The 111,494-nt window shown below is 36.2% G+C and overlaps 11 protein-coding genes and 2 pseudogenes across 11 annotated transcripts; 3 read left to right on the forward strand and 10 right to left on the reverse strand.

Annotated features, from left to right (window-relative positions):
* The first annotated feature begins 10,033 nt into the window (after nt 1-10,033).
* Nucleotides 10,034-10,780, forward strand: LOC137727560 (protein ASYMMETRIC LEAVES 2-like). The gene has a single exon (XM_068466403.1). The coding sequence runs from the start codon at nt 10,034-10,036 to the stop codon at nt 10,778-10,780; it is 747 nt and encodes a 248-aa protein (XP_068322504.1).
* Nucleotides 10,781-13,369: 2,589 nt separating this feature from the next.
* On the reverse strand, nt 13,370-15,008 carry LOC137727291 (phenylacetaldehyde synthase-like; annotated as a pseudogene).
* A 2,320-nt stretch (nt 15,009-17,328) lies between these two features.
* LOC137730092 (uncharacterized) lies at nt 17,329-20,902 on the reverse strand. The gene is made up of 4 exons (XM_068469156.1): nt 20,219-20,902; nt 19,587-19,811; nt 18,522-18,902; nt 17,329-18,038 (listed from the first exon to the last, which is right to left on the reverse strand). The coding sequence occupies exons 1-4, from the start codon at nt 20,798-20,800 to the stop codon at nt 17,577-17,579; spliced, it is 1,650 nt and encodes a 549-aa protein (XP_068325257.1). The 5' UTR covers nt 20,801-20,902; the 3' UTR covers nt 17,329-17,576.
* Nucleotides 20,903-22,883: 1,981 nt separating this feature from the next.
* LOC137728496 (CSC1-like protein ERD4) lies at nt 22,884-25,978 on the reverse strand (annotated as a pseudogene).
* Nucleotides 25,979-32,939: 6,961 nt separating this feature from the next.
* LOC137730094 (CSC1-like protein ERD4) lies at nt 32,940-37,204 on the reverse strand. Its single transcript, XM_068469157.1, has 6 exons — nt 36,934-37,204; nt 35,477-35,625; nt 35,054-35,329; nt 34,067-34,911; nt 33,669-33,924; nt 32,940-33,533 (listed from the first exon to the last, which is right to left on the reverse strand). Exons 1-6 carry the CDS (start codon nt 37,202-37,204, stop codon nt 33,129-33,131), a joined length of 2,202 nt encoding a protein of 733 aa, XP_068325258.1. The 3' UTR covers nt 32,940-33,128.
* Nucleotides 37,205-45,073: 7,869 nt separating this feature from the next.
* Nucleotides 45,074-49,082, reverse strand: LOC137730095 (CSC1-like protein ERD4). Its single transcript, XM_068469158.1, has 6 exons — nt 48,587-49,082; nt 47,644-47,792; nt 47,220-47,495; nt 46,221-47,065; nt 45,825-46,080; nt 45,074-45,688 (listed from the first exon to the last, which is right to left on the reverse strand). The coding sequence occupies exons 1-6, from the start codon at nt 48,855-48,857 to the stop codon at nt 45,311-45,313; spliced, it is 2,175 nt and encodes a 724-aa protein (XP_068325259.1). The 5' UTR covers nt 48,858-49,082; the 3' UTR covers nt 45,074-45,310.
* A 6,155-nt stretch (nt 49,083-55,237) lies between these two features.
* On the reverse strand, nt 55,238-56,564 carry LOC137728497 ((S)-scoulerine 9-O-methyltransferase-like). The gene is made up of 3 exons (XM_068467269.1): nt 56,156-56,564; nt 55,745-55,809; nt 55,238-55,546 (listed from the first exon to the last, which is right to left on the reverse strand). The coding sequence occupies exons 1-3, from the start codon at nt 56,562-56,564 to the stop codon at nt 55,238-55,240; spliced, it is 783 nt and encodes a 260-aa protein (XP_068323370.1).
* Nucleotides 56,565-58,908: 2,344 nt separating this feature from the next.
* On the reverse strand, nt 58,909-60,610 carry LOC137728498 ((S)-scoulerine 9-O-methyltransferase-like). Its single transcript, XM_068467270.1, has 3 exons — nt 59,896-60,610; nt 59,333-59,397; nt 58,909-59,214 (listed from the first exon to the last, which is right to left on the reverse strand). The coding sequence occupies exons 1-3, from the start codon at nt 60,608-60,610 to the stop codon at nt 58,909-58,911; spliced, it is 1,086 nt and encodes a 361-aa protein (XP_068323371.1).
* Nucleotides 60,611-61,337: 727 nt separating this feature from the next.
* LOC137729041 (hydroxyproline O-galactosyltransferase GALT2-like) lies at nt 61,338-66,314 on the reverse strand. The gene is made up of 7 exons (XM_068467862.1): nt 64,833-66,314; nt 64,369-64,604; nt 63,865-64,155; nt 62,847-62,975; nt 62,509-62,682; nt 61,978-62,085; nt 61,338-61,826 (listed from the first exon to the last, which is right to left on the reverse strand). Exons 1-7 carry the CDS (start codon nt 65,719-65,721, stop codon nt 61,617-61,619), a joined length of 2,037 nt encoding a protein of 678 aa, XP_068323963.1. The 5' UTR covers nt 65,722-66,314; the 3' UTR covers nt 61,338-61,616.
* A 740-nt stretch (nt 66,315-67,054) lies between these two features.
* LOC137728960 (protein PLASTID TRANSCRIPTIONALLY ACTIVE 12, chloroplastic-like) lies at nt 67,055-72,414 on the forward strand. Its single transcript, XM_068467774.1, has 11 exons — nt 67,055-67,279; nt 67,511-67,579; nt 67,742-67,812; nt 68,095-68,775; nt 69,126-69,238; nt 69,733-69,992; nt 70,263-70,384; nt 70,512-70,580; nt 71,568-71,618; nt 71,771-71,872; nt 72,165-72,414. The coding sequence occupies exons 2-11, from the start codon at nt 67,546-67,548 to the stop codon at nt 72,261-72,263; spliced, it is 1,602 nt and encodes a 533-aa protein (XP_068323875.1). The 5' UTR covers nt 67,055-67,279; nt 67,511-67,545; the 3' UTR covers nt 72,264-72,414.
* Nucleotides 72,415-85,830: 13,416 nt separating this feature from the next.
* LOC137729123 (auxin response factor 6-like) lies at nt 85,831-92,725 on the forward strand. The gene is made up of 14 exons (XM_068467959.1): nt 85,831-87,334; nt 87,878-87,990; nt 88,197-88,295; nt 88,378-88,434; nt 88,506-88,661; nt 88,823-88,907; nt 89,153-89,243; nt 89,341-89,505; nt 89,582-89,704; nt 89,969-90,044; nt 90,182-90,329; nt 90,422-91,557; nt 91,691-91,881; nt 92,286-92,725. Exons 1-14 carry the CDS (start codon nt 87,292-87,294, stop codon nt 92,482-92,484), a joined length of 2,682 nt encoding a protein of 893 aa, XP_068324060.1. The 5' UTR covers nt 85,831-87,291; the 3' UTR covers nt 92,485-92,725.
* Nucleotides 92,726-95,900: 3,175 nt separating this feature from the next.
* LOC137729472 (uncharacterized) lies at nt 95,901-99,109 on the reverse strand. The gene is made up of 6 exons (XM_068468433.1): nt 98,947-99,109; nt 98,207-98,375; nt 97,385-98,074; nt 96,759-97,185; nt 96,519-96,600; nt 95,901-96,248 (listed from the first exon to the last, which is right to left on the reverse strand). Exons 1-6 carry the CDS (start codon nt 98,974-98,976, stop codon nt 96,051-96,053), a joined length of 1,596 nt encoding a protein of 531 aa, XP_068324534.1. The 5' UTR covers nt 98,977-99,109; the 3' UTR covers nt 95,901-96,050.
* A 7,456-nt stretch (nt 99,110-106,565) lies between these two features.
* Nucleotides 106,566-108,530, reverse strand: LOC137730106 (uncharacterized). Its single transcript, XM_068469170.1, has 3 exons — nt 108,242-108,530; nt 108,049-108,114; nt 106,566-107,250 (listed from the first exon to the last, which is right to left on the reverse strand). The coding sequence occupies exons 1-3, from the start codon at nt 108,413-108,415 to the stop codon at nt 106,732-106,734; spliced, it is 759 nt and encodes a 252-aa protein (XP_068325271.1). The 5' UTR covers nt 108,416-108,530; the 3' UTR covers nt 106,566-106,731.
* Nucleotides 108,531-111,494: the final 2,964 nt, after the last annotated feature.

Below are 111,494 nucleotides of genomic sequence, written 5' to 3' on the forward strand. Positions count from 1 at the left end.
TTACACTAAAAAGTCAATCTTGGTACTATTCAATTTACCCTTTATTTTGTTCTTAACGTTAAAACTCAAAGTTTTCAAACTCTTTTAATTAGTTTTTCTTAAAAAAAAAATCATCTCCAAATCTCTTTATCTGGAACCTCGGGATCCTAAAATCATAACCATTTAATCAAATTGCGTAGCCAGGAATGCGCAATCTTTCCCTCTTCACTCCTCCCCCTCTTTAAATGATAACACACCACCCAGGGCCAAAACCATACCCCGGATTGAGGTCGGCGTTCTCGTTTTTCGACAAGGACGAAAGTGGGTTCATCACCATTGATGAGCTGAGGCAAGCCTGCAGGAAGTTTGGATTGGGGTAGCTGCATCTCAGGCCTTCGATTAGGCAACTCTTCCAACAAAGAGAAAAAAATGAGGCCTAAGGAATTTTACCTTGAAAATTGAAAGATTTGAGTCATGGATCTTTTAGTGAACGGTCAGATCAATTGATTCCTAGGGTCCTCACATCACTTTCATTTAAATTTTATAAGCAGTGCATATATACATACATATCACATGTCTTTTTTTTTTTTTAAATTTTGCAAGATCTCGAGTTTCCTTGATCGTTGATCTAAAATAAACTCTTGTAATATGAAAAATGTACGAGACCTAAAATATGTACTGCATGATACACATTCCGTTTATGTTGTAATATTATTCTGCATTTCAAGACTGTCCTTGAATCAAGTGTTATTATTTGAATCACGTGTTCCATGAGTATACTCGATTCTGAAATTTGAAGAAAATGACTACAAGAAAGAGGGGGAAACGATGGGATTGGTGAGATATTTTCTTGCTTTTCTGATTGGGTGCCGTGTAGAGGTAAAAGATGGGATTGGTGAGGGATTTGAGGGAGTTGATTGGTGAGTGAAGAAAAAGGGGAGAGGGCACGGGTAGATTTAAAGAAAACAAGGGATAGGGCTTCAGGTTTCCTACAGTCTGTGCTAATTGGATTTTGAAGGGATTCCAAATGGAATTGGATATATTGCTTTTGTTTCATTCTCCTCTACCATATATATTAGTCTTTTCACACATACTCTCGTGTGTGCAGAAGGCCTTTAATCACGCACGCACGTAATTCATCACAATATGTTAATGTTGGATTTTGAAGTGATTCCAAATGAAATTGGATATACTCTCGTGTGTGCAGAAGGCCTTTAATCATGCGCGCACGTAATTCATCACAATATGCTAATGTTGGATTTTGAAGTGATTCCAAATGAAATTGGATATATTGCTTTTGTTTCATTCTTTTCTACCATAAATACTAGATTTTTTCACACACACTCTCTCGTGCGTGCAAAAGGTCTTTAATCACGCAGGTACCTGCGATTTAAGAATTTTTATTTTTATTTTGGCAATTACTAGTACCTGCACCATTAGACTACAGAAGTAAATTCCTTAAACAGGCTGTGCATTTCAAACAAGCCTAGAAGCAACATATATAATTTACCCTGCAAAATAGTGATAAGCCGCATGTACACTCTTCAAAAGAACAAGTTGTCAAATGTATAACAATTAACGAATACATCTCAAAAATATTAAGTCAGTCCACCATTTATTTTCCTTCATTTTCCCAGCAATCAAACAGACCACACACTGATTAAAGCCTGGTTAGACCAAACCTGCCTCTACTCCCCATTTCTGTATCACAAAATAAAATCCTGAAGCAGTAATGTAATTTTACACAAACTAAATTTGCTATTTTTAAAAGCAACACACGCATATTGTTTTTTCATATAGTCATCATGTACATTTCGTCACAGCTTATCCCTGCTTTAAAAAATTGGAACTATTATTAACACTTCAAAAATCTCATTCTACACTCCTTACAAATGTATTTTTCTTTCTAATTATAAAAAGTTTGGAGTGCCAAATAAGATTATTGAAGTGCTAATAACAATCCCCTAAAAAATAAAATAAAATAAAACCTCTCTCCACTCCACGTCCTCTCTCACTACAAGAAAAATGGCCTTTAGGCACAAAATTAGGGACACAAATGAGGTGTTTGTGTCTGTTTAAACACCAATAGGATGGAACAGTGCTTATTCTGTAATGGGCACCATGTATTGTGCCCAATATGAAGAAAAGTAGACACAAACACATTATTGGGCACATAACCATGACTTTTGTGCCTTTAATGTCAGCAATGGAAATTTTTTATTAATTTGCAATGACACCATAAATGTTATCGTGCACTGTAATTTAATATATTTAAAGTAAAGGTAGATTTTTTGTGCCCTTTGTTCAAAATAATGTTTTAAACAAAATAAAAAACACTTTCCTTAATCTTCACACCTCTCACTGTCCTTATTTTCCTTCATTCTGCCTCTTTGTGTTTCCCCATTCAAACCCACCATCTCCTCAATTCCTCCGCCTCTCCTCTCTCTCTCGCTTTTCCTTTCCCAATCGAACCAAGCCTCTCTTCAACCCCAGGCTTTTTCTCTTTCTTTATCATTTTTCCCAAAATTTTCTATTTCCCATCTCTCTTTTGCATTCGGTGGTATCAACGGCTATGTGGGATTTGGTAATGGGATAGGTTACGAGAAAGAACCATTAACTTGTAGAGAGGGAGGGAGGGAGGGAGGGAGGGAGGGGGAGAGAGAGAGAGAGAGAGCTTGCGGATAGAAGAAGAAGAAGCTTAAAGGTCTGATATGCCACTTCGGATGAACCCTAAAAACCAAAGAAGTAGAAGAGGCTAAGAAATTGAAGCATTCAAATCATGGGTCGAGGAAGATGAGGCAGATACGATCGTCAGATCACAATTTTCTCGCCCGAAGGTTGCCTCTTCCAAGTCGGTATGTGAAAATCTCCAATCCCTTCTGTGTGATTTCTCTGATTTGAATCTCGGATGGTTTCTCATGAAGGGCAGATTTGTGGGTTTTTGGTTTTTTAGGGTTTCATGTTTTGGAAATTTTCTTTCTTTTTTGGGTATAAATCTCGAGGTTTTGGGGGTTTTTACAGTAGTGGGTTTTTGGAAATTCAAATTCTTGCATTCGCAAATCCATGTAAAACCCTTCAATTTTGTTTTGTTTTACCTTTTGAGGTATGATTTTATAGAAATTAATGGTTGGAATTAACTTTGGTAATCTTGATTTTAGTTTGGTTCAGCTAGGTGAGTCCACCTACTATGGTGAAGATGGAAGATGCTAAATTTTGTTTGATGGAGGTAAATTTTGCTCAACTTTACTTATTTCTTATTGTGAATTTAATACATATGTAGTTGCCCTGTTTGGCTTTGGGGTTTTGATTTGGGGAATTACCATTGATAGATAGCATTCAAGCAAGATGCGTAACTTATACGCACATATTTTTTTTGGGTAAAGTACAAAAAACTACCTTAACTATTGGTGTCACGACATCATACCTTATCTTTTAAAATTGACAATGTCATATCTCATCTTTAGAATTTGTGTCAATGTTATACCTTCCGTTAGCTTGGCCGTTTATTTCACAGTTAAATGCTGACGTGGCTTGATCCGGGACCCATTTTTTATTAAAAAAATTAATAAAATATTATTAAAAACAAAAAAATCATTTAATATTATTTAAATATTAAAATAATAAAAAAAAGTACATAAAAAATAATCCTCTCCTTTCGTCCCTCCCTCCTCTCTCTCTTCCTCATCTTCCTGCAACCCAGAAAGAAGAAGAAGAAGGAGGAAGAAGAAGAAGAAGAAGAAGAAGAGAGAAAAAAAAAAAAAAAAAAAAAACCCCAAACCAAACCCAGTTCATCCCCCTTCCCCTCACCACAAACCCAATCCCTTGCAACCCAAAAAGGAGGAGGAGGAAGAAGAAGAAAAAAAAAAAAAAAAACCCCAACCCAACCCGAAAGAGGAAGAAGAAAAAAAAAAAAAGGGAAACCCAGTTCGTCCTCCCTACCCATCCCCCCCCCCCCCCCCCCGCGGGGAGCAAATCTTCTAGAGAGCGTACCCTTTCTCTCTTCTAATAAAAACAAAAAAATCTAAATATAATATAATATTTTTTTTTAGAAAGAAGGAAAATAAATAAAAAACCCAGTTTGTCCGTCTCTCCTGCACCCGCCTTCTTCCCTCCACACCCATTCCCCCCCCCCCCCCCCATTTTCTCCGCACCCAAGTTCTCAACCTTCAGAATCGGCCTGGCAAAGGTTTCTCGATTCCACCTCAACGGGATCTGGGTTTTTGTTTTTTTTGGGTTGCAGGTAATGGTGCGAGGATGGGTGCAGAGGATGGGTGCGAAGGTGGGGAGGTTGGGTGCGGAGAGTGGTTGCAGGGAGAAGAGGGGGTGGGGAGTGGGGAAAACAAATTGGTGTTTTTTTTTTTCTTTTGTTTCTTTTTTTTTTTTTTTCTGGGTTGCAGTTGCAGAAAGGGGGAAGAAGATGAAGATGGGGGAAGAGAGAGAAGGGGTGGGGGGAAGGGGACGAACTGATGTTGGTTTTTTTTTTTTTTTTTAATAACTTTTCTTTATTATTTTCATATTTAAAATATTAAATGATTTTTTTTACTTTTTAATATTTTTTAATAAAAAATGGGTTCCGGATCAAGCCACATCAGTATTTAACTGAGAAATAAACGACCAAGCTAACGGAAGGTATAACATTGACACAAATTCGTAAGATGAGGTATGACATTGTTAATTTTAAAAAATGAGGTATGAAAGTTTCGTGACACCAATAGTTGAGGTATTTTTTGTACTTTACCCTTCTTTTTTTTCCATAGTCCTCTTCTGCTATCTCTTATTTAGATTTTTCATATAATAGACAAAAGAGAAGGATTTTCCTTTTGTATTCTACTAAACTATAACAAACTAGTTAATTGCTAATACATCCCCTCGCGACCCTTTTTTTGGATTTAGGTTCTGAAAGTAAAGGTTTTTCTACATAGAATACATCTTAACCATGCTTTCATCTGTATGTTTGATTAAGTATAGAATTTTTTTTTTTTCAAACCATCTTTGTCAATTGTGTAGGGATTGTTTGAAGTGCTTGGTTATCTTGGGGGTTTGGCTCATTTGAAAAGTTAAATCAAATTGAAAGTAATAAATTATTTTTGACAAGTTGGTGCTTTCTTATGTCCCATTATATCTATTTGCTCCCTCCTAATCTCTAAAAAAATGTCCTTAATTTTATTTATTGTATGATACAGGAAAAATGGAAAGGGAATATGAGGTGGTATTGAACAAGACCTTGCAAAACATCTGCCTACTTGATTCAAATACCACAACCTCAGTTATTTTAGGTGAGGTGCTTTATTTATATGAAAATCTTTGTCTGAAATATCTTAGGCATTGTGTCAGCAGCTTGAGAAGATTATAAAACAGTACATGGAGCCTTGATGTCTTTTGCTTTACTCACATTTTTGTTTCATTGGAATTAAACTTGCATGTACAAATTTATGCCAAGGAAAGGTCACATGCTCTTAACCCCTTCCCCTCCTCTATCATTAGTTGTTAAACGATCTATTAGTATGATTTTTTTTTTCTTTCAATTTATAATTTTTAATCTGTGTCTATTCCTTCTAATCTCATCCACCCTACATCCCCTATGTCTTTGTCCATATTCTTCTTAGTGAGTCAATGATTAATTTTCATGGGCTGTGCAAAATTTTTTAATGAAAATTTTGATGGATGAAATTGGTCTATGTAAAAAAAAAAAGGGAGCTTTTGGGTCAGATTTGTTGAGAACCTGTATAAAAAGGAACTTGATTTGAGACAGAGAAGAGAAGATGGTATGGACGTGTGCTTAATATTTTTCGTGAGTTACACTCTTTTTACATTTCATAAACACCATTCAATAAATTTGAGTAAAGGTTTTGTTCAATTCAATTTCATTAGTTTGATTCTAATTCAGTGAATAAAATTTCTTTCATAGTTCATTCAATTTGCTTCATTTTCTGATTTGGATTTTGTAAGTGAGTAAAGTTTCTGTTTGTTTGCTTGCTGCAATTATTGAACTTATACCGCTACAATATTTGTTTTCCTTCTATTTTGTCTTCTGCATTATGTCTATGTAGAACTATCATTTGGATCAAGTGAATGACAACTTTCATGTATATTTTTGTAGCATCTACACATGATCAAGACATCTTCAGCTTCGATGAGGACGAGCAACATTGTAATGGATTCAAAGAAGTATTGACACGATATGGAGACATTGTTCCCCATCTTTGACTCGCAGGTACTGCGGCCTCTAGCCATTGTAAGGGTTAATCTGTATTTTTTTTGTTTCTTATTGCAAGACCTATGTTTTTTGGACCAACTATTAAGATGGCTATAACAAAAACAGAAACCTCACCTTCCATTTCCCTCAAAATAACTTCCATTTCAAATTGCAACCTTCAGTTGAACCACTACTTAGTTCTCTCAGAAACTACTAATGAGAACATCTTGTGAAAATTGCAAATATGGTGCACATTCAAAGAAAATCTTAATCCTAGAAGAGGCTGGGTTTCTTGGTGAGTTTTATGGCCGATTTCGTGTTGGTCATCTTTTGGTTTGAATATTATGTTTTTAGAATTGTAAATTTTCCAAATGGATTTTCTATGCAAATTTTGCTTTAGTGATTTGGGGGGTTTTGTTTCTAGGAGGAGATCAGCTTGCTGGTGATGAGGATATGCAACAGCAGGGGTGGTATGATGATGCATTTGCATTTGATAATAAATGCGATGAAATTGACTGGTAATTAACAATATTACCATTTAGATGTCTTCGGTTGTTGTTCTTATTGAAAGTATTTAGTTGAATTCTACCATTTACAGCGAACCATGTAAACAATGATATGTAATTATGAGAGGAGAGATTTAATGGCATTACTATGTTTTGAGTTCGATTCAATGATGCAAACTGTTAATTTCCTTTGCGGGTACTTTTATTTCAAGATTTTGCACTCTTCTTTCAATCCCGCAGCATTGCGTGGGCATTCATTGGTAGTTGTATATAAGATGCATTTTTTTCTTTAATTATTCTTACTAAAGACTAAAGAGTACCGGCTTTTGTTTGTGTATTTGTCTTGTTACCAGAGATTTGGAAGTACCAACAGTTAAGACTAATTTTCTCCATTGTTTAGTTGTATATTTGTGAATATTCTATTTATCCATTGTTTCCAACAGTTAAGACTCATTTTCTCCTTTAAAATTGCAAGTTTATTGATGATGTATACTAGATGTGTCATTAAAATAAGCAACTCACTTTGACCCTAAATAATATGCAAACTTACATATTTTTTCGATTCAAGTTTTATTGTATTAGAGATAAAATATGTAACATTACATTATGTTTGTGAGATTGGGAATGTGTTGTAGGCCTTTTCATTTTCAAAAAATTAAAAATTTTCATTTCCTCAATTTTAGTTTCAAATTTTTTTTTAAAAAATATTTAATTCATGTTTGCACAATTACAATATGAAGTGCCAACTTGTCTGGAAAAGGTTATCTGACAAGTTATAAAAAACGAGGCACAAATATACCACTATTTGTGCCTGCCTCCTTGAGCACCAAACAGTCTTTTGTGCTCTTTTAGCAAAGGCAACACCTATAGAGGGCACAAATAGAAATATAGATGCTGCACTATTGCTATTGGTCTATGGGCACATATGTTGGTGCTCTTTGGCCTCAAGGGGCACAAATAATTTATTGCGCGCAATGACCATATTTTTTGTAGTGTCTCTCCCTTTCTCATTCCCATTCTAAACATGTTTTCACACATGTATGTGGGCATATACTAGTATTTAATTAATAAAATGCATAATTAATTTTAAGCGCTTAAATCTAGTTATCAGTAAAAAGTAAGGGTAATCTAGGGCGACCAAATTTATAAACTAAATTTGTAAACCAAATGATGTGGATGTTGATAATTGGATTATTACTTAAGTGTTGATTAACATGTTTATTTTTTTATTGGTGACACATCATTTGGTTTGCAAATTTGGTTCAAAATTTTGGTCTCCCTAGCATTATCCAAAAAGTAAAAGGAGAATGCTAGGTAGACCAAACTTTTAAACTAAATTTGCAAACCAAATGATGTGTCACGAATAGGAATTAATCATGTTAATCAACACTTAAGTAATAATCAACCACCATGGGATGATCCAGTGGTGGGAGATGAATTCCAAGCCCGTATTTCATACGGCACACCCTTGGTTCGATTCTTAGCACTGGTGAATCACATGATGGTGGTGAGGAGAGGTTAAAATGTCTCTGAGAGTCTTCCCGGGCCTCGGAAGGGTAGATTGCCATGACGAAACCACTAGCTGGTTTTTTTATTTTTTTATTTTTATAAGAAACACTTAAGTATCAACAACCACATCATTTGATTTACAATTCAATCTCCTTAACACTACCCAAAGTAAAAACAATGTCAAGTCTTAATACAATAAAAAAAATTAAAAAATAAACAAACGCCCAGCCACCGGAAGGAGCCGAATCACACCTAACTCCGGCAGCCTCCCAATCCTACCGGCCGGCTCCTTCCGCTACAAACGAAATTTGGGATATCGGTTATGTAACCCACTTTTGGATTCATATAAAACCTTTCAGGATTAGGAAGAAAACCCATATAGGATTTCAAGACAACCCCAAATCCACTCCGTAAATTTGCCTTAATAGGAATTGGAAGGGGTTCATACCGTACCGACCCAGGATAGATGTAAATACATGCCTTTTAATTGATTTACCACAGCTGAACGATGGGTAGTCACTTTTCATAAAAAAGAAACCCTCAAATTTTGCTCTAAACTTTCATAACATCACTTTAGTTGATGCTCCATTACAGCTTATGTGTTAAAACATTGAATTGAATGATGCTCATTTATAGGGTAAACGCATCTATATATGCATCACAAACCTTTAAATTTAAAGACTAGAGTTCCTTTAACAATTGAGTTGACGGTCTCATCATAATCAAAATTATGTTGTTGATGACAACTTTTGGCAACAAGGCAAACTTTATAGCATTTATTGGTGCCAATGCCATTTTAATTGCACTTGATACGGAATAGAGACTTGAAAACTCTCATCACGTCCCAAATCAAATTTCGTCAACAGAAAGAGGAATATGGAATGTCTTGAGGAATATGGAATGTCTTGTTGAGTTTATTATAATCAAGTTTCATATGGTTAAGGGAAGTGTTACTGGCACTCCAAAAATCTTATTCTACACTCCTCACAAGTGTATTTTTCTTTCCTAATATAGAAAGTTTAGAGTGTAGAATGAGATTTTTGAAGTGCTAATAACAATTCTCATGGTTAATATGGTACTATATATATATATATATGTATGTATATATACCTTATATATTATTTTGCCTAGTTACTTTCTATATTAACATAACTACCCCATTAAAGATTTTTGGAATGCTACTAACGACATCTATTAACATATCACATCTATATATACCATATATATAGATTCTGCCAGTTATACTTCTTATCAGTAGCAGAGGCCCCGGAGGAGAAAAAATAATCAGTCTCTCGCTTCCCCTCTTCACTCTCTTAAACACTTCCCTCTAACTAATTCATCTCACTTCTTCTCATCGAAAGACAGAAAGACGAAGAGGCGACAAAGGAAATTCGAAATTGTGGAGATATCGCTTCGCCTGTTTATATAAAAAATTCTTCCTCGCTGCTTTCTTCATTGTCTAGCTAGGGTTAGGGTTTTCTTTTTCTTTTCCTTTTTTTTTTTTTTTTTTTTTTTTTTTGTCAAAGGTTAGGGTTTTCTTTTTCCAATAGACTCAAAATTTAGCTGTAGAACTCTAAAATTATTCTCATCGTGGGTTAAAGAATAAGGATCATAAATAAATGCATTAAATTTAGGGTTGATTACGAACTAATTATTTTCCTTTTCTTAATCCCAATTCTCCTAGGGGTGTATTTGATTGGGATTTTAGGAATTTTAATTCTTTTACTGAATATTTATCGTTCTCTGACAATTAATTTATGCAAATGAAATGATCACTGATTATTGTTCTTGTTAATTCCTCTTTGCAGTTTGTTGTGACAAATCAAGTAAAACCTAAAAAAAAATGTCGTCGAACACTCGTTCACCGTGCGCTGCGTGCAAGTTTCAACGGCGAAAATGTACGCAAGAATGTGTGTTCGCCCCCTATTTCCCACCAGACCAACCTCAAAAATTCGCTAACGTTCACACGGTTTACGGTGCGAGCAACGTCGGTAAGATCCTGAACGAACTCAATGTTGCATACCGTGAAGATGCCGTGACGTCATTGGCCTATGAGGCAGAGGCTCGTCTTCGGGACCCAGTGTATGGGTGTGTTGGTTTCATCTCATTTCTCCAGAACAGGCTTAAGCAAGTCCAGACTGATCTCTACAACGCCAAGAAAGATCTGTCTGCCTATATTGGCCCTCAGGCATTGATGATCCCTCTGTTGGGGGCTAGCACTGGCCCTCCGCCCCAGCAGGGCTGCAGGGGAGGCCAGCTTTTGATTCGCGACCAACATCAGCAGCAACTGTTCGAGGCTCATCAGCAAGAGCTAGTGAGGTTCAATATCAATGGGATGGACGCCGCAGCGAGTTTGGTTAATGGAAATGGGTTTAATCAGATTCCCGCAGCTGCAGCTAGTAATGGTGTGGTGTCTGGTTCATTGGGTTTGGGTGGAGCTTTTGATAATAACCATTATAACCAGATCGAACAACAAGCAGCTGCACATCACCAGAATTCCCTAGACCATCAGCTTCAGGCTCAGCTGATGCTCCAACCACACCCGGCGGCCCTGGAATCACAGCAGAAATCAGATGGCGAGGGGAGTTGAGATTCTCCCTTGCATGCCTGCCTTCTTCAATAAACAATTTCCCATCCTTGGTATGTACTATGTACGTAGTACACTTTCTTTATTAATTCATCCATAGATCGATAGAGTAAAATTGTACTATAAATTAAAAGAAAGTTGTTATTAGCTCTCCAAAATGATTATCCTGCACTCCAATTTTATAAACATATAAATAAAATTTGTATAGAAAGTATGTGATTATTTTTGAAGTGTCAATAACAGCTCCAACACCAAAATAAACAAATTAAAATTCTGGTTATTTTTCCTGTTTGGTGGTTTTCTACTGGTTTTATTTGCATTAAGTGATTGTGGTCTTAGGTTTAAGTTTGTGCCCATAAAAGTGCTTCAGAATTAGATGTATGCTTTTCTTAAACGGGCAAATGTTATATAATGCTTTGACGTGCAATTCGAATTAATGTTCCACGACTAAACTTTTAGCCATATCATCTTCTCAATTCTGTAAGATTTTTTTGCCGATAATTGGCATTGTATATGGATTCTTACTGGAAAAGCCCTATTATCTGATACATATTCTTCCGTCAGTAAAGCATCATTTGCATGCCAAAGTGTGTGTGGGAACAAAACTGATTAGAAATATGGACTTCTTACTTTATTTTTCTAACAAAGGGGAGTTGAAGTATCAATTGTTTGGTACTTAATTTGAAACCAATTTATAGTTTTAGGAAATGATGAATGTAAATATTGAAGCTAATACTCCTTGATTTCAAAAACAAAAAATAGATCCAAAAGGATACGAAACATGACCTAAACTTCGATCGTAGACGGTTTCTTAGGATTCATGAACAATATTTGATCACCAGCGTACTCTTAATAAGCTTATTGCCATTTATTATTTCTTCAAGGTCTACGTATTTACGTATTTGCTGTGCAAAATCAGTTCTTTAAATTTCTTTTCTATTTCCTTTTTTGCAGAGAAGAGTGTTTTTCTTTGCTCATTGTGGTGAGAAAGTTTGTTTCTGTGTTTTGTGTGCTTTGAATTTGTCTTTGAATTTGCCTTAGTCACTTGAGTTGCAAGCTATTAGCCCAGTTGTGTGCATGCTTTGTATTTGTAATTTGTCCTTTCTATATAGGAAAGGCTCGCACATAAACCACTCACAACCTAGAGCTCCAACTACACGATTGTACTCTATCAAATTTCTCACACGTTCATGATGAGTAACAATCTTTGGCTCTCAAGTTTCTCCTACATTCATTAGTTTGGTGTTTTCTTAAACCTTTGCACCCTTTTGTGTTGGGTTCTCCTGGCACAATCACTTTCTCTTGACAGCAACCGCCCCTTGACAGAGACACTCTCTCTTGTTGCCTTTGATACGGGAGATTCTTGTGTGCTCTGGAGTACTCGGTACTACTAGTGTTTTAACCATTAGATGTACTCATATACTTCTTTGCTTTATCTTTTGTATATTGTAGTTTTCCTTCAGGTTTTATCTTATATAATTTTGTTGATGAAATGCAAGACATCATGACAAAAACATAGAAGGATGCTATATGTATCAAAGGAAAATTTTGAATTTGCTACAACATAGAGGTTTAGAACTGCGGAATGTCTTTCAGTACATTGTAAAACTACTCCCGTGATTTATTAATTAAATGATTATTGCTTTACTTATTTCCTCATTCCCCTCCACTCTTTGCAGTTTAATTTGTAAGTCCAGCACAGAGATTAAGATACATACTGAAAGATAACTCCATTTATGAGACTCCACGAAGATGTGCAAGTGTAGCCAAACACTATAAGTTGGTGAGGGATTGGTTTCGAGCTTAAAGAAAAACTCTGCTTGGTGATGTGATTGAATTGTAAAATTATGTTCTTGAGCAAAGACTTTCTTCCGATATGCATTCTCCATTGGTTTTCTAGTCTATTACTTGTGTTGTCGCAGTGGTTGGCTGGTTGGCTTTGACATTTTACAACGACACTTGTTGTTATTGGTAATAAGCAGTAGTTATTCGTTGTAGTAGTTCTTAGACCCCACTTAATGTGACAGTCGTACTATGTGTTCTGGAGGTCCTATATATGTTTTTAACAAATAAGAGACTTTCATCATGTATTAAGATGAGTTGGGAACCACAATTTGAAAAAATTGTTACTGCATACCTTTACATTCATTGTGATTGTCTCGTTTAGTTATGTATGGAGTATCTAAACATCTTTTTATTTCTTGTATGCCAATTTTACATGTATTAATCAACTTTTTCAGAAACATTTAGAGCTCTGGACCCTAAACCACTACTAGAAATCTTGGCATAGGGCACCTTTTTTGAAGTGTGGATATGGCATGTTAGACATCTGTTTAAGGTGCCCACTGAGCATTAGGCACCAAGTGCGCACACTACCATCAAGAGTTCCCTATAACATAGTTTCTAAAGATCATTAGGCACCAAAACCATCTTCGCGTAAGAAAGCCTTGCCCTATGCCAACATTTCTTGCAGTGAGCCCTTAGCAAATAAACTTTCATGATAACAAGATTGGAGAGATAACACCTATCGTGTTACATTCCACTCAGCAATAAAGTTTTCGATTGTCACTTTAAAAAAATTATCGTGCACCCCACTTTTATTTGCATAAGAAAAAGTACAACTCATCCCTGATATAAAGGGTTTAGTCCCAGTTGAATTTCTACTAAACAAATTAAACACCCCTAGACATGTCTAGCAATACATGCTGAAGATGGCATCTGCATGCTCTTTCACCACCTTCCAAGCTATGACTACGTGTTTTTCGTCCGTGAGAGTTGCACCAATTACACAACGTAACACATACATACCTCGCACCACAGCATGAGTCATGTACACACGACCTAACCCATTGATGGCCTCAAGTAACCCGCAATTCACCTCGTTAATTACACGGTTTTCATCACTGGGAGTTGGAGCCTTGTTGATAATTGCCGACGGCAAAACCCTGAAACAAACCAAAGAGAAATTCCTCGGGACAACAACTTCAAACCTTTTTTCCATCCCCACAAGGCCTTCAAAACGCTTGGCCATTTTTACATCACTTCTAATAAAGTTTCTAAGGTTTTCCACTCCATAGCTTCTAAGCACAAGCCATAGCTTCATGGCCGGAAACCCTTGGGTTAAGGCTATTTGCCAGTCTTTGTAGTCCACCACTTGCTTTGAATCTGTGGCCTTGTTCCTCAACCCCTCAAGATTCACAGACATCGAGTTTGTCAATGCACTTGGATTCTTAACCCAAAGGCTGCAACAATTGAGAGTAGTGAAGAACCATTTATGCGCACTGAGACTGAACGAATTTGCACCCTCAATTCCATCAATAAAATGACGAAACTCAGGGCAAATGCAAGCATTCCCGGCATATGCAGCGTCCACATGAACCCACATGCCATAATCTTTTGCAACATCGCATAGTGGCCCCAATGGATCAACGGCAGTGGTTGTGGTTGTTTCTACTGTGGCACATACATAAAATGGAACCAACCCAGATTTCACGTCTGAACAAATCGCCAATTGTAGCAATTCGGGTGAGAGTGCAAATGATGATGATCTTGTAGTCTCAATGGCCCGAAAATTTTTCGAGTGGATTCCATCAATTTGAGAGACTTTTTGGAGTGCACTATGTGTTTGATCTGATCAATACACTACTAACTTTCCTATATTCTCTTTACCGATTTGACTTAAGATTTGATCTCTTGCAGCTACCATGGTGCAAACTACGGACTCATGCGTACTCCCATGTAACACACCACCACCATTGTCCGAGAAAAGAAAAGACTTGGGAAGTTTGAGTATGTCTCCAAGCCAATCCATGACTATGGTTTCAAGCTCAGTTGCAGCTGGTGATGCCATCCAGTTGAACCCCACGACATTGAACCCCGTGGTGAGCATTTCACCGAGGAATCCTGCGGTGCTGATAGTTGCAGGGAAGTAGGCAAAGTGGTTAGGGTTTTGCCAATGTGTTATGCCAGGAACAATATGGTCCTGAACATCTTGGAGGATGGCTTCTATGGGTTCAGGGTGATATGGGGCAGATTCTGGCAAACGTTTTCGGAGATAGCCCGGTTGGACTTGGCTTAGAACCGGGTGTTTCTGTATGTTTTGGTAATGATCTGCAGTGAAGTCTATCATCATGTGTCCTTGTCTCCTGAACTCCACAAGTTCCAGAGGGTTTTTAGTCATGTGGTGGGCAGAGTTGTTTTCAGGTGGATTGTCAATATTTAAGCTACCCATTTGGATATTGAGGACGTACTAAAACTCAATTACGAAAACACGAAGTAGAAGACGAAATCAAAATGGCTTTTGAGTAGTAGTACTTGAGTTCCAGGGTACAAGGATATATGTATTGGTTTGTTTATATAGATGTATTTCAAAATAAAATCCGATCACACATACAACTTGGGGACATGTGTTCCATATCACTCAATATAATTATGCGTTCGACTAATTTTAGCCTCACACATGAGTAAAATTTCAAGGACTTTCTTTTGTAATACTAAGACTTGCATGCATTGCAAGGCTTGAATGCTCTAACATTAACAAGGAAATAAGAATCTGGCCAAACTCTGGTACTTTGCCTATAGTAGAATTAATCAAAATTCATATCTTAGTACGTTGTTGTGTAGTACAATTCTCTCAAGGGCCAAATCGAGGCACATATAGAAGGTGGGCAATTGCTTCTGCCGAGAGTTTTGGACGTTTTGCTAATTTGTTTGGCTGGAGAATAATGATATGTCTTGTCCAATAAATAGTTTTATTCCACTTATTTTTCCAATGTTAAGATAATTCTGTGAACCATTCATTTTTTATATGCTTAACAATATGGGTTTGTAACTAATTAGTAGGGCAATAAAATAAGGATCGTGTTATACACACAATTATTTTTACTTTTCACATATATTTTTCAATTTTCGACCGTCAAATCGAATAAATTGAAGAAGATTAATCGCAAAAAACTAATAAGGATTTTTCAGATGTAAAAATAAGTGTGAAAAATATTATCCTAAAGTAACTGATTATATGATAAAATTGAGTCTAGCTCTAGGCCAACAGGACACACTCTACCCGCCACGGGAAGGTAGCAAACACCAAATGATTTGAAATATGATAACTAGGTGGGCAATTGCTTCTGCCGGGACTTTTGGACGTTTTGTTAATTTGTTTGGCTAGAGAATAATAATATGTCTTGTCCAATATGATGTGCAAAATTCTCATCCATTAATCGGAGTCTCGGAATAAAGTCCTACACCGAACAAGAGTTTATAGTCGCCCTCGACCCTTGTATAGCTGCTTTGGTTGTTATTCTCATGTTATTTTGGTCATGGTTATCATTATAAATGACTTTGGATTCCAAATTTCTAAGTTCATAGTGACGAAACTATAAATTTAACCTCATGAGGTCATGATAATGGAGAAGTTTTATACGTATCATAAGATAAATTTTGAAGGTTTAGAGACTCTGCATTTACAAAGTCTAAGACTGACTAATAAAAAAAATATGGGAAAATTTGAAATAGGTCCAATTTTATAGACTACCTTTTGAAATAGGTCCAATTTTTAGTGACTTTTGACTTTTGAAATAGGTCCAATTTTTAATTACTTTGGACCCATTTCAAAAAACCCAAAAAAATATTATGAGTCTAAGACTATTTGTCACATCTCGATCTGGGCTCCACCACATTCCGAGCTCGACTCCATCGTAGCACGATATTGTCCACTTTGAGCCCCGACCACGCCCTCACTGTTTTGTTTCTAGGAACTCACACAAGAACTTCCCAGTGGGTCACCCATCCTGGGATTGCTCTCGCGTAAACTCGCTTAAGCCAGTGAGCTTCCAAAATATCTCGTGCTATATGGATGTGGACATGTACATGTAAGGCATAGAGGATCCTTTCCCCTGGACGATGTGGGATCTAACACTATTCCCATTAGTTGTTCCATAATTATGATCCTAATTGTATGCCATTTAGTACTATGGTCTGGTGGTATTTGTCTTCACTTGTAATTGAGAGGTTTTAGGTTGGTATTCGTTCACTTGTAATTGAGAGGTTTTAGATTGGTATTCGTCTTCATTTATAATTGAGAGGTCTTAAGTAAGATTTTTATTACACCCGACACCAACAACTGATAAGCGAGATTCTTTTTTCCTTCTATAGTTTGATTCTTTAAGCATTTTCTTATGTACTTTTCACTAACATTAGTGGTTTATAGAAGTAAAAGCCAAACAAACAAAAAAAGAAAGCAAGAAGTCATTCCATTGTCAACTTCTTATTTGCTCGGATCATCATCCCAGCAAAGCATGGCCAGAAATACTCAAATCATGTCGTTGACATGTGAGAAATTGCTTGAGTAAGGCATTACCAATTTGATCCAGGCTTAATCCTACTAGCAGAGTATAATAAGCAAAAAGAACAAAGTAAACGAGGGAAATATGTTTGAGATAAAAAAAAAAAACCAGGGAAATAATTTAACCACCACGAGATGTTTTAGTATTTGGAGAGAATCCGAGCGCGTATTTCATACAGCTGGTCCTAGGTTCGATAGGCAATAATAAAAAGTAAACCGGAAATTTTTTATTTCGGTATACTAGTTGATGCAAGTGCTTCCTATCAACCATACAACTTAAATTATAAGATCCAAATTTGATATTTCTTTGTACTAAATCCGATGCTATCTCCTTCAGCTCATCCCATCCACCAATCATGTTTGGGGTTAAGAAACAAAACCAGCTCTTCGTATGCGTCCGCAAGTAAGTCCAATGATTAAAGGAAGAGGCTTGAATCCCAGCAAATTAACAAGCAATTAGCTGGCTCTAAAGTCGAGGAATAGAAGCAGTTTCTGCACGAGAAGTTCACGTGTTCCGAAAGGAGGCTTGCCCCTAACGATCCAATCCTTCTCAAGAAAGCCCTTTTTAGCACTGCTTGCCATCTGATCATGGAAAGCAGACACAATTTGGTAGATTGAGTTCCTCAGTACATCAGCAACAGCATATGCTTTTGAATGAAGCGGGCTGGCTCTCTTTTTACTCATGCTAGTATTGGCCATGCTCGTGTTTCTCAATTTAAAACCAGTTAACCCCATGAACTGATTAGCAGACTGCAAAGTGGTCTTCTTCCCCATGTATGTTTCAACAGCAAGAAGGCAAGAAATCAGCGTTGACATCACAGCAGCGTTACTACCACTGATCTGGGAAACCCCGTATCTGTCCTCTTTGTGTGAGCATGCAGTTAGCGAGGCAGCTGTCCACGCACACCACGCATACAACTGCATTAAAAGAGTATATATTAGGTTTTTTTAGTTGATGAGAAAAACAATTGAAAGTTATTCCAAATATTCAATAACATTCTCTTCACATGCATAACTGCAAGTTGCCGCCAATTAGCATACCGATTATCATTTGTGACGTACTGACTCCTATAGATAACAAACTGTCCCAATCTAAGAACAATTGCCCCTGGTCCAAACCCATAGAACAATACTAAAATGCATTGCTAGAATTTCAGGTGGAGAAAATGGCATATTAATGTTATTCAATCCTCCAAAATTCAGCCCTTCATCCCTCATATCAACAAGTAGTTGGTGAAGCTCAGCATTTACTCATGTAACGTTTTGCCACAAAAGATGAGTAAGTTATTATTTATTACTCTCCATAGATGATGCTAGTTCACAGTTCGACTAAACGAAGTAGGAAGACATACACACATGTAGGTTATATCCACAAGTATAATCAAGAATCGAAATGTTTACCTGGAAGTTATTCAAAGGTTCGGAGTATTTTGAGTCTAGTCGCTGGTCGGTTGGGGACAGTAACTGACTGGATATTCGGGAGCCGTTTTCAACAGAACTTTCCAAGCCTTCACCCAGCTTTGACGCAAGCTGCTCCAGAGGCCGCAAGCATACAGATATAACTCTTCTGTAAGTTTCACCAGTTTCCTCAAAAAATGCAGCTCTTCTCCAAGCATCCACGTTATTCTCGCAAACCATACAGAGATCAAGATAGGCAAGATACTGAAGAAGAGAACTAGGACTGCTCTCCTCCAGAGCTGCAAGGAGAATTTCACTTGGATTTGTTTCTGCTGCTGCTGATCCTTTAGGTGGTGCAAATACGAATCTCTTTGTATGAAGCACCTACATTACAACACAATTTCAAACACATATAGAGTCAAATCAGAAGACAGACATGGTTACCTATAAAAGGAAAGGGGCAAACAAATAGCACCAAGTTTCAGATTCTTTAACAAGAGATCAAGCCGTGTGATTTATAAAGAGTATGCCATATAGCATGGTATATGACCAAGACGTAGGTTTTCTAGTGTCATTAAGTAGTAAAGTTCACATCCGTAAAAAGAGAAGTTATCTAATTCGTATTAAAATCCCATCAAAAGCTACTGAGAATAAACACTGATATGCATGTCCATGGAGTGATGTCTGAATGTTCAATGCTAACACCAGACCCACAAGGTTCCTAATGCAATCATATAAGATGGGCCAAATTAAAGTAGCACAAAATTGCAAGAAATATTCTTCATCAATTGAACAGGTCAATGCTGCATGAAGCTCTATTTATTCCACTCACGACTTCTGTTACTTTTAAGTTATATTCATTCTTATAACTGTAGGGGGAGAGGATCCAATGAAGAGCAAGCATTTGAAGGGGTTAATAAAACAAGCAAGAATGTTCCACAAACTTCTATATTCAAATAATCATAAACACAAGTCATAAAAACAATAGCTAATTCAATGCTTCTTTCAAGTATCTGCAGTAGTATTAATGAAAATTAACAAACATGTTGATATGTTTGAAGAACCAACCCGATGTAAATGGTGACTTAGTTCCCAGCATAGTAACACTAAGAAACTCCCAGTGTAGAGTCTGATCTGCTCAGCAATAAACTTTCCAGTTGTAGCCTGGTTCTGATTGAGGTGTGGCAGAAACACCAGCAGAGCAGCTGAAAAAAGGTACGCCACAAGGGAAAGCTTCAAGGATCGTGTGATAGCCGAAGGAAGCCCCATTTTGAAGCTGAAAAAAGGAGGACGCTGTTGACATAAACAAATAGTGTAAGAGTCATGACTTGTGTGAGTAGAAAGCAAAACACAACATGAGAAAATCAAAGCACGGCTAAGAATTTCTTATGACAGAAAACTTGGTAAATGAGTGCAAACAGCAATCTCAAATCTCCACCAGTAAATTGAACACGCTTCCACGCGCAATGTATTGCAAGCCAGCAAAAAAGAAGTAGATAGAATTAGGCCAGGACCGTAAAATAACAACTAAGATAAAAAATTACCCCATCTTGGTGATCTGATCTCCTAGACTGAAAAATCATACCACATAAACTGCATATTTTTGTACTCAGCTATGCATTTCTCTTAACACACCTCATGTAACATCACATTACACAGAAAAAGATTCAAACTTTGTATAAAAGTAGCCAAAAACTGACCTGAATAATGGGAAACTCCAAGACCCACCTGCGATTATACACATAATACAGCCCATAAAGCAACCCCATCACTAAACCCCTAAACCCCACTCTCCCAATCGCCGAAACCCCATCGCCAAACCCCCCACACACCGAAGCCACCGCAACAAACCCTGACACCGCCGCGGCGCCCAAAAACATCAGGAAACCAACCGAAAGCTTAGCCCGGGCCCGGGAATCCGGGGAATCTGACCAATCAGGACCGCCCGGAATGGAAAGGAATCGAACGAGCCCAAGAACGAGCTGGAGAAGAGAAGCAGGGCGGTGTGGGTGGAGCGAGGAGACGAGGGAGAGCGAGAACGAGAAGAGGACCTGGGAAAGGTGGAAGGTCAAAAACGTAAAAAGGGCGAATATCGATGGGGAGAACGGGAATGTGAGTGGGGGTTTGGCGGCCGAGGGAGAAGCGAAGGGGACGGCTGATGAGAGGGTTTTGAAGAGGAAGAAGATGACGATGGAGGGGATGGACTGCCATATGAGGAAACCTAAGAAGCGGTTGTGGACCACCATCTCCGGCGGCATCGACGGTGAAGCTGGAGGCGGCATTGATTTGTTGGCAGAGGGTTTTAGGTGGGTTTTTGGAGGTTCAGACAACGGGAGTCGATTTGAAATCTTTCATAGGAGGGATTTGTGGAGGCGTTTTGAGGTTTTTGGTCCTAAGACCACCTACTCCAAAGATGTCAAAAATACCATATCATATAGATTTATAACGGTAACAAATAACATTTTACTTACTCCGTCAAATATGACATGAAAAATAAGGATGTCAAAAATATCACATAGATTTATAACGGTAACAAATGACATATCACTTACTCCATCAAAGATGACTTGAGCTAAGCTTCCATGGATAAAGATATGTCAAATTTGAAGTTGTCTTCAGATTTAATTTTTGTTATTTCCAAAGGCATTCCACTTGCCTTCCCTTAGACCATCTCCAAAGGAGATGTCAAATTTTAAACATCAAAATGATAGTTGATAGCTTATGTGGCAATTTGACACTTTGTACAATATTTTGCTCCACCCGATATGTTAAATAATAATGTCATTTAATAAATTTTTTATCTTTTTGTGGAGTCCAATGATTAAGGCAACCAATCAAATATTTCAAAAACATAACAACATTTATTATATATTATATTAATCTATTAAAAAATCATTTAATGAATTTGACATACGCTATCAAATTTGACAGAAAAAAACTTTGCCTTCAAATGACTCAGCGCCACTTAAGAAATTGAAGGATCGGTTGGAGAGAGTTTGCTACCATTTTTTATTGTTGTATGCCTACGTGGTAATTTTGACATCTTCTTTGGAGATGCTCTTATATGCTACCATATTTAAGTATTATTTTATTATTTTTAAACCAACAACAACCCAACATTTATTATTTTTGTTTTAAAAAAAACATAAATGAAGCAATAAATTTTGACATACCGGGTGGAAGGAAAATATTGACAATATGTTAACTTGTCAAGTCATCCATCAAATTTATTTTGAATTTCACATCTTCTATTAAAATGCTCTAAGGCGCCAACTGAAAACTATGAACTGAGAAAGTACAGGGATTTTGTGAGTCTTCCTTGCTTTTACTTTTATTTTGAAATCATATTTTCTTCTTTGGGTTTATTTATTTTTTAGGGTTTTGCCAATTAACTTTATATTCGATTTACTGACAGAAATTTTTTTTTGTCTATACGCTCTGGTGTAGTTTCGATTTCTACCAATTTTTCTTCCTCCTAACAACCAACTTTAACTCAGTAATGCTATTGTTTTACTAAAAAAACAAGTTAACTGGTAAAATATGAAATTTTTTTACAATAACCCTTCAAACGAAGCCACAGTCAAAAGAATTAAGGTTTTATATTAAAAAAAACCCCATGGGGTTGGTCTAGTAAAAAGCAAGCACAAAGAATTGGAGTCCTTAGTCCGAGTTCAAACTCCCACAGATACATTTATTAGGATCATTGGTTCTATTTTGACGTACTGTTTGACTCGAGACCAAAAGTACGCTACTACCTCATGCGGTACTAATAAGGTTTAATTACTCGAAATTGCATAATTTTCAATAAAACATTCTGTTTTTTTATCTCAATTCAATTTTATGTTGGAATTAAATTTTAACCAACATAAGATCTCCAAGTTTGTTGGAAAATGTATGAAAACACTTTGTTATCATTTTCCTACAACAACGTAACCTAGAATTGCAATCACCATCTTCAGTCTATTCCTTCTACTAAGTGAGGTTGGTTATTTGAATCCTAAAACGTCACTGCGCTCTATTTTCGGCTAACTCATAATTTAAAAAAAAAAAAAAAAAAACACCAAACACACTTTGCAAGGAATAATATCCAAAATGCTACAACCAACCAACCCAATCAAGCTCGTGCTTCCTAATCACATGTTATATAAACAAATGACACTCCAAATGCAAACTAGTTTCATTAAACACAAACTAAATCACTCCTAGGCCAACAATGCTGTTCTCGAAACGTTAGGCCAACAATGCTGTTCTCAAAATCAAGCTCGTGCTTCCTAATCACATGCTACAACACTATCATACGTTAGGCCAACAATGCTGTTCTCGAAACGTGAGATTGAGCGTCTTTGAATTAATCATCGTCTACCTTCACGCAGCCTCGTTGTCTATCTTCCCGGAGCTCAGGCTCGGTGGGATGAAAGCACTGTAAAAGGAATTTCCTTGAGCTCGTGTGCAGCAACTTCAAGCGCAGTGTGCTGGAAAAACCGGTAGAATTTCTTGCTGCAGACGAAACTAAAGACAAAGGACATGATAGGAAGTGGAATTAAGAATGGTGCATAGTAGAATTTCTTCACCCCAAAGTAACCAAACATGGTAACTTGGTACAGTATCAGAGATGCGATGAGTCGAATTTGGATGTGCAGCCACATCCTTCCTTAGCTTTCATACGATGGAATATTAACTTTCAGTGCCTGCTCGATGAAACAACAAAAGCTTTAGTTTTCGATAGCATATGCTTGCTTAGCACAAAAAAGTAGGCCAAGTTGTGTATCCCTTTGGTAAAACTTGCAAGCTCGAAAAAGGCTGAGGATACCTGATTTTGAAGGACAGGCCATCCAAGGCCAAAGTAGAGCACACCAAATGGAAGAATCAGCGGAGCAATAACAGAGTAGCAGAGGACAATTGTAATGATGAGCGTATCACCGGGTACTCTAGTCCCATATCCAAGATCCCTAGGATGCAAGCTGCCTTCACCTCAGCTTCGGACTTATAGAGATACTTCCTCTTTATATGGAAAATGATCAGAGGAAATAGTCGGGACAGTTCAAGACCATATCCAATGAAAAACCTGTCATCAACAGTAAAGTATTTTGCAATCTTGTTTCGGTTACTGATATGGAAAACAAGAGCTAGAAGACGTAAATTGTTACGTACTCCAGGGCCACAAAGGTGAGGAAGTAAGTTGCATTGTCGGGAGGCTAGTTGCGAGTAAGTCAACAAGAGAGTTAGGATCCTTCTTGATGCTCTTGAATGTACTGAATAAGGTTCCACCTACCGTTACTCCAAGAAAAATGTTGAAGATAATGAAGTAGAAGTATTTCCCGGAAGAAGCCCTTACTGCATGGCTCTGGGAAGGGATTCCCTCAGCCTTAGACAAAAACAGAAGGAACTTTGGCAAGAAAGCTAGAAAGAGTATAAGTACAATTTGAGGTAGATAAGCCTCTAGCACTGTCCTAATCGCCTCTTGCTTCAAAATTGGCTTTAGAAACGGAAGAAGTTTCTTCAGATTGTCCAGAGTTGTGAATGCAGAGACAAAAGCAATCGGAACCATAAAAAAAAAAACTACGGTCAGAGCCACAATGATATACACAACATACTGCCGCACCCTTCTCTGAAAAAACTTGATACTGAGATTACGCCAAAGTAGTTGACGAGGTTCAGGAGCATCTGTGACTGTCCATGCGTCAACAAGTTGGGCATGTAGAGTTTGAGCTGCAGCAGCTGCAGTCACCCTATTGGTGAAAAAAACTAAAGCGGCATTTTGCTGCTTGTCTCTGAGAGTGGCTTTCTGTTCAGCTTCCAATTTCAGCGTTAATTCATTAATCTTCTCAGTGTAGTACTCATTACTGTCTATTTTTGCCCCACAAAGACCAAGGAACCCAGTTTTGTTAGTGGGTCTTGTTCCTTCTGAGTTGCCAGTTTCCTTCGATGGTGCAAAAACTGCTTCAGCGCGCGCAAGTTTCTTCTTATACCCTTCTAACTCTTCCCAAATTTTGTTCACCTATAAAAATAGCATTAATATGAATGGAAGAGAAATACTACTCAAACGAGGAACACACCATCAAACAGTCGTATTACCTAAGCGACGATTCCAGATATAGGTAACAGTTAACAAAGGCATAAAATGAGGAGAAAACGGAGGAAAAACAAGCATACCTCTTTGTTGTCTGTGACAACCAATGATCTGTAAAATGTATCAGGGTAGATGGTCTTGAAATAAGAATCGACCTGTTCCTTTCTAATTTGACTTCGGGGAAGTTAGATATGTCTCTGACAAGAATGGCAAATTGTTCAGGCTTCGCTTGAGGAGACATTAAAGCACTGGCTCTCAGGTCGGAGGCATGTTTATATGCCTTCCACAGCTAGGCATATGTGACGAAAGAAACCCAGTAAACACCAAATAGAAATGCCCACAACCTAGGACTCTTCTCCTGCACATAGAGAAAGACATACGTAAATGCAATCAGCACTCAGAAGACAATTCAATTGAGAGAATTATTCTAAAAACCACAGCTCAAAAGACCAAGACATTTCATGAAAATGTTTTGTATCTTACCTTGAGATGTCCAATGGATAACTTGTCAAGGTCACTAAAAGTGCCATTGCTTACGGTTGTGTTGGTTAATTTTGGCCCGACTTCAGTGGCAGCAACCGGCAGGAGGATTGGTAGCAGAACAATGCTAGATAAAACCAATATACCCAACACTGCCACATCAAATAGGAAAGTTAGAGCCTTGAGATTTCTGGCTTTATAAATTAGGCCAACCATTGCATACTGTTATTGCAAAACATGGAAGCAATACAATCACAGGAAGTAAGATCTTTTCATTCTTTCAAGAGCAACTCTCTCTCTCTCTCTCTTTCTCAACAGAAAAAAAGGCCATTAAAACTCGAAAGATTCAGTATGTAACCAAGGTTTCAAATTCTTCCAGACATTGAAACTGTCATTAATTGGCCAAAATTGTTATACAACTTACTGTTATTAATTGGCCAAAATTCTAAATTAGAGTGTAAGCAAAACTGGTACACACTCCTCATTAATACAAAAATTATTCGAAAAGCTGAAAGCATTCTCAGAGTTCCAGAATTTCACTTCTCAAAGCCAGAAAGAAATTAACTTACCAATTTCATCAAATAAACTTCAACTATCCAAATTTGCTGCAGTAAAATAGTTAGAAATCTGAGAGTCAACTTCTAAATTAGTCCATCCAACAAAAACAACCACAAAGCAGCAATAATTTCAAACTTTTGACCAAACAGAACAAAACCCAGAAACAGTTTCATGGTAAAAGCAAAGGAGACAAAAAGTAGATTTGAAAACGATCAAAAAGTTAAAGGGGCAGAGGGACAAACAAACCAGTGCCCAAGAACACAAAGTACACAGCAGTGTCGACCCCTGACATGGAAATAACTTCCTGCTCAGTAGAAGAGAGAGCCTCTTTGAACCAAGCAAACAGGTATATCACGTGTCATTATACTAATGATAAAATATCACGTGTCACTATACTAATGGTAAAATATGTGTGCTAAAAATTTAATAACTTAAAAAAATATAATTTTCCACTAATTATATAAAAACACTTATTATACCACCTGTTCTCGTCACAATTAAAATTTTCCCGAAAAGTGGAGGGTTGGAGAGAGACGTTAGAGGGAAATTGCATTGGGAACAATGATTGTCTACTCATTCAGTCATTTGACAAAAAAATAAAAAAATAAAAAATAAAGATTGTCTACTCGTTGTAGGAACTTTTACTCAATTAGTGGTACTTATTACACAATTATTTATGTTTGAATTATAAATTTTTGTACTTTTTATTTTATTAGAACGGTTTATATTATAAATTATTTAATAAATCGTCTTTGAAAAAAGGGTAAATTACAGTTTACCATTTCATATTTGAAATCTATTACAACCTTATACAACATCTTCAAAAATCACTTTCATACTTCACGTACTATTTTATTTCAATATAATATATCCGTTACATTTTTCATCTATTGATCCATTAAGAGCTGAAGTGGCTGCCACATTTGTGCTGACGTGGTTGCCAAATTTGTGTCACGTGACCAAAAAATAATTTTTTATGCATTTAAAATATTATAATAATTTACACTATTAAAAAAATTTAAAAAAAACCTACAACCAGATCCCATTCCTTCCCCCTCACCTCTCTGCAACTCCTGTCTTCTCTTCCTCCATCTACACCTCCCTCCTATGGTGCTCATCCCCCTCCCCTTCCCCCTCCTACACACCCATCACCCTTTTCTCCCTTCTCCATCCAAACCATCTTCCCCCTCCACCTTCCCCATCTAATATCCACACCCATCTTCCCTATCCATCTTCCACGTTCTCTGCAATTTCTAGGGTTTTTGATACCTTCATATGGCTTCCATGGCCGCATCGTCTTCCTGGTGCTACACGTGTAGCCAATCTATTCAAGTTGGTTCGAACCCAAGATTCAAACCTCTGCCCCGAGATTCATTTGAGCCCCTACCCTGCCCAACGAATCACGCCCATCGCTAGCTCGCAGTTCATCCTCATTAACCCAATTATCTGGGCTCGCATAGGGAAGTCGAGATGTCTAAGTCCAATGGAGGAGATGGCAAGGGAGGGTGGAGTCCGAAGGTCCAAGTCCAGTGGAGGAGATGGCGGTGGGATTTGCGAAACAAATTAGAACAAATCATTTCTGATACCTTCACATGGAACCTGCGTGGGGAAGTCAGGAGGTCCAAGTCCAAGTCCAGTGGAAGAGATGGCGGGGGAGATGTGGAAGGTTCTAATGATGGGGTTGATTGTGATGAGAGCGGAGAAGGTGGAGTGAAAGATGGGTTTCTTTTTCTTTTTTCTTTTTTTTTAATAAATAGGGTTAATATTATAATATTTTTAATGCATAAAAAATTATTTTTTTGTCACCTGGCACAAATTTGGCAGCCACGTGGTACAAATGTGGCAGCCACGTCAGTTCTTAACAAACCAATGGATGAAAAATGTAACGAATGTGTTATATTGAAATAAAATAGTACGTAAAGTATGAAAGTGAAATTTTTTGAAGATGTTGTATAAGGTTGCAATAGACCTCAAACTTGAGTGTTAAAGCGTAATTTACCCTTGAAAAAATGAATTAAAACTAAGGTGAAAGTAACCATTGGAGGATGAGGGGGAGAATTAAGGGAAGGAAGGTTGATAGATTTTGGTAGTTGTGAATTTGTGTGGAAATGAAAAGAGTAATGCTAAATAGAGCAATATTTTAATGGTAATGCTAGGGAGACAAAATTTGGAGACAAAATTTGTAAACTAAATAGTGTCACTAATAGGAATAAACACGTTTATCAACGCTTAAGTAATAAACAGATCATCAACTTCCATATCTTTTATTTTTCAAAGTTTTGTCTACAATTTTAGTCTTCATAGCATTAGCCATTTTTTAAATCACATTTGTAAATTATGTGACGTGTCATTAATAAGAATAAGTATGTTAAGCAATCTTTAAATAATAATTTAATCATTACATAATATTATTTAAATAGACAATCTCCCCAGTATTACCCTAATAAAAACTAGCATATGCCTACATATTGGGAACCGGATGAACCCAAGGTACCGTTTGGTATGTAGACGGGACGGGACGGAACGAAACGGGATGGGATGAAACGGAGGTTCCGTGTATGTTTGGTACGCACAGGACAGAAAATGACGATTGTTCTGTTCTGCGTTTAGTACACATTGGATGGAACGAAACCAAAAGATTGAATGACTGGTGAGCCATAGCCGGAGGTACAAAGAATGCGGGGTTTCCAAAAGCTGAACTGCTGCTACAACATACATAAATGTATCCCTTAAGCTCATCCTCCTCACCCCAAAAGCCCATGGGCTTGAGACTAAGCACAACCGGTCTGGCCCGCTATGGCTCCGCCTCGGGCTCCCTCCTAAACTCAGCCATCGATTTCGTTATTGGAATCGTCACCGACTTCGACTTCTTATCCCTCCGATTGCAGCCTCTGATCGGCCACTACTTCTCCGGAGACGGTCACGATGACTCTTTCTCCCTCACTAGCTCTGAGTCAACTTTCAAAGTCAGCTCATCCAACGGTGCCTATAGGGACGCCAGCACCACCAAGACAAAGCTCTCCAGCTGGCTTCCTCAACCATCTCACAGATTATCATATTTCTTGTTTTTGGATGGCTTCCCCATTTTTTGAATATTGAGAAATGTCGTGGAAAACTAAGGCTCGGATGGAAGCGAGGAGGAAGAAGAAGGAGACAGAGAGGCTGAGATATGAGGAAAGAGACAATGGAAGATGGGCATTTTTGTCTTAAAATGTTATAATTTTGTGTTCCACGGATGTGGAACGAGTCGTTCCAAGGGGTGAGGTAGAACGAAAATTCACCCAAAACTCGTCCCATAGAACAGCGCATTCCTCCTATTTTAGGCGCACAAAACGTGGGACGGAACGCCTCATCCTACTCCGTTCCATTCCATCCCGTCCCAGTATCAAACGGTACCCAAAGGAACTGAGCCTAATGATCAAATGATCCGAGGCATTGAAATTTGATCCAACGACTACAATTATTATAACTTTTAGAAAGTCCCCTATTTGTAGCCGCTGGATCAAATTTTAATGGCCCTGATCATTTTATGAGCAGAGTCAGTTCCCTTGGGTCCGAAGGGGGTCTGGTTCCTACATACTGAGAGTGAGAGTGGGAAGATAGTTTTTTATTTATATGTATATGCTAAATAACCTGTAGGTGAAGCTTCAATAAAAACTAACAAATTTGATTTTGTGAAATTATATTATTACCCATCATTTTTGTTTTATAATGATATAAGACTGTGCGAATGAGCAAGACATTGAGGAATTGTCCATACGTAAAATCACAATTATTGATACGGCCCTTTTCCACATAAAAAGAAAATCCTTTTGTTACAATAAAAACAGAAATAATGTGGATTATTCAATAATCGAAGTCAATTTGCTTTATAAAAAGCAGAAGTGATGTGGATGGTACTTTTGTTTTTTGGGACAAGGAATTTGAGTGTTTTAGTTGGAAGGACAAAAATAGAAATATTAAAAACTTCAAGTGTAAAACATTGTCGTGTCATTGATGACGTTTATATAGACATAATTTGCTGACTGCAATGACATCAACACATTTTTACTTAAATAATGGATGGTTGGTGCCACTTAGTATTATGGTCCAGTGTTATTCATTTTCACTTGTAACTAAGTGAGAGGTCTTAAGTTTGATTTTCGCTAAAGGCGAATTTGAACCATATTATTGTTAGCCCACTGTGAGGCTAGCCCACTTCTTCCCTTCATTGTAGATACTATCGTTTGGTCCAAAAAAAAAAAAGGACGGTAGGTATCATAAACAAAAAAAAACTGCACTGTATTATGTGGAGTAATTACTTTTTAGGGTTAATCTTAGTTTACTACTTTTAAATTTTTTAGTTTTCAACATTTCATACATCAAGTTTTTTTCGTCCCAATCTAGTACCTAAAGTCATAATTCTGGAACACTTTCATACATCCGTTAAGTTTTCCGTCAGAACCTCCTTTAACTGATGATGTAGCACCCACATAGATAATGACAGGACGCCACGTGTCAATATGGACCACATGAATATTAAAAAATTTAAAAGGGCCAAAGGGCATAATTTGTAAAGTGATAAATAATAGGCAGTGTTCAAAGTTTCTTCGATACCACGGAAATATTCAAAAAATCAAAGAGATATGAAGGGGGTGAAGTGTAAACTTCATTATATATCGGAGAAACTCTTAAATTTTGGCTAAAGTCGACAGATTTCGTCGATATTTCCAACATATCGGTTGAATATCAGAGAAACTTTTATATTTTGTCTAAACCATGTATGACATTTATTAAAGTTTCATTTTAAAGTTTCACAATTTCACTATAAAACAACTGATATTGAAATCGATTGAATATCAAAGAACTGCATACCATTGCTATCATGATTGATCAGACCTGGAAAAAAAGAAACGAAAAAATCATAGCTCCAACCGTTTCGCTCCCAATCACAGCATGTGGGCTCCGGCCCTCTTGGCCGACCTATCTCGCCGGTCTCTTTATTCAGTGACCCATCGTCATCATCTTCTTCTTCTTTAGCTTGATTTTCTAGTTTTTTTTTTTGCGATGAGCTCAGTTTGCTCCTTGCTGGGTTTGTCTGTGTTGGGTTTGCGATCGTGAGGCGGACGAGCACAAAAGTCGAATGCTCTCTCTGTGATGGATTTGTCATTGTTCGATGAGAATAGAAGGTCCAGATTAACCCATTGGGTTTAACTTTTGGTTTTTATTTATTTTTTAATTAGTTTTATTAAAACTTAATAGTGTTAGATGTGGGTGTAAAGTAAGAGACACGTGTCAAAAAATTAAACAAGAGACACAAACGAGACATGAAATCCAGGATAGCAGACCTCAAGCAAAAAAAAAATGATTGTCTACTCATTGTAGGAACTTCTACTTCTACTCAATGAGTGGTAACTATTAGTCTATTACGCAAAATTCTTTATGTTCGAATCATAAAATTGTGTGCTTTTGATAAGAATTATTTATATTATAAATCACTCAATAAATCGTCTTTGAAAAAATGAATTAAAACTAAGGTGAAAGTAACCATTGGAGGATGAGGGAGAGAATAAAGGAATGAGGGTTGATAGCTTTTGGTAGATGTGAAGTTGTGTGGAAATGAAAAGAGTAATGCTAAGGAGAGCAATATTTTAAGGGTGATGCTAGGGAGACAAAATTTGTAAACTAAATAATGTGTTACCAATATGAATAAGCACATTTATCAACGCTTAAGTAATAAACCAATCATCAACTTCCATATCTTTTATTTTCCAAAGTTTTGTCTACAATTTAAGTCTCCCTAGCATTACCCATTTTTTAAATCACATTTGTAGATTATGTGATGTGTCATTAATAAGAATAAGTATATTAATCAATCTTTAAATAATAATTTATTCATTAATAATATTATTTCAATAGATAATCTCTCCAGTATTACCCTAATAAAAACTAGAATATGACTACATATTGGGAATGAGAGTGGGTACATAGTTCTTTATAATAATAATAATAATATTATTATTATTATTATTATAAATGCTAAAATCACCTGCAGGTGAAGCTTCAATAAAAACTAACAAAATTTAGTTTTGTGAAATTACATTATTGCCGATCAAATTTTTTTTTGGGTGATAGAAGACTGTGCGAATGAGCAGGACATTGAGGAATTGTCCATACGTAAAATCACAATTATTGATCCAGCCATTTTCCACATAGAAAGAAAATCTTTTTGTTACAATAAAAGCAAAAGTGATGTGGATTATTCAAGAATCGAAGACAATTTGCTTTACAAAAAGCTGAAGTGATGTGGATTATTCAAGATGTGGATTATTCAAGAATTGAAGACAATTTGCTTTATAAAAAGCTGAAGTGATGTGGATTATTCAAGAATTGAAGACAATTTGCTTTATAAAAAGCTGAAGTGATGTGGATGGTACTTTTGTTTTTTGGGGACAAGGAATTGGAGTGTTTTAGTTGAAAGGACAAAAATGGAAATATCAAAAACTTCATGTGTAAAACGTTCCCGTGTCATTGATGACGTTTATATAGACATAATTTGCTAACTGCAATGACATCAACACATTTTAACTTAAATAATGGACGATTGGTGTCATTTAGTACTACAATCTAGTAGTATTCATCTTCACTTGTAAATAAGATGTTTTAAGTTCGATTCTCGCCAAAGGCAAATTTAAACCATATTATTGTTAGCCCATTGTCAGGCTAGCCCACTCCCTCCTCTTAGTGTAGATATTATTATTTGGTACCAAAAAAAAAACTACATTGTATTATGTGGAGTAATTACTTTTTAGGGTTAATCTCAGTTTACTACCCTTAAATTTTTTCGTTTTCAACATTTTATACATCAAGTTTTTTCGTCCCAGTCTGGTATCTAAAGTCATAATTCTGGGACACTTTCATATATCTGTTAAGTTTTCTATCAGAACCTCCTTTAACTGATGAAGTAGCACCCACGTGGACAATGACTGGGTGTCACGTGTCAATATGAGCCACATTGATATTAAAAATTTTAAAGGGGCTAAAGGGCATAATTTGCAAAGTGGTAAATAATAGGCAGTGTTTGAAGTTTCTTTGATATCACGGAAATATTCAAAAAAATCAGAGAGATGTGAAGGGGGTGAAGTGTAAACTTCACTATATATCGAAGAAACTCTTAAATTTTGGCTAAAAAAAACATATTTCGTCGATATTTCCAACATATCGGTTGAATGTCAAATAAACTTTTATTTTTCGTCTAAACCATGTATGACATTTCATAAAGTTTCATTTTAAATTTTCACCATTTCACTATAAAACAACTAATATTGAAATCGATATTGATATATCCATCAATATTTCCACAAATGTGCATATCGATATTTCTACTAATACCAAGATTTTAAACATAAATTAATTCATCTCAAACACAAAATATTTCAGCACACAAACATTGCAAGGAATAATATATACAAGATGTTCTACAACCAACCAACCCATTCAAGCTTGTGCTCCCTAATCACATGTTATGGGAACAGATCATGAGACTCCACAGTTTCACTAATTTGGCCAACGATTCTGTCCGGTGCAGCGTCTTCGCATAGATCATCGTCTAGCTTCTTGGAGCTCAGGCTTGGTGGGATGAAAGTTCTGTAAACTTGCTCCATGTTAGGAATCTCCTTGAGTTCGTGGGCAGCAACTCCAAGCGCAGTGTGTTGGAAAAAATGGTAGAATTTCTTGCTGCAGATGAAACTAAAAAGCAATGACACGACAGGAAGTGGAAGTAAGAATGGTGCATAGTAGAATTTCTTCACCCCAAAGTAACCAAACATGGTAACTTGGTACAGTATCAGAGATGCAATGAGTCGAACTTGGATATGCGGCCACATCCTTCCATAGCTTTCATACGATGGAATGTAAACTTTGAGTGCCTGCTCGATGAAACAACAAAAGCTTTAGTTTTCGAAAGCACATGCTTGCTTAGGAAAAAAGCAGGCTAGGTTGTCTATCCCTTCGGTAGAGTTTTTTTACTAGAAACTTGCAAGCTCGGAAAAGGCTGAGGATACCTGATTTCGAAGGACAAGCCATCCAAGGCCAAAGTAAAGCACACCAAATGGAAGAATCAGCGGAGCAATAACGGAGTAGCAGAGGACAATTGTAATCATGAGCATATCACTGGGTACTCTAGTCCCATATCCAAGACCACGAGGAAGCCAAGCTGCTTTCACCTCATCTTCGGACTTACAGAAATACTTCCTCTTTATATGGAAAATGATCAGAGGAACTAGTCGGGACAGTTCAAGACCATATCCAACGAAAAACCTGTCATCCACGCAATTGCAAAAACCAGTTCACTAATAAAGGCATAATTTAGATAGTGTGGACAAACGGTTAAGTATTTTGTAACCTTGTTTTGGTTACTGATATGGAAAACAAGAGCTAGAAGATGTAAACTGTTACTTACTTCAGGGCCACAAAGGTGAGGAAGTAAGTTGAATTGGCGGGGAGGCTAGTCGCGAGTAAGTCAACAAGACAGTTAGGATCGTTCTTGATTGTTTTCAATGTACTGAATAAGGTTCCACCCACCGTAACTCCAAGAAAAACATTGAAGATAATGAAGTAGAAGTATTTCCCGGAAGTAGCCCTTACTGCATGGCTCTGGGAAGGGATTCCCTCAGCCTTAGACAAAAACAGAAGGAACTTTGGCAAGAAAGCTAGAAAGAGTAAGAGTGCAATTTGAGGTAGATAAGCCTCTAGCACTGTCCTAATCGCCTCTTGCTTCAAAATTGGCTTTAGAAACGGAAGAAGTTTCTCCAGATTGTCCAGAGTTGTGAATGCAGAGATAAAAGCAATCGGAACCATAAAAAATAATACGGTTAGAGCCACAATGATATACACAACATACTGCCGCACTTGTCTTTGAAAAAACTTGATTTTGAGGTTACGCCAAAGTAGTTGACGAGGTTCAGGAGCATCTGTGACGGTCCATGTGTCAACAAGTTGGGCATGTAGAGTCTGAGCTGCAGCAGCTGCAGTCACCCTACTGGTGAAAAAAACTAGCGCGGCATTTTGTTGCTTATCTTTGAGAGTGATTTCCTGTTCAGCCTCGAGTTTCGTGGTTAATTCATTAATCTTCTCAGTGTAGTACTCAATACTGTCTACTTTTTCCCCACAAAGACCAAGGAACCCAGTTTTGTTAGTGGGTTTTGTTCCTTCTGAGTCGCCAGTTTTCTTCGATAGTGCATAAAGTGCTTCAGCGTGCGCAAGCTTTTTCTTACACCCTTCTAGCTCTTCCCAAATTTTGTTCACCTATAAGAATAGCGTTAATATGAATGGAAGAGAAATACTACTAACTGAGAAACACACCATCAAACAACCGTATTAATTCCAGATATATCTAACAGTCAACAAAGGCACAGAAGGAGGAGAAACCTATGAAAAACAAGCATACCTCTTTGTTGTCTGTGACAACCAACGATCTGTAAAATGTATCAGGGTAGACGGTCTTAAAATAAGAATCGACCTGTTCCCCTATAGTTTGACCTTCGGGGGCGTTAGGTATGTCTCTGACAAGAACGGCAAATTGTTCAGGCTTCGCTTGAGGAGACATTAAAGCACTGGCTCTCAGGTCGGAGGCATGTTTACATGCCTTCCACAGAAAGAAATATGTGACGAAAGAAACCCAGTAGACACCAAATAGAAATGCCCACAACCTAGGACTCTTCTCCTGCACATACAGAAAGACATACATAAATGCAATCAGCACCCAGAAGACAATTCAATTGAGTGAATAATTCTAAGAAATCAATACAATAAATCAATGGGAAAAGGAAAAAAAACCAAGACATTTCAAGAAAAATGTTTTATATCTTACCTTGAGATGTCCCATGGATAACTTGTCAAGGTCACTATAAGTGCCATTGCTTACGGTTATATTGGTTAACTTCGTCACTTCTTCGGTGGCAGCAACTGGCAGAAGAATTGGTAGCAGAACAATGCTAGATAAAACCAATATACCCAACACTGCCACGTCAAATAGGAAAGTTAGAACCTTTAGATTTCTGGCTTTATAAATTGGGAACTTTAACGAAAAACTCTCGATACTGTTCATTTTAGGCCAAGCATTGCATACTGTTATTCCGGAACATGGAAGCATTATAATCACAGGAAGTAAGATCTTTTCATTCTTTCAAGAGCAACTCTCTCGCTCTCTCTCTCTCTCTCAAAACAAAAGGAAGTCCATTAAAATTCAAAAGATTCAGTTGTAACCAAGGTTTCAAATTCTTCCAGACAGATTGAAACTGTTATTAACTGGCCAAAATTGTTATACAACTTACTACTTCAGTCGTATTGATCATATCTAAGCAAGTACGATATCCAAAATCGTCGGCGAAATAGAAGAATATCAATTGCAAAGTAACATCTTAAAACAACAGATTTTTTTTTTTTTTTTTTTTTTTTTCAATTCCAACCGCACTCATCTTAAAACCATATTTAACATTTTTTTTTTATAAACAAATCAATAACTCTTAAAATTAAAATCTAAAGTCTAATCTAGTTTTATAAAAAATATTCTCACATTGTCCAACTGAAGAATAATAAACTTTTAGTTTTTCCTCCTCTCTTTCTTGAAATTTCATGTATTTTGTCCTCAAAATTCCAGCCACAACAATATCAAAGTTTATAAATCTCTATGTTCTATCTAATTTTTTATCAAATTCATAAAATTTTATGTATTTTTTGTTCTCTAAATCCTCAATCCATTTTTTCTCATTTTTTGTTCGTAAATTCCAAATCCATTCTATTTTCATTATCTTGATATTGGAAAGTTTATTTCTCTTAGTCCTCTTTAACTTTTTATTAACTACTTTCCATGTTGACTATTTGACTTGGTACTGGAAGATTAATTTTATCATGAAAAAAACATTTAGCGCCTCAAAAATTTTACTTAGTTCACAATTTCAAGCATGTATTCTACTCTCTTGTAAATACTATCTATTTCTTTTATTTTTTTTACGTTTATGTGAGGGCCTTCATCACATAAAATCTTAGCTCCGTCACTAACCAAAAAGAAAATAACTGTACCAATTCATCAAACAAACTTCAATTATCCAAAATTGCAGCTGTAAAATAGTTAGAAATCTGAGAGTAAACTTCTAAATTAGTCCATCCAACAAAAACCACCACAAAGCAGCAGCAATTTCAAACTTTTTCTCAAACAGAACAAAACCCAGAAAAAGTATCACTATCAAACAGTTTTTTGTTTTGTTTTGTTTTTTTTATGTGAAATTCCACTGTCAAACAATTAAAATGGCAAGGAGACAAACAAACCAGTGCTCAAGAACACAAAGTACACAGCAGTGTCGACCCCTGACATGGAAATAACTTCCTGCTCAGTGGAATACAGAGCCTCTTTGATCCAAGCAAACGGGTTCCGGGTCATGGACCCGCCCTCCCAAGGATCCAACCGTCTCGAGATCCGATTCGGATAGTAAACTACAGCGTTCCCAGGCTTTCTCGAAAGCCATGCAAACAAAAACATCAGAACCACAAATATGAGGAAGGAAGTCCCTAAGGACGTCAAGAACGAAGAGAGATCCATCCGGGGTTTCTCTAAATCGCCAAAGATTCTAGCTTTTTCTCTCTCTAAGCAGTTTGGAGTGAAAGTTCTACTGAGAGAACATGCACAGAAGTGGGTATATAAAATCAGATGGGAACGGAAATAAAACGAGGGAAAATGGAGGGTTAGAGAGAGACGTTAGAGGGAAATTGCATTTGGAACAATGATTGTCTACTCATTTGACCAAAAAAAAAATTGATTGTCTACTCAATGAGTGGTAACTATTACGCAAAATTATTTAGGGTCAAATCATAAAATTTTGTAATTTTGATCAGAACTGTTTATATTATAAATTACTCAATAAATCATCTTTGAAAAAATGAATTAAAACTAAGGTGAAGGTAACCATTGGAGGAGGAGGGAGAGAATTAAAGGAAGGAAGGTTGATAGCTTTTGGTAGTTGTGAAGTTGTGTGGAAATGAAAAAAGTAATGCTAAGTAGAGTAATTTTTTAGATCACATTTGTAAATTATGTGATTTGTCATTAATAAAAAATAAGTATGTTAATCAATCTTTAAATAGTAATTCAATCATTACAAAATATTATTTAAATTGATAATCTCCCTAGTATTACCATAATAAAAACTACCATATGCCTTCACCCTATATGTGTGTGAATATTTTTTATTTTTGTTTTTAAAATATGAATGAGAGGAAGAGAGAATGTGGGAGTGAGAGTGGGAAGATTGGTTTTTTTTGTTTTATTTTTTTATATTTTTTATATTAGATATATGCTAAAATCACTTATAAGTGAGGTTTTAATAAAAACCAACAAAAATTGTTATTGTGAAATTACATTATTGCCCATCTTTTTTTTTTTGTTTTTTTTTTTGTGATAGAAGACCATGCGAATGAGCAAGACATTAAGGAATTGTCCATACGTAAAATCATAATTATTGATAGGGCCCTTTTCCACATAAAAAGGAAATCATTTGTTACAATAAAAGCAGAAGTGATATAGATTATTCAAGAATCGAAATTGTCACATCCCGACCCAGGCGGAACCACATCCTGGGCCCGACTCCACCGTAGCACGATATTGTCTGCTTTGGGCCCCCAGCACACCCTCAGGGTTTTGTTTCTGAGAACTCACACGAGAACTTCCCAGTGGGTCACCCATCATGGGATTACTCTCACGCGCTACTCGCTTAACTTCGGAGTTCTCATGGAACCCGAAGCCAATGAGCTCCCAAAAGGCCTCGTGCTACGTAGAGATGGGAATATACCCAAAAGGCCTCGTGCTAGGTAGAGATGAGAATATACATATAAGGATCACTCCCCTGAGCGATGTGGGATGTCACAATCCATCCCCCTTAGGGGCCCGACGTCCTCGTCGGCACACCACGGTCAGGGTTAGGCTCTGATACCAAATTGTCACATCCCGACCCAAGCGGGACCACTTCCCGGGCCCGACTCCATCGTAGCACGATATTGTCCGCTTTGGGCCCCCAGCACACCCTCACGGTTTTGTTTCTGGGAACTCACACGAGAACTTCCCGGTGGGTCACCCATCATGGGATTGCTCTCACACGCTACTCGCTTAACTTCGGAGTTCCCATGGAACCCGAAGCCAATGAGCTCCCAAAAGGCCTCATGCTAGGTAGAGAAAGGAATATACATATAAGGATCACTCTCCCGGACGATGTGGGATGTCACAAAAGTCAATTTGCTTTATAAAAAGAAGTGAATAAAAATTAAAAAATAAATATGAAAACATGATTAGCAGGTTGTGTGCCCTTTTGATTGGATTGTACTTTGGTTTTTGGGGGACAAGGAATTGGAGTGTTTGAAAGGACAAAATTAGAAATATCAAAAGCTTCATGTGTAAAACGTTCTCATGTCATTGATAGTGTTTATATGACATAATTTGCTGACTGCAATGACATCGACACATATTAACTTAAATAATGGACGGTTGGTATCATAAACAAAAAAAAAAAAAAAAACTACATTGTACATGTTTTTAATTATGTGGAGTAATTGCTTTTTATTATGAGAGATTGGGAAACTCTGTATTTCCAAAGATGGTAATATTGCTTGCAAGAATTTTTTTTTTTTTTTTCTGAACAAATGCTTGCAGGAAATATAAATGTGGTAAAAATGAGTAATCTGCAAACGTGTGACTGCAGCTTGGGAGTCATGCGATCCCTTTAAATGGAAAAAAAAAAAATATATGTTATAGTTATGTATTGTGGTAAAAATGAGTAATCTGAAAACGTGTGACTGCAGCTTGGGAGTCATGTCATCCCTTTAAATGGAAAAAAAAATGTTATAGTTATGTATTGATATGGATGTTTTGTAAAGTTTAAATCGTCCATTGAAGGAAGCAAACAAGCAAGACTTGGCGGTTTTAAAATTGTATAAAATAAATCGATTGAAAAAGGTTATGCCCCACATCACTGGAATGAATCAATCGGCTTTTGTTTTTTTTTTTTGGGGGGGGGGGGGGGTGGGGAGGGGATAACATATTAGTGGTGCACAAGATATTACATTCTCTCAAGCAACAAAGTAACAGTGAGAAGTCTTTCATGGCAATGAAATTGGATATGGCTAAGGCGAATGACCGTGTTGAATGGCCATTTCTCTTTGCCATGATGCGAACATTGGGGTTTTCTAAGTTTTTGTGTCGAAGAATTGAAGAATGTATATCTACGGTGTCTTATAGTATTTTGATTAATGGGTCGTCCTCATGATTCATACAACCGCAATAAGGGTTGCGGCAAGGGGATCCTATGTCCCCTTTTTTGTTTTTAATTTGTGCTAAAGGCCTTTAGGCTTTGTTGCGACGTAGAGAGGAGATGGGTGGTCTCCACAGCATTAGGGTGTCTGAGGGAGGATTGCCTATTTCACACTTTTTTTTTTTTTTTTGCCGATGATGCAATTATTTTTTGTAAAGATTCGGAAGGTGAAGCGTTGGAGGTTATGAGTGGACGGTTCTGGGCAAGTTATAAACAGGGAGAAGAGTTTGCTTTTTTCGATGCTCATTGTGCGAAGAAAAGAAGGAAAAAGATTGTGGGGTGTACAAATATTAGGGGAAGGGATGACTTTGGGAAGTACCTAGGGTTATCTGCGGACTTTGGTCATTCCAAAACTGCGGTATTCGAGGAAGTGAGAGAGGTGCTAAATGGTTGGATTAATGGATGGGCCGAACAATTCCTTTCTTTGGCGGGGAAAGAGATTTTAATAAGGGCGGTAGCTACGGTCTTACCAAACTATGAGATGTCTTGTTTTAAACTACTGGTCAAATTGTGTAAAGATATGAAGAGGCTGATTGCAAATTACTGGTGATGTGGAAATAAACGAACTATGGGCATGCATTGGATTTCTTAGGACAAAATGAAGAGAATGAAGAAAGTGGGTGGTTTGGGTTTTCGGGATCTCTTACGTTTCAATCTTGTGTTTCTTGCTAAGATTGGCTGGAGGGTAATGATGAACCCCACCTCACTGATGTCTCGTGTTCTCAAGGAAAAATACTACCTGGATAGACCATTTATAGAGGCAAAACAAGGGAGGATATCTTCATGGGGTTGGAAAGGAATACTTCAGGGACGCCATATTGTGGAGCGAGGGCTAAGATGGAGGGTTGGAGATGGGTAGAGTATCAGGATTGTACGTGATCCTTGGATTCCAAAGTTATGTACGTTCTGTATACGGTCTAGGCATGCGGAGATGCCGGTGATGGTAGGAGAGTTAATTAAGCATTCTACGGGATCGTGAAAAAAGGAGTTGGTACTTAACTATTTTGAAGAGGAGGAAGCAAAACTTACCAATTAGTTTAGATGGTCGTCATGATTAACTAATTTGGCATTATTCTAGGAACGGAGAGTACACAGTCAAAAGTGCCTATGGAGTGGCTATGGATCTTCAAGCAAATGGGGAACTGGGTAGGAAGGGTACGGGAATGGGAAGTAGGAGTATGGTGTCTGACCGTGTTTGGGAATCTAGCCCGAAGTAGAATGCGAGTGGAGACGACATGTGTTTTGTGTGGTTCGTTTGAGGAAACGGATGAGCATCTGTTCTTTGGGTGGGAATTTAGCCAAGTCTTTTGGTATTGCTGGCCTTTACAAATTGATGTGGATGCCATCAAATGGGTGGATTTTCTGGAAAGTTGGAAGAAGATTGAAGCATGGTTTAAGGATGAAGCGGTAAGAGACGAGCTACTACAGGAAGTTGTTTTCGGCCTTCGGAGAATATGGAAATGTCGGAATGCATTGGCTTTTGAAGGTACGTATAGAACTCCAAAGGATGCGATCGATTTATCACAAAGCCATATTCAAGAGTTTAGAGATGCCCAGCCGGTAAAGACAAAGGAGAATGAGCGCTGCGGGAAACCTTCAACGTCCGTTTTTGCTGGGCAATAAGTTCATTGGAAACATCCTAGTTTTGGGACTTTGAAAATTAACTGTGATGAGGCATAACATGGGAAATCAATGTTAGGTGGCTATAGGTGGGTGGCGCGAGATTTTGTGAGACTTTTGCAGATGGCTGGTGGGGTGGGAGGTGAGTTTTTCAATGATGTAGCTATGGTGGAAGCGGCTGCAATTTGTGCAGCTTTGGTGATGTGTAGGGACATGCATTATGAGATGGAAGAGATAGAGTCTGATGCTCTATCTCTTATCAACATGATAAATGGGGAATGCTCAATTGATGCAAACTTGGAGTGCTTCATTTTTTATATTCAGAATTTGACACCTCAGATTAGGGAGGTGAAGTTTATGTATGTTCAGCGGAGTGGCAACCTCGATGCCCATGCAGTGGCTTCCTATGCTACTTTGCGTGGTGGTTCATTCCTGTGGGATGCTTATAGTCCTGAATTTCTTTTTAATATTCTTGTATAAGATGTAAACGTTTCTATTAGAATTTAATAAAATTTATCCTTTGACCAAAAAAAAAAAACTTTCACCAACAGTGATTTGACTGTTTTTTCCCTGTTTCACTGTTTCTTTTCATTTTTATTTTTCAATATGTGCAATAAAATGACCAAAATGCCCTTTAGTCATCTGCTTCTTTCCGTTCCCTTCGCTTTTCCTCTCTTTCTTTCTCCTTTCTTTTTCTCCCGACTCACTTCGGTTTGTCCGACTAATTTTCTTCAAATCTGGGCACGGCGTGGCTCGGATCACCCCTAAACGATTTCTGTTGAAATCAGGTGAATCGTAGAACAATTGCATGTCAATTTTCATTTGAGTTTTATTGCTTTCACCCCTTCTTATACTTATATTGGTTTTGTTGATTTTTTTATTTTTTTTTAGTATGAATTTTGTTTGATAGGAGGTTGGTTCAGTGTGTAAAAGATTGTATTGGTCCTCTGTATTTGAGGGAATATTGTCATATAATCACTATAATTTTTGTATGGGTTCAAGTTAATTACTTCGATGTGAACTAATGTGTCATATATGTTTCAAAGATATGAAATGGATGTAGGATTCATAAAGGTAATTAAGGTAATATTTCTGCAAGATTGAGCAAAAGAGAGGATCAATTGAAAGATACATAACTATGAAGCTAAACATCATGGTAAATATCTGGATATGAATACTGCTTCCAATCCCGTTGAGAGGCCGGGAAGAATTGATTGAGAATAACAAGACGATTGACCCATTTTTTTCATCTTAAATAAAGATATCATGCCCTAAACGCGAAGGTGAGTAAGAGACTCAGGTGAATTTTGCGAAGATAAAAGAGCGGACTTTTGAGGAAACCAGAAGCCTATAAATAATAGGAATGGTGAACTGGAACGTCATCCTTCAAAGGCTTGGTGTATATTTGTCCTATGCGTAATGACCCCGACCTTGCGTCAAGGAAAGTGGGAAAACCCTTAAGACTCATTGTGACGCTTAGCTTGTTCCCCCACTTCTTTAATATAAATAATATCGTTTGTTCAAGAAAAAAAAAATGGTAACAGAGGATTTATAGAGATTGCTCACACCCCCAAAGGAATGTGATGGTAAAATGAATTTAAAATTGCATTCAACTGATTGAAACATTATACAATACTAAAGTTCACAGAGTAAATGCAATACATCTTTACAAGTCATTAAGATTATGGAAACGTAATTGCTGGTGTTGTTAAGAAATTTGCATAGGTTGGGCGGACTATCTCGTTGGATTGCCCATCAACTGCACTTTCCTCCTCTTTAGATCTGTCATCCAACTTATAGGTCGTGCAACGTATGTCATTTTTAATACTATTTTTCTTTTTTGTACCATCTGATATGATCAGAGATGTTAGTCGTAAGTGCAATTTGAAACATTTCAGTGCCAGATATGTTCATCCTGTAAGGCTATATATGCTGAAAAACATTCTCATCATCATCATTTCTATTATAAAGGCAAATATGTTTAGCAATCAAGGGTGGTTCGTAAGTTTTTGTTTGGTAACTGAGAAAATGTGATCCCATCTTTTAGTTTCTTTTTTCTTTCTGTTTTTATGATATTGAGAATTTTGTGGGATTTTGAGAATTGCACAGATTAAATCCAATTTAATTTTCTACGTTAGTAATAAGAATTATACCAATTACCCAAATATGTGTTCAGATGCAATGTGTTAAATATGGTTTACATTATCATTCCACCATCAGTAATTTGGTTTCAAAACTAAACATAATTTATTTGTGTGTGACGCTCTTTTTCCCTAGTTCGGGTTGAAATCCCGGGCATGTTTTTATCGAGACCCTTGTATGCACACTAACTCCTATTTGTATTTGTGCTTGTTCTCTTCCAATAAATGAATATTGTTACTCTTTAAAAAAAAATACTAAACATAATCTGTTTAGCATGGGTAATTTATTGCAGGCTCCCTGATATTGGTGTCACTTATTGCAGGCTCCGTGATCTTAAACAACTTGGGGAGTTCAACTTACAAATGAATTAGCAATAACAAATGTTAAGACTTACAAATATCTAGGATATTAAATTTCTAGAAATTGATTGTTATGCTAACATAACCTAAGAGTATCTCCAAAGGAGATGTCAAATTTTGAACATAAATTTTAAATTTGATAGCCTATGTGGCATTTTAACATCTTTTAAAGTTTTATTGTCCACCTGATATGTCAAATTAAATTATTATTTTATTATATTATAAAATAAATGATTTAATAAAAACTTAATAAAAGACCTTTAATAAAGAGGTTTTTTGAAATGGGTCCAAAGTAACTAAAAATTGGATCTATTTCAAAAGTCAAAAGTCAAAAGTCAAAAGTCACTAAAAATTGGACTTATTTCAAAAGGCAGGCTATAAAATTGGACCTATTTCAAATTTTCCCTTTAATAATAATTATGAAATCCAGACCATTCACCATTTCTTTTTAACAAGAGGGGACCGTTCACTTACCTCGATTGAACAAAAGAGAAACGGGTCAACAACATTAATTGCAATAATGATTAAACCAATAAAAAGCATTAATAATTAATTTTGAAACTGCTGTCAAATTTGATAGCAACTCTCTTGCTGCCAATCTATGTTATCGCCACATAGGATTTGACATTTCGGTTGGAGAACATTAATGTGGTCTTTTTTACTGTTACAGCTTATGTAAACATTTTGACATCTTCTTTGAAGATGCTCTAATAATCTCTTTCCCCAACTTCATGAAAGTTGAGTGACCAATTTCATTTTGTTTGTGATTGTTACTGTGTATTTTGGGTTGAAGAGAGGAGATGAAGGAAGAAAGAGAGTAAAGGAGGAGAATTTTAGAAATTGGAGAGAAAGAGTAACATTAGGCAGACAGAAATATATTTGTGCTTTTCACATGTAACCGTTCGATATCATCACATTTTATAGGTATTTGTGAATACGTTTCAGAATAACGGTGTCTTTTAATTTTCACCATTTTCAGTAAAAATTTTGGTATTTAGCAAAAATATTCACTCACATTTGTCATTACTATTTTGTGCAAGGAATAACATATCCAAGATGCTACAACCATAAAAAAAAATCACCACACAAACATTGCAAGGAATGATATATCCAAGATGCTACAACCAACCAACTCAAATCAAGCTTGTGCTTCCTAATCACATGTTATATAAACAAATGACACTCCAAATCCAAACGAAATCACTTCTAACTACACAGCACTATCATACATTAGGCCAACGATGCTGTCCTCGAAACGTTGGATTGAGCGTCTTCGAATTGATCATCGTCTAGCTTCTCGGAGCTCAGGCACGGTGGGATGAAAGCTCTGTAAACTTGCTCCATGTTAGGAATCTCCTTGAGTTCGTGTGCAGCAACTTCAAGCGCAGTGTGTTGGAAAAAATGGTAGAATTTCTTGCTGCAGATGAAACAATAAAGCAAGGAAACGATAGGAAGTGGAAGTAAGAATGGTGCATAGTAGAATTTCTTCACCCCAAAGTAACCAAACATGGTAACTTGGTACAGTATAAGAGATGCAATGAGTCGAACTTGGATGTGTGGCCACATCCTTCCATAGCTTTCATACGATGGAACGTAAACTTTGAGTGCCTGCTCGATGAAAGAACAAAAGCTTTAGTTTTCGATAGCATGTGCTTGCTTAGGAAACAAGTAGGCTAAAGTTGTACATCACTTCAGTAGAGTTTTTCGACTAAAAACTTGCAAGCTCGAAAAAGGCTGAGGATACCTGATTTCGAAGGACAAGCCATCCAAGGCCAAAGTAAAGCACACCAAATGGAAGAATCAGCGGAGCAATAACAGAGTAGCAGAGGACAATTGTAATGATGAGCATATCACCAGGTACTCTAGTCCCATATCCAAGATCACTAGGAAACCAAGCTGCTTTCACCTCAGCTTCGGTCTTACAGAGATACTTCCTCTTTATATGGAAAATGATCAGAGGAACTAGTCGGAACAGTTCAAGACCATATCCAACGAAAAACCTGTCATCAAAGCAATTGTAAAAACCAGTTCACTAATAACGGCATAATTTAGATAGTGTGGACAAATAGTAAAGTATTTTGCAATCTTGTTTCGGTTACTGATATGGAAAATAAGAGCTAGAAGACAAACTGTTACTTACTTCAGGGCCACAAAGGTGAGGAAGTAAGTTGCATTGGCAGGGAGGCTAGTTGCGAGTAAGTCAACAAGAGAGTTGGGATCCTTCTCGATGCTCTTGAATGTACTGAATAAGGTTCCACCTACGGTAACTCCAATAAAAACATTGAAGATAGTGAAGTAGAAGTATTTCCCCGAAGAGGCCCTTACTGCATGGCTCAGGGAAGGGATTCCCTCAGTCTTAGACAAAAACAGAAGGAACTTTGGCAAGAAAGCTAGAAAGAGTATGAGTGCAATTTGAGGTAGATAAGCCTCTAGCACTGTCCTAATCGCCTCTTGCTTCAAAATTGGCTTTAGAAACGGAAGAAGCTTCTTCAGATTCTCCAGAGTTGTGAATGCAGAGATAGCAGCAATGGGAACCATAAAAAATACAACGGTCAATGCCACAATGATGTAAACAACATATTGCCGCACCTGTCTCTGAAAAAACTTGATTTTGAGATTACGCCAAAGTAGTTGACGAGGTTCAGGAGCCTCTGTGACTGTCCATGTGTCGACAAGTTGGGCATGTAGTGTCTGAGCTGCAGCAGCTGCAGTCACCCTACTGGTGAAAAAAACTAGAGCAGCATTTTGCTGCTTCTCTCTGAGAGTGGCTTTCTGTTCAGCCTCCAGTTTCGGGGTTAATTCATTAATCTTCTTAGTGTAGTACTCAATACTGTCTACTTTTGCCCCACAAAGACCAAGGAACCCAGTTTTGTTAGTGGGTCTTGTTCCTTCTGAGTTGCCAGTTTCCTTCGATATTGCATAAACTGCTTCAGCGCGCGCAAGCTTCTTCTTACACCCTTCTAACTCTTCCCAAATTTTGTTCACCTATAAGAATAGCGTTAATATGAATGGAAGAGAAATACTACTCAAATGAGAAACACACCATCAAACAGTCGTTTTACCTAAGCAATGATTCCAGATATACATGACAGTTAACAAAGGCGCAAAATGAGAAGAAAAGGGGGAAAAACAAGTATACCTCTTTGTTGTCTGTGACAACCAATGATCTGTAAAATGTATCAGGGTAGATGGTCTTAAAATAAGAATCGACCTGTTCCTTCCTAATTTGACCTTCGGAGGCGTCAGGTATGTCTCTGACAAGAATGGCAAATTGTTCAGGCTTCGCTTGAGGAGACATTAAAGCACTGGCTCTCAGGTCGGAGGCATGTTTATATGCCTTCCACAGCAAGACATATGTGACAAAAGAAACCCAGTAGACACCAAATAGAAATGCCCACAACCTAGGACTCTTCTCCTGCACATACAGAAAGACATACATATATGCAATCAGCACTCAGAATACAATTCAATTGAGAGAATTATACAAAAAACCACAGCTGCAATAAATCAAAGGGAAAAGAAAAAAAGACCAAGACATTTCATGAAAATGTTTTATAGCTTACCTTGAGATGTCCCATGGATAACTGGTCAAGGTCACTAAAAGTGCCATTGCTTACGGTTGCGTTGGTTAACTTATGCGCTTCTTCGGTGGCAGCAACTGGCAGAAGAATTGGTAGCAGAACAATGCTAGATAAAACCAATATACCCAACACTGCCACATCAAATAGGAAAGTTAGAACCTTGAGATTTCTGGCTTTATAAATTAGGCCAACCATTGCGTGCTGTTATTCCAAAACATGGAAGCAACATAATCGCAGGAAGTAATATCTTTTCATTCTTTAAAAAGCAACTCTCTCTCTCTCTCTCTCTCTCTGAACAAAAACAAGTCCATTAAAACTCAAAAAATTCAGTATGTATTATGTAACCAAGGTTTCAAATTCTTCCAGACAGATTGAAACTGTTAATAATTGGTCAAAATTGTTATACAACTTACTACTTCAGTCATAACTAGGCAAGTATGATATCGAAAATCATCAGCGAAGTAGAAGATTATCAATTCCAAAGCAACATCTTTCTTGTAAAACAACTGTGGTCTGTGGTCAGGTGCCAATGACATAAATTCCCTTCATTTTACACAAATCCATAGTTTTTAGAGTATAAGCAAAACTGGTACACACTCTTCCGTAATACAAATATTGTTCGAAACGTTGAAACCATTCTAAGAGTTCCAGATCTCACATCTCAAAGCCAGAAAGAAATTTAACTTTACCAAATTCATCAAACAAACTTCATCTATCCAAATTTACAGCAGTAAAAAAGTTAGAAATCTGAGAGAAAACTTCTAAATTAGTCCATCCAACAAAAACAACCACAAAGCAGCAGCAATTTCAAACTTTTGAGCAAACGGAACAAAACCCAGAAACAGTATCACGGTAAAAAGTAAAGGAGACAAAAAGTAAATTCGAAAACTGTCAAACGGTTAAAATGGCAGAGAGACAAACACACCAGTGCTCAAGAACACAAAGTACACAGCAGTGTCGACCCCTGACATGGAAATAATTTCCTGCTCGGTGGAATACATAGCCTCTTTGATCCAAGCAAACGGGTTCCGGGTCATGGACCCGCCCTCCCACGGATCCAACCCTCTCAAGATCCGATTCGGATAGTAAACCACAGTGTTCCCAGGCTTTCTCGAAAGCCATGCGAACAAAAACATCAGAACCACAAATATGAGGAAGGAAGTCCCCAAGGACGTCAAGAACGAACTGAGATCCATCTGGGGTTTTCTCTAAATTGCCAAAGATTCAAGCTTTTTCTCTCTCTAAGCAGTTTGGAGTGAAAGTTCTAGTGAGAGAACATGCACATAAGCAATAGAAAATCAGATAGGAATGGAAATAAAACGAGAGAAAATGGAGTGTTAGAGAGAGAGAGACGCGTTAGAGGGACATTAAATTGGAGGAAGGGGAAAGTAACCGTTGGAGGAGGAGGGGGAGGGAGAGAATTAAAGCAAGGAAGGTTGATTGCTTTTGGTAGTTGTGAAGTTACAGTCCATGAAAGGCAATGCAAATGCCAAACCATATAAATTTTTCAATGTTACCGGAACACGAGTAGTATATTATGTATTTTTATATAAATTGTGAGAAATTTTACCTTTTAAGTTATTAATTTTTTAACACATATATCTTACTAATTATATAATAACACGTAATATATCACTCCGTATTTCAATCACATTGAAAAATCTGTCGCCAAACCTATATCAATGAGAAGAAATGAAAATATCTTAAAGCATGATTGGCAAGTTGTGGGCCCTTTAATTAGTTGGTACTTTTATGTTGGGAATATTTTTGTTAAAAATGATTATACTCATCAATCTATTTATTACTATTAGATGAGTTTAAATTTTGAGATATATTTAGTAAATAAACACAAATTTTAAAATTTAAACTCATTTAATTATAATAAATAAAATAATAAATATTATTATCACTTGAGAATGACGAGAAAAATGCACCTCTTATATTTTTGAGGGACAAGGAATTGAAGTGTTTTAGTTGAAATGACAAAAGTAGGAATAGAATGCATCACAATCAGACTATAAAATTCCGTTAAATTAGTGTGGCTGCATCTGAGCCTTAAAATATATTAAAAACTTTATGTGTGAAACGGTTCACGTACCATTAATTATGTTTACACGGATATAATTTGTTGATCGCAATGATATCGACACATATTAATTTAAATAATGGATAGTCGGTATCATATGGACAAACAAAAATTACATTGTACATGTTTTTAATTATGTGGAGTAATTACTTTTTATTATAAGAGATTGGGAGACTCTGTATTTCCAAAAAAAAAAAAAAATGATAGTTACAATTACGTATTGATATCGATGTTTTGTATAGAGCTTTTCGTTTTAATGTCATACATTTATTAGAAAATTCATCATTTTGATCGTTAAACTACTGACGTGGCAAGCGTAAAGCCACTCTCTTGTCAGCATGAATTGAGAAATTAATTAAAAGATGAGGTATAAGATAATTTTTTTCATTATGACATAAGCATATTAGAATTTTGGTTTGCAGAGGTATTTCACATGCATTGTAAATCACAAATTAACACATACTTACAAAAACATAAAATATTATTTACTCTAAAGAGTAAGTGTATGAACTCAACTTCACAATGATTTAGGTATGAAAAAATTAGCTCAAATTTATCTATAGCAAAAATTGAACCTAAGACCTCTCACTTTCACATGAAAATGAATTGAAGAAAGTTGAGGTTCCACCGTAAAACGAATTGGCAATATAAAGAGTAACTCGATTACTTATAAGCACATGCAAGGTCCCTCTTATCTCCAATGTAAGATTCATACTCTCAACAGAAATATCACTTAACCGTAACGCGTATACTTACGCGACTTACATTGTAAAAGTAATCAGCAAAGTATTTTCCTTATCATTTTAAACTTTAGGGCCTTTCATTATCTTTTTTAAAACAAAAACAAACAAAAAAAATTGTGGAAAGACATTTGGGTTGAGATTTTAACTAAATTACTGAATAAATAATCATAATTAGATATAAAATTCGTCGGCAATGAGAGTCGAAATCATTTACGAAAGAAGAATAGTACGTGGGTAATGCAGCGGAAATGGCTGCCCTTTCAACGTGACTTTTCATATTATGGATTAAAGATAGTGTTTGGTGAGTGAGGTCGGTCAAGTGCTTTTTCGACTTAAAAAACAATCTTTTGTGATTCTGTTTCTTTTTGTATGTGGGTGGATTCTTTACTCTTTCTTTTATCATCTCTTTCTCTTTCATTCCCTTATACTCTTTTGTTGTTTTTTTCTATATAAATAATTCAAAGTAAGATGTTAATGTGTCTTAATCGTAACATTTAAATAGAAAGAGAGAAAGGAAGAGAGATTAGAAGGGAAGAAAATTATACCGCTTTCTGTATTGGCATCAAACAGTTATATTTGTGAGATTTTTTTAATCAAAGTTAAACCCATAATTGGTATTTGAAGTCTTTCGTATTAAGGAAAACATGTACCCCTTCCACCACTAACACCCATTTCTACGATTGCATTATGTCAAATAGTCTTTGGACATTTATCTTTTGGGTTCATTTGAATCATATAGGTTTTGGGATTAAATTGTGTCAAATAGCTCTTTTTTTTTTTTTTTTTCTTATATATACTAACTTGGTATTAGTAACTCTAAAGAAAATAACAATGTGAGAAGAGGAGGAATGCAAGAAAAGTATAGAATTTTTAGGGTCCCATTGAAAAATAAGAAGGAGAAATTGCAGGAGGTTTCAAAATGCTTCAAATTGCATGAGGTTTCAAATTTGAGAACAGCCTCTGCAAACAAGAAATGACATCGACTATCAAATTCTTAAACCCTTAAATTCTAAAATTCAACAGCAATTCGAAAACCTACTTCAATCTCAAAATCCCCAAGTCGAAAACCATAATTCCAATTCAAAATCATCAAAGTTTAGTTGAATTTCTTTTCACCCCTCGCTCTTGTAATGGAGCTTCGCGTTTGGTGGCAACTCACGTCACGCATGTGGAGAGATATCATAGGTGGGATTGTTTTGAACCAAAATAGTTGTTTAATACGCTGACACATGATATAAACATTTCAATTTGTATCTAATAATATTCTACTCTTTGTTTTGGGGGAGGGGAACCCTCATTTCTTTTCAAAATTCCTAATTTCATGTATGTATATTTTTTATTATATTCACTTCCGTCGATGTCACCGAACTTACGTCGGTGATCCTAATTTCAATACCGATGTTTCAAGAATGTTTAATTTCAGTTACCAAATAATTCGATAATATCGGTTCGATTTTTTTTTTTTTTTTTTTTTTTTTTTTTAATAGTGGGATTTCGATATGACTCGGTCGGGTTCCTTTTATTGTTTTTTTTTTTTTTTTCAGCCCTGCTTTGGAGTGTCCACAAGATAATATCGGTGCGGTTTGTTTTTATCTTTTTATATGTCGGGTTTCAATATGATTCTGTCGGGTTACTTTTTTTTGTTTTTTTTTTTTTTTTGGACGTTTTGATATAATGTTGGTACGTTTTCCATTTGGCGTGGGTGTACATTTAGATTCGAAAAGTTTAAATTTTTAGATTTAAATATACTTGAAATTATTTAAAATATATAACAGATATTTAAATGTAAATTAATTTCAATTAATTTGAAGTAGTTCAAGTCTGAGTATCTTAATCAAACATTTCAAAAGCTTAATCAAAAACTGAAAAAACATAAATGTTTAGTCTACAAAAGTCTAAAATGAGGCATCTAATTCTAATTTTCTCTTCTTTTTTTTTTAAGCCCTACTTTGGAGTGTCCACAAAATCGGCCGTACCTCTATTTGACAGGGTCGATATATGAGATTCAAGATCTTCTTTTCCAATGTTTAGTCTACAAAAGTCTAAAATGAGGCATGTAATTCTAATTTTCTCTTTTTTTTTTTAAGCCCTACTTTGGAGTGTCCACAAAATTGGTCGTACCTCTATTTGACAGGGTCGATATATGAGATTCAAGATCTTCTTTTCCAATAATTTAATAAAATTCTATCTTTTTTTTACAATAAAACAATAATAATAATAATTTAAATATTTTTATTTTGTCAATTTATCCAGGTCTTGCAGATATCGAAAGTTTCTGTTCAAAGTTTGGGTCTCTAAAATTTCGTTTTTAGCCGCTTAATATTATTATTTAGTGGAATTTTTTTCACTTGTAAATTAAAAGTTTTAGGCTTAATTCTCATCAAATACGAATTTAAATCAAATTATTACTAACTTATTATGAAGCTAAATTCATCATTTAATGTAGATGATATCGATCGTTTAAAAAAAAAAAAAAATTAGGTCTTAAAGCTGTCATTTGACGAAAGTTACGGCTTTAAATTAGGTGACTTCTGACCTCAGTATTCCTCCTCAAAGGCAAACCAGTCGTCTTAAATGCCAGCCAACACGTGTCAACACAAGTATTCTGCCGACAAACAGTGTACGTGACTTTTGACCGTTGCGCGTTCGTAACGCAATCCGTTACAAAGGTCCCAACTGACGTGGAGGGACCCAGTTTCGGATAATTTGATTTATTTCTGCTTTTGTCCGATACGAGTCAGTGTTGTTTTCGCGTATTCGTTTTGTCGGTTTTTGCAGGGCTTAAAGCTTATGATTTGATGCCACGCGGTGCACAGGAGACTCGTGGGGCCGTTACACGTGGGAGCAGGATTGAGGTTGGGAAGGACAGTTGTATAGTATTAGAAGGACTGCACTGATGGAGTTCCACCCACGTATCGATGTGGCAAGTTTTACCTAGTTTGTGTTGAAAATAGTAAATATTATAAGGACCAATTTCCAACCGTAGTTACATATGAAAGTCGTATGTCACTCACATGTTTTACAATAAGGTAAATTAATGAAAAAGATTTAAAAATTTTGAGTTTTAATGATAAGGATAAAATAAAAAGTAAAGTGAATAGTACTAAGATTGACTTTTTAATGTAAAAATGTGATTTTTCGTTAAAATAAACAGTATCGCGAACTTTACGTTAGAACTCTCTTTACAATATGTTAATTATGTGAGTGGTCGACGATTCATCTATATTGTTACGGTTGGATCCATCAAACTCTTCAATTCAGTTAAACTCAATTATGCTTGCATGCATGCGAGCAACTGTACTTAATACAATTAGCTGAATTATTGTACGTTATGATTCAATATGAAAACAATGATTGCTTCTTTGGTTGATAAGCAAGCAGACTGGAAAGCTTTCCAATTATCGATCCCACAAAAATCAATGAAAACTACCTGCGAAACACGAGAGGTTTCTCATTTTATTAGAAATATAAATAGTATATCACGTGTTATTATATAAGTAGAAAAAAAATTTATATTTTATGTTATTAACTTTTAACACAAATATCACATGTTAGTATAACACGTAACGTATCATCTTATGTTTCAAACATACTAAAAAATTTCTCGTAAAATACAAGAAAAGTGGGGTTCCATTCTAGTAAGCTCTTTCAATAATGCATTGCAGTCCTATTCTCTGCGGCTCAAATGATGACACACCAGTAAGACACAAGAAAAGCGGGATACTATTTTAGTTGTTGTACGTGGTGGGACCGATACCTGATTATGCAGATGCATTATATAGAAGGGAATTGGATCCTCTCCTCAGCAAATGCTCGGGATCCTCATGACCAACCAACATAGATTGTTGGATCAAAATTCAACGATTACAAACAAACAACCCTTTAAAAGTTATAATAATTATAGTTTTTAATCAAAATCTAATAGTCCGTATTCATGAGTCATGAGGATCCCGAACATTTGCTTAGGAGAGGATCAAATTCCATACAGAAGAAACTACATTGTACTTCCTTTTTATCGTTAAAGTAGTTTTTTTTTTTTTGTATTTTTTTATTTGTTGATGGTCGCTTGGCTGCAGTGACTTCTAAGTCATGTATTAGAGGAGTTTTGGTCCCTTGTTCCCCTCTTTTCTTAGTATTTATTTTCTTCAAGTTTCAAGAAGAATCAAGTTTTTGTTCCCTCTTCGTTTCTAATTTCATGAGAGGTAAGATTTTTGTTCTTTCTAACTAAGCGTAACTTGTATTTTTTATATTAATAAATTTTTCTCGTACTACAGAGGTTTAATAAAATGCTATATATAGCTTTCCCAGCAATTGGACAAATTCGACAGTCAGTAGATCCAATCCCAACCACCTAAATCCTACGCGCGCACACAAAAACACCCCTGCTTCCTTGCTTTCTTGTAGTTTGGAGTTGATTATTGTACTTACTATTTCTTAGTAGCTATTAACTTGATCTAATTACTCTTTTCACTTCCCAGATTTTTCAAAGCGACCATTGAGTGTGTTCGTCGAACACATGATTCAAATAATGACACTTGGTGCCCTTACTCGGGAGAAATCTTAAATTACAGAATAATTCTATGACATAAACGAAATATGTAAAAAAAAACTATTATTTGATTATCAGTTTCATAATTTTTTTTGTAGTACAAGAGTTTATTTTAGGACCAAGGAAACCCGAGATCTAGCACATTATAAAGGAAAGAGATGTGGTGTATACACACACACACACAGATGCACACTACTTTTAGAATGGTTTACCCTTGATAAACTCAATCGCATGATATCCATATGAAATTGGAAAAAGCTTTGTTCCAACAAAACCTGCAGATTTTGCTAGGTTATCAAATTCAACTGCTGTTCGCTCCTTGCCCCCAGGAAAAAGGGCCATCATCGCCATGTCTAGTGCGAGTTTGTTCCTTGTTTCTGGTGTATTTTCCAGTACTTCAGGTACTACAAATTCCACAACTATTACCTTCCCAGTTTCCGGTAACGCATTCCAACAGTTTTTCAGCAACTTAATGCACACGTCATCAGCCCAGTTATGAAGTACCCACTGCAAAGCACAAGGGTAAATCAAATTTTCATATTGTGAACATGCATGAAGTAGGTTTTGATGAAGAGTAATGCTAAGGAGACGACCACCACATCATACTACTTTTTTAATATGAACAGAGGTCATCTCTATTAAAGAGATGGTAAAATGTAATCCCGCTAACATTTTCTTCCATAAATACTAAAAGCAAAACCGAACCTTCATCATTATCGACTGGGCATGTGGTATTGACTCAAACATATTTCCCGCAACATGCTTCACACCTAAATGCAATCAGTAAAGAACGTGAGCCAACTAATAGTTAAATAGGATCTGAAACTGTTGCATTTGGACCATAATTCAAATAAGAAAGTGTGTGAGCTGAGTTAAAGGCTATTTGTTTAAGTATTTCAGCTTTAACCAATTCTTTATATTTTTGTTTTAGTTTTCAGTTTTCTATTTCAATTTTTGTTTTTTTTCAAAAAATTTGTATCGTAACTGTTTTCACTTTTTGAAAAAATGAAAATAGAGAACTTAAATCAAGCCAAATTTTGAAAACCAAAAACCGAAAACCACTTTTGTTAATTTTCAATTGGTTTTCAGTTTTCAGTACTCTTTGGATATTCTAACCTTGATATTTAGGAGCACGGGCAATAGCATCAGGCAAATCAAAGTTAATACCATGGATGTAGGGATATTTAGATACTATTTTCGCAAGAGAATTACCCACGCCACCTCCTACGTTCATCAGCTCTGTAACCTCTTCAAAACCTCTGTAGTCAGTGAATACCTTTTGATCAAAACATATAGCAGAGTAAGCGGTCATAGCCTCACTGAACAATCGACCAAGCTCAGGTCTCTTCGACATATGCTCGAACGTAGTCTCTCCGTGGGCCTTGTAGAAAGTATCGCACCCCTCTTCAAGCACGCAGTGCTTGAGCATGTACAAGCTCTTCACAGTGGCCATTTCAGATGACAGCTTTAGTATTGGGGCTAGAGTGGCGTGCTTGAGCATGTACAAGCTCTTCACAGTGGCCATTTCAGATGACAGCTTTAGTATTGGGGCTAGAGAAACTCCACTCTCATTGGACACTAAACAAAGTGTGTCCTTTGTTAGGGCATAGTCCTTTCTTGCTTGGATTTATCATTTGGGCATGGTCTTAGAGATGTAGATAGGAGGGAATTGACACTCAGAAATCTTAGCATTCTCTCCAAACTCAAAATTGCATTTGGATGATTTGCAGTCAGAATTCGAGAAGCGATTTCCTCCACAGTAAGATGAGCTCCAGGCCCTGAGTTGGAAAGGATATTGAAGACATTTAGGTCAACTGCGGCTCTTAGAACCATTTGATTGCAGATGGAATTTGTCAAACCCAAAGCTGAGATGTAATTTTCTAAACTTAATCCCTGGCTTTCCATCTTTTTTTTTTTTTTGGATTTTTCAAGCTCTCAGTCAATTTTAGTTTGTTGGATTGCCTTGTTTATTTTGGCTCCGAGCATCAGTTCTCTATATACACAGATACACTTGCATGCATGATACACGTCGTTTTGAACGGAAAAAAGTGGGTGAGCGTGTCTAGCTAGCCAGCTGGGTTTAGCTAAGGGGCGCCTAACCATAAATGGCCTCCAAGAATAGTAGGTTTTTAGGTAGATTACTCACCAAACTCTTTACAACAACAACAATCAAGTCTTATCTCACTAGGTAATCGAGGTCGGCTATATGGATTATAGAACATCACAGCGCTCGGTTTTGCGATATATCTTTTGTTAGTTCCAAGTACTCCATATCTTTCCTTAAAGTCTCTTTCCAAGTCTTCGTCTCAAACTCTTTGACAAAAAATACCCACCAAACTCAAGACAAATTGGAAGGAATGGATGGAAACTCTCAAACATTGTCCATGGAATGTTGAAGGTAGAATACCGTTAGAGCATTAGTAAGGGAGAAGAAATTAAGGACCCCCACATGTAAGACCATTAGTAAGGGGTATATTTATCACCCTTAATTTCGTGTAACTAGCCACGACTTTTAGCAAATTCACCAACATTTCGTGTAATATTTGGCAAATTCATGGACTACACATCCCTAATTAATATATATCAACGAATTCAAGTGGGCATTGGACTAGCTAGAGGTAGCCACGAAATGAAAGGTTGTCACCAGCGTTGAAGATTTTAAAGAATTATAGATTAGGGCATGTCTAATGCAAGGCATGAATGGTGGATTATTGCAGTGATTATGATTTGTCTGTTTAACTTATTGTGTTTCAGATTCAAATTATCTTTCCACTCCTTAATTTAGTTTGAGTAGAAATTTTGTTTATTGAAAAGGAAAATACTTAGGTATTATCAATGAATACTCACTTTTTGATTTGGCTCAATAAAAAAATGGCACGTTTTTCTTTTTAATTAATCCCAAAGAAAAATTAATAACATGTCCATTATTTTTTATAAGAGTAAATTGGAGCAATGGTCCCTCAACTAAAAATCTATTACCATTGGTCCCTCAACTCATCAAAATGTGTAGCTATGGTTCTTTTCATCAACTTCGTTAAAATTTTGTCAAAATAAGCTATATTGGAAGGACTATTGCTACAATTAGGGTCCCTCAACTCATGAAAAAGTGTAGCTACGGTCATTTTCGTCAACTTCGTTAGAATTTTGTCAAAATGAATTATGTTGGAAAGACTATTGCTACAATTGGGTTAAAGTTGAGGGACCATTTCTCCAGTTGAATTAAAGTTGGACTAATGGTAATGAATTTTTAGTTGAGTGACCATAACTACACGTTTTGACGAGTTGAGAGACCAATGGTAATTGATTTTTAATTGATGGACCATTGCTTCAATTGAGTTAAAGTTAAGAGATCATTACTATAATTTACTCTTTTTATAACAATTAAACATGTGTTAAAATATCATTGCACAAAATTAAAATGTGAGTAGTACTCGAGTATTATCTATTAAAAAGGGTCATGTTTTAATGGGTTCTATATATATTATAGATTGAATAATGTGTATTTAATTAGTATTTTGTATATAGCAACAGTTTTCAGATAAAAGAATTAAAAAAAAAGATATAAACTAGGGAACTTTAACGAAAAACTTTCGGTACTGTTCATTTTAATGAAAAACCACATTTTTACGTTAAAAAGTCAATCATGGAACTATTCACTTTACCCTTTATTTTGTCCTTATTATTAAAACTCAAAGTTTTCAAATCATTTTCATTAGTTTTTATAAACTAATCTTCTGCTCATTTCAAAACTAGATCGTGCACGTGATTAGAAAAATAGATACAGTAACAATTAATGTACCTGAAGATAATAGACTACTGCAGAATAAAAAAATATAAACCAAGACGCATTGTTTTGTTTACTATTTGTATCATGCTTCTTCCCTCTTGAGAAATTCCATAACACAAATCCCCTGTGCGATTGGAAAAATCGTTGTTTCCACAAAACCCACAGATTTTGCTAAGTTATCAAATTCAGCAGTTGTTCTTTCTCTACCACCAGGCAATGCCATCATTGAGATGTCCAACGTTACTATGTTCAGCACTGCTTTAGTATTCTCCAATACTTCTGGAATTGTAAATTCCACAACTATCACCTTCCCATTTTTTGGTAATGCCTCCCAACAGCTTTTCAATAATTTCTTGCACCGGTCGTCTTCCCAGTTGTGGAGCACCCACTGAAAACCATGTATAAGATTATAGCAGGGTTGATGATAAATTAATTTTCAATAATTCATGGGAAAAAAAAAAAAGAACAATTAAAACGAGTACAAGCTAGAAGCAAACCATGCATACCTTCAGCATAATTGATTGTGCATTTGGTATGGTCTCAAACATATTTCCACCGATATGATTCACACCTGCATGTATTTATAATGATTTATATAACCAAATAAGGGGTCAAATTGATTAATACTAAGAAGTGTACATGAGATGATGATAACAACTAAATAATCGTATTCGGCAAGAGGCTTATAACTCTTTTCTTTTCTTTTCTTTCTTTTTTTCCAAAGTAAGAGGCTTTTAATTCAAGTTGTTAACATTATTTATTATTGCAAGCGAGACTCAATGTTTGTATATAAAAAAAAATAAACCGACTGCCTTCTAATCTTTTAGTTTCATTATTAATCTATAAGGAATAAAGGAGGAAATTTTATGTGTGATACATATGTCATATTAAAGTCAAGTTTAGTATTGACAAAGATCTATTATGGTTTGAGGACCCTCCTGACACTACTCAAGACGTTCTCATCCATAATTGAGTGTAATCTTCTTCCTTTAAACAAGTGAAGAAAAAAAAAAAAAGACGAGATTATAAAATCTATTTTCTAATTAATTGACGATACTAAGTTACTAACCTTGGTAAGGAGGAGCTTGAGCAACAACATTAGGCAAATCGAAGTTAATTCCATGGATGTGGGGATACTTGGAAACTACTTTCCAAATGGTTTTTCCAATTCCACCTCCAACATCCATCAACTCTTTCACCTCTTCAAAACCCTTATAAACCTTCAACACCTCATCAAAATTTAGGTTAGAACTCTCTGCCATGGACTTATTAAACAACTGGCTCAGCTCAGCTTTCGTGGACATGTACTCAAATATGGTGGTTCCATGAGCCTTGTGGAAGGGCACAATCTCCGGTTCGAGCACGGAATCCTTGAGCATGGAAAGGCTCTTCACAATGCCAAGCTCACAGTTGAAACTAATCAATGGAGCTAATGAGACTCCATTTTCATCCGGCACCAAGCAAAGTGTCTCCTTTGTGAGGCCATAAGCCATGTCTTGCAATGCCTCATTGTCTGCAGACGGTTTTAGAGAGGTCGAGAGGAGGGAATGGACGGCCAGCATTCTTAGTATTCTGTCCAAATTCCGGGCTGAATTCGGATTCGAAGTCGGAATTTGGGAAGCGATTTCTTTTGCAGTGAGATGAGATCCTGTAGGGCCTGATTTGGCAATGATGCTGAAGACATTTAGCTCAATGGCAGCTTCTAGAGTCATTTGGAGGGGAATGAAATTCATCAAACTCCTAGCTGACACAATATTTTCAATGCTTCTTTGGTTTTCCTCCATGTTTTTGGGAACGTTGTTCTAGATTGCTTGTGCTTTGCATGGCTTCGCTTTCGGGCACCAATTTATATTTTGATAGTTGAAGGCAAAAGACTTTCTCCCCTGGCGGAGATTAATTTCCGCACCAAAACTAAAGCTTGACCTAGTTACACAGTGGTTGATTTTTTTGTCCCGTTACCTTGGAATGCTTTTTTAATATAAATACACAACGATATTCTATTCGAGAGTTCTAAAATGCACCCGTGGATGAGATGCATTGTTTTGGTGGATGTTTGGATTTTTGTATTTAATTTAAACATTTCTATCTAGCCATCCATAGAGTGCATCAAATACACCGGTGTATTGTAGAATTGGTCATTCATAATAAATTGATATCGAACTCGCCAATCACGAGGTCAAACTTAAAATTTCCCACTTACAACCATACTGTTAAGTAGCAAAATTTGGCACGTTTTATATACACTGAATTTGAAGAGAACAAAATTTGTATAACGCAAAAAGATGGTGGAAAAAGAAAAACACATTTTCCTTATTTGAAATCCACTTTATCTCAACAAAAAAACTTCACATGTTGATTTGATAAAAATAAGTATTTGAAACACAATGTTACTCAAAATTCGAATGCAAAATCTGTTCACATCGAAGCGAAATGCTGCATATGATGCCATGGTATATGGTGACTACTAGTTTTATGATCGAGATGGGAGGTGCAATTTTGCTCAACGACAAATGGATAAGACATTCTACGTCTTTTGTTAAATCTCAAGATTTTGAGCATAATGTACAATCTAGTGGTACAAGGGAGAATTTGTCAATCAGCCCCATTTTACAACACAATCTATACTACTCCTCGATGATTCATTTTTTGACAAAAATCATTTCTCGCGATTCATCGTGTACTTTCAATTGAAACTAGTAGATAAAAACCGGCACAAGCGTGAGGGTGAGGATACCAGAAAGAAGGGTGAAGAGTGCTGCAATCTACTTGTGTAAATTAGACGGCTCGGTGTCATCTGAAGTTACAGCATTGAGCTTGACCTCTAGCCAACTTGTCCCAAAGACAGATCATTTGCCTTGGCGATTGGTAATGTGCGGTGAAGTAGTTCTCCATGCACCCGTACTGACAAAACTTCCAGTTATGGGAGTATTGGACAATTGATGTGGTGCTGTTGAATTGCTCAACCCACATTCCCATGCTCACATCTTCCATCTTGAAAAGCTGCAACCAAACACACATCTTTCAGCAACCACATATATTATAGCTTTTCTTTTGGCCAACGCATATTGATTTTGAACAGGAACTGAAGGAAAACGAAAGAAATCATCCTCCGAACAGAGGCATGTAATAAGTCAGACAATTAGTAACTTACCCTTAGCCTATGACTAACATGCTGAGAAATGATGAACTTAGCAATATCAAAGGAAATTACATATCCAGGGCCATTGGCATATGGAGGATAAACTTCTTCCGGCCACTCCTGTCACAATAGACAATAATGCTTCAGAGGGAGAGAGAAAGAAGAGTAGAAGAAAAAATACAAACACAAAGGGATTAACGTCCATCCTCTTTGAAAACTTTTAATCCTCTCAGGGGAAAACTAAAAATGAATTACAATTAGATAACAGCGACAACAGTAGGGAAGGAGCCCTATGCATGGAAATTATTTCTTGTCCATTCAATATGATTCTATTGGAACCATGGAGCTGCAATTGACTTGGGTCCAACCACTATATCCAATTTTCAGAATATACGATTAAGAAAAGAAGCTCCTACTAAACAGGATGGATCATTCATGACACTCCAAAAACCCACAAGACAGCTTATCAAATGCAACTCTTAAACAAAAGCAGATAACTGGGTGACTTGAGAACTAAGTAGAGATGCACGCAAACTTGCATACCTCATAGGTTACAGCCCATTTTCCACTTCTGAGAGGGCGATGCAAGAGGTTAAGATTGCCCATATAAAGGGATTTTTTGGAAGAGATGCCCACAATTTCCTTTAAGACAGTGTCCACTCTAACAAATGTGTCATCATCACATTTCATGATGTATGCAGCTGTCACGTTCTGAGACTGCATCAAGATGTTAAAGCTTTTAAATACAACAAATACAAACTCAAAATAGGCCAGTTGAATGGTTTACTAAATTACAGATACATAACCTTTTCTTATTTATAACAATATATATGTAATATGTATACTGAACGACTAAATACTGGAGAATAAACTGAACTCACCCCAAACTCACAAATAGAAATGGTTTTCAGAACAACAAGCTCGTATCGATCCATAAAGGGCAAAATAACAATATCACCAAAGTAAGCAGCCTCTTTCTTCAGCATTTGATTTACCTCCTTCCTTGGATTCTGCAAAACTTAATAATTAGTAAAACCAAATGTTGAAGGAACAGATTCATATAAAACAGAAACAGTTTCAAAATAAGATTGAAACTCATCAATCTACAAGTCACTGAGTGCCGTAATTCAAATTCGTTACTTTTTTATTGCTAGGCAAATTCAAAGGTTACAACCCTAAGGCTAAAATTCAAGCCAATTCCCACTGAAGGGTGGGTCATGCTATCACTGCCCTGCGCCTGTAGGAACAATTCACTTTTTTTTTTCTAAAATAAATATTGTAAAATGATCCAGGTATAAAATTTGAATCAACTCATTCCATTTGGAACAAGTAGTTTTCTTTCATCCAATCAACTTTACTACGTACATTCCATATCAGGTAATTGAGCCCATACAATTCAAACACATATCTACATCAGCATCTACGCAATAAAATATAGACATTAATCTGGCCTGTCTGACGTTATGAAAGGGAAACAAAACCAATCCAGAATTTCTTTCTCTTTCAGTCAAAGAATCTTTTTAACACAAACAAAATCCAAGCTTGAAAGGAGCAGATAAATTAGTTACAAGCATAAACAGAGGTTTACAATTGGAGCTAGAACTTCAAAATAGATAACAAACAGAAAGCTTGGAAGACTGAATCGCACACTTTTGACCAATTAGAGCCACACCTATATCTTCTCATGCATCATGAGATAAAAATACTCAAGGACGTTATACTTTTAAAGAAAAAAGGACTCGTGTAATATTTGTTCTCCAGCCTTATAAATGGAGAGGATTTCTTTTGTTCTGGCAATAGAAAGGACATAATCTTGTAAAAATGCCTTATAAATGGGACCTGACTGCTCAACTCTTAATACAAAACCAATTATTGAATAGCTAAAAGCAATAAACTTACCAATGCAACAAAGAAACGGACTACTACATTGGAGGACTTGATTGCTGATGACTGCATCCAAGTTTTTCTCACTGCCATGCGCTCTGCAAAGTGATTTGTAGCAGAAAGAACCCCAATAAACAGCTGAAAAGGTCTCTTTGGTAAAGGACGAGCTTTCCACTTCTCTGCCATCTCCAGTACTCTTTGAGGTGAGAAACTTGGATGAGAAGCGGGAAGAGAAGTAGCATAAACAGAGTGAACATCAACATCTCCTTTAATTGCTAATCCAGTTGCATCTTGAAGTGTAAAACCCTAAAGTTAAAGCATAAAAATAATTAGAAAAAAGTGCACCACTATTGATGGGAAGGAATAGGAAAACAATACAAGAAATAAAACTGATATGACAAAACCAGATGCTTAAGAACAGATATGATCATTAATCATAACTATGGCCATAGCACATCCGTGCAATGTCAGAGGCAAAGCATAAGCAACATAAGTAAGTTACTCATTTATCTGACATACCATCCGATATGGAAATGAAGTGACATGCCTGCCCCCAACACTAGTATGGAATCCATCCAAACCAGCACGTATGGTCAGGACAAACAATCTACCCTCTGTAAACGGAAATGGCCAGGTTACTTCTGGCTTCTGTTCACGCCCTATGAATCGTTTGAACCATGAGGTAGTCTTGGTCTTGGACTCCTTTGAGTCCATACCATTCCGCATCCACTTTTCACATCTCCCATATCCATCAACTGCCACATATGTGCATTAAAGTTATGTCACAACCCAAAAGGTATAGACAAAGGTTTATATATATAATCTTCAGAATCAACAGCATTAGTATTATTCATACAGAGGTATACTCATGTTTTTTTCTTTAGTTTTGTACTTTCATGAATATTCATGCCTTTTTACAAATATCATGGCTGCAGAAATACAAGGGAAGGACTTTATCTTCTAAATCAATGGAAAACTTTTACCTAGCATGTCTTCATTGCTCTTGGATGGTAAGCCGTCACACCTTTGAGCTGTTCCCCATTGCATCCTGTAACACGTGTTGTGCTCAATGACTGGTTGCTTACTCCAATCACCTTTTAATCGTGGATTCAAGTGCAGTATCTTTGGCGGGTCTTCCCCATCTACTGACTTCAGCCCTTGCAACTCAACCATGAACTGGGAGACCATAACTGTTCCATCACCCCTCCTCAACTTTGCAAGCTGGGGCACATACTCCTCGTGAGCATAACGGGATGTTCCCACCACCGTAATTGAAGAACCTGCAGCAAGCCCACAAGGAAGAAACATCAACTTATCTCCTGTTGCCAATTCTTCCCCACTCATTGATAACCATGAAGGACATGACTCAGGTTTTCCCTCAATTATAGAACTCTCTCCAATCTCCTTCCCATCAAGTTTACCCACTTCTTCCCAAGCACTTAAACCCAATGTCCAAGCCTCATCTGCCATCCTCTCAAGCACCGAAAGTTCATTAGTTCTATTTCTTCGCCTCATAATCTCACCAGTGATCCGACCATATTGATGTTGTAGTGGCTTTATAGGCTTAGATCCACCTTTACTCTCTTCCAAAGGTTCCTTCCTAGGCCTCACAGGCGCATCTTGGTTTTGGTCTTCCAATTTGCGATGAAACGTGTCCTTATAAACAGAATTAAATAACGGTTTACTCAAATCCACATCTTCGACCAGTTCCAATCCATCATAACCATCATCACCACTCAGCGTCTTTGCTATCTCAAGAAACTGGGGAAACTTAAAGGATATGAAGACCAAGTACAATGCCGCTATACCAAACAACAAATGCTGCAATTTGAACCTCCTCGCAACTGAAGGTTCAATTTTTAGCCTCTTCATCTTTACGAAACCAATACACAGACTACAAAATACTCTACAACAACAACCACCACCAAACAGTTCCTCCAACTCCAATACCCATTTCTTCAATCACAAAAAGAAACCCAATTCAAGCTCCAAACCCAAGAAAAACTCCAAAACCAAAGCTTTCCAAATCCTCAAGAAGAAACCAAATCCAAATCAACAATGGCAAGAAATACAAAGCATCGTACAGTGAGAGAACTCGAACCCCCCAACGGGTTCGGAGGGATCGAGTTCAAGAATCCAATCAACGTCACAATTCAGCAACACAATGCAGGAAAAGTGGAAAACCCATAAAAAATTTCAAGGCAGAAAAGCTTAAAATGTCAACAGTCTCACCGGCATTCTCCAAACAGTTCGATCTCGACCCAGATGAACAGACCCCGCAATGGAAATGCAGATGGGCGAGCAAAACCCTAAGCAGATTGGCAGATAGCAGAGCAGAGGAGCAGAAGGGGGTGGGGGAAGGTAGGGAGGGAATGTTGTATTAAATGGGAAAATGCATTGGGAGAAATTAAGAAGATATTTGACTGAAACGGGAAATGTTGGTCGGTAGATTTCATTCCCCATTTCTTTTGGGTTTTTATTTTCCTTATTTTCTGTTTTTTTTATTTAACAAATTGATTCAACAAGTGTTTTCGTGAGATGTTGGTCGGTCACCAACCACCACACCATGATGGCTCCTCTTTTGTTGTAACAAATTAAACAAACTTCCAACCTATTGTTTGTTGTTAAATAAAATTTTAACTAATTAAAAAAAGCGGTTCTTTTACCCGATGTTTGAACGAAGAAAATAAATTTAAAATTTGAATAAAAGTTAGAATTTATAAATTAACATGCATTATTTTATTTGTTTAGATTCAATTTCTGCTTAAAAATTATGATCGAGCGTTTAAAAATAACAAATTTCATATTCAATTTCATTAAACAAAAAAATTCACAAATTCTAGAAATAAAATTCCGTCATTTTAAAATCCTTAGTAATCTTAAATTTCATCATCTAAATATAGTGTTAATTTTAATCACAAGAAGAGGAGAGAAGATGAGAGAAATACCGTGTATAATTGAATTGAAATATTAAAACAACTCTACGATTGATTGAAATCAGCGCAAATAGAATGACATTAAAATTTTATAATATCTCTTACTTAAATGTTTTACAAATGACGTGATGAAGCTCTTCGTATCCAAAAGAAAAATATCAGAACGATAAAAACTTTGTATCACAATTATCGGACGTGATAAGTAACATGAAATGATATTGTTTGAAGATTTTTCTTATTAAGTCATGTTGGACCATTTTAAAGTAGAAAATTAAATAAATAAAAGCAAAGCCCCTTATCCAATTTTCCAAAACCCTCTCAGAGTCCCCCTCTCCGTCTTCACTTCTCACTCTGGAGCGGGTGACCCCATAACCGAAAGCTCCAAACTTTAATCCCCAGCACCAATTCAAACCTTTTTCTCTACAGAAACGAATCGCTAGCCAGCAGTTGAACCAGGCTCTCCAACTCCAGTTTTCAAAATTCGGAATATAAAGGTGCATTTCATTCCCTCAAAGTTCAGTTCAGTTCATTTCAGTTGTATCTTTTTTCCCACTTTTTTTTTTGTTACAAAATGATTTGTAGTGCAAGATTATAACTTTTCGATTTCTTTGCAATTAAAGCAGTTAGTAGTGTAAATTTGCTAGGTACCCAAAGTGGTTTTTTTTTTTTTTTTTTTTTTTTTTTTAACAAATAAGTTTGGTTTGGTTTGGTTTTTTTTTCTTCAGATTTTGGTGATATTTATGCTGAGTTGAAGTGAAAAATGGCATCTCTACCAGGAACTTGGCTGTATCAAGGTGTGCTCATTTGTTCTTATTTAATAACGAAGATAATTTTGTATTAAGTCCTCAAAGCAGCATGTGGTACGCCTGGCCGCTGCCCGTGAGATGGGGTAGCCTTCTCTCCCCCTAAACTTTTCTGTATCCTTTTTTTCACAATTTTTGGTGTGCTTTTGTCAGATAGGGGATTGATAGGTGTAGTCTCAGCACAGAGCCATGCTTCTGGGAAGCCATGTTTCAATCACTTCAAGGTTTATATTCTTCTCAATTTATTCAATTTTACATGTACATATATGTGTTTGTGTCTACGCCTCTCCGGTTATTTTGGATTTCTTCTTGTTTTTCTTTAAATTTTTATTAATTGTGTTGCTTGAATTTTAGGCTTTCGATACTCAATCTCTTTTTCACTGTGAAATGATTTCTTTGGTAATTAAACATGGGTGATTTGTAATATAAAGGACACTTCATTGGTTTTTTTAGCCATTTATCGTCATGCTAATTTGGTCATATATAATTTTATGTGCATGGTACAGGCATCAACTGTAAGTTCATTTCCAGTTGGATTATTCCAAGTTAGAGTTGGCTCGAATCTATTGCCAAAGAGGGCACCTTTACTTCCTTGTGTAAAGTGTGAGAAGGATGATGAGTCCTCCAAAGAGGTCTCTATTGAGCGTCCACCCTACGATAGTTATATGGACTCAACATCTGGGCAGCTTGAACCCGCATCTGGTGCTCGTGCCAGCATTCCAGGGCAGGATTATTGGCCTGAAGGCACAGCTAGTCGAGTTAGGGCTGCCAGGGCTCCTGAGCCTACTGGTAAGTCAGTTGGATCACCATCTTATGGTAAAAATCCTGGAAGTAGGAGGAGGAAGAATAAAACATCAGTTGCTGCCAGTGAATCTACTGAGCAAAGTGTAGAGTCAAGTGATACAGTGGCAGTGGAACTGCTGGAACCAGAAACTTCAGAGGACGCACTAGAGGATCCTAAAGATACCCCATCTGAATATGTTGTGTATCAGACTGAACCTGAAAAAGAAGAAGAAACAGGATTTGACCTGGACAAGAAACTCGGACGTCCTCATCCCTTTATTGATCCAGAAACAAGGAAGCCATTAGGTGAGCCACTCACAAGTGATGAGCTATGGTGGAACTGGAGAAAACCAGAGAAAGAAAATTGGTCCAGATGGCAAAGGAGACGACCCGATTCTGAAACGGTTAGTGCTTTCGTATATATAATGGAGAAATATGATAATGTTGTATTTAATTTGAAAATTGTGATTTAAGGCTCACGGGCCATATTCAAGGGATTTGTAAGCCAAATTTTTTATGTATAGGTGATTTGAACCATGCTTATCATTTTGGATTTCAACATTTGGATCTTGTTTACATGAGGTTGTTACAAAAAGCAATGCTGCTTGTATTATGTATATGGATGATATCAATATACGCTCATTTGTTGTTAAAGCGCCCATGTAATCAATTCATAAACGAACTGGGGAACTGGAATATCAGAAGGAAAGTGGTCTTTGACTTTCACGTTGATATTGTCTTTCAACTTCTTCAGGTTTTTCTCAAAGCAATGGCAGAGACTGGGCAGGTAAAGCTTTATGGTGAAAATCCAACATTGACGGAAACTTCACTTTACAGAGCAAGACGACATCTTTTCAAGGAAGAAAGGTATAATTGATGAATATTATAGGAATCTTCTGTATATGCAAATATAATATTATATGGGCAGACATATATATGTAGTATAGGATTATGTATGTAACTGAAGCAAAAGAAAACTAGGATCTGGTGAATATTGATGATTGGTTTTGTCATCTTTCGGACAGTATTAACTATAAAGGAGAGTGATAACGATTTGAGAAACATTAATCAAACTAAAAGAGAGGAAAGGAGAGGAAAGGATGTTTCCAGTGCTCAGCTCTTGGTTTTCGAATCCTTTGCTTATGGAAGTCTCTCTTAGGACTTTGCATTGTCAACTTAGAGTGGTTTGTGTCTTAGGTTAGGATTTATTTAGGTTAGGCTTTTCCTTGCACCTGCTTCTCTGTCTTAGTTTGTTTACATGTAGTGATTGCCTTGTGACCTCATAATATTCACTTAAAAGTTCTATGGAGGTTTTTTTTTTTTCCTTATGTGGAATTTTCAAGTTGCTGCTGAATTTGTAGGCTTCAAGCGGAACAAGAGAGACTGGATAGAACAGGTCCACTTGCATACTATTCGGAATGGGTAAAAGCGTGGAAAAGGGACACTTCTCGAGAAGCTGTTCAGAAACATTATGAAGAGACTGGTGAAAATGAAACAACCCAACTAATTGAAATGTTTTCTCATCAAACAGATCGAGAGTATCGCATAATGATGGGGACAGATACCCGTATACGTAGGGACCCCTTAGCAATGCGTATGCGAGAGGATCAAATAAAGCAAAGTACTCACTCTAAAGCTGATAATTTTGTGCATTATTATCATGAATTACGTTCTTTATATCACTATTAATCATTTCGACCCCTGAGAGAGTTCAGTTCATTTAAAAAAGGTTTCTAATTCATTTATCTTAAATGGATAAGTGATGCATTCTTGTACATTTTTAATTCAGTACTTTAGTTTGTCATCTGTTATTCACCAGTTACACTATAGTTTCATTAAACATGTTTAATGATGCAGTTTAGTTTGGTGACTAATTTATTTGGCCTTGCAGTATGGGGCGGAGATCCTGTTTACCCAACTGTGAACTATATTCAAGATCCAGATGAAGTGATTGATTACAGAGGCGCAGATTTTCATGAACCGACACCAGATATGCTGTCTTTTCTGAAGGAGGTCGGCACTTTTCACATTCCCCTTTTTTTTCCTTTTTCTTTTTATTATTTGGCTTACTGGATTTCTATAGCATCTGCTGTATCATTATTTTTTTTCTTACATTCTTACTTTCCTGCTCTGTAATCAGCACAAAAAAATCATATCAAGGGAGGAGCTTGAGAAACTTCTGTCAAAAGAGAAGACTCAAGAGCTTGAGGTAATCAATTGACTCTGTAAAGTTTAGTTAGTCTGATGAACTATCTGTCTAGAAACTCGAATAACAGAGAATGTGCACACGGTTAACTATTTCTTGTTATCATATGAAAATACTCTCTCGATTCCACCTCCATTGTTAAACGAAGCTTTATTAGTCTTTCTCCAAGTTGAGTTATCAATTTTCCAGAGGTTGCTCTTCTCCTTTTGAGCTTTAGGTCACCTCCTCGAGTGATGCTATGGATTTTAAATGTGTCATTTTTTGTCCATTTGGACTAAAATTCAACACCACAGATAGGTTCACTGCATAATGCCTGGGTGGCAAACTCCCACTAAAGGGCTGTCTGAGGTGGCAAATCATCCATTGGGGTGAAATCAAATTGAATGGGTCTTAATGATTACCCATTAAGCATTAGCAACCCAACGGGTTGATTTGCCACCTCTCCGCTGTGCAACGATTCCACATGCAGAGTGTACTGACAAACAAAGGCTCATGCATGCATTTATAAAAAGTTCAGCATCGATATGATATACCTATCCTGAGTTCAGGCAATGCCTTTCCTAATTAGTGACAACCATTATCGTATTCAACCCCTATAGTGCAAAGAGCATCTTATATATGAGATCCTGCCCTTGTTCATTAAAGACCTGCCGCCTATTCTGGTTATAATCCTAAAGTAAATGTACAAAACTTTAGGGAAACTACCTACAGTAAACATATTGTGACATTTGGTTTGCAGAAATGATCAGTTTTTAGTAACGACAACAGTTTGATCATATCTTGATGACACAGCATGACTGACATAACAACACAACGATGATATAATGACGACATAATAAACACTGATCATTTCTGCAACCAAATGTCAAAATATGTTTATTGTAGCTTATTGCCGAAAACTTTATTTGATTGGAAGATTTGAAACGTAATAGAATGTGTGGAAGCAAAACATCTAATCCGGCTGTTCTTTGTTTAACTCTTATATTGCAGGCACCTGATATAGAAGAAGCTATGGCACAAGCAGTTGACATCGGTGAAGATGTAAGTTTAATTGCTTCAGATACATTAGTTCCATATTGCATGTTCTTACACCGACACTGATGCGGGTTAAATGTAGCTATCCAGCATACTTGTAATCCAGTTATGGTTGTTATGTATGAAACTGAAATCTTATTTGACACTGTTTATAATAGGATGAAGGAGAAGATAGTGAAACCGAGGTTGATGAACAAGGAGAGAAAATCACACGCAACTGGAGTGTTTTGAAAACTACTCCTGAGCTTACCAAGTCAAAGGTGATTCTCATTTCTCAGTTTTGCAGCATGTTTTCGTATTAAAACTTTTGGTTGTTTGACATATCCAAATGTCATTATCTAAATGTCTGGTTGCCATATGATATTATTTCAATGTCGGGTTTTATGACGTACTTGTGTTGTAGTAGATGGTCTGGGATCTCTGTGCACAGCAGCAAAAGATTATCGAACGCTAGCTGGTTAAACTTGCATCAAATGCATTTACATGCTAACCATTTCTTATCCTTTTCAAGTAAATGTATTTCTTAAGTATTTTTTTCTGTCAATCCTGCAGGATAAACCGAAAAAGAACGACGGCATGTCTTTGGAAGAAGCTGTAGACGATTCAGAGAACTTAACTGATTTTCTGATGGACTTTGAGGAGGACGTGTAAATTACGTTCTTTGGAAGATTTTGGCCTTTTGAGATTCACAGAGAAGTAGGCGATGAAGATGTAGGTGCGTGCAATATGTAGTCCAGCAATAAAACTAAGTTAAATATAAATTAGACAAAAGTCACACAATTTTCTACATGGATGAAAGTTACTGATGATCAAAGGGAATTGTGATCGGAACTCTAAAAAAGTCCTCGTGCATTTCTTGCAGGGAAACTTCGCTCACACAATTTTATAAGCGCACAGGCCTTTTTTTATCTTTGCATAACACTGTTTATTTCTGGTTTTTAGATGGGATAAATCAAAGAAGAATCAATAGAAAAATATAGATAAGAGGTTTGTAAAAAGAGAAAAACACGAAGGACAACAAAGCCTTATTCCATTAAGTATGATCGGTTGTATAACTAGAGGTTTGTAAAAAGAGAAAAATAATTTTCCATTTATGTAGTTTAGGATGAATTCCACATCGTGGAAGGGAGGGACTTACATGTACTTACAAGTAGTTAGTCTTTTCTATATTGCCAATTAGTTTTATGGTGGAGCCTCAACTTATTTGTGGTATCAAAGCAGGTCACACGTGCTCCACGCCACCCAATCTATGTTGTCGACATGCTGGACTTAAAAATTTGTCACACATGAGATGACGTGTTGAGAGTGAATCTCACATCGAAAAAAGTAGACTTTATATGTGCTTATAAGTAGTTGGACTCTTCCTATATTGCCAATTGTATCACTTAGTATTACGGTATAGTGGTATTCTTCTTCACTTGTAAGTGAGAGGTATTAGGTTTGATTCTCACTAAATGCGAATTCAATCTACATTATTGATAGCCTATTATGAGGCTAGGCCCACCCCTTCCCCTTAGTGTAGATAGTGTGGATAATATCGCTGGTTAAAAAAAAAAAATTAAAAAAAAAAAAACTTTTAATGAGACATGGTTCAATTCTCGTCAAATGTGAATTTGATCCACGTTATTGTTAACCTATTTTGAGGTTAAGCCCGCCCCCCTCCTTAGTGTAGATAAAAAAATAATAATAATAAAAACTTCTTTAGTAAGACATGCATCATTTTTTTCATTTTTAGAAGGAAAAAAAATTTGTCACCTCGTTATTGAGTGGTGAATTTTTAGGATTTTCCTCCCACGATGTTTACTAATATACGTGTTATAATATTAAGGGATTGAAAACACTTCTATTGTGTTAAAAGTTTCCTTAATAATTTTTTCAAAGCAGAAATACTGTTTTGCAAACTAATTTATGTCCATGACATCAAGGGCAATTCAAGTGGGCCTTACAAGATACAACGGCCCACATATAAATGGATCGTCCAACGTTGTATAGAAAAAGCCAGACCAATTGAAAAAAATCGGTTCATAATTTTCATTAACAAAAACCAAAAAGTCTTCAACGATTCTGTGCAACAAAACATACATTAAAATATTCAACCAAAAAACATACAGATAAACAACGAGGAGAAACTTTTGACTATTAACTTCTCAAAGTCGCGTAATATTATTAATTCATGCATGAATAAATAATATAAAAAAATATATATTATAACATATAATAATGCGTAAAGTGCGACAATTACATCAAAATATCTCTAAATCACGAGAGCAAAAGCTCTTTTAGATTTTGGCCTCAGGTTAGATTCTCTTACGTAAGCAAATTGCCCACTTAGTGACTTCCAGAACAAATTAAGTATTTGCTAATCAAGATGCCCAGGTGCTTAGCTAATCCACCTTAATTAATTAATGAATTTCCCTCTGGCCTACACTATCTATCTGATGCCTCTGCAAGATCTTAAAAGTGCTTTTAATTATATTAACCTCTTCTTTGCTTCACATTAACACTCAATTAAATATAATAATCATTTGGATCCCACTTATTCTGTTTAGGTTCAGGCATCAATGTACAAAAACCAAAATTAAAGCTTTAGAACAAGTTGATTAAAACATTTCATGCTTTTAGGGGTCAAAGTTGATGGGTTTACGAAGTGGACCCATTTAGGTATGAGCACATATTCTGAGTTGGACCTCAAATTATCAAATATGTTAATAAATCGTTAAAAATATATATGAACAGATTCTTAACGAGAACGTATAACGTATAATATTTGTGTTCAATTTAATTTCTAACTGTAACTAACTCGTATTGTGGTCTAGTCTAATTCCTGATTTCCATTAAAGTAGAGTATTTTTTATATAAAATGAGAACTATGTTAATTATTATTTATTTGTTGAGCATGCATTGCGTATAAACCCTAAACAGCTTTATGCAGACAATGATACCTAAAAGAAGACACATTATATTAGGGTTCTGCTTATGTCCCCAGTTAGATTGGACTAATCGGGACACAAACCTTGATTACTGCACAGTCTGTGTGTGTGTATATATTTATACATACATACACACATATATATATATATGACTTGAAAGTAAGAGATGATGGAGAAATGATTAGGGATGCTTGCTGGCAGCAAAAACATCAGAACTAATCAAAGCAGATTTTACTAATGACGACAGTTTCTGTCACCCAAAACATGGTCAAGAAAAAATCTAAGTAATGCTGGCTTGCTTTCTTGCCTTGCCCCCCTTCCCACCATTTTTATTTCTATGTGGTCAACCATGTTTGATTCTGTGTTTGTGTCTTTCCAGCATTGTATGCTGTTTGGATGCGATCATATTTTTGAGAAGGGTCATTCCCTCCACAGTCCTCACTAGTGGTTCTAATCCTTTTTAATTATGCTAATCGTCATCATTAACTAAGTGCCCTTTCGGCCTTTCTACCTTTCGTTTTCGTTAATTAGTGTATGTTCTTGGTCACAACCACACTTAATCATAATTAACACATGGGCTCCATGCTAATCATCTGTTTGTTAGTCTTTGCCTGCCCATTTGCATGTCATGTTGTTATGTACTTTTTCCATATTCCTCATTTGCTTAGTGTAAACTCTAATTGTCCAATTAGGACCATATGCTTCAAAGTTTAACTGTGTCGTCTTGTCGTTTTTCTATCATGTCTGATTAGAGGTGTACTCAAACTCAACACAAATACATCAGCTCGAAGTTGACTAACACTTGACATGAAGTTGTGACACAACTTTTTTTAACTAAACAATAAACAAGTTAGGTCAATATCATATGGGTGAATGGTTCTTATTAGTGAAGAAATTAGGGTTTTGGTCATACCAAATTGACATTGTGCTTTTCCCCTATTCCGCTATGCACTTGTACAAGCAACACAAATGTTTGGGCTTGATCAGTTGAGTCGTATCAATTCTAAGCTTTTTGAGCATGGGCTATAGTTCTTTCCATCATCACCATCACCAATAGGAAATAAGAGTTGCATGCACATAAAAGCCCTTGCTAATTTAGTTTAGAAATAGAATTGTGTAAGAAATTTGAGATGAAAATTTACCTTAATTATCAAGAAACAAATTATAGAAGCATGCTTAGGTCCGTCTCACTATGTGGTCCACCGACGTCCTCGTTGCAACTATTAACATTCTGAAAGATCACCACACAAAACATGAATCAAAACTAAGGTTATTTAATTAATCTATTGTAGCAAATACATAGACAGTTCGTAGAACTTTTACCAATTCCATTTATCTGTGTTTATACAATTTAATGACTAAACAACCTTAGTTTTAATTGATTTTTTGCATATACGATATTTACAGAATGATTTATGATATGAACGGTTTCAATTATAAATACGAAATTCTATAAATCAACAACAAACAAATTTAAGTAGCCAAGTGTTATTCTATTCAAAACTCTTGAAGCACTTGAAATATACACTTTTTTTTTGTTTGGAATATTAGGTAAAGTTCATGTCGAGTCAACCTTCATGCGTTTTGAGAATATCCACATATTTTGGAGAATTTATTAAGGAAGGGGTAGGGAAGGGGATATCATATTTTCTGTATTTAAAATAAACGTGGTATTTTTGTGATCTTAATTATGGTTGATATATATATTAAATTTATGATAATACAGTTAAGAAAATTGAATTTTATAAGTACATGTGAGTCACTAATTATGATACGAAGTTATGATTTTAGGTGTAGAAGATTTGATATCGTAGATAGAATAATGGATAACGCAAAAGGTACGTAGTAGAGGAGAGGGCAATGGATTTCCATGGATGGTGGTGAATTATGAGTGTCTGGGGCCACGCGCGTGTGAAGACGAGCGTGGGGGAAGCCCATATTCCAATCACGTCGCGTCAAAAAGGTAAACGAGGAAATCTAGAGAGAGGAATTGATTGGGACCCACAAATCTAGGTGGTGAGCTGTCGCTTTTTCTCTTGACGTCTCACCGATCGTTTTTTTCCCCAGAAGAAGAATATCGATATCAAAAACCCTACAAGCTACGCTGGCATGCTCCTCTCACTCAATTAATTTTTACTTTATTATTTTTTTTTAAACCAAATTTAAATAAATAAAGGAAATGATCTACATTAAGAGAGGTGATCTACATTAAGAGAGGATAGATTTAATCTCACAATAGGCTAGCAATGAAGTAATTCAAATTCTTCTTCAGCCATAATTTAACCTAAGAACTCTCACTTACAAGTAAAGAGGAACGCCACTCGACTGTAGTATTAAGTGTTTATTCACATAAAAATCATGATCAATGTTAATTATTATTGTGAATGAAAAATGAAGTTAAAAATCATATTAAACTTTTTAGATATTCCGCTATGAAAATTGAATACATCAATGTGTAGCACGTATAATTGAATTTAACAGTTGAATGTGTCTTGAAGAATTAAAAAATTAAACGAGTTTATCTAAGCTACTTAAAAAGATTGTATAACATACAAACAAGATGGACTAGTTATGCTTTGCATGAAATTATAGCAAACTTCTTTTATTTTAATAGGTTGTTTTATTATCACACTTCACATACTGAAAACATACCATATTATTAAGTTTCACAGTAGGTTAGCAATAATATATGTATTTTATGTTAGTTTTAAGGCAAATCTCATTCATTTGCTCTCTCCAAAGTAAAAGGAAATCTAAAACATAAAAATAAAAAAAATAAAAAAAAAAGCAAAACTTGATCATCAAAGAACGTGCTGAGGACCCACGAATTTTGTTGGGGTGTGATCTGCTTGCAAGACACCTTGTTTGAATATTAAAATTTTGCAACTCTGGCCATACAATTAGGTCGTTAATTCGGCTCACTCAATGGGATCCTATTCATGGCTGGTTCGTTATTGCTGTATTTAAAATAAATAAATAAAAACTATTTTTGTTATACTGTGAAAATAAGCTCATTTTTGTTGCTTTACGTTTTCAATTTTTTTTCATCAAAAACTATAAAAATAAACTATTTTCAAATATTTACCAAATATCTTTTTAAATTTAATTTTTTTTATATTCATATTTCATAAAAATATCTTAGTACAAAACCAGTACTGAACTCCTACCTATCGTCTTCCTCCAGCTTCTGGAGAAAAAGATCGATTGCATGTTTTGTAATTATACAATGCACTTGATAAGTAACACGAGTCGGTGGTGCTTCTCTTATCCAAATTTTTTGAAACCTCTCGTACTCATGATTTGACTGTTTGAGAGGTGGGTACTGCTAATTGAAAGTTTTCAAATTCCACACGGCACAATAATACCATACAATTCATAGTTTTAATTATCGCCTTTTTGTATAATTTTATGTAAATCTATATTTACGATTGAAATAATATAAAATTAGAAAATACCCTAACAATTATAAGTTTTAGATAAAATAAAATAAACATCAGGATCCTCTCCTGATCTAAGGATGAGGATCTTCCTGACCAAAGAGCATGGACCGTTGGATGAAAATCCAACGGCTATAAACAGGGGGGTCATTTTAAAGTTATAATAATTATAACCGTTGAATTTTCATCCAACGGCTCACATTCCTTAATCAGAATGATTCTCATCCTTAGATCATGTGAGGTTATTGATCCCTTTTAAGGGATTAATCTGGTTATCATGTTCCCTACTAATTCTCACTTGCAAAACCTTTTTCTCAATGTAAGGTAAGATGTCACATCTGGGCCCCCACCACATCCCAAACTAACTCCACCGTCGTTCACATGAGAACTTCCTAGTGAATCACCTATCCTGGGATTGCTCTTGCGCGAACTCGCTTAACTTCAGAGTTCCGATGGAACCCAAAGCCAGTGAGCTCCAAAAGGCCTCGTGCTAGGTAGAAATGGGAACATACATATAAAGCTTACAGGATCCACTCTCTTGGGCAATGTGAGATGTCACATAAGAAGGGTATTTTTCTAATTTTTTTAATACATTGATATCTATACTAAGCCTTTCATATTGAGTTAAAAAAAATTGAGAGTGCTACCAATAATATAAAAATCAAACTCCTACAATGAGCTAGAAAATTGAAGTGTAATGAGAGTGATTTGTATTTATGAGTTTAATATACTGAACTTATGAGTGTAATTAATACAATAAATGACAAGAGAGAAAAGAGGCGACCAATCATAAAATATGCAAAAAGAAAAAGTAGAATGGTCTCACATTTAATATATGACTCACTGGTATTGAACTCACACAAGTGGGACAATAGTGTAATACGAAAATAATTCACGGTGCTGATTCTTATATTTAGGTATCAATCTCACCTAAGACCTCTTAGATGGTAAACAAAAGTTAATTTGTTTAATCTTGTGAAATAAAGATGAGTAAGTTCCAAACATAATATATAAACCATATTTGTATTTTATTACATTTTGACTTAGATGATTTTATCATATAGAGGTGGCATGCAGAATAAATATCTTTATGCATATTCTAATGTTAGAAGAACTTTTAATAACATGCTCACTTCTCAAAGAAAAGGTTTCTTAATTTTCTTGTTGCTAATAATTTGAGAAGATGAAACAAAAGGAAAAACTTAAGAATCTTGGTTTCTTGTTAAATACCGTATATAAACTTCATTGGATATCAAAATATAAGCAGGCTTTGATTAGGAATATGATTGAAGCTTGAAAGGGACGGTAATATTCTCCACTTGGACTTTTTGGTCTTTAGCTAGCTAGAATTCAAATTCTTATCACAGTTCACTTAATTGATTTAATATCAGTGGTAATTCTTGCATAAAGTCACAATAGAATTCCGAGTCTCTACATTTACACATTTCGCATTCTTCCTCATTTACTCACATTTCATTAAATCTTTACTATTTTATTAATCTAATGTTTTAAGATATGACACGTCAATTTTAAAGGTTCACATATATCCACTTGATTGACTCCCAATTAACTGTGAAGTGTAAACAAAAATGAAGCAATAAAGAATAATATATCAGCCAACAACCCCCACAACCCTAGCAAGGCACCTACGACCCCCTCCCACACCGTCGGCTACCTTGCCCCACCCCCACCACAGAAATCAACGAGTCTTGGTCGCCTTTGTTCAGTTTTTTCTCTTTTCTCTGTCCAAACTTCTTTCTTCAATCCCTGTACCCATCATCACTAGGACCCTCCCACGAACAAGTGAACTAGGCAAAAACACCACACCAAGCTTTTATATCCACCAACAAGAAGGAAAAATATATATATATAAATATATATAGAGGAAGCTTTAAGGGAAAGAATCCCTATTTTTCAAAAAAAATGGGAATCATCCTCTTAACCGTTAAATTTGGCTTTAATGAATCCTATAGTTGAGATTCTGTGATTTAATCGCAGTCGCAAAATTTCATTAAAGTCAAATCTAATGGTCAAAAGGATGTCCCTTTTTTTTTTTTTAAATGGGGATCATTTCCCTTAAAGGGCTTGTGTGTGTATATACACACACGCGCACACACATATATTATATATAATAGAGAGTTTTAACGAAAAGCCCACGATACTGTTCACCTTAACGAAAAACCACATTTTTACATTAAAAAGTCAATTCTAGTACTATTTATTTTACCCTTTATTTTGTCATTATCATTAAAACTCAAAGTTTACAAATTTTTTTTATTAATTTTTATTATATAATATCTAGCACTATAGCTTTGAAATCCAAAACAAGAAAAACAAGAGGAAAGCAATGCCGACGACCAAAAGAATGGTGGTGAAGGTCCAAAATTACATTTCTCCCACTGACGTCGCTTGTAGTAGTGTAGCTGCACGTAGTAAAATTGTAGTAGTACGTGTGGGGTAACGTATTGTTCGCGGTATAGTTCAGGGTACGGTTGACAGCGACCAATGGGAAAGGCAATAATGTTGTGGTCATGTCACGTCATAATCCCCTGAGACCCATTTTTCTCCACACTCCTCAGTGAAAGGTTAGGTTTCGTCCTTTTGCCTTTGTTAGGTATTTTTGTACATATGTTCCGTACAATGGTCACACCTTGTTACTACGTCAATTGTGTTCAAAAATGCACCCCAAAATGCAATGTTGATACAAGACTTATCGGGAAGAAAAGAATTGTATTAGGAATTTCAATTAAGAGTTAATTCTTCTATATATGAGTCACTACTCCTCCGCCTCCTGGGGCGGCATCCATTAGGAGAAGTAGGTTTGCAACTCCACCCAGATCCATTGCTCCAACTACATGTCTGTTCTCCTAACCAATGTTGCTGGATTCCTCAAGATCCACGTTGAAAGAGTGACGCAAATAATAAATAACTTCGTTGACTGACACTAGATAATGAAAATCATAGAGAAATCACAAGTAAACATTCAAAGATAAACAACTCGTCACTCTAAGGAATCCATCAAAGAAATGAGAGTAGTTTACAAATAGGAAGAAAAACACTCTTCACTAAACCAAGTTTAAAAGTAATTCTTAATTTCTGAATGATCCATTTCCATACATGAGTAGTGGTTTTAAATAGTCTAGGCATGGAACAACTTTCAACCTTTCATGAAGAGGTTACAGCCTTCAACCTTCCATGAATAAGTTACTAAGCATAAACTTAATGTAATACTAATCATAAACTTAAATGAAAACATGAACCATCTTTGAATTAAATATGATAAATGCACCATATTATAATTAGACTAGTCCATTCGGTATCATATACTTCCGCTGCATAATAACTCGTCCCCGACTTCTCTTCATCTTTGCAACCATGATAAGGAGAAAGGCTTGCAACATCGAAGGTTGCTGATACTCCATGGTCTCTTGGAAGTTCAATCTTGTAAGCATTGTCTCCTACACGTTTGAGTACCTTGAAAGGACCATCAGCTCCTGGTTTCAGCTTCCTATGCTTGCCTCGAGGGAACCTTCCCTTGTGAAGATGAACCCACACCAAATTTCCTTCTTTGAAAGCAGCTGGCTTCCTGTGCTTGTTGGCTTGCCTTTGGTACTTCTTATTTTGCTTAATGATACGTTCCCGAACCTGTTCATGTAATTTCTTTATAATTTTTTTTTTTCCAAAAGAAATTTGAACTAAGCACTTTTTATTCACTTTTACCTCATTCCCTTTGTGCAGCCAAGAGAGCTTGTACGATCATGGGTGATCCACCGTTTTCAAATTCAACTTCTCCACCATAATAGTAGCTATCTCGTTTTCGCAGCTACCCCCATCGATTATCACATTGCATACCTTGCCATGAGAAGTACACATTGTATGAAAGATGTCATTCCGAAGCCAATTGTCTTCTTCCACCATGAAATAATTAGACAAGTCCAAATTCGGTGTCATTGATGTCAACCTAATGTCAAATAGACTCAGCCACCCACTCGGGCTATTCCTATGGGATTGCTCAATCTGGTTGTTTTGGGCCCACGAGTAGCCCGACCAATTAGACTATGGTGGAAAGAGTTTTTTGAGTTTCGGAGGATTCAATTGCCCAATTGATTGGGCAATTGGGATGGGGTGGACTTGCTTTTAGAGCATAGTAATAGTTTTAGGTGCGTGGCATTTCCTTCAATCAGGTTAAAAGCTCTATGAAAAATTTAACAAGGTCACATAAATACCATATCATCTTTACATGTTATATATTCTTATCACCATCCAACAAATATATATATTACTTCTTTCGAAAACTTTGAACCATCCAATTTCCGACCTTATAACTTTTTACCAAATGCTAATATATGATTAGGTTATATTAAAATAAAATAACATATAGATCATGTTAAAAAAAAAGAAAAAAAGAAATCAAGTTATATACGGTCCCATGTATAGTTGTATGAATTAAATGAGATGGGGACTATGATCTAATATATCTCTACTAGGCCATCCCTACAACCACGGATCGGGTGGACCTAAAGAAAGAAAAATAACAAACTATGTTATCTTTGAAATATCTGTGATCTGAACTAAAATATCATCTCTGAAATATATTGAATATGATGATTCTCAAAAGACACAATTTTTCTCACATTTTTCTCCACAATAACGATAATTTATTTACTAAAGTTTACATTATGAGTGAGAGAGAAACAAAAATTTTCAGAATAAAATTATTTTATTGAACAATCACAGTAACAGATTATTAATCATATAAAATCAAGTAAACTCGAGAATCTCGAACCACACTCATAAAATTTCAATTTTTTTGGAAATATCGTTAATTAATTGGCAACCAAACATAGCATAAGAGGGACATGGAACAAATATTTTACCTTTGGAGGAGAGAGGGAGCTGACATGGCCGTGAAGGGAGGGACTTTTGGAGATACAAAATGTAAAAGGAAGAAGCAGACGACGTGATTGTAGGAGAAGACTCTTTTGGTCGTTGGATTTGTACCAACGATTACGATCAATTGGTCTGTAACATCTGCATGAAACTAGTCTAGAGAGCATCTTAATCCCATTGACCGATGATAACCTATTCCCATTCTTGTAAACCAACCTCCTTATCCTTGTAGACTTTTATTTTTTTATTTTTTTAAGTCACAAATGATCATAGCTGCCACTCCACCTAGTCCACTATTGTTGGAGACGTATTCTTCCTTAATTTTTATTATTTTTTCCCTAAAGATCTCCTAGATTTTCTTAAAAGGCTCTAATCCATGAATATTTTTGGAGTCACATTGTAGGTCAGGCAAATGCTTCATCCCATGATTTGACTTCTATCATAATACCCATCTTACGTTGGATCGCATATAACTTAAAAATTCCAGATTAAAATCCCATAGCATATATACGAGCAGTTTTTTACTTTTTTAGAATATGATGGTCCTATACGGTTAATGCATGATTATTGCATAAGTCATATCGTTCTATTTTTACTACAGTGTAACAAGATCCCTGCTAAGAAGCAACTCATATAAATGAGTCAGTTAAATTGCAGCCGTGTCATGTCGACTATTTTTCAACATGAACAAATTTTTTCAGAGAATAATATCTAAAGCCAGATTATACCAATGAAATGCTTGGAATTTCTTATGCTAGCTAGGCCTATCATTGCATTTCACTTTGCGGCCAAATTTGAAGTTTAGCAGTGGAGATAATATGGGCAGAATTTAATTATAGCACTTTCATAATTTCATGTGTAGATGGAATCCGTGTTGGCCCATCTTGACCGTGCAAGAATACTGAGTGGATGAGCAGTGTAGTGAGTGAGTACTGAGTAGTGAGCAGTAACTATTACTAAATTGAGATCTTCTCTGAATTTTTGTGTCCGGAGGTAATCAATTTAAAGATTCAAGCTACTTATTTTAAATTATATGATTCTTATTAGTTTATTATATTAGCTCACATCACATAAATCAAAGGTCATATCTCTCTCTTTAAGGTTTGAATTTATGAATACTTGATTTCCAGACACAAAAATTTGAAAAGGATATCGACTCAGCAAATACTTGCAAGTTGCAAGCCATAGCTACCAGCAATCACTCCATCACCATACTACAAATGTATAGTGCCATCTAATCAATCCATGCATTATATACCAAATTTCAAACTGGTTTTTTACTGCCATGGGTGGTGGAATTTTAGTACATAACTGGTTATACATCGTCTTCTTTCTCTCTTTCGTATTTTACATCAGAAATTTTACCGTGTAATTAGTTATACATAAGAATTTTCTTTTCTATTTCTCACATTATGCGAAAGATTTTATTATGCAACTAGTCGTACATTTTTGTCTTTTTATCTCCCAACTCACGTGAGAGATTTTGCCATGTAACTAGTCTTACATCTATATGTTTCTATCTCTCACATCAAATGAGGGATTTAACTGGTTATGCATTGTTCTTTTTAATCTTTTGAAAATTTGAAGGATTATATATATATTATTTTTTTATTTCTCACATCACACGAAAATTGTTACCATGTAATCGGTTATATACGAAATTTTAACGTTTAACTAGTCACACGTCTTCATGTTTTTATATCTCACTTCAAGTGAGTGATTTATCGTGCAATGAGGTATACATCATCATCTCATTTCTATTTCTCATATTCCATGAGTGAGGACATGAAATGGAGAAAAAAATTTATGATCGCAAGTCAGGAAAATTGAGAAAAGCAATGTAACTGCTCCTTAAACCTAATTTAGGGTACGTTTGTTGTATCAGACTATTTCAGATTGAACTAATTTCAGGGACTAAGTTAGACTGGCTTAGACTAGACTAAGTTGGATTGACTTAGTGATGTGTTTGGTACAGTGTCGGACTAAAAAACTGGATAATTAATAAACTATAATATTATATTATACAATACACATCTAATAATATTTTATTACTAAATCAAGCTTTTTCTTTTTTATTTCTGAAGCAGACACTCCACCTCTCACTTTGGAGAGTTATTTCCTTTTCTTCCTCTTTAGTTTCGTCCCCCATCACTTCTTTTCTTCATCTTTTTTCCTGCAACACAACATCCTTCAAATCATTCTTCTTGCAAATCGTCCTCGTGCTACTCTCCCCTCCCTCTTTGTCTCTCCATTTCTCTTTGTCCCAAAGCTACTCTCCCCCCCCCTTCTCTATCTATTCTTTCGGAAATTTTCTAGGGAAAAGGAAAAAAATTTGGAAATTTTATGGGAATTTTCGGGAATAAGGAAGAATTTCGCTGTTGGGATTGTTGTTGTTATTGTTTTGCATATATGTTTTTGAATTTGGGTGTTGAGATTTAGGCAGTGGGTGGTGCTGGGTTTCAAATCTGGACATGGGTTGGCAAACGGAGTTGCCTAGAAGCATTCTTGCAGATTTGCAGTTCACAAGACTTGCTGCTTTCGATCGTCCTGCACAAGTTTGGAGATGGGATTAGCAATCCCATGGTTTTTTTTTTTGGGGGGGGGGGGAGCGGCTTAGCTAAGACTGGTTAGGCCTTGTTTTAGTCAGAATGAGTGAGAGCTAATCTCATTAACTCTAAGATCTATGGGGAACAAACACGGGACTGGACTAACCTTTAGTCCAGTCCAGCCCAGTCTAGTGAACCTTAGTGAAGGAAAACAAACACCCCTTTAGAGTTTTTTTCTTCTGTAAATTAGAGTATATAAGATTATCCAAACTACCAACTTATAGACCTGTTTGTCAAGTAAAATACCAGAAAATTACCATTCTAATCTCTTCACCAAAATTGAACAAAAATATAAAAAAATGGACAATTTAATAGTTACATGCAACGTAATTTTACTATTTTTACACAAATCACACAGCCATGTAATATAGCATACCTTATTTAAAAACATAAAAAACATATGCCCATGTTAGAAGAAATGGCCCCATCATTATCTCATATTTCATAATTTTTTTTCTTCGGAATTTTAGAAACTAATCACTCCTTAATAAATAAAATAAAATAAAATAAAATGTTTACACATACAGTGTATTTGGGCATCTACTTGTAATTTTAAAAGCAACATATTTTCTTGCAACCCTGCTACCTAGTTTATTCCACAATTTAACTTTTCAAAATTTCAAGGTTATTTCTGCAAAAATCATCACCACTGTGCCCATTTTTTTCATTTCATAACTCAAGGCTCAAAAATAGGCAGGCAAAGAAAACAAATTAATTAAAAAGGAAAATCAGCTAAACCTTCTCCTCTGAAAATCTGACACTTTCTCTCTCTCATCCTGTACCTAAAGTCTTTCTTTAATAACTTGTTCCCTTGGTATAAAATGACAGCAAAAAATAATGGCGGTTGTGCTTTGATTGACTGAAGCAGAGAGAGAGAGAGAGAGAGAGAGAGAGAGAGAGAGGTAAAGCAATAGTGGCAAAGCCAGCAAGCACTAGTAGTGTACTAGAACAATCACCACCACCACCACCGCTTACCGCACCCAGCAGCAAACCTTGTGTTTCCATTACTGGAAAGTTTGGAAGCAAACCCAACTCTTGGATTCTCCATCTGTGCATATATTCTTCCTCAACCGTCTCTGTTTCTGTCATCTGTCAGCCTATTTTCTGCAGAGTTGATCATCGCGTAGCTTTGAGTTTCCTCTTAGAATAATGCACAGGCCGTTTGATTGCACCTTGCTTTCACTTGGGTTCCTTGCAGTTTGAGATCTGGTCCTTTCCTGCTTTCATGGTGGCACAAGCAACTTGGTGTTCTGAACCTGAGATCTGGGGATTCAGTTAGCAGTTCTGGGGCTTCTGAGTTTTGCTGGTTTTTTAGATTGGACTATCGGGGACTGGAAGTGTACAATCTGTGACTTTGAAGCTCTGTTAGTCACAAATGGTGATGTGGGTTTGTTGAAGATTGTGACAAGAAGTCTTTAGTTGCAGATTGGACATTTTGGGGGGTTTGGTTGAGGCTGGCTAAGTGCGAATGAAGCTGAAATTGATCGTTTTTTTAAACGAAACCGGTTTCGGTTGAAGTTTCAGGACTTGGGGAATTGAGGGTTCATCTATTTATTTTTGCATGAATGTGAAGCTTCATGCTTTTGTGATTTCCTGGTAAAGTTTTGCATGAAAGTTTGTTTCTTTGGGGGGTTTGGATGTGTGTTTGCTGGTGAAATATGATATTTTGCAGTAAAAAAAAAGGAGGGGAAGAAAAGGATTGTCCTGTAATTTGGTGAATTTTGGTGTTAAGTTGTCGTGATTGTGACTGGGTTTAATAACTTTTTGTGGAGTCAAATTCTTGGAGGCTTCTATAGTTTTTGAATCTCTGCAAATAATGAGGCTCTCATCTGCTGGTTTTAGTCCTCAATCCCAGGAAGGTATGGTCAATTAATGTTGCTTTGCAGAATTGTTTTTGTGTGTATTTTTCTTTTTCCTTTTCTTTTCAGGATTTTAAACTGAGCTTTAGCTATAACATGTTGTAGGAATTAGATTTGGGATGTTGATAGTTCTGTTTGGTTGCCCAGAAATTGTGGGGGAAAAAAAAAATTAGATTTTAGAACTTCATAACCCAAGTTAGCAATTGTATTAAGCTCTCTCTGTCTCTCTCTCTGTGTTTTCTACCGTCTCTCTCTCTCCTCCATTTCTCAGCTGCAAGTGTCTTAATCTGGCTTAATTTTGTTTCTGCCTCTTGTCTTAATCGTCGTAAACTTAAAAAAATTAGTCTGAGATTTGGAAGTTTACCATAATTTCCAGAAGTCCATATACTGATGGAAAACTGTTTCCGTTTATAATAAGAATCTCAGAGGTGACATTTTAGTTTTTTTTTTTTTTTGGTATTCTTTAATTGGTAGATTTAATCGAATTCTGAATCCAAGTGTTGGCTTTAATTGGTATTCGTTTTCATGGACTCCGTTTTGCAGGGGAGAAACGAGTTTTGAATTCTGAACTTTGGCATGCTTGTGCCGGTCCTCTTGTTTCTTTGCCCGCTGTTGGAAGCCGTGTGGTTTATTTTCCTCAAGGTCACAGCGAACAGGTTTGTATAAATAATTTGTCGGTTCTGCTTTGCAAATTTAGTGGCATGTCGTTTTTATTCGTCAATTTATGTTAGCGAAAGGATAAGTTTAATTTTGCCTACTTTTTGGGCAAGAAATGTGGTATTCTGGGTGACGAATCTTCTGTAAATGTTCTACTTTTTTGCTCATTTTCCGCATATGCAAACTGAAATGCTTCATAATGTAGGTTGCGGCATCAACCAACAAGGCAGCGGACGCCCATATTCCTAACTATCCAAGCTTGCCACCGCAGCTCATCTGTCAACTCCACAATGTGACAATGCATGTAAGGCTTGTTTGGTTTGGGAGTTCTAGTTCTTAATATTCCTATATAATGGTTTCTAAAGGTTCGATGTTGTTAACTTCAGGCAGATGTTGAGACAGATGAAGTGTATGCACAGATGACCTTGCAACCTCTAAATCCGGTATGCCACTTTACCTTGATTGGCTTTTGGAACCATTGGTCGCTTTCTCACATGTTAACCTTCATCTGCAGCAAGAGCAAAAAGATGGCTACCTTCCAGCAGGGTTGGGCAGCCCAAACAAACAGCCTACAAATTATTTTTGTAAAACCTTGACAGCCAGTGACACAAGTACTCATGGTGGTTTCTCTGTCCCTCGCCGGGCAGCTGAAAAAGTGTTTCCTCCATTGGTAAATTCTCTAACTATATGCAGTACGACCATCACTTTTGAGCATTTCTAGTGTTTGTGCAATAGTTCTGGCACTTGGTCTGTGAAAAAAATGACGTTTAATGTTCCTGTCTGCAAATTATAGGATTTTCCCTTGTTTTTTTATATCGTTTTTGTTGGCAGGATTTTTCCCAACAACCACCTGCCCAAGAGTTAATTGCAAGGGATCTACATGATAACGAATGGAAGTTTAGACACATTTTTCGAGGTGAGGTTTCTAAGGACAATTTTCGTGAAAAATGAAGAAATATTTTAAACCTCTCTTCATATCTTGAAGGAGAGAAGTAGACAGGACTTTAGACGAGTACAAACTTAAACACTTGTTGATGCTTTCCAGCCGTTGTGACTTCTTTTAGTTTCCCGACTTGAATAGTGAGAATATCATGTTACAAAGCCTTTCATTCTATAAAATGAATATTGACATGTTTGTTGATTTTTTTTTTTCTATTTCAGGCCAGCCCAAAAGGCACCTCCTTACAACGGGTTGGAGTGTGTTTGTAAGTGCAAAAAGACTTGTTGCTGGAGACTCGGTCCTTTTCATCTGGTAGGCTGTTCACCCGTTCTCTGCTGTGTTGTTTTGTTTTGGTCAAATAAATAATGTGTTATTTTGCAATGCTCATACTATTTTCACCTGCTTGCAGGAATGAAAAGAATCAACTACTCCTTGGTATCCGGAGAGCTAACCGACCACAAACTGTGATGCCTTCATCAGTTTTATCAAGCGATAGCATGCACTTGGGACTTCTTGCTGCTGCAGCTCATGCAGCTGCAACAAATAGTCGTTTCACCATATTTTATAATCCAAGGTATGAGTCTATATAGTCTGATGATACCAAATTTTTTTAGGTTTATTACTTTGAAACTTCAACACCTTTCGTGCAGGGCGAGCCCATCTGAGTTTGTCATTCCTCTGGCCACGTACATTAAAGCGGTCTATCATACATGCATTTCTGTTGGCATGCGTTTTCGGATGCTGTTTGAAACAGAAGAATCAAGCGTCCGCCGGTAGGTTCTACACTTATATTTCCTTGAGATGTTATAACCAAAACGATTTTTTTTCAACAAGTCTTGGATGCTTGTAATCTCGTACTGAAAATAACATAAAAAAATTTATGGGTTGGGTATGTTGTTGGTGATTTATAAACTAGAATAATACAAAAGAATTATGAGGGCCTTCGGTAAATTGAAGACTGCTAGCCTCCTTTATATTATTTTATTCTTGAAGTTACAAACTTTATGGGTTGATATCTGACAATTATACATTATCAGCCACATGGGAACAATAACTGGCATAAGTGACCTAGATCCAGCTCGGTGGCCTAATTCACATTGGCGCTCAGTCAAGGTTTGTTCTATAATTCTTAATATGTAGATACGTATTGAATATCATGATCTGATTTTTTTTTTTTTTTTTGTTAAGTTCATTCAGAATATTGTTTTACATTGCTGGAACATTGATGGGAAAATTTTAATTTAATTCAGGTGGGTTGGGATGAATCCACGGCTGGGGAGAGACAGCCAAGAGTCTCACTGTGGGAGGTTGAACCATTAACAACATTTCCTATGTATCCATCTACGTTCCCCCTCAGGCTTAAGCGGCCGTGGCCACCTGGACTACCTTCTTTCAGTGGTATGCTCATTTACTGCTACATATAGCTAGTATCAACTCCTGAGTTTGCATCTTCTAGCATTGAGACAGCAAGAAAATCTTTGTTCTGTCAGGTATGAGGGATGACGACCTTGGCATGAATTCTCAACTTATGTGGCTTCAAGGAAATAATGGAGACCGTGGAATGCAATCGCTGAGCTTTTCTGGCATGGGGATCACACCATGGATGCAGCCAAGACTTGATGCTTCTATGATTGGCTTGCAACCAGACATGTACCAAGCTATGGCTGCTGCTGCACTTCAAGAGATGAGGGCAGTAGATCCTTCCAGACCGCTACCTACATCCCATCTACAGTTCCAGCAGCCCCAAAGCCTCCCTAATAGGTCTGCTGCCTTGATGCAGCCTCAGATGGTGCAAGTGTCTCAATCTCAACAACCCTTTCTCCAAGGTGTTCAAGAGCACCATCGCCAGTCTCAGCCTCAGGCGCAAACTCAGTCTCACCTTCTTCAGCAGCAATTGCAGCATCAGAATTCTTTCAGTAACCAGCAGCAGCAGCAATTAGTTGATCATCAGCAGATTCCAAGTGCTGTCTCTTCCATGACTCAGTTTGCTTCCGCCTCTCAATCCCAGTCACCATCTTTGCAAGTCGTCACATCGCTATGCCAGCAACGGAGTTTTTCTGATTCTAATGGGAACCCTACAACCAGCACCATTTTATCTCCCTTGCACAGTCTCATGGGTTCATTTCCACAGGATGAATCATCCCACCTGCTCAACCTGCCTAGAACGAATCAATTAATATCTTCTGATGGCTGGCCATCAAAGCGAGCAGCAATTGACCCTCTTTCCTCTGGAGTTTCTCAATGTATTCTGCCTCGAGCGGAACAGTTGGGACCTCCCCACATTACACTGTCTCAGAATTCTATTTCATTGCCACCCTTTCCAGGGAGAGAGTGCTCACTAGACCAAGAAGGTGGTACCGATCCTCAAAGCCATCTTTTATTCGGTGTCAATATAGAGTCCTCACCTCTTATAATGCAGAGTGGGATGTCAAACCTTAGAGGAGTTGGCAGCAATTGTGATACTATGACCTTGCATTTTCCTTCTTCTAATTACATGAGCACTGGAGGCACAGATTTTTCACTTCAAACAGCAGTTACACCTTCTAGTTGTATTGATGAATCAGGGTTCCTGCAGTCTCCAGAAAATGCGGACCATGGAGACCCACTAAAAAGAAATTTTGTTAAGGTAAGTTGCAGTGGCCTCTTTAAGGCTTATAAATTATTTTGTAAAGTTCAATAATTTTCAACTAGACCACATGTGATATTATAGTTGCCTTAATATGTTCTCGTCTTTTAATCAAAACCATAATTATTTGCAGGTTTATAAGTCAGGGTCCTTTGGAAGGTCACTGGACATTACCAAGTTCAGCAGCTATCAGGAGCTACGTAACGAGCTTGCTCGTATGTTTGGCCTTGAAGGTGAATTGGACGACCCTGTGAGATCAGGCTGGCAGCTTGTATTTGTTGACCGAGAGAATGATGTTCTTCTCCTCGGGGATGACCCCTGGCCGTGAGTTCCTTCTATAATTTTGTTTTGGTTGCATACTCGGGCAAATACTCCTAGGCTCCTAGCTATGAATTGTAGGATAAAAAAATTCATGAGTCCACCTGAGTCTGAACTTTCGGAGACTTAAAAAGTTCCTCTAGCTGTAAGTTGTGAAGAGTTAAGACGAGGCGTTGTTGAGAAAACTTGTTTAGTATTTTTATCATTGCCAACTGTTCTAAGTAAGAACAACTTAATTTCCATGTGGACTAGGCTTCCAATTTTGTAGCGAATAACTTGCATCTATTTAGGCACTATTGAAATGTTGACCACTTGACAGTAAACTTTCCGGTGCACCTTTGAATTAGTTACGTCTGAATTCGGTTATTGATTAACTGACTCTTGATTCATTGTTCTTATGCTGATACCAGGGAGTTTGTAAATAGCGTGTGGTGTATCAAAATACTCTCACCACAGGAAGTGCAGCAAATGGGAAAACGAGGCCTAGAACTTCTAAAGTCAGTCCCAAATCAGAGGCTCCCAAACAATAGTTGCGACGACTATGGAAGCCGGCAGGACTCAAGAAACTTGAGCAGCGGGATAACGTCCGTGGGGTCACTCGAGTATTGAACAACTTAACCGGTTAAGATACCATTCTCTCTTCTGTAATATTATTTGCAACCCCTCCAACCCTTTTAAAGAGTTGGAAGGGCAGCCTAATACTTTAGCTTTAAAGCCTAGTTTATATATATAAGCCAATACTGTAATTAAATGATACGTATTTTTTTTCGTTATTTCCTTCTATCGAAATACGTACAACGCTGTATTAGGAGATTAATGTTTGTGAAAATAGCCTTAAAAAGGTTTATTACAGTATGTTTCTGGTGTAGTTTACAAATTGTGGGGAAGGCGAAGCCCCTCATTTACTCAATTAATCTCTCTCATTGCATATGAACTGTAAGTTCGTGTCTGCATGGCTTTCTCTAAGCGATATTGACAGAGGACGGAGGGCGAACTGAACTCTGGACTTCGGCTGCAGGAGTGAATGCTTTACATGCATATGAAAACACCTAATTCTCTCATGTTTCATATCTACGCGTGATTCGCTTGTGCATTTAAAAGCAGAATATTTGAGGTAATGTAGATATATACCCACATCTACCTAATTTTCTCGCGTATTTAAATCGTTTGCAAAGGATTCTATTAGCCGCTCGGTGGAAATTTTAATTCTAGCCACTCTCGCGGCTTGTCCACTGCGAAGGGCCATTGACGCGTGCCTCTGGGGGCGGAGGTCCCTACTGCAGTTCCGAGGCTCCTACTGAATGTTTATCAACCTTCTTTCACAATTATTTGAGGGCCCCATGCTGTGTCGGCATGCATGTTCTCAAAATTAAACACTATTTTTTTTTTTTCAGTTTTTCTTTTAATTGAAATTTTATAAATTGGGTTGGTGAGTAATCTCCAATTCCCCAACCACTCGAATGATGAGTTACAAGCTTCTTTTTTTTACTCGAACTTTACCAAACTCTACAATTCTAACTTCTTCTTTTTTTTTTCATTTTTTTTTAAACGCTTCAATGTCAAAATGGTCTTTTTATTATAGTCATATGGTCAATTTAGTTCCCATGTTTGTCTATATTAGCCAATTAAGAACATTTCATTCAATCTCTTTTAAAAAATTCACAAAAAAAATTCTATGAGATATAATTACCCTTTATTTTTACAGAAAAATAAAAATCAATAAGAAATAACACATATAAGAAATAAAACTTATAATCTGAAAAATGATTAAGGTTGTGACGTAGAAAAGAGAGGAGGTCAAGGAGTTGGGAGGAGAATAATTTTTCTTTTAATTTTTAATTTTATTCATTTTTGAATACTTTAAATCAAATAAATAATTTTATAAATAAGTTTGTAATAATTTATAAAAAAAATTATTTTATAAATAAGTTTATAAAAAAAAATTACAAAAATTAGGTGGAAATGTCCTTAATTGACTAACATAGATAAACACAAAGATCAAATTGACCAAATTAAAAACACAAGAACTAAATTGATCCGATGACTAAACCACATAAACCATTTTAACATTTAAACCTTTAAAAAACCCATGCACTTGAAGTCGGATAAAGGGTCGAACATTCATATTTATACAAAAAAAGGTTAAATAAATTGTCAATCATGTATATTTCCTGTGTCAAATAAAGGGTCGAACAAATGAGCAGAGCATTTTGATTCAAAAGACAATCAAAGAAAATGACTTGATTACGGTACATTCATGTACGTATTAAATAATAAATTTATTAAATAAATGCATGTACAGTAGGTCAAAGAACAAAGAGATATTAAACCACAAAAGTCACTAGTGGACCCGATGGCAGATGAGTAAAAGTTTGGGTTATGCATGTTGTGGGGTTACCTACAAAGATGGGACATTTTGATGGATGGAAAGGTGACAAAGGTAGGGCACCCTCCACAACAATAATAGGACCCTGCCCCTTTAAAGGGTCGGTTGGCATGGACCTAGGTTGTCTTCCTTCCCCATCTCATACCCTTCTCATCATTTTCTATTTCTGTGATCACGGTTAATATTTTATATTGATTTTTTTTATAGAAATAATAAGATAAAAAACAATGAGAATATAAAATGTTGATCTGACTTAACCATAACTACAAAAATAAGAAAGGATGAGAATGGTATAAGATGGGAAGGATAGACAATTCAGATCCGGTTGGCATACAATTATAGGGCAGTGACTTTTTTCTTGAACTTGCATTGTAATTTGCATGCTCACTTTTGTGCATGACCCCACGCTCTGTCATCCACACCATCACTAGATCAAAGTCTCCCATCTTTGTTTAAACAGACACGATGAACATCAACCCTTTTATTGTCTGCCTGAATTGAAGCTCAGTCCAAAAATCTTTGGAGGAGAAAATTTGTACATGATCTCCACGTTTAATTATTGGACTTCTTTTTTCTTTTTAATTTCTTCCAAATGTTGTGTCATAGTGTGATGGTAACATCATGTGAGCGTTGCGCTAGCATGAGTACAATCATTTATGCAGCATGTCGGGTTAGAGGTCGTGTGCTAACGGCTGTGTAGGTGTCATAATTTGCTGACACGTTTTCAAAAAGTTATTCATATGCTTTTATTAACACGTGAGAAGTTAAAAATCAAAATAATCTTAATACCTAGTTTTGTTAAATGCAGAAAAGTAAAGAATTAGAATGATTATATCTCATGTAAGTAAACATATCACGAGTGACACAAATAAATATTTCTTTTGCTTGCAAGGATTGCTCCTGTAGACATAAGCAACTCAGAAAAGTAAGATTATGGAGGGATTTGTTATTTAGTTTATCAGAAAGACAAGTTCCAAAAAGTGGATGCTGAAAAATGTATGTTAAGCCATGTTTGAAGCATGCCTAGAGGTGTCCAGGTTAAGTGGCCTGGCCTAGGGCATTGGGGGTGCCAAATATAAAAGAGCCCTCCAACTCTAGGGGTGTGCACGAGCATGTGGGGTTTCATTAAACAATACGCAAAGGTATAAGCTTTTTGTCATGTGAGGTAGGAATACTTATCTCATCAAAAGTTGGGTTGGGAATTGGAAGATGTCCCATGAATTTCAAATGGGACTAGGGACACCTATATCCAGGAACCCTTCTTAGGGCTAGGAGCCTAGGACTTTCTACAATGCTCCGTTCTGGGCTGAAATAAGTTTTTAAGAGTTTGATGGTGGTGGGCTTAATTTAAGGTACACCAACTTTCAATTTGAGGTAGTCTCCTATGCGCATCCTAGTTGTGTGGGTGTGAGAAGCCAGTTGAGGACTCAATATTGTTCGTCGACAGGCCACTCACACCCTTTGATGGGCACCGTTAGAGTTTGAAAGAGAGAATTTCCACCTTCTACGTATATAAGCTAAAATAAGCCTTAACTAGTATAAAATTGCTTTAGATTTTTCTTCTCTCAAGAGTCTCAACATTTCCTATTTGTTCTCTTGTTTTCCTCAAATCTCAGAAAGTTTGGGGAGATAGGGCAAACAACGACGGAACATAGATGTTCAAAAACACTGGTTGTTCTTTAGATACAAAGTTTGTATGTTACACAAACTCCTTCAATCATATTAATGTGTACCACGTACAACACAAGCGGTGTATGAAACTTTTCTTCTATATTTTGTTTCTGGTTTATCACAACCAACCGCAACAATTGTATGATGGCATTCGTCCAGTCTGGCGGATGTATTCAGCTTGAGCTGCAGCTTTCTCTGCATTTTGATTCTTTCTGGCTTCAGCTGCTGCCCGTTTCTCTTCGGATCTTTGCTTTGCTAGTGTTATCTTCTTCACTATCTTGGATTGAGCTTGCGCTCTCATTTGTTCAACTTGAGCCTGAAAAGAAGTACTCCGGAATTAGTTATGACAAATGAGGAGTTATCCTCCCTACCAAAAACATATCATTGGTGAATACGAAACACAACTTGTTGAGAGTCAAGAAAAGCATAAATTATAATACTTTCCCAATCGCCGGGTATAAAGTTAATTAATGGAGCTCACTGAACCAGTTCAATACAATACACCAGAAATATCGACCAAGGTTTCAGACTCGAAAATAGAACAGTTCTGCTGACTAATGATGCAAAATCAAAAGAACTTAAATACCTCTATTCTCCGCATCTCTGCTTCGAGTTTTGCCTTCTGCTGACTTTCCCATGCTTGGATTTGGATTTCATCGCGCTTGTATCTGAGAAATGTTAGCGATCTCTAGTCATGTTAGGATGGCAGAATATATCTAAATGGTTTCTACTACAAAAGCATAACAGTACTCTATAAGAAGCAACGAAAAAAGGTGATCCAATTGAAGTTCTAAAAGTATGGGGGTTATTGGGTTGAAGAAGAAACCTTGCTGTATGTCTACATTTTTCAGCTTCCTCCCAGGCAGCTGCACGTTTTTCATATTCTATCCGCTGAAGTTCTGCTGCATCAGTTTTATCAGCAGAAAGATTTTTCTCCTGCTCATCTTTACTTGCCCAAGCGGCAATGTTCATCTTACCAAGCTGAACACCAAGTTCTACAATCTCCCTTCTTGTCTTGAGCTTTAATTCTTCTTCCGACAATTGCTTCTTGTTGTTTGGCTGTGATTCCCCATCAGTGGTAGGTGTGGGAGCCGGTGCACCTCCTCGGGGGGTTGACGGCATTGAAGAGATTGGGCTGCGGAGTGGGGTTGTTGCCCCTTCAGGAGTGGCAGTCCTTGAAGGCTCTTGACTTGGGATAGGTGTCATTTCTGTTCCCATGTCTCTCATTGAGACTGCTCTTATGGCAGCAGTGCCTGCATAAACCAAATGCAAAATGTCAAATTCCCCTGCCTCTGCTATACACTTTGAAGTCTACGAACAAGGAAGCTATAAGCAATGCAACAACGAATCTCATGGCACTTGATATAGGTATTGTAAATTTTCATCGAAAAGAAATACAACACCTACAAAACAAAGTACCGCATGAAGTTCTTAAAGCCAATGAAAGCATACCTGCAGTATTTTCAGCAGTACTTTTAGAACACGGTGCATTCCCATGACCTACTTCCATTAAATCTTTACTTTGTGTGGATTCATCGAACAGAGCATTCCTGTCAGAAGCTTGACCTGAACTCAATTGAGACTCCGACGGAACAAAAGAGAATTTATCAAATCCAATCTGCGATGAAGGCTGACAGAAATCAACCCGCTTTGTGTCTGCTCCTCTGCCATTTGGCTTATAATCATAATTAGCAGACTCCGGAACCACCCTCACCATATTTGTCACCGGCAAACGAATTGTTTGGTTTTGTAAACCACTCTTTCTGGGAAAATTAGCTTGAACAATTTGCTTACTCATTATCCATTTCTCAGCGTCGTTCCACTTAGATGGCATAGTTCTTGAAAGTGTTCTCGAAAGGTGCTTATGTACCGACTTCTCCCCTTTATGAAACTCAAAACTGGATGAACTAGCATTACTATCGTAATCAAGATTTTCATCATCCATCATTCTCACGGGGTGAATTGCGCTTGAATTACCACTCTCACCCTTTGCATAATGCTGCAATTTAACACGACCGGCATCACTATTTTCTCGTGGCAACGACTCCTTTGGTTGGCAAGAAGCTTGATCGCTTTGTCCAACGTCCAATGCCGCTTCCCTCAACAAATTCATAGACACAACTTCCAAACTGGAAGATGTAACTGGACAGCACAAGACTCAATCAGTAAACAGTTTAGCATTTCCGCAATGCACGTAAAAGCCATTTGAGAGCTAAGCTGGGATTAATCGACGCTCGTGTTACAAATTTTCAAATCAAAAGAAGAGAGACAAACCTTCCTCATCTCCATTCATGGGGTCTAACAAGCTATTCTTCACGAATTCGGAATCATCAAGCTTCGAGGGCGAAGTTCTTGAGGAGTTGCTGTTTGATCCATCCTTCTTTTTGTGGTGGTGAGGCCCTATTAGCTTCATCCTCAATTTACTGGGAGAAATTATACCAGTCTGAAAAGGAAAACAAAAAAGAAACAGTAAAAATTATTACCCTTCATTCCACTAATAAAAAAGATGCTAAAAGCTGTGATCTTTGTGAACAAAATAAACTGATTAAACAAATCCAATTAATAAAATTTCTTCAATCATTCTAAATCATCTCAAATTCGAACCAAATAGCATTATTTTGAGTTTCATTTTATTTTTAAAATTAAAAAACAGAGGAAAATTAACAATTATTACAGAAATATAAAGCCATAATTTCACATCACTCCACTGTGACTTGAAACTCATAATTAAGCAAGCCTTAATTTTAAACAGGGTTAATAATTAAATATTACAATGAAGTAGCAAATGGGAATCCAAATTTGATTGAGCACATAAGTATTACAGCAAACCCAGTTTCAACAAAATTCATGATTTATTCAGTGCATTTTCTCATTTTTTCCCACCACCCCATTTCAGAAACAACCCCACAAAGTAAAAAATCATTCAGAAAAAGTCCATAACCAAAGAGAAAAAGCTCCATTCATCTCCAAAAGAAAATTAAAAAGTTGAAAACATGGGTTTTTGTTAAATTTACCTGAACTTTGTGTATCCTCTCGTACTCCATTAGATCTCTCTCTAACTCTCTCTCTCTCTCTCTAACTTTCTCTCTCTAAAAGAACCTTCTTTGCTCTCTACAATATCATTCTGAGGAGGAACCAGAAAGAAGGAAGGGACCTTTAAATTGGGGAAAATACATCTCTCTCTCTCTGTATTTTGACTGTCCGTATGTTTTTGGTAGGCAGACAGAGTCTCAGAGACAGGCGTGTTTTCACTGTTCCTAGTTATAAGATCGCACGATTTTGTTTTGTTTAGCTGTGCTCCTCTGCAGCACAAGGCCGTGCTGTACTTCTTTCTGATCCTGACACGTCATTAATTGACCCCACAATCACCGGGGACCACATGACGTGCCAAAAATCTGCAGGCGGACCTCTCTACCCTTTAAATTATAGTTGGCGGGTTTTCCATCGGAACATATTGTTACACGGGATGATATATTACATGTTATTATACAAATGGTGAGATATATGTGCTAAAATTTTAATAACTTAAAAAATATAATTTTTCACCACTTAGATAAAAATATATGATGTATCACTTGTATTTCTGTCACAATAAAAAATTTCTCTTCCACCTGGAATTGCCGATCTTCTCATAGACCCAATTATTATTATTTTCCTTTGTATTATAATTTTATTAACTAATTAATTTTTCTATTTTTGAAAATGAATCAAATGATTAAAGGCAGAGTTTTTTTGAACAGTGACAATGATGAAAAGTGGAATTTCAGTTTGCTCTACATATAAACTAGGGATGGGCATTTGAAAAAAAAAAACCGACTGAACCGCCCAAACAGAACGGGTGGCTTGTTTAGTTTTTTTTATTAATTTTTATTAATTTTTTGTTGTTAAATCGAACAAGACCGACCTTAATAGTTTGGTAATTGGCTTCCCAAATTCTTAGAATGTGGTTAATCGAATTGACTGGCATATATTTTATTTTATTTTTTTAATCATAATTAATATGTGTAGTAATATAAATGGTTAGTTATTTACGAGTTAGTGTGGTTTCATCACATGAAAACAAAACTTGATTAGTTTAAAAGTCTTTTTGGAGAAGAAAAGAGGGCATCATTTGGAGAAAGCAGCAACTACTGCTTTGGTACTCTCCTTGGGTAGCTTCATTTGAGCTTTCCTTTGAGCAATCGCTCATATTAATGCTACGTTTTATAGCTTTAAGGAAAGGCATATGTTATGTATTTTCGCCTTCACACAACCGAGAACCGATCCAAACCAACCTGCCATTGTCAGTTAATCGACCCGATCAGTTTAAGACCCAGCTTGGTTGGCTTCGATTTACAATTTTACCCCAACTAACTAGATTGGTTTGATTTCAGTTTTGGCCCAATACCGAGTTGCCCACCCTATAAATTGAAGAAAGCTTGTGGGTCAATACTCAATCAATCACAAAAATTTACTATAAATAGAAATACCATTTTGCTTGAAGAAAATGGCGGTGAAAAAATAATTACTTGTCAATCTATCTAATCTAATCACCTAATTTGTGGGCCCTAATCTTGGATGATTATGTAACAAATGATTTCTGTTGCTATCCACGCATTTTTTTTTTATATCAGATTGTTAATTTTTATTTTTTAATTTTATTTTATTCATATTTCTCCATTCTATCTCAAATTAAAGTGTGACGTTGAACCTAACCGCAAATATAAGATGATTCAAACGTATAGATGAAGATATATCCATCTATCTATATTTTTCATCACGTAGCTGGATCAAAGATTCGACAAATAATCATAAAATTATTGCATAATTAAAGCAAGAACAAGAAACAAGTGAGTCATATAGCATATCATTGTCGATATTCGTGAGGAAAATGATGTGGCACAGAGACCTCATATTTAATTAGCTCCATCTTAGCTAATTATTGTAATTGAGAGTTTTTACAAAAAAATGTTAATAATCACAAATACATATTTGTGTTCAATTTTTTTTTATACACTGAATGATTACGGGCTTATATTTGGACATGGACGATGATAGCATGGCCAGAAATGTACCACATAATTGGATGTTCAGTCTTACCTTCTTCTTCTTCTACCTTCCCTCAGATTATGTGTGTATTTAGCAAAAGATAATCTGCGGAAATGTAAGACTGTCTGCCACAGTTTTTTCAATCCTTAATTATTATTTGTCCTCCTATTTTTAAATATTTCTGTCATTTCATAAGAATTTTTTTAAGAAAACCAATTAGATAATTTGTTTGGAATGCTTGATGAAGCAGAAATCAAATTAATTCCCTTAATCATGGGATAATATAGTGGAAGTGGTTAATAGCTGCATAATTGTTTAACTAACCATTTGCTCACTTTTTAAAATGAATTTATAATGCATCATGTCTAATTAAGTTCATCTCAAATTTGAATACAACTAATAAAATGTTGAATTCAAATTCATTTTAATTGATCATAACTTACAACGTTCAGTCCGCCAATGAATGCCTAAAGGGCTGAACAAAGTTCAACTCAGACTAAAAGGGAAAATGCCAAATGGTTTGTTAAAACTTAAATCGCGGAGGTGGCAATTGTCGATTAGTTGAATTGATGTGAATGGAAGAATATATTAGGGGGAGGGGTGAGGTCAGCAGTCAAAGTGTCAAATATACTTTTGGTAAACACATGCACCAAAGCAAGACTCATTATTAAATTTGGACGTGAATGAACAGTGTCAGTCACATCAGATGGGTCATTTCATTGTGGTTGTTTGTTGGGTTCAGAATTCTATAATCCTATCATAAACCCTAATCTTTGTGTCATTTGCTATGTGAAGAAATATTTACACTCTTTTTTCGCATATTTCAAATCAATAACTCAATGCGTGTTGTTATTTAGACGTGTTAAAATACATAGTATTGCAATATTGATGTCGTATATTATCCTGACGTATCAAAAGATGCAAATCTTAACACACTAATGAATCTTTAAAAATGATGAATAACCGTAACTTTTTATCAATTATTTTATTTTAAAAGAGACCTATAGTAGCAATTTAGTCTTTATCTTTGCACTTTAATGTTCGATTCTTAAGTCATTTACTTATCTCAATTAAAAAAATGATAGAAATAGGATATGAAAAATACGATATGAATAACATTTTATATTATATTATTACCTAAGAATGAAAATGTAGTGCTCAAAGCCGTAGGAGGCAAAGTAATTAGGGATCCCTTATATTATAATCATGCGTCCCACACCTACGATTGTAATTCATCAAGAAAATAATTTGAACCAAGACATTCTTCACACAGTTTCTATTGGCAATTTGGCATTACTCTTTGCAATGTGCTCGATCAGCAGATTGGGACTTGTAACCCTACTCACATGTGTGTTTTCCTTGTCAACTGGTCCAATGCAAGCATCCATGGACGAAATATGAAAGCTTGGCACTTACAAAATGTTTGAAAAATTGGCTTAATCTGTAGCCTACTTATCTGACCACATTCTCCACATGCCGAGTCAACAGAGAACAAGTCGGCACCCCTCGTTTTCTCCTTTTTCTTCTGCAGACTGCTCATATATCATACTCCAAAACCAATCATGCGTTTGATATTCTTATTATGATTGTGACATAACAAAGAGTAATGCTAGGGAGCACAATTTGAAATTAAATTTTGTAAGCTAAATGATGTAGTTGTTGATAATTAGATTACTACTTAAGTGTTGATTAACGTGCTTATTTTCTATTGGTGACATATCATTTGGTTTGCAAATTTTATTTAAAATTTTGATCTTCCTAGCATTATCTTATTGAAAACTTTTTTGGGTTTCTGAAGTTTTAAAAGAGTTGTTTTTCGATATCATTAAACCTGCGTTCAAATTTTTCTTACTTTTACACTGGATATTTTTACTAGCAATAAAAATATTTGATTTTCATTTTTTTTTTTGTTAATCTTGTGGTGAATACCCTATAAACACTAAACTATTTGAGAAGTACAAACTAGGCAGTTCCTACCAACTCGCGAAATATCATCAAACAAAAGATCACAAATCCAAACAGGAAATTCTTCAAGAAAATAAAGACCCATGTCAAGGTTGTAGCTCCAATTGGCTAAACAGTTTGTAACATAATTCTTCTCTCTGTAAATATGCTTGAGCTGAGAGTATTCGAATTAGTTCAAAAGCTCATGACAATTACGCAAAGAGACTGATCAAGAGTATGAAGATTATTGGATTACATATATAGCTTAGTTTCTACCTAGTTAAGATATTTTTCTTTTGTTCAAGTGATATTCCAATTTAATTTAAAGTGTTGGAAGAAGATTTTTCGAACTTAGATTCAATGAGCAAATTAACACACTATTTTAACTAACTTGTTTATGTTTGTACAAGAGGGAATGAGGAAAGTAATTGAAAGGTTACTAGGGAGTAATATGAAACGGTTATAACTATAAAAATTTATGATAAGGCTGAACCTTGATGTTAGGTGGGTACGTATAGCAAAGGATACTCAATTACCGACAAATCATATGAGGCTTAGGCTTAGGCAAAGGATACTCCATATTAAAACCTTGAGGAGGCTTAGGCAAGACGATTCGCTATAACCTTCCTCTTGTCGACGCGTTTTAGTGTTTCATGTTGCTACGATTTTTAAACCTCGTTATGCTTTATTGTAATTTGCCATTGTTAGACATTTACCTCTGTCGTTAACCAAAAAGAATTCACAATTGGAAATGGTAAGAAAAATGAAAGCCATATTTCATATTCTATAGGCAAAAGACCCGAGCAGTAGTAGTCAATTTCATATTGCACGCCCTTTAGTCACATAATTCAAACACTCTTTTTAAACTTTTGGTTGTAGGACTTGTAGACCCGGGCAAAGACCTAACATGCACCCACCATAGAAAATAAAGGCATCAATAGTTGCACATATTGCGGTATGAATGATTTAATAGTAAAAAGAACAAGCTAGAGAGGGAGTGTGTTAGACCTTTTGTAGCAGAGAATACTATGTTTGTTTTGATCCTATTTGAATCAAAAGGCTCAATGACCTTTTAGCTTTATTTTATTTCGGTCCCCTAAGTACTTGCCACTTTTTCTTTCTCCAATATTTGAAAGTTGTAAGGGAATAGCTTTGTTTTGATATGTAAAGCACCTTGTTTCATTAATATAATTTTAATTCGAGCCCTTTTTTCTTGACACAAGGATAAGGTTGGGTTAGCTTTAATTTATAGTCATTGAAGGTTTGCAAACTAATGACTTGTTTAAGACTATTTTTAAAAATACTAAAATAGCTTTCTGACGGCCAAAAGTTGTAAATATATGTGTGTAGCATAAAGTTTTAAAATGTTTTTGGCTCATATAAGTGAATTTGAAAGAAATACTTGCTAAATGCTTTCATTTTCAAGTGTTTTTCTACGAAATACTTATATTTTAGTAAAAAAGCGTTCAACGTTTTTATTTTAAAAGCACTTCTAGTTGTACTTATGAGCAAAAGTGTTTTCAAGCCATCATTCTTATTATCTTAATGTTGGATGTGGTTCTCGTTGAAGATGGAAATTAGGAAAGGGAAATTCTCATTTCTGGGTTTATAGTCATGCGTTGTGGGCCTTTGCAGTTCATTGCAGGCATTAGCTTCCTGAAGATGGATAGAGAAAGCAAAGGATATGATACCTAATAAAGGTGATTTGCCTTGGAAAGTTTGACAATTTGTTAGTTTGGTTATGATTTCTCCAAGAGATTTTCCAGTAGGGTCCTTAAATGATTGAAAAGTCATGAAATGGCTTGGTAATTTTGACTATCCCAGCTAAGAGCATCAAATGCAGATTTAAATATCTAATATGCATGCCAGATCCAAACCTAACTTCTTATTATCCTTAAATTGGCAGGCGAGGTCTTTTAATTGGGTCCCTAATAAACAGTTTGCACATTGATGTCAAACTACTCTTCAAATGTGTAGAAAATTGTACTTTGCTTTTAGCGTGATCGATGACACATAATTATATGTAAGAAGCTGAACATTTTTCTTTATTACATTGGAATGAATCAAACTCTGAACTTATGATGCATAATCCTAACTCATTGCCCCTGCCTTTCCCTCACCACTTGAGCTAACCCTAAGAGTGAGCATTAAGAAGCCAAATATTATTCTCCCAGAAGACATAGCTGCGTCAATATATGTATTGCTTGCCATGCAAGTTAAAGAGAAAAGGGTTCGTAACAATCGTGTGTATTTATATATTATATATTAGGCCAAATCTATTTAAATGATTCATGTGGTCGTAAGGTATTCGGAAGATAGGCCATGTGCTAAAAAAACTCAGATTTAAACCCTTGTGGTGTACATTGTTAGCAAATTTAGTTTAAAAGTGATTTTTCCGTTAACTATCTGTTAATACATGGGTAAAATTGTATTTTGACATGAATTGAAGGTGGCAAAATAAAAGATGATACAAAAGAGAAGAAAGTGTTGATGCAGTTGCAGGCGGCGTCGGTGGTGGCGGCAGAAAAAGCGGAGGAAGAAGAAGAAGTGAAAGACAGGCAAATGCGTTTCTTGAGATGCGAGTCGATTCCGACAGAAAGGGAACCTTCCCCGTACTCCTCCTTTTCCTCCTTTTGATCCTCATTCTTCCCAGCATTTAATTTCTTCAATCTCTCTCTCCTCTTTTCTCTCTCTCTACATAGAGACTTCTGGTTCTTCTTCATCTGCTTTTGCTTTGCTCATACCCCGTCGTATTGTCCTCTTCATCTTGTTCTATGCTGCCGTTGGCTTCCATATCTCTTGGATTTCTCATGGTTTTTCAATCTGCTTGGACTCGTGGACTTGCTGCTGCTCCGATTGAATCGCCGGTATATGCTCCAATCAATCGCCGGATGCATTCTTGAAGACTCTGGAATCGGTTAGGGTTTCTTTACTGTTAAAGTTTTTTCGAGTTGTTGCTGCTGCTTAATTTTTAAGCACTTCCGTTGGTGATATTATTTTGGCTGTAAATATTGTCAGATTTTGTGCATCCTAAACCGTCTGATTTCCTCCTGTGATATTGTTTTGTGTGATTCTTGGAGGAAGAAGAGGAGGAGGATTTGCCTTTCTGTTTTCGTTCCAAATTTTTGCAAAAAGAGGAAACAAGAGAAAAGGGAAACCAAAATCATATAAAAAGAAAGAAAATAAATACCTTTTAGTTCAATTCACCCACCATTTTTATTGTGGGGGATTTTATTTTTATTTGTTGATTATACTGAAATTTAGCTTTGAGGAGGAGGAGGAGGAGGAGGAAGAGCTGCGGCTTCCTTGTTCTTTGTTGGGTTGTTGCCATTCTATGGGAATACCTGATCGTTCAATACTGGATCTAAAAGACAAAGTCAGGTCTTGGATTTCTGGAGGATCAAGCGTTTTGCGGGTGTTGTGAAACTACAAATTACGGATCTTGTTCTTATACATTGGACAGTATAAAGACGAGGAAGAAGAAGGTGCACATGTCAAAATACAATTTTACCCATGTATTAACAGATAGTTAACGGAAAAATCACTTTTGGACTAAATTTTACCCATGTATTAACAGATAATTAAAGGAAAAATCACTTTTGGACTAAATTTGCTAACGGAGTACACCACAGGAGTTTAAATCTGAGTTTTTTTAACACAAGAACTATCTTCCGAATAGCATATGATCACATGGATCATTTATCCGATTTGGCCATATTATTTATAAATATATGTAGGTTTACAAAAAAATTGATATGATCGATGGCTAGATAATACACTCATCATCATAATATATATATATATATAAATTCAATTCAGTCGTACGATTATACTATGGAAGTACTTTGCATGAGCTGCCCTTCTTCTTTGTTTTCGCATGCAGCTGGTTCTAACATCTGATGAGGAGGATATAAGACCTGCAGGTTGATATCACTGTCGCCGCTGACATAGACTACTCGAAAAATGTCGTACTTAATCTCAATCGAGACGCTTTCGAGATAGGGCAGCATTGCTTTTCTTTGGTCGGAATTTAGAATCCATGAGTAACAATAGTGCAGAGACTTCCACACGAAGAGAGAAGCAATTCTTGGCCCGGTTTGGCATTTCAAACAAACACCGGCTGTCACGCCTTGCATCCTTTGAAAACCCGACCTGAACAACGCTAAGCATGCGTAAGAGACGTTGTTTATGTCACCGCCGTTGATGAGGGCTGTGCTCAGTGATACTGTGTCACCTCTGCGAAATTTTGCTGCACAAGAACCGTCACTTGATTCTCCAGCATACGCGTCGAAGAAGGAGTGATCGAGTAAGATAGCCATGTTCGATAAATTCGTTAACATTGAGAGCTGCATGGGATCATTAAACCTCCAATTAATGGTACTGAATTTCAAAATTCTGATATCTTCGAAATTATATAAAGGGGTAAAGAGGTTTTCTTATTCGTTGGATTTCCAACACTACACGTACATTTTGAGTGTGTTACATGCGCATTTCTTTCTTCATGCGTATGTTAGACTAATTGCATAGGTAATGTGAGGTGGAGATAGAAGCACTTCTATACTAAAGTCTTGGTATGGAAATACTTTTAAGATGACTAGAAGTGCTTCTAGAAAAAAAGTGAGTTTCAAAAGCACTTAAAATACTCCTTGCAAATGCTTCTTGTAGGAAGCACTTCAAGCGTTTTTCCAGAATTTACTTGTATTTTTACTAAATATTAGTTTCAAAAACTTTTTCACATAAAACACTTTCAACTATTTTAAAATCAGTTTCAAACGAGCTCTTTGTGCGTAAGATGTAGTCACCATACATGATCCGTTCGAGAGCGAGGATGGTGCGTCAAAATTCGCATAACAATTTTTAGCAATTGGATTTATAAATATCTAGCAATTGGATTTGTAAGTTTGAATATTTGATATATCATTGGCTATTGGATTTACTTCAAAATTTATGCTCAGGTTCAATGCTTGACACGTCATCTATTTACATCAAGCTGAGAAAGTATATATAAAATTATTATAATCTTTAAGGAAAAGAGCTTAATTTCTGTTTTGAGATTAAACAAAAAACAAAAAATAAAAAGAAAAGAGAGGTGAGAGAGAATATATAAGAGCAAGATATGAGTAATTAACAAGAAATGGACTTACAAGGCTCGCAGTCAATGAATCTTTGTTTTCACATGATCTCTTCAGCCACGCTCCAAACCATATGAACTGTTGATGATCAAGGAGAAAAAACAACCCGATTAATTAAGATCGAATTATCGCGACGAATATAAACAAGTATTTTAAATATAAAATAGGGTAAACAATATCGTCTGATATATAAATGTGTACGTACCATATTTCCATGGATGCTCTGCAAGATGGAACTTTGAACACAACCAAGAGACTCAGTGCACACAGAGAATTGCTTGAGAGCATTAAGAAGGTCATCGACGAACACAATTGTTGGCCTGAACACAAACATGCTTATGTCCAAATTTTTACTGTTGAAAGGCACAAAGCACGCCATTTCTAATCTCTCTCTCTCTCTCTCTTTTTTTCCTCTGCAGCTTATTTTCTGTTTGGTTAGCAAGAAAAAGAAAAGCAGAAACTAAGAGATGACTAGAAAGTAGAAAGTTCGACGAGAAAGTGAGAGAAAGTGTGGCGTTATTTATGGAGGTGGTTAGAAAGAAAATGAAACTTGATCAAGGGGGCATCGCAGTCTGTTTCTTTGGTCTTCTTTGGCTTGGTTTGAAAAGGACAAAGGGATGGCTACCAGTAATAATAATAATAAATAAATAATAAAAAATAAAAGACTTGGAAGCTGGAAGCATAGCAAACATGGAGTGGTTGTTGGTCTTGTGCATGCTTTGACTCTTTCTAGACGTATTGACAGTGTTGCAGATGTTGAAATTTTGTGTTCCAAATTTAACATACAAGATAGCAGAAAAGATAGGTGGATACATGTATCATCCATGATTATATATTGTTTTAGTGTTGGTTTGGATGTGCTTTTAAGATGATTAAAAGCGTTTTTGGTGAAAATATTTTTGGAACCAATCCTTAGTAAAAATGTAAGTAGATTTTGGAAAAGCACTTAAAGTGCTTCCTGGAATAAGCACATAACCGGTGCTTCTTGCAGAAAACACTTTAAGTGTTTTTGAAACAAAAAAATATTTTCTCTAAAAGTGCTTTCAATCATTTAGTTTTAAGGCATATGGAAACTAGAAGCGCTTTCAAGTAGTAAAGAAAACATTATTGACAATGTTTGAAAAAATAAATTTCGAACTTTTCTTGAGTTATAAAAGCATAGGAACCGTGGCAAAAATTAGGCATCTAATGGTGGTACTTACCAGTATTTTGGCGACCGATGATATTTTTTATTTTTAACAAACCATATTATCTACATTAAGGAGATGAAGAAATTAGCTAAGTCTTACAATAAACTAACTATAAGAATATGGTTTAAATTCATCTTTGACGAGAATTGAATCTAAAATCTTTAACTTACAAGTGAGCAAAAAATTATTAGATTGTAATACTAAGTGGAATCGATCAATAATATTTACAAGAGCCTTTAACAAGCTTTCACCACCGTTAACAAGACACAATAACTACAAATAGTATCAAATTTACTATAAATATATATATCGTTCTCGCATTTGTGTTAAGTTAAGTTATTAGTCGAATCTAAAACTGTCTTCGTTCCAATAAGGTATCAATGTACCATTTGCGGATTCACACCACCGTTAAGAAGACATGCGTGGAGACATATGAAGCTTACTTCTAGTAAATATTATTGAGAAAATAATTGGTAATTAGTAATTTGGTATTGGTGGGTCAACAAATTGTAGGATCTTGTTGTTGGAAGAACTAGAGAGCTGTTTCTGTCCTTATTGACACAATTCACGCACACGTGGCACGTTTTCGTCGGCCTTACAAAAAGAGTGACGGTGGGAGTCAGAACGTCCGGTGGTCCTTCCTTCTCCAAAGAGAGAAAACGTCATCGACGAAAATTTTGATTAGTTTGAGAAATTTGGCAGTCAAAGTATGGGTTTGAGTTTGACTGGTCAATTAGAAGATTTAATTTGAAATGATCAAAACCACCCACCATTTATAAACAGACCCGGCTTCTTTGCCCTCCTAGTTTTCATACATTTTTATCATCTTTTATTTTGTGCGATCACGATTAAGTCATGTTAATATTTTATATTGATTTTTTTATAAAGATAATAAGACAAAAAGCAATAATGATATAAAATGTTAATGTGGTTTAATCGTGATCGCACGAATAAGAAGGGATGTGAGTGTACGAGAAGTGGAAGGGCAGAAAAGTCAGGTCGTTTATAAACTTGAGTAAAAAGGAGATACCAATTGCCAAGCACAAGTCTCTTGAACAGTTACCATTCGCTTGAAGTAATTAAATTGCCTATTTCCAAGACAAGTCTTTATACACTGGAAGTGTTCTTAAGTTATTTCCAATCGAAGTGGTTAAATATAACATTGTCCAAAACAAAAATTCTGAAGAAAAAAAATTATTTTTAAATGAACAGTATCATGTTATATTCATATACCATCTCCAATCAAATAGAATAAACATAGCCTATAAATAATTTATTAGTTTTAAGCTTATACATTACATTTATTTACTAATTTAATTAAACTACCATACGATGTTTTCAAATCTGGGCGTTGAATTTGAATCAATTATTGCAACTGAGGAGCTGAACCCTAAAAAAGAGCTAAGAAGGAAGCTACATTTGTCTAACTTGATGCCCTTTTGACCAAATAATGACCTGGTAAACTTCATAACATTATAGTTTAGCCATCCGTTTCAAAATAATTTTGGACAAATTAAACCATTTTTTTGCTTTTGGACTTTTAGTCCTCTCCATTGGAGATGACCTTACTGTCCAGCTTCCTGAAAGCACCATGCTTCTACTACTGTTGCACACTCAATCCACAACTCTAGCTATGAGGAAACCAATCGCATTCGCATTGCAACGGACAAAGATTTCTGTCCTCCCACTTCCGGTGCCCTTCCATGCCTCCTGTTTGTGTGATCACAGTTAAGCCACGTCAATATTTTATATTACTATTTATTTTTGTCTTATTATCTCTATAAAAAAATATATATAAAACGTTGACGTGGCTTAACCGTGATCACACAAAATAGGAGGGCACGGGAGGGCACCGGAAGTGGGAGGGTAGACAATCCTTGTCCCATTGCAACAACACCATTTGGCTCAAGTTTCGAAACCTAAACTAAACGAAAAGAATTTCCATACAACGAAATGTGATTGTAACAATATCTAAAATCAATTACACAGTCAAGTAAAAAAAATTAAAACGCATGACAATGCGAACCTGACTTGGATTACCGCATTCTAACACCCAGTAGTAGAATCTTCTTGTTGGAAGAACTAGTGAGCTGTTTCTGTCCTCATTGACACAATTCACGCACAAGTGGCACGTTTTCATCGGCCTTACAAAATGACTGACGGTGGCAGTCAGAACGTCCGGTGGTCCCTCCTTCCCCAAAGAGGAAAAACGTCATCGATGAAATTTTGATTAGTTTGAGATATTTGGCATTCAAAGTATGAGTTTGG

This window comes from Pyrus communis, chromosome 3 (assembly GCF_963583255.1).
Source record: "Pyrus communis chromosome 3, drPyrComm1.1, whole genome shotgun sequence".
Lineage (NCBI taxonomy): Eukaryota > Viridiplantae > Streptophyta > Magnoliopsida > Rosales > Rosaceae > Pyrus > Pyrus communis.

Bases quoted from the DNA above. Each gene is read 5' to 3' on its own strand.
- LOC137730095 (XM_068469158.1), bottom strand. From the start codon at position 48,857: ATGGATCTCAGTTCGTTCTTGACGTCCTTGGGGACTTCCTTCCTCATA. The intron at 47,496-47,643 runs GTAAGCTATAAA...CTGTATGTGCAG, and splicing joins TATCCATGGGACATCTCAAG to GAGAAGAGTCCTAGGTTGTG. The intron at 46,081-46,220 runs GTAAGTAACAGT...CTTTGATGACAG, and splicing joins CTCACCTTTGTGGCCCTGAA to GTTTTTCGTTGGATATGGTC.
- LOC137728497 (XM_068467269.1), bottom strand. From the start codon at position 56,564: ATGGCCACTGTGAAGAGCTTGTACATGCTCAAGCACGCCACTCTAGCC. The intron at 55,810-56,155 runs GTTAGAATATCC...GATTGCATTTAG, and splicing joins CCGTGCTCCTAAATATCAAG to GTGTGAAGCATGTTGCGGGA. The intron at 55,547-55,744 runs GTTCGGTTTTGC...TGTGCTTTGCAG, and splicing joins CCCAGTCGATAATGATGAAG to TGGGTACTTCATAACTGGGC.
- LOC137728498 (XM_068467270.1), bottom strand. From the start codon at position 60,610: ATGGAGGAAAACCAAAGAAGCATTGAAAATATTGTGTCAGCTAGGAGT. The intron at 59,398-59,895 runs GTTAGTAACTTA...AAATACATGCAG, and splicing joins TCAAGCTCCTCCTTACCAAG to GTGTGAATCATATCGGTGGA. The intron at 59,215-59,332 runs GTATGCATGGTT...CATGGTTTTCAG, and splicing joins CACAATCAATTATGCTGAAG to TGGGTGCTCCACAACTGGGA.
- LOC137729123 (XM_068467959.1), top strand. From the start codon at position 87,292: ATGAGGCTCTCATCTGCTGGTTTTAGTCCTCAATCCCAGGAAG. The intron at 89,244-89,340 runs GTAGGCTGTTCA...ACCTGCTTGCAG, and splicing joins GACTCGGTCCTTTTCATCTG to GAATGAAAAGAATCAACTAC. The intron at 89,705-89,968 runs GTAGGTTCTACA...ATACATTATCAG, and splicing joins GAAGAATCAAGCGTCCGCCG to CCACATGGGAACAATAACTG.
- LOC137728960 (XM_068467774.1), top strand. From the start codon at position 67,546: ATGGCATCTCTACCAGGAACTTGGCTGTATCAAG. The intron at 68,776-69,125 runs GTTAGTGCTTTC...CAACTTCTTCAG, and splicing joins GACGACCCGATTCTGAAACG to GTTTTTCTCAAAGCAATGGC. The intron at 70,581-71,567 runs GTAATCAATTGA...CTTATATTGCAG, and splicing joins AGAAGACTCAAGAGCTTGAG to GCACCTGATATAGAAGAAGC.
- LOC137730094 (XM_068469157.1), bottom strand. From the start codon at position 37,204: ATGGATCTCTCTTCGTTCTTGACGTCCTTAGGGACTTCCTTCCTCATA. The intron at 35,626-36,933 runs GTTTGTTTGTCT...TTGACGTGGCAG, and splicing joins CTTTGTGTTCTTGAGCACTG to TGTTGGGTATATTGGTTTTA. The intron at 33,534-33,668 runs GTATCCTCAGCC...TTCATCGAGCAG, and splicing joins GGCTTGTCCTTCGAAATCAG to GCACTCAAAGTTTACATTCC.
- LOC137730092 (XM_068469156.1), bottom strand. From the start codon at position 20,800: ATGCCGCCTCCAGCTTCACCGTCGATGCCGCCGGAGATGGTGGTCCAC. The intron at 18,903-19,586 runs GTTGGTTCTTCA...GTTGTAATGTAG, and splicing joins TAAGTCACCATTTACATCGG to GTGCTTCATACAAAGAGATT. The intron at 18,039-18,521 runs GTAAACATTTCG...CTTTTAATGCAG, and splicing joins AACCTTTGAATAACTTCCAG to TTGTATGCGTGGTGTGCGTG.
- LOC137730106 (XM_068469170.1), bottom strand. From the start codon at position 108,415: ATGGCGTGCTTTGTGCCTTTCAACAGTAAAAATTTGGACATAAGCATG. The intron at 108,115-108,241 runs GTACGTACACAT...GATCATCAACAG, and splicing joins AGAGCATCCATGGAAATATG to TTCATATGGTTTGGAGCGTG. The intron at 107,251-108,048 runs GTAAGTCCATTT...GATCCCATGCAG, and splicing joins ATTCATTGACTGCGAGCCTT to CTCTCAATGTTAACGAATTT.
- LOC137729472 (XM_068468433.1), bottom strand. From the start codon at position 98,976: ATGGAGTACGAGAGGATACACAAAGTTCAG. The intron at 98,075-98,206 runs GTTTGTCTCTCT...TGTGCTGTCCAG, and splicing joins CATGAATGGAGATGAGGAAG to TTACATCTTCCAGTTTGGAA. The intron at 97,186-97,384 runs GTATGCTTTCAT...TGGTTTATGCAG, and splicing joins TACTGCTGAAAATACTGCAG to GCACTGCTGCCATAAGAGCA.
- LOC137727560 (XM_068466403.1), top strand. From the start codon at position 10,034: ATGTCGTCGAACACTCGTTCACCGTGCGCTGCGTGCAAGTTTCAACGG.
- LOC137729041 (XM_068467862.1), bottom strand. From the start codon at position 65,721: ATGAAGAGGCTAAAAATTGAACCTTCAGTTGCGAGGAGGTTCAAATTG. The intron at 64,605-64,832 runs GTAAAAGTTTTC...CATATGTGGCAG, and splicing joins GAGCAATGAAGACATGCTAG to TTGATGGATATGGGAGATGT. The intron at 62,086-62,508 runs GTATGCAAGTTT...CTATTGTGACAG, and splicing joins AATGGGCTGTAACCTATGAG to GAGTGGCCGGAAGAAGTTTA.